At 40.4% G+C, this 144,179-nt stretch overlaps 1 protein-coding gene across 3 annotated transcripts; it reads right to left on the bottom strand.

Moving 5' to 3' along the window:
* Positions 1–38,243: 38,243 nt before the first annotated feature.
* On the bottom strand, positions 38,244–139,455 carry FER1L6 (fer-1 like family member 6). Of its 3 annotated transcripts, XM_081324885.1 has the most exons (42): positions 139,191–139,455; positions 137,076–137,132; positions 127,481–127,563; positions 125,434–125,560; positions 122,025–122,079; positions 121,568–121,699; positions 120,591–120,653; positions 119,032–119,110; positions 116,671–116,827; positions 115,615–115,801; positions 113,595–113,787; positions 110,384–110,730; positions 106,096–106,204; positions 104,411–104,588; positions 101,319–101,439; positions 100,110–100,210; positions 97,684–97,774; positions 94,822–94,941; positions 93,033–93,185; positions 91,698–91,884; positions 89,345–89,469; positions 88,591–88,725; positions 86,978–87,127; positions 86,541–86,651; positions 83,486–83,647; positions 81,850–82,033; positions 78,354–78,568; positions 74,675–74,797; positions 73,738–73,777; positions 68,946–69,064; positions 66,635–66,766; positions 65,358–65,483; positions 64,076–64,203; positions 54,567–54,737; positions 54,186–54,346; positions 53,180–53,325; positions 51,444–51,532; positions 49,424–49,522; positions 47,036–47,277; positions 45,103–45,263; positions 40,350–40,450; positions 38,244–39,094 (listed from the first exon to the last, which is right to left on the bottom strand). In XM_081324885.1, the coding sequence occupies exons 1-42, from the start codon at positions 139,223–139,225 to the stop codon at positions 38,908–38,910; spliced, it is 5,682 nt and encodes a 1,893-aa protein (XP_081181011.1). In that variant the 5' UTR covers positions 139,226–139,455; the 3' UTR covers positions 38,244–38,907. The 3 variants fall into 3 exon arrangements, with proteins under 3 accessions (XP_081181011.1, XP_081181013.1, XP_081181012.1); XM_081324887.1 differs by lacking the exon at positions 86,541–86,651; XM_081324886.1 differs by lacking the exon at positions 137,076–137,132.
* Positions 139,456–144,179: the final 4,724 nt, after the last annotated feature.

Here is a 144,179-nt window from a genome sequence, read left to right as displayed (position 1 = left end):
ATTGTTTTTCACACCTACAACCATTGCAGCATTCCCCATGGTCACGTGATCAAAATCCAGAAGTTGGGCAACTGGTTCATATTTATGACATGTCCTTGGGGGAGAGGGCGCTGTGATCTCCTTTTGCAAAATTGTGACAAGCAACGTCAATAGAGAAGTCAGATTCGCTTAACAACCGTGTTACTAACTTAACAACTGCAGTGATTCACTTAACAAGTGGCAAGAAAGGTCGTAAAATGGGGTAAAATTCACTTAACAAATGTTATGGTCGTAAGCTGAGGACTACCCGTACAGATTCCAACATCTCATAAATAACCGCGACTGTTTAAACAGATCTTAGGGAACAGGAACCAGCTCGTGTAGAACGTATTTTGTAAATACCAATTTATAGGCAGTGTCGAATTGTCCTCCTCCGTATCCAAAAGAGCAGACTCTTGTTGTTAGTAATTGAGCAAAGAGGCCGAATGAGTCTGGAAAATCTGGTATTCTTTCTGCATCATTACAGCCCATAGCTTTGTAGTTCGGCTTCATTACCCCTCTCCAATTTAACTTATCTCAGCAAATGTTGCAGACCCATTTGAATGATTTTGATTCTGTTTGTTCCTGGGATCAGTTCTGTCCTTCCCTTTCTGTCTGTTCTATTTTTAACACGAGCCAAATCCCATCTATTTGTAGCAGCCTGGTTGGAATTTATTATCACATTCTATATATAAACTACAGAAGTCTTACTCTGAACCTCCATTATACAATGCTATAGCAGGTAATGTTGACAGGGTTTTAATGTTTTTATCAAGCTGCAGCCATAATTGGAAGAGCCAATGAGAATGGGAGAAAAAAAAATTAACACTAAATTCTTAAGCATTAATTCTAATGGATGCTGATTGCCAACTTTTGACTGTTGCATTCTTAAAATTAGTTCATTCTTAAAACTATTTCTCTACTAAATGCTACATGTGTTTGTTTGTTTGCTTGCTTGCTTAATTCCCTGCATTGTACTCCTCCTCGTATTTTTCTCTATACAACAACAACCCTGTGAGGTAGATTGGGCCGAATCAAAATCATCCTGTGAGCTTCTATGATTAAGTATGAATCAGAATCTGGATTTCTCTACTCCAAATTCAAAGCTTTAACCACTGTATTGTACTGGCTTTCTAATTAGTAACTAATTGATAGGAATAATTAATTAATCAACAAAAATTAATGCATTAATTAATTAATTTGATGTGAATAATTAGTATCTAATTAGAGATAATTTTCTTCTTCTCCTTCTCCTCCTCCTCCTCCTCCTCCCCCTCCTCCTCCTCCTCCTCCTTCTCCTTCTCCTTCTTCTTTTCTCCAGCTCTCAGAAGGTGCCTGAACAAGTCCCTGCAGTTTTCTTGGCAAGTTTTTTTTCAGAAGTGATTTGCCATTGCCGTCTTCCTGGGGCTGAGAGAAAGCGACTGGTCCAAGATCACTAGCTAGCATAGTGCCTGTAAGAAATCAGTTCCCCCCCCCGAGAATGAAACATTCTGGGGAATATTAAAAAAAAGGCAGGATAGAATTTATGTTCCCCCACGCAAAATCTAAGGATAGGACATGACCTTTAGGACATAATAGGATTAACCCAACACTCTCTTCAGACTAGCAAAAGACACAAAACCCCACTTCATTGGACAGCCCAGAAACATTTCCAGTTCAAAGTCTCAGCCCCTTAAAGATCCATCTACTCACTCAGCCATTCGGTCAGCTGTCCCAGAACTTCATGCGGTTTCCAGTTCTGCTCATCAATAAGCAGGAACCTAAGCAGCCTACATTTTATTTCCAGTGTCTTAGCCTCCATTTTATTTACTCCCAGCTTGGAACTGGACCTGATGATTTTTCTTCTGACATGCCTAAAGCGGGATTCAGGCTTTCACGGTTTCTGCCTGATAACCTCACCACTACATCAAACTGGTCTTCATATTTAAAAATAGGGAACCCCCAAAATAGAGCAGAGGATCTCCCTTTCCATAGTCTACAACCAAATAATATTTTGAGCAAGAGTTGTCCTTTCTGATCTATATTACCTTGATTTCATTCTTGCCCTATTTCCCATTATTACTTTTGGCTAAAGCCTGTATCAATCCATCACTTTGTGTTTGCTAGTAATCTGTCATACTTATATAATTTAGACCATTTTTTGAAGAGTGAGCATCCCATTCCTGAAATCACATTGTGTCAAAATCAATTTTTCAGGAAATTCACTGTGTTATCATTCAACCATAAAACAATTACAAACGTGAAACACCCAAGCATCATGATGGTTGTAGTACAGTAATAAATTGAGTTTTTAATAAAAATGCTACCTCCAATGCACAGAAGTAGAGACGGTATTATATAAAGGGGCAGAATAACTGAAGATTCAGGAATCGTGAATAAACAGAAAAATGCACAGTTTGACCTTTTAAAAATTGATCATCCAAAAGTAATTCAAATATTTATAACGTTTCTATGCCTAGCAAACCTGAACCCTGGAAATTTTCAAAAGGAAACTAGGTTCCTTATACAATATAATAAGTAGTACTTCTCCAGATGAACATGTTGGCTATTTATATTGTGGCTTATGGAGGGAGAACAGGTTTTTTTTAAAGTTGCTTGAGTGAGCTGTCATGAAGGCATATCAGTAAAATTCACACATTATCCTAAGCAAGTCTATTTTTGGTTTAACATGGTGATTATTAAGCAAACTTAAATATTAAAAAACAGCTTAGGTAGTGTGGGAAGTCAGCCCCCCCCCAGAAAGAAATATTTTTGGGAATTAAAAGGAAGAATATTAAATTTCCCCAAAGGATCTTAAAGGCAGACACACATACCCCTCAAATCTCTCTGCCCCAAAGAGAAACCAGGTCTGCAGAAATGCAGATGTGATAACCTTTGTCAGAAAGGAAGTTTGGATTAGAAAGACAAAGATCTGTGTAATCGACAATCCCTCACACCAAAAATCCAACAGTCATCAGCCACACCCCCAGGGAAGCAGGATATGATCTTTTGGACATAATAGGATTAACCCATCACCATCAGAATACCAGAAAGGCATGCTCAGACTCAGGTCAAAGTTCATGCCACAGGAACAACTCCAAACAAAAGCCCAAGAAGGTATAAAACCCCACCACTCCCAACTACATGTGGTCAGCTTTCCCAGAGCCATCTTTCTGTTTGGCTCTCCTCCTCTCCAACCTTCTTTCTAAAGCAGTCTCCATTTTGTTTATTCCCAGCTTGGACTGGACCCTGATGAAGATTTTTCTTTCAACAGTAGTATGGGTAGCCTTTGACGTGGGACCACAACTGAGACCAGAATTTTCATTGCTAAGGAAATTGGTTGTGAAATGAGTTCTGCTCGATTTTACGAGCTTTTAGCCACAGTTATTAAGAGAATTGTTGCAGCTGTTAAGAGAATCACATAATTGTTAAGTGAATTTGGCTTCTCCCATTCACTTTCCTTCTCAGAAACCAGCTGGGAAGGTTGCAAATGGCGACCACATGTCCCCAGGACACTGCAACTATTTTAAATACATGCCAGTTGCCAAGCATCTAAGTTTTGATCACTCAGAAACACATCTTCTGGTGAGAGAGAAGCTCCCTGAGGATGGGCTTCAGCACAAGTCCAAAGCTTGGAAGACTAAACCTCTGGTCCTGGTGACCCACTCAGATTGGATCCTGCCACATTATCCTGGGACCTATTACTTTAAAAAAAATGCATACTTTACATACACATAAACTGGGGTGGGGCTTTAAGTGATTATTGTTAGGAATTCCCTGGACAGATGGTAGATCACTCAAGAGTCTAGAGTAGATCCCAAGATCTTCACCCAGGTCTTAGGCTAGGCTGAATGGAATGTCTTATTAGAGTGCTGGTCATATGTTGCAAATGTTTTGATGTTAGATATCTGGATTTGCCCTTTTGTTTATTTCCTTAATTTATCTTTTTATATAGTGAGCCTCGCAGAGTTGGTCTAGAGTTGGGGGGGCACTGAGACTGAATTATATAATAAATCATAAATAAATAGTGTGTATCTTGGCCAAAGTCCACTGAGCTCCAGGAGCACCACCAGTATTCTGGTTTTTAATGGATTTCTGCGGAAAAAAAGAGCTCCCTAGATTATTATTTTATAGAAAAGCCACAAATGAAATAGTGTGTGTCTGTATTTCAAAAGTTTCTATTGCCGATTTTTGATTTGGTTGCATGAATTTAATGAAGAAAAATAAAAAAGACTATTAAAAATGTGGGAAATAGGTCACAAAATAAATGCAGAAGATGAGAGCTCTCCACAGGGAGCTGCCTAAATGAAGGTTCATGTTAGGAGGGTGTTGATTGCTTATAATTATAATATTTTCCAAAGATCTTTTTATGTAGGAAAATGATGGTATTGCTATTAGCAAAAAAATAAGAAATAAAAAAAATCAGCTTGTTGCTGATTATATGGAAATGAGCATATTTGTCTCCAAGTATAAAGGTTGCAGATATTTTACAGCCTAATTTGATGGAGACAATGGGGGAAATATGCATGCATTTGGGAAGGGGTTGCAGATGAAGGTATCCCCATATAACAAAAAATAGAGGACATAGATAAAATGCCCTCTAGGCCCCACTTCTACATCTTCAATGCTTTCTGTCCCTAAATTGCATTATATTAGCATTTCTTTCTTTTTAGAATAGAATAGAACAGAGCAGAACAGAATAGCTGAAAGGGACCTTGGAGGTCTTCTAGTCCACCCCCGTGCTCAAGCAGCAGAACCTGTCCTATACCATTTCAGCTAAGTGACTGTCTAATCCAGCCATGTCAAACTTGTGACGTCGCGCGACATATCAAAGCTTTTTTTTCCACCCCATTGCCGGCAATGGGGTGGGCGCGGTTTCCTGGTGAGGCGACTGGCTCATGGCCCAGCAGTTTGACACCCCTGGTCTAGCCTCTTCTTAAAAACCAACAGTGATGGAGCACCCAGGATTTCTGGAGGCAAGCTGTTCCACGGGTTAATTGTCCTCACTGTTAGGAATTCCAGGTTGCTTCTCTCTTTGATCAGTTTCCAACCATTGTTTCTTGTCTTGCCCTCTGGTGCTTTGGAGAATAACATGACCCCCTCTGCCTTGTGGCAGCCCCTCAAATTCATTAACAGAGGAATAGAATCAAGATCACGTGAAGTACTAATACCACCTTACAATGCCTTGGTAACGCCACACCTGGAATACTGCATCCAGTTTTGGTCACCACGATGTAAAAAAGATGTTGAGACTCTAGAAAGAGTACAGAGAAGAGCAACAAAGATGATTGGGGGACTGGAGGCTAAAACATATAGGGAACGGTTGCTGGAATTGGGTATGTGTAGTTTAACGAAGAGAAGGGTGAGGGGTGACATGATAGCAGTGTTCCAATATCTCAGGGGCTGCCCCAAAGAAGAGGGAGTCAAGCTATTCTCCAAAGCACCTGAAAGCAGGACAAGAAGCAACGGATGGAAACTACTCAAGGAGAGAAGCAACCTAGAACTAAGGAGAAACTTCCTGACAGTTAGAACAATTAACCAGTGAACAACCTGCCTCCAGAAGTGGTGAATGCTCCAACACTGGAAGTTTTTAAGAAGAGACCGGCCAGCCATTTGTCTGAAATGGTATAGGGTTTCCTGCCTGAGCAGGGGGTTGGACTAGATGACCTCCAAGGTCCCTTCCAGCTTCTTCTTCTTCTTCTTCTTCTTCTTCTTCTTCTTCTTCTTCTTCTTCTTCTTCTTCTTCTTCTTCTTCTTCTTCTTCTTCTTCTTCTTCTTCTTCTTCTTCTTCTTATTATTATTATTATTATTATTATTATTATTATTATTATTATTATTATTATTATTGTAATAATAATAATACTGGAATACTGCTATATCATGCTGCCCCTATTTCTTCTTTTCTTTAGGCTAGCCAAACCCAAGTCCCGCAGCCGTTCTTCGTATGTTTTAATCTCCAGGCCTTTGATCATCTTAGTTGCTCTTATCCAAGGTCTCAACATCATTTCTGTGTAGTATGGTGACCAACATTCCTTCCTTGAATTGGAGCACAAATACAGGAGAGGAATTAAAGAAAATAATTAAATAAAAATTTTAAGAGTTTGAAGAAGTTCAGGGCACTCAGCATCTTCACTTCACCTGAAGACGTGGAGAGAGGGAAGGAGACAGTGTTTTGTTTTGTTTTTAAGAAATGATGAGTTGCACTGAATTAGAACCAGTAGCTTTCTCTTAACACAAGTGCTCTCAAAAATGTTTTTGAAAATGCATTTGAGAGTACTTGTGTTAAGAGAAAGCTAAAGAAAATGATGTGCTAGTTTAAAGAAAACTTTGTGTTCTAAAAACGATGTTTATAAAAGGAAGGGGAAAAAAAGATATTATCCCATAAGGATAGTTTGGAGGGTGGGAGCTAAATTCTGTAGTGAAATTCAAAGCCTGTATGTTAAGAAGCTAAAGAAAAAAAAAGTATTACAAAGTTTTGATTTTTAGAAAAGTACTTAAAGAAAGTTTAGCAATTTTCTTTTTTTTAAAAAGGAGGGGATGGGGAAAAAAAGTACTTTTTCCAGTAAGGTCAAAGAATTTGAGAAAGTATACAGTTAACTTTGTTAATAGAAACGGTAATCGTTTACAAAGATTAGTAGAGGCAAACAGAAACATATACTATTTCCACAGCAAGGTAAAGCAGGAATGGTTAAATTGATCATTCCATTTAAAGAGGAGAATATACTTGAGTATGTTTTTTATTTGGATCCCACTTCTGGATTTTGTGCTTGTGGTAAAAAAAATGTATGTTTGAATTTGGTTTTGTTGATCAGATTTGCTGTTATAGAAATGGCTAGTTATATAATAATGTGTAAAAACAAAACGTTGAGGCTAGAGTGCTTTTACTTTGTACTGTGCTAAAAAGAGTCAGAAGTCAACATCTGAGTGTGAGACCCTGCAAAAAAGACACGATAAAGTCTGATAGTGGGATTATCATGCTACTGAATTTTTCCGCCACTTCAGAAGGGCGTGAAGAACTTCGTCAATAGGAGAACATCCTTAATTTCCCTGTTGGATAGAATTCGCCATGATCTGTAGGACTCATTATTAGTAAAAGATACGATTCATGTTGATGCATTTATCATTTGGGGCTTCTTTTTTTAACATCTCTTTCATCCACAAAGTGAAAAATGAACCATTTCTCTTTTTAATTTTCTCTCTAGGGGCCAGAAAGGAGGCAGGAGCAATTCATCAAGATGAAAGAACAAACAGCATTTTCTTCCCATTTTTTTATGCTCAACATCTTTTTCCGTGATAGATAAATAAAAATGGAGAAGTGAAAGTTATGGCATTAGAAAAGCTGTTTAGAAATCAGCCTTAATAAGAACTAGGGATGGATCGAAATCATCAAATAAATCACCCATATAATTTTACAAGTCATAGAAACATAGTTTGAATGTTATATTTGTATGCAAAGTATTAATAATATGGAACAATAAATAACAGAGATAGAGCCAGGTTAGTTGATTGAAACAGCAATTCATATATCAAACTAAATAAGCTTCACCGCAAATATTTATAATGCAATTATTTTGTGGCTTGCACTGTGAAATGTGATTTTTCATTGTTTACAGTTGCATTAAAGAAACATACTTGTTTTAGAAATAGGAGATTTGCTGGTTATTAGGAGTCGAAAACAACTTGATGGAATGTAAGCAAAGCATCATCAAATATTTATTTTAATATGCCCCGTGTAACCACAGCCTACCTTATTATTTTATTATTGACATTTTTAAAAAGATTCCATCAAATCTGATATTAGCAGTTTTAAAGAGTCACCAGGGTTACAATTCTGTCTAACAAAATTAGCAGAATGAGCATCTGTATGTGGTAACTGAAGATAGATGTTTTATATTTTGATCAAATTAATCCATAAACAAATCTTCAAAATTCAGGCTGATTCAATTGCCGGGAGTTTTTAGCTATATATCTGAGGCAGTGTTTTAGAAGCTTTGGAGGCACTGAAGGAAAATTTTACGTCAACAAAAGTAGGGCTTGTGAGTTAAGTTGATTGACACCACCAGTCCAAATTTCTTGACTTTTTCTAGGTTTCGGTTTTTGAGATGAAGCGAAAAGGCAGATAAAGTGCTCTGGCAACCAGGATTATGTGACCAAACTATGAGATAATGAATCTGTGAGAAGAAAATAAAATGTCAACCATCCATATATCCACCTGCTTCAGGTGACCTTTGTGAAGCTTGTACGTATGTAGAGAAAACTGTGTTGCAGATATTTGCTGCCTAACATTTTCTTTATGGTTTCAGAACAGAATTAGTTGTGACCTAAAAACAGGAATTCTTTTTAATGTTTATTTCTGAATCGTTCACCTTCTCAATACAAGCTCACATAAATGCATACCCATTTTGTTGTGATGGTCAAAACTAAATTTCTAAATTGGATGGCCTTCATTCGATCATGCCATTTCCCAAAGTTAAATCTCAATTCAGCTAAGCCTTCTGACTGAAAATGAAATGCCAAATAATGTCTATTTTTTGACGACTTCCTCTTAGCCAAACTATATCATTGTGCAAACCATTCTTCCTACTATAAAATTTATATTTTATTTTTGTGAAAATGCACTGACAGACCTTCCCTAAATTTTACAACTGCATAGCAACATACAAAGAAATGTAGATTTAAAATAGTAACTAAATTTCAGTTTATGTATTGCTTTGAAAGTATGTTATTACATACAGTAAATTCACATTCAATGTGAATGAAACAACTTTCTCTAAACTTATTTGGGATTGAGAGGAATATGTTTTTTCCTCTTTAATTTTTTAACATAATTTTTTTTCTCTTTGGTAAGAAGAGAATATAATAATTCATCTAAACAAATAAAGAAGTTTAAATAGCAGGATGTTCTAGAAGAAATAACACTGAAGGCATAATAATACACATTTTGCAGATGCTTTTAACTGTAATCATTTTAAATTTTCTTTAAATTGATGCTTCCTTTATATTTCCATGCTAATGGTTTTGTCTCTTTAGCTGTTTAAAATATTATTTCCACATGTATAATTTTAAATAACACTTCTTTTTTAAGAAGAGCTTGGACAACCATTTGTCTGAAATGGTACAGGGTTTCCTGCCTAAGCAGGGAGTTGGACTAGATGACCTCCAAGGTCCCTTCCAATTCTATTCTATTCTATTCTATTCTATTCTATTCTATTCTATTCTATTCTATTCTATTCTATTCTATTCTATTCTATTCTATTCTTCCACATGGTTGTTGCTGATAGCCACTATTCAATAATGCAATTCAATAATTCAGTAAGGGATTATTGCTAATTCTGCCTGTTCTTGTTGTTATTGAAGGTCTTTTAAAATTATTTTTTTAATTATTTAAAATGATTTTTCCTGATTATTCTTACTATGGGAACAAAACAATTAAAATGTAAGATATTTTCACAATGCTCATATATATATTGCCTTTCTAACATCTTGAGGGGAGGAGACAAAAATCACTTACATCATGAATTTGTAGTATTTTTGCTTTTCTTGTTACAGAATCAAGGCAACAGAACAAGATGTAAATTTCCTCACTTTAAACCCAGCTCTACCCTGGTAAGTGAGATAAGAGCCATGGGAATGCAAAAGATCTAAAGTTAATTAGTGACATGTATATTACTGAGGTATTAAATTTGATACTCTCTTCTCAAAATCAATACTGCAGATACAGTATATAATGTTGGACTGTAGACAATGGTCTTCTTCATGAGCATATGCATATATTTAATATTTAATATACTTAATAAAATGAACACTTCTAATTGTATTTTTTAAAAAATAATGAAGATGCTGGGGCTAGCATCAGATATAGCTTCAGATATACTGTGTCCTGGGATGGAGGCTTTAGATTAGCCATGCTGGCTGGGGAATTCTGGGAGTTTTGAAGTCCACACATCTTAAAGTTGCCAAGGTTGGGAAACTCTGCTTTGAATTGACACTCAACGTTTGTTGCTGTCTCCCTGAGTGATGGTCTGGGATAGTGCAGAGCTACAAAGCTCTGAAGCATAGGCCAAAACCCAAAACACTACTAATTACAGCTGGCTTTCTGTCAGTTCATGTTGAACTTCATCAATCTTCTTATCATCACAATTGTCTCAAATGACCAGACCATATGCAAACATTCAGGCCTATAATTCATTCTTAGTTCAGGAGTTTATTTTTCTTCTGAGCATCAGGTTACACTGGGCTGGAAGTCAGATTCTATCCATATACTCGCCAACTCTCAATTCACCCTTTCCTGGTTAAGTGATCAATATATAAATCATTTTAAATGAAATTGGGAACGGAAGCAATTGCTTCTTGTAGTGTATGCTCACAAAAGCATACACGGAAGTGTCAGCTCAGCAGGGGGCTGGACAGCTCCAGGCTATAACCGCTTTTGGCGGGAAAGCCTGAATAGAGCAAGTCGTTGACAGCCCCAGGGCATGGTCAGCTCTGGCAGGAAGCCAGGGTTTAAATCCATTGGCCACCTGCACTGGCGGGAAGCCCAGGTTTGAATCTATTGGTCGCGATTCACCTGGGCAGGTATAAAGAGACGCCAGGTAACCCCTTTGCTCCAGCTTCATTCCTGACTCAATAAAGAAATACTACCCAGCTCAAGTGTCCGTCTCTCCGTTCAACCACGCGACATTGCACTTCTGCTCTTCAGTTGACAGCTGAACTGTTGATTAGAGGTGAATTGAACACAAAAAGCCCAAAATAAATTAAAAAAATACTCAGAGATTTACACGCTACATGATTACAACCCTACAAGAAGAAATTTGAGCTAATAGTTCTCGGTCATTATTACAACTCTGTTCTTCGTCCATATTTATTATACTGTAACATACATTTATGAAAATATGGATTCCTGCAGTGTCTTCTTAGTAACAAAATACAGTATTGTTCAGCCAGCCTTTTAAAGTAATTCTGCAGATTCAAAGGAATTAATGGCTTCTATTTTCATGCTGGTTGTAAAACAAGGCCACAGAGGTTTTTCACTGGTAGACTGATGAAGAAAATGAAAGCCTTGTACTAAATAATCTGGAGAAACCAATATAAATTAGACTAATAAAGAAAATAAAAGTCTTCTACTAAATAATATGGAGAAACCAATATATTTTTTTCTTCCTTAGTACCAGCATAGAGGTCAGTCAGAATGATAAACAAAGGATATCCCTTATGGCAATCAAATCAGTTTTTAAACTGCAAGATTTTACACTTTATTTACGTTTCATAATTTACATTTTAAAATTTAACCAGTTGATGGACTGATGGATTGCCTAGTTTGTTGAACTGGAAAATAGTTCTGAAAAATTTGAAAACTTTCAGGTCTCTTTCACAGGCTGCTGGGAGCCACTAAACTAAAAGTAGTATAGCAACTTCTGCCAACCTAGCAGTTCGAAAGCACATAAAAAATGCAAGTAGAAAAATAGGGACCACTACGGTGGGAAGGTAACAGCGTTCCGTGCGCCTTTGGCGTCTAGTCATGCCGGCCACATAACCACGGAGACGTCCTCGGACAATCGCTGGCTCTTCGGCTTTGAAACGGAGATGAGCACCGGCCCCTAGAGTCGGAAACGACTAGCACGCATGTGCGGGGGAACCTTTACCTTTACTTTACTAGCAACTCTCAGTGAGATCGGAATGTACTCTTATCCAACAATTTTGGCTAAATTTCATCCTTCAGCAAATCGAAACTAATTTATATGAAAACGCAGTATGGCATTAATGTATCTATTGGATTAGTGGGTTATGGATATCTTGGGAAAGGACATTTGAATGGAGATAATGTTAAAACCTTTTAGAATGAATAATTCACTGGAAGCACGAATGGAAAACTATTTCTAGTTTAAAAAGCTGCCTTCCCTTATGGTCCCCATGCTTTGGGTAAACAAGGCCAATCTCTTTCTCTTTCTCTCTCTCTCATACACAGAGAAACACATACATCCACTGACCTATTGTCCATCATCCAACAAAATTAAAAAATAAAATAAGAATGAATAAAATATATTTTTAAAAAACCTAAAAGAAATAATAAACAAACTAATAAATAAAACAGAAAATAATAATAAAAAAGCATAGATTCCAGGGACTGCTAGGACTTTTTCTGTTCTCGGTTTTCTATGTTTGTATGTTTCCAGAAGACAATTACAATCCACTTCTGTCTTATGCCATGAGCCTTTTTGTCTTTCTCCTTGGAGGCTTCCAAATTTCTGATAATGATCTGACAACTCTGCAAATCCTCTATTGATCTGCTTGGGCTTTTGTGCAGCTTCTGTACGTTGCACTTTATACAGAGCAGAGCTGACTGTGCCCTAAATTGTCAGCTACTAATGTACATTAATCTGAGTGACTTCAATTCTTTCTCTCTTCCCCACCCCTTTTCTCTGTTCTGTAGCGATGATTCATAGAGAGATAAATAGGACAGCACTGTTCTGGCCAGGGACAATTTCCATAAAGATTTTTCCCTTTCCTCCTATTCATAAATGTCACTTCCTAGAAATGCACAACTTATCTAGTTTAATGAAAAGAAGGACTAGGGGTGACATGATAGCAGTCTTCCAATATCTAAGGGGCTGCCGTAAAGAAGAAGTGGTCAATCAATTCTCCAAAGCACCTGAGGGCAGGACCAGAAGCAATGGATGGAAACTAATCAAGGAGAGAAGCAACCTAGAAGTAAAAAGAAATTTCCTGACAATGAGAACAATTAACCAGTGGAACAACCTGCCTCCAGAAGCAGTGAATGCTCCAACACTGGAAGTTTATTGGACAACCATTTGTCTGAAATAGTATGGGGTTTCCTGCCTGAGCAGGGGGTTGGACTAGAAGACCTCCAAGGTCCCTTCCAAGACTGCTATTCTGTTATCTCAAGGAATACAAGTAAGCTTGGTGGTTTCCAAAATGGTTTCCAAAATATTCTTTTGTTCTTTCAAGCCAGTCTTCCAGTTTTCTTTCCAATTTCAACTGAAGCGAGTGAAAGAGAAGAGAAAAGCCAAGTCTTTTGTGTGTTAAAATGCCAGGGAGCTGTGTCAGTGCCAATTACTATACTCATGTTTTGGCCTCTGGAAAGCATGTGCCAGAAAGATTTACATGGTGTGTTGCTGGCACGCTTAGTAGACAAATGGATTGTGGTGTGCTTGATACTGCATTTTAAGAGAAGCTCTCTGTAAACAGGTCCTCTGCTGTGAATCCTACTGTGTGATTAGAGCTAAGTGCAATCTGATTGCTCGGAGTTGCACATAATTTATGGCTCCTTGCACAGAAAACATTTTCCATCTCTGCTATATTAGATGTTGGTAGCCCTTGATTTAAAACAGTTCATGTAGTGACCATTCAAAGTTACCAAAAACCTGACTTAGGACCATTTTTTCACACTTACGACCCTTGCAGCACCCCCATAGTCATGTGATCAAAATTTGGACACTTGGCAACTGATTCATATTTAAGATGGTTGCGGTGTCCCGGGGCTCCTGTGATCCCCTTTTGTGACCTTCTGACAAGCAAAGTCAATGGGGAGGCCAGATTCACTTAACAACCATGTTATTAACAATTGCAGTGATAAACTTCACATATGTGGCGAGGAAGGTTGCAAAATGGGGGAAAACTCACTTAACAAATGGTTCACTTAGCAACAGAAATGTTGGGCTCAATTGTCATAAGTCGAGGACCACCTGTAATCTCGTCCTACATAGAAGCAGTAGAATTAAATGGAAATATTTGCTAATATTTCCACTCAACAATGCTCATTTAGCTAGAACTAGAGAGCTGCAGAAATATATAACCACCCACACAGAGCTGAACAGAGAAATCATCTATTTTAATATAAATACATTGTACAGGTAGTCCTCAACTTACAATCAGTTGCTTAGCAACTGTTCATACGTTTGAATGGTCAGTAAGCAACTGATTGTAAGTTGAGGACTACCTGTACAATGTATTTATATTAAAATAGATGATTTCTCTGTTCAGATCCATGTGGATTCCCACCCCTCAAAGCTACTTACAACCTGGTTCTGAAGTTCTGATATGCCGTTCCTCTCTACCTGCAGTCATATGACAACCGGCAGGCACTTATAGCTGTTTGTAGCATCTCACGGTCAAATGACCATGTTTTATGACTTTTTCATCAACAACCTGGCATTTACTTCCATTTTTTGGCAAAAATGCCCCATCGTGAACAAAGGGCTTGCTTTACAACCACAGCACTCACTTAATGACTGCAGCAAAAAAAGGTTGAAAAATTGGGTCAATTACATGGGTGACTCGCTTTATGACTGTCAAGACTTACGGCCGTAATGGGCAGGCTGCATTACAGCCGTAAGTCAAGGACTACCTGTAAATTACCATACAAGTCCAAGCAATTCAATATCAACTCTCTGTCCATTCCAGCAATCATTTTTTATTCATGTGATGCTGGGACGATGTTTGGGAAATGAGCTGTTTCATTTCTGGTGTGCCTAAAATTACAGGACACACCATTTTTCCATTGTCAGTGCTGAAACTCCTACATTAAAAAAATATTGGTCATTCCAGATACCAACCCTTGGGCTGTATAGGTGTACAACACCCATTGGGTGTTCAGATACAAAAATAATTAGGGATTCTCTCGGAAAAGAGCAGCAATAATACAGCTAGTAAGTAGGATAATGAAAGCAGCCACTATTGGCCAAATGCAATTCAAATTACAGTTAATCCTCAACTTACAACCAATCATTGAGTTAGAACAGCACTGAAAAGAGTGATTTATGGCCATTTTTCAGACTGACAACTGTTGTAGCATCCCCATGGTCATGTTATCAAAATTTGGATGCTTGGCAACTGGCATGTACTTATGACAGTTGCAGCGTCCCAAGGTCATATGATCAGCTTTTGGACCATCTGACATGCAATGACAGTGAGGAAGCCAGATTCACTTAACAACTGTGTGATTCACTTAAGAACAGTGGCAAGAAAGGTCATAAACTGGGGCAGAGGTCACTTAACAGCTGTCTCGCTTAGCAACAGAAATTTTGGGCTCAGTGTGGTTGTATGTTGAGGGCTACCTGTACTTTTCAAATATCATGTTGCCTGACCTGTAACTGTGTTTTTACATGTGCCAATTGTGTCCCATGAACTCTTGCTACTTCATACATGACTAGTGAATTCTGAACTTTGATAAACGTTGCTAAAATCCTCACATGATTTGATGTTCAGTTATTTTCTAAGGCGCTTCAGAAAAGTTTCGTGTTGTTTGTTACCCAAAGGTTAAATTGAATTTCCCATCGCAGAGCTTAGGGTTCAGCAGAGGTTACTGTGTAAAGAGTTTACCAGTAGAGTTATTAAAACTTTGAAATGTCACCATCACTCAAAGGAAAGTTGCACAGAATTAACTGTACTTTTGGTGGACACTCTGATGTCTACTTATACAGAGGATTTTAATAGCCTCTGCCCAATTCTGGAGATAAAAGAGACTCAGTTCCACATGATGATAGCACCTGGCTTTATGTTCATTAGTACTTCACGTAGTATGTTCCTTAGTTCTTATGTTCAGGCTCTAGGGCAGGGGTCCCCAACCCATGGGCTGTGGCCCACTATTGGGCTGTGCGCAATTGGCCACCAGGCCACGTGAGTGGCTGGCAGGTGCACATGTGTGCATGCATGCACAGGCCCACTTGTGTGAGCATCGCCACAAGCTTCACGGGTGCTTGCAGCCCCACTTGCACAAGCGTCACCGCTAGCGTCGCAGGTATTCACAGCCCCACTTGTATGAGTATCGTCATAGGCGTTTATGGCCCCACTTGTGTGAGCATCACCGTGAGCGTTGCGGGCACTCACAGCCCACATGCGCAAGTGCTCACGGCCTTACTTGTGTAAGCAATGGGTGTTTGTGTGCCTAGGTACACCTCACATTAAATGGGAGATTAATAAAAGGTTCTTTATTTCCCAAAACCTCTGGCGTGTATTTTACAAGATGGAAACCTTTTCATCTAGCTAGCCTCTTTCCATGTTGTTGTATGTACACACACACACACACACACACACACAAAGCCACTGTCTTGGATGAAACCTAGAGCATCCAGGTGTACATTGATAAGATGTCACCCAAAGATGAGCTGCTGAGAGAATGCCTCAGACAGCACCAGACATGGGAGGAAGATCACACAGAAGAAGTGTCGTGGCGACACCAGACCTCTGCATCAACAGATAACTGAGGTGGCAGACATTGGGAAATCCTACCACAGGCTGGACTAAATGACAGCACTGATCATAGCAGCACAAGACCAGTCTACCACATTAGACAGGATCCGAGGTGCGGACTATGCTGAGAGGCCTTGGAGACAGTCTGAACACATAGTGGCAGGGTGTAAAATGCAGGCAGGAAGAGCATACACTGAATCACTAAACAGCTAGCATTGTGCTAGCCAAGACAGGGCTAGGCTGCATTAATAGAGGGATAGAACCAAGATCACATGAAGTGTTAATACCACTTTACAATGCTTTGGTTGGTAAGGCCACACTTACCAGATTTGGCCATCACGATATAAAAAAGATGTTGAGACTCTAGAAAGAGTACAAAGATGATCAGGGGACTGGAGGCTAAAACATATAAGGAACGGTTGCTGGAATTGGGTATTGTCTAGTTCAGGGGTCAGCAACCTGAAACAGTGAAAGAGCCACTCGGAACCGGTTCCCTCACAAAAGGAAAAACTGGGAGCTGCAAAAAATGTGTGCACATGTGCGTACATGCGCGCATGCGCAGAACAGGGTATGACTGAAGAGTGGAGCCAAGGCGAGATATGCACCTACCCTGCATATTTGAATTGATTGGTTGAACTTTTTTAGTCCCACTTTTTTTTCCGACTGCACATGGCAGAGGACTGGGAGCCGCAGGAGATGGGTGAAAGAGCCGCATGCGGCTCCGGAGCCGCGGGTTGCAGACCTGTGGTCTAGTTTAACGAAGAGAAGGACGAGGGCTGACAGGATAGCAGTGTTCCAGTATCTCAGGGGCTGCCACAAAGAAGAGGGAGTCAAGCTATTCTCCAAAGTGCCTGAAGGCAGGACAAGAAGCAACGGACAGAAACTAACCAAAGACAGAAGCAACCTAGAACTAAAGAGAAATTTTCTGACAGTTAGAACAATGAACCAGTGGAACAACCTGCCTCCAGAAGCTGTGAAAGCTGTGAATGCTGTATGCAGAAACATTTGTCTAGACCACGGGTCGGCAACCCGCGGCTCCGGAGCCGCATGCGGCTCTTTGAGCCGTCTTCTGCGGCTCCCAGCCGCCCGGTGCGCGCGCACCTCTCCAAATGGAGAGTGGCACCGCCCGTTTGGAGAGGTACGCGCGCACCTCCCCGAATGGGCGGAGGTGCGCGCGCACCTCCCCAAACCTTTGGAGAGGTGCGCGCGTACCTCCGCGTGAACGGGCCGCGGCGTCGTTCTTTGAGGAAGCTGCCGCAGCCTGTCTGCAAAGCTGCCGAAAGCGGCAGCTTTGCAGATGGGCCACGGCAGCTTCCTCAAAGAGCGACGCCGTGGCCCGTTCCGAGAGGTGCGCGCGCACCTCCCCGAAAGGGCGGAGCTGCGCGCGCACCTCCCCAAACCTTTGGAGAGGTGCGCGCGTACCTCCGCGCGAACGGGCCGTGGCGTCGCTCTTTGAGGAAGCTGCCGCGGCCCGTCTGCAAAGCTGCCGAAAGCGGCAGCTTTGCAGATGGACCACGGCAGCTTCCTCAAAGAGCGACGCCGCGGCCCGTTCCGAGAGGTGCGCGCGCACCTCCCCGAATGGGCGGAGCTGTGCGCGCACCTCCCCAAACCTTTGGAGAGGTGCGCGCGTACCTCCACGCGAACGGGCCGCGGCGTCATTCTTTGAGGAAGCTGCCGCGGCCCGTCTGCAAAGCTGCCGAAAGCGGCAGCTTTGCAGATGGGCCACGGCAGCTTCCTCAAAGAGCGATGCCGCGGCCCGTTCCGAGAGGTGCGCGCGCACCTCTCCGAACGACCGGAGGTGCGCGCGCACCTCCCCAAACCTTTGGAGAGGTGCGCGCGTACCTCCGGGCGAACGGGCAGCGGTGCCGCTCTTTGACGAAGCTGCCGCGGCCCGTCTGCAAAGCTGCCGAAAGCGGCAGCTTTGCAGACGGGCCGTCGCCGTCGGGCAACCGGGAACCGTTCCATCTCACTTTTTAAAAAAATGGCAACTGCGTGCGTCCGCGCATGCGCAAAACGTTTTTTGCGCATGCGCGTGCATGGACACACGCACGCGGCTCCCAGTTTTTTTAATTTGTGATGGAACCGGTTCCCGGTGGCTCTTTTCCTTTTTTAGGTTGCCGACCCCTGGTCTAGACCCTCTCAAGTTCAGATGAGAGATTAGGAAGGTTGTGGAGATTAAGAGGGCTAAGATTTTGTGAGTCTTCCAATGCACTGTACAAACAGCTGCTGGCCAATCAACCAGACATTGTGGTAGTAGACAAGGACCAGAGGATAGCAGTGGTGATAGGTACAATTGATTAACACAATTGATTTAGCTGTGGTTGAAAAGAAGGAAGTGTGGAAAACAGATATGGCAATACATATTAAAACAGATGACAAAGAATTGCAGAAGACAAGAGCATCAAGACCTGAAAAATCAAAATTGAAAGATGATCACATAAACCGCCCATGGTGGTCCCAGGGGTTATTGGCAACTGGATATTTATTTATTTATTTAATTGGATTTGTATACCGCCCTTTCCCGAAGGACTCAGGGCAGTTAACAGGGTAATTAAAACAAGAAATACAAAAATTAAAAACAATTAAAAAGATTATAACAGTCCCTGAAAAAGTAAAAAACCCCAATTAAAATTAGAATTAAAATTCTCAGCCTGGGCCAGAGAGCTCAAAGAGCCAGGTCTTCAGGTCCCGGCGGAATGAACGGAGATCAGAGACCATGCCCAAAAATCTTGGACAGCACTTAGAAAGTCTGTGCATTGACAAAATTGCCATCTGTCAGGTACAAAAGGCCACTTTTCTTAGATCTGTACATATATTACTCCGATACATAATAACCATAATAGTAAAGTTGGAGGGGACCTTGGAGGTCATCTAGTCCAACCCCCTGCTCAGGCAGGAAACCCTATACCATTTCAGACAAATGGCTGTCCAGTCTCTTCTTAAAAACTTCCAGTGTTGGAGCATTCACAGCTTTTGGAGGCAGGTTGTTCCACTGGTTAATTCTAACTGTCAGGAACTTTCTCCTTAGTTCTAGGTTGCTTCTCTCTTTGATTAGTTTCCATCCGTTGCTTCTTGTCCTGCCTTCAGGCGCTTTGGAGAATAGCTTGCCTCCCTCTTCCTAGGTTCTTGGGAAGAACCCAAAGCATTTGAAGACCAAAACCAACTAAATAACTGGCAGCTGTTTTTCCACATTTTTATATCATCATAATAATAAAGGGACGCGGTGGCTCAGTGGGTTAGGACGCTGAGCTTGTCGATCAGATGGTCGGCAGTTTGGCGGGTCGAATCCTAAGTGCTGTGTAGCAGAGTGAGCGCCTGTTACTCATCCCAGCTTCTGCCAACCTAGCAGTTCGAAAGCACATAAAAATGCAAGTAGAAAAATAGGGACCACTACGTTGGGAAGGTAACAGCGTTCTGTGCACCTTTGGCGTCTAGTCATGCCAGCCAAAGCTCTTCGGCTTTGAAACTGAGATGAGCACCGGCCCCTAGAGTTGGAAACAACTAGCACGCATGTGCGGGGGAACCTTTACCTTTACCTAATAAAGAAATAGAGGTATCAAAGATGAGGTCTTCCTCTGAATGTCAGGATTTTCTCTCTGGGGAAAAATGATATATTTTTCCTCTGAGATAAGAATTTTACAGCCTCTCCCACATCCTACTAGAATGCAGTTATTATTACCTGGTTCTTCAGGATTTGTGAGCTAAAAATAAACTCTCCTTCTTTAGAACTGATATTGTCAGTGGTAGTTTAGAGGTGTGGAATTCACATATAATTTTGCAAAGCTTAAAGAAAGCAGAGATCGCTACATCTATTTTTAGCAAAGCATTTCATTAAATTTCCAGCAATCAGTAAAGGATTTTTAAAGGGTATAGATGAATATACATACATTTTATTTCTATATGTTCCATTCATTTGCTCTTCAGTGGAGCCAACCCTTCTCTATTTAAACATGGCAATAATGTAATAGGATTTGCATATCTTGAATTTTATGCTTTCAGACTGATTATCAAGGGATGCCATCTTCCCATATATCTCTTATTTCCTCAATTCAGTCACAAAGGTTCTGTCTTAAAGTCTCTTAATCCACTTGAAAGTAATGGGGCAATTTCCTACAGAAACACTTTACTTCATAACAAAATGAAACCATCTTTTATACTGGAAGATCAGAGACCATTTCAGTTTCTTCCAGAATGAACTTCCAGCAGATTTTAAGTCAAGGAAAGTGCAATTCGTTTTGTTGCTTATGGGCTCCAGCAAAACTAATGTAATCTCCAACCACTTGGCTAGTCATCTTGAGAAAAAAAAAAAAGAAAAACACAAAACCACAGCATTGAAAAGCAGTGGCAAATTTCTCTCTATTTCTGTGAAATAGCTGCTTGCAGAAAGACATTGTTTCCAATTTCTGAAATAGTATTTCATTTTCTACCCTAGTATAACAAATGGAGCTGCTCTTTCAATGCTCTCTGGCTTTTGCAAACTGTTCTTTTTCATTTAAAAGTTTCCCTGTAAACATTTTAAAGTGTTCTTGGAATTAACAAGAGGGAAAAATTCTGTCACAGTTCAGGTATTTATTACTTGCACACAATAAAGAATAGAATAACAGAATAACAGAGTTGGAAGGGACCTTGGAGGTCTTCTAGTCCAACCCGCAGTTCCAACAGGAGACCTTATACCATTTGAGACAAACGGCTGCCCAGTCTCTTTCTCAAAAAACTCCAGTGATGGATAGAGCATCCACAACTTCTAGAGGCAGGTTGTTCCATTGGTTAGTTGTTCTCACTGGCAGGAAATTTCTCCTTAGTTCTAGGTTGCTTCTCTCCTTGGTTAGTTTCCATCCATTGTTTCTTGTCCTACCTCCAGGTGGTGCAGAGAATAGATTGACACCCTCCTCTTCTTTGTGGCAGTCCCTTAGATATTGGAACACTGCTATCGTGTCACCCCTAGTCCCCCCCCCTCACCTTTTCTGGAATGTTCTCCCTCCTTCACGTGAAACAGTGGCTTCAATGTTGTCCCTCACATCCGCTCCCCATGCGTGGGCACCATCTCACATTAACTGAAGATTCTGGTTCTGTAAGATGAATGGTGAACGGTGGTCCTGGCCTTGGTGGAGCAGTGGGCTAATGCCTCCTTAAGTAACACCAGCTGCCTGCAATTAGTGCAGGTTCGAGTCCCACCAGGCTCAAGGTTGACTCAGCCTTCCATCCTTCCGAGGTAGGTAAAATGAGGACCCAGATTGTTGGGGGCAATAAGCTGACTTTGTAATAATGCCGCTTGGGGTGTGTGTGAAAGCCCTAATAAGCAGGCATATACATAGAATGAAGGCTACTGCTAAGCTTGTAAGCCGCCCTGAGTCTTCGGAGAAGGGCGGGATATAAATGGAATTTAAAAAAAAAAATCCGGTTCAAGTTGATTAATTGCATTCAATAAGCTTCCCTCTCCACTTTATATTGCTAAGAAGCCAAGAATGTTGTAGAATTTGCTCTTACCGCCAAGATCTGGCTTGGAATTGGTTTCAAAGAAGAACATTCGGATGGAATTGGTTCTCAGTCATTTGGTCTACTAATAACTTGCCAAGAAAAGAGAGAAAAATTAGCCTTTTTTCCTGACATTCTAAGATGAAGGTGAAAACATTGGAAAGCAGTTGAGCAGGACTGTAACTTAATGGCACAATATGTATTTTCTCATGCCAAAAATCTAAATTACAACTTATGCATATGCACATTTTAAATTATTTGTAGGACTGACAATACAGTCGTATCAATTACATTCAGGAAGGCCCTGAATGTAACAGAACAAGGAAAAGAGTTGGTAGGAAGCAGTTCACAATTCACGGTGCTATATTTTATATAACACTGCGCTCGTGACCTCTCTCTTAGACTACTGCAATGCTCTGTACATGGGGCTGCCCTTGAGGACCACTCGGAGGCTTCAACTGGTGCAGAATGCGGCCGCGCGAGTCGTGATGGGGGTCTCCCGATACTCCCATGTAACACCTCTACTCCGCGAGCTGCATTGGCTTCCAGTTGCCCTCCGGGTGAGATTCAAGGTGCTGGTGATGACCTATAAAGCCCTAAATGGCATGGGTCCGGATTACTTACAGGAGCATCTGCTGCCGGCGTCAACTTCCCTTCGTCCAGTGCGCTCCCACAGAGAGGGCCTCCTCAGGGTGCCGTCGGTCAGAGAGTGTCGGCTTGCGGCCCCCAGGGGGAGGGCATTCTCTGTGGGCGCGCCAGACCTTTGGAATCATTTACCAGTTGAGCTCCGGATGGCTCCTGACCTTCGCTCCTTCCGCCGTGACCTGAAAACTCACCTATTTGAACAAGCCGGCCTGGTCTGATGGGTTTGGGGTATTTTAATTGTAATTTTTAATTAACTTTTATTGCAATTGGGCTGTTTTATTTAATTCTTATCTTAACTTTTGTATATTGTATTTTTATTGCATTTTATTGCTCTGTACACCGCCCTGAGTCCTTCGGGAGAAGGGCGGTATAGAAATTAAATAAATAAATAAATAAATAAATAAATAAATAAATAAATAAATAAATAAATAAATAAATAAATAAATAAATATTATAATTGACACATCAGAGAACTGGAATTTACCTTGAGAAAACCAAATTCCAAGAATATCTTATAGCTTCAGATGCAAATTTCTTTGGAAGCAAGCATTTGACCCACTTTCCCTGCCTTCCAGATTTCTTGGGTCACAATTCTCAACACAGCAGCCTGCCTGCTTATCTCTAGGGGAAGTATGTGTTAACTACAAGCATGGCTCAGAAAACTGCCCTTGCATTTATTAAAATTGTCAGAAATATACAACGAGCCCACGGTGGGCCTGTGTTTATGAGCCCTCCTACTTCTCAGAAGGTCTTATTGTAAGAAGACAAAGCAAAACAAAAGCCTGCAAAGGGCCCCCAATCACCTTTGCAGCTGCACTGAATGTATAATCGTACCCTTTGTTCTTTAAATGCTAAGCTTTACAAATCATTAATGTTAATTATATTGTTTCAAAACAAGGTGACAGATTTCCCCATCTCTTGTATAACGAACAAAACTAGGCACGTTGTGAATATTTTGAGCTATCCTATTTACTTGTTTATTATATTTTGTTTTTCAGAAGGGAAATGTAGAAAGCTCATGTTTTCCATCCATGGTTTAATTGACAATGGTGGTTTCAGTATTATTTTCTGTAGATTTTGAAGAAGAGACAGGACAGTCACTTATCTGAGATGGTATAGGTTCACCTGCTTGAGCAGGGGGCTGGACTAGAAGACCTCCAAGGTCCCTTCCAGCTCTATTCTATTCTATTCTATTCTATTCTATTCTATTCTATTCTATTCTATTCTATTCTATTCTATTCTATTCTATTCTATTCTATTCTATTCTATTCTATTCTATTCTATTCCATTCCATTCCATTCCATTCCATTCCATTCCATTCCATTCCATTCCATTCTATTCTATTCTATTCTATTCTATTCTATTCTATTCTATTCTATTCTATTCTATTCTATTCTATTCTATTCTATTCTGTGGGAAGTCAGTCCCCCAGAGAAGAAAATATTAAAAGGGCAGAAAAATATATTTCCCCAAAGGATCTTAAAGAGGCAGAAAAGCATGCCCAGTTTTAAAATAACCCCAAGTCTCCCTCCTCCAAGCAGAAACCAGCTCTGTAGAAATGCAGATGTAAATAATCCAGGAAGGTTGGAGGCCCCCCAGCTAGAAGCTTAGGAAGACAAAGACACCTAAAATCTACATACCCCACCCAAACTCTGAGACAGGACATAATAGGATTAACCCACAGATGCCAAAGGTCAGAATACATGACACAGGAAATGCAAAGCCTCAAACAGAAACAGGAAACAACTCCAAACAAAAGCCCCAGAGGGTATAAAAACTCACTCCCTACAGGTCTCTCTCTCTCTTTTCTTCCAGAGCCATCTTCCTGTCTGGCTCTCCTCTTCAATAAACTGCAACCTTCTTTCTAAAGCAGTCACCATCTTGTTTATTCCCGGCTTGGACTGAACCCTGATGAAGACTTTTCCCTCTACAATTCTATTCTAATAAATACATTTGAGATATGTTTCGGCTAGAAAAGATATTATAAATTGATGAAAGCACGTAAAAATGCAAGTAGAAAAATAGCGACCACTACGGTGGGAAGGTAACAGCGTTCCGTGCGCCTTTGGCGTCTAGTCATGCTGGCCACATGACCACGGAGACGTCCTCGGACAAGCGCTGGCTCTTCGGCTTTGAAACGGAGATGAGCACCGGCCCCTAGAGTCGGAAACGACTGGCACGCATGTGCGGGGGGAACCTTTACCTTTTACCTTTATAACATTAGAAACTTGTGATGAAGATGTTTATATTTAATTGTATAGGCATTAATAGCAGTAAGATTTATATTTGTATAGTGTGGAAAAATGGTCATTATTTTGAAGAAGAGAATACCATGGAAATACTGGATGGTGTAATATTGGATATTTTGAGTGAAACTTAATATGTACCACTGAATGACAAAGGAACCCAGACACCGAGTTGATTATTAAGTACTTATCATTGTAAAAAATTGAAATTAATGAGACATTTATAAAAAAAATAAATAAAGATTTATCCTAAATTCACTTTCTAACTTCAAGGAAGAGTAATGCAGAAAGTTTACAGAGCTGTCATCGGGATAAAGAGCCTTGGTGGAGCAGTGGGCTAATGCCTCCTTAAGTAACACTAGCTGCCTGCAATTAGTGCAGGTTCGCATCCCACCAGGCTCAAGGTTGACTCAGCCTTCCATCCTTCCGAGGTAGGTAAAATGAGGACCCAGATTGTTGGGGGCAATTAAGCTGACTTTGTAATAATGCCGCTTGGGGTGTGTGTGTGAAAGCCCTAATAAGCAGGCATATACATAGAATGAAGGCTACTGCTAAGCTTGTAAGCCGCCCTGAGTCTTCGGAGAAGGGCGGGATATAAATGGAATTAAAATAAAATAAATAAAAAATAAAGAGCCCTCCTTTCAGAAAACTCTAGAAAATACAGTGTAATTATAACTGTAGGACTCACTTAGTGACTCCCTTGTTAAGCAACCATTCACAGTTACAGTGGTGATGAAGATCTAATTTACAAGCAGTCCTTGCATTTACAGCCTTGGCAGGGTTTTAAAGCAAAAGAAAGCCGAAGTAAGATCGTAAGCACAGTTGCAGTTTCACTTAGCGATCATTTCATTTAATGGCTGAGTTGCTGGTCCCAACTGTGGTTGCTAAACAAGGATTACCTATATTAGGAGAGATGAAATAAAAAGTGAAAGAAAAGAAGGACAGATTTTGATTCATGGCACAAATCTGTGACAGCTGTACCTTTGTTGTCTAAAGTATCTGCGTGGAGAGATGAACTTATAAACTTTAAATGGTCTATATAAAACTAATGAACTATCTAATTAATTCATTGGGTTACACGGGAGATGAGAATGAAATTGAGGAAGTAGTGCACTCCTGAAGCCCAGGGAAATGTAGCTAATTCAGAAATACAATATTGTTATTTTCCTAAAAAAATAAACCAACCCACAAAACAAAACAGTGCCACGTTTTTGAACCAGCAACCTTCTACTTACTAACAAAGTATGTTAAATATTGTTCTGTACCAGCCTACTACTGGCCCTGCAGAAAAGGCAGGGACAACCCCTTTACAAAACGGCAAGAGGCTGGAACTAAGCCTGCCAAATTTATTAACATAAAACAGAGCAAACAGAGCAGACAGAAACACGAACCATGAAACAGGAGCTATTCAAACGGTTGCCTTCAGCAAACCAGCCCTCCCACGCATTCCCCTTTTAAACAGTTCAGGGTGTGGCTTCTCTCTGCCTCCTTCCGAGGTGCCCCATTGCCTTCCTCTGTTTACTCCTGATTGACTGCCTCCTGCATCGGGCGTCCTTGAACAGGGCCAGCTGTGGGTCATCTTCATCCACGCTGTCAGGCTCACACAGCTGGGTCTGCGTCGTGACCAGATGGGAGGGGCCTGGCTCAGGGCTCTGCGGAGCCTCAAGGCTATCCTCAGCAAGCTATCCAACACCCCCCTCCTCCTCCTCTGAATCGTCTGACCCAACTGCCGAACCCACAGGCTGACCCTGAATCACAACAAATATGGAAGAAACTATGGTAATTATCAATAGGGGATGTTCTGCCTCTGCAAAGCAACTAATGAGTTGTTGGAGTTGACCTGTAATAAAGGAAAACACACCAATCCAAACAGACAAGAATGCTCAAGGCAAGATAAGGGAGCAAGAGTACTTTAAAACTTTAGCAAAGAACATAGCCGGAAATTGCAGTTGTGACGAAAACAGGGCAAATATAGAATCAAACAGTGGTGGGATTCAGCCGGTTCATACCAGTTTGGCAGAACCGGTAGCTAACTTTTTGTTGTCCAGGCCCAGAATGGACTTCCAGAAGTGGCAGCCAAACAGAGAACCGGTTGTTCACATATTTGAATCCCACCACTGGAGCCACATCAATTATTCTTGCCTTCCCAAAATGGCCACGGGCCTATTTTAGGGAGGACGCAACCAGGCAGTACTGATAAGTCCCAGGTGATTGATTTAAAAAATGCTTGCATACACACATCTCCATTGCTGGATCAAAACCAACATTTCTTGAAGGCTTTCATCCCTTAAGTTATATTAGGTATATAAACCATTTTAATTATTTTTTTTTAAAAAATGCCGTTTTTATCGACAGATGATTTCATTTTAATTGACAGTTTTCGAGGTATGGAAAACAGTGACAGTTTGCTGCCAGCAGTTTTCCCTTTGAAGATAATGGGCATTAGAAAATGTTACTTTCAAAACTGCAAATGAAAATGCCACACACAACATTCCAGACCCTGGAATGATTGCTGCAGGTTTATTCGTTATGGATGGCTGCTTCCAGCAAGAGCTGACCTACAGAAGAGAGTAAATTAAATTGTCCAAACTGTTGGTTTTTCTCATTTTAAAACACTTTTAACTCTTTCATATAAGTCATGCACAATTCCCTGATTTGGAAAAATTTTAAATATACCTACATCGGGCAAAATGATTTTTATTCAGTAGTGATGGATCCATTGATTGATTAAAAGATAGGTTGATAGGGTTGATGATGATGGTAGAGATGGTAGAGAGATGATAAATAGATATAACTATTGCCTTGAAATGCAAATGTAACTTTAAATTTTTCCCCAGATGTTAGTACTCTTGTATTTTACCAGCTGACATCCCAGCACAAGATCTCACAACATCCATGAAGCTTTCTCTATTTCTAATTTATATTTAGATAGCTTTTTCCGGTATATCTAACCTCAATGAAAACATATCTTTTTTCTGCTGTGTGTCCCCAATATTGCCTTCATCTGATTCCTACCAGCCCATGAGTGTGAATTGTCAATATCATTGTCGTAACCAGCATCAACCCTTTCTCTACCTGATTTTAGAGATGTTTAGGCTAAGGAGTTTTACTCATTTTGTGGAAGCAAATTCTATATATAGTAATAGCACTTAGAATCAGGTAGAGAAAGGGTTGATGCTGGTTACGACAATGATATTTTAATGGACCTGATATGCTCAGACTTATCTGACCATATCAAACCGATTAAAAATATCATGATCAGTATTATATTTCTGAAAGATGGCATAGGCTGCAGTGATGGCAAACCTTTTACAGACCGAGTGCCCAAACTGCAGCCCAAAACCCACTTATGTATCGTTGGGCACCGGGGGCGTGGCCCATTGGGTGGGTGTAGCTGCGGTGGTAAAAGCAGACTGGATGGGACTAAAAAGTTCAAACAATCAATTCCAAATTTGCGAGATCTTTTTTTCCCCCTCAAGAAGTTGAAATTGATTGATTGATTGAACCTTTTTCCCCCCACATGGCGGTGGAGGCCTAAAGTGAAAAAGTTTTTTAAAACCCAGCTGAAGGCCTAGGACTGGGGCATGTGGGGCATGTGGCCATAGAGAGGGCTCTGTGTGCCACCTGTGCATAGGGAGTTATAGTCAAGTTATGTCCAATGGCAAGGATGCCCTGTGACATTCCCAGCAAAGTCAGGGTAGTTGCTACTAGAAATAGAAACCAATAACATTGATTTCTACTTGTTATGGATTTACATAACAGATAAAAGCAGTATGATATATCTTATGCTAATGCAGAAGCAAAAGAAAGACAGCAGATGGGGTAGAGGAAACAGATGTAAGATGCTTTCTTCTTGGATTTAAATCATGTTTTGCTAACAGCTATTGTATCACATAATTTTTCTGTTTTTCTTTACAATAGGACTGAGATAAAATGAGTGGGTCAAAATAAGCTTCCAAAATCAATGATGAACCTGAACCAGGACCTCCCCATTTCTAGTCCATTACTTAACCCAGGGGTAGGCAACCTTGGCTCTTTTATGATTCATGGACTTCAACTCCCAGAATTCCTGAGCCAGCCATGAGTTGGAGTCCATGAGTCATAAAAGAGCCAAGGTTGCCTACCCCTGACTTAACCCAATGTTTCTCAACTTTGACAACTTGAAGACATGCGAACTTCAATTTGAGTTGAAGTCCACATGTCTTTAAATTGCCAAGGTTGAGAAACATTGTCTTCACTGTTACATGACATGAAGTCTCCTATGGCAGGGGTCCCCAACCCCCAGGTACCGGGCTGTGGCATGCCAGCAACCAGGCCGCACAAATAAGGAAAGCCTCATCTGCGGGATGCAGGCAGCACACAAAACCACACCCCTTCCAGTCCATGGAAAAACCTCTCTCCACATAACCGATCCCTGGTGCCCAAAGCGTTGGGGACCTCTGTCCTATGGTAAGGCTGCTTTCAAGTGCTCAGTGTCGCAATGGTAGGGTAAGAGACCAGAGAGAGACAGGGAAAAAATGCTTTTGTTGTTTTATAGTGTGTTTTTCATTATATTTTATAGTGTGTTTTAATTATGATTTTCTGTGTGCTCACTGGTTAGTAGCCTCAGTAGCCATCGATGAGCAGGAAAATAGGAGAAAATGAGGAGGAAATTCTGGTGATAAGTCAGAAAGTAATCAATGAGTGAAAGAAGGAAGATCTGCTCTTGAAATGCCTGTCTCATTGCCTCCTTTTTTAGACAAATGTGATGGTCGTCCCTTTACTGAGCCATCAACCTTTTGCCTTGTAGGCTAAATCATAAAACTTTAGGATGACTGTCACTATTAACCCAAAGGAAAGCAGACCCCAAATTTCCAATAACTCTCTCTTGCAAAAGATTAGAAACAATTTCATCTGCCTCCTTTATTGTACTATCACTAAATCTTAGAAGATATTTTCCTTTTAATGTAAGTTATTTGGGGGAATGAGGAATATTTATTACTTCCAGGTATATGTTGTGTTGAAAGAAAAATCTTCATCGGGGTCCAGTCCAAGCTGGGAATAAACAAAATGGAGACTGCTTTAGAAAGAAGGTTGCAGTTTATTGAAGAGCAAAGCCAGACAGAAGCATGGCTCTGGGAAAGCTGACCACATGTAGTTGAGAGTGGTGGGTTTTTATACCTCCTTGAGCTTTTGTTTGGAGTTCTTCCTGTTTGAGGCTTTGTATTTCCTGTGTCATGTACTTTGACTTGAGTCTGAGTGTGCCCTTTTGGTGTTGGTGGGTTAATCCTATTATGTTTCCTGTCCTTAGAATTTGGGTGGGGGTATATAGATTTTAGAGGGACGCGGTGGCTCAGTGGGTTAGGACGCTGAGCTAAGAAATTTGAGCTAATAGTTCTCGGTCATTATTACAACTCTGTTCTTCATATTTATTATACTGTAACATACATTTATGAAAATATGGATTCCTGCAGTGTCTTCTTAGTAACAAAATACAGTATTGTTCAGTCAGCCTTTTAAAGCAATTCTGCAGATTCTAAGGAATTAATGGCTTCTATTTTCATGTTAGGGACGCGGTGTGGCTAAGTGGGTTAGGATGCTGAGCTTGTCGATCAGAAGGTCGGCAGTTTGGCGGGTCGAATCCCGAGTGCCGCGTAACAGAGTGAGCGCCTGTTACTTGTCCCAGCTTCTGCCAACCTAGCAGTTCGAAAGCACGTAAAAAATGCAAGTAGAAAAATAGGGACCACTACAGTGGGAAGGTAACAGTGTTCCGTGCGCCTTTGGCGTCTAGTCATGCCGGCCACATGACCATGGAGACGTCCTTGGACAAGCGCTGGCTCTTCGGCTTTGAAACGGAGATGAGCACCGGCCCCTAGAGTCGGAAACGACTAGCACTCGTGTGCGGGGGAACCTTTACCCTTTACCTTTTATATAGATTTTAGGGGTCTTTGTCTTCCTAAATTCTTCAGTTTCTAGCTGGAAGGCTCAAACCTTTCTGAAAGGAATATGGAATTTGCATTTCTAAAAGCTGGCCTCTGCTGAATTTTCTGCTTGGGGGAGAGGGGCTGGGGCTGGTTTTTGTCTTTTTTTTTTTTTAGATCTTCTCCATTATTCCTTTGGTGAAATATATTCTGCCCTTTTAATACTCCCTTTCTCTGGATTCTTCCCACAGTTGAATTTTGTTATCTTATTCTGTTTATCTCCATAGCAGCTGAACTTTTAATGTAGTTGTAAACGTAATGATATTTTAGCCCTCGACTTGCTTTCCACCATTAGAGCTTGGCTGAATGCCTCAGACAGAAACAATAACGAGTATACTGTATTCTTGCACCAATAGAAGGAAATATATATTTTATGCTAATGGAGCGCACAGAAGCAATGCCACAAGGTATAAGTAAATTCTTAAGACTGACTTTTTTGGAATGTGGAAAATGAATCTATTTGTAAACCAGGACATATAATAATATTAGCGGTCTTATTCTGCATTTGCCTTGGCTGCTCTTAACTTAGAAAAAATTAAGATGATTCAAGAGGTGCTTTTCCCATTTAAAATACTTGTAAACCTTTAAAACTCAGCAGGTACTGTAACATTTTGAAGTTGACAGATCAAGTGCTTCAGTTAGTACCGCATTTTGATAAACAGCATTTTGTCCAAAGTTTCAGGCTGATGCAACATTTTTTTGAATCTCTGCTGACTTGGCTTTGAAATGAATGGAATATTACTTTTTTCCAGCACTGCTGATATTTCTTTTCCCAGTTGCAGATGAATGGTCTGCTGGCTGGGTGTCCCAGGGTTGTCCAGTCTGATTTTTGAAGTGATTCACTGTTGAAGAGATCAAGGGATTGAGCGGTCACTGGTGGAGAAACAACAGGCTTCAAGTATGCCTGCACTGCTCCAATTGGATTTCCAGGGAACAAATCACAGATAGTTTTGGTTTGATAGGCTCTTAAACCTTCCCATTCCTCTGCTAGATCCCTAGAGCAGAAAAGAAAAGGGTGTATCCGTGGAAATGATGCAGGCAGGCAGGCAGGAAGCAATATTTACAAACCCAAAACTCTGTCTCATATTACTAAAAGCATTGATTGATTGATTGATTGATTGATTGATTGATTGATTTACAATACCTATAAAATGATTGAAGAATAAAAACAGGATTTTTTTTAAAAAAGAGTAAGAAAGTAAAGCATGGTAAAAAATAATATATGTAAATGAACCTATTGACAGAGTTAATAAGTAGGAGACACAAATCTTTTAAAATGTCATAACAGTATTTAATAGCAGCGGGCTCGAAGGCACGAAAGAAATATATTTTTTGCCCATTGAAGTGGAGCTTTGGGGAGAATCTGCTTATAATCCCTCATTTCAATGAGGTAAGGCATAGGCTGGCACCAGTGCTGTGAAATCTTCATCCCCTGAAATTTGAGATGATTCTACTTCATCAGGCTTCAGGAAATTACTAAAGCCAGAACTGTTGAGGAGGAATTTAAATGTAAAATGATACCATCTAGTTTATTCTATTGGATTTGTTTCTATGATTTTCTTTTGCCATGATTTGGAGATGTGAGGTTTTTGTTTTCTTGAGTCAGTCTGGATTCTTGACAGTTTTCCTGACCATCATTTGTGTTTTAGAAGTGGTTTGCCATCGCCTTCTTCCTAGGAGTGAGAGAAACTGACTGGCCCACAGTCATCCAGTTGGTTTCATGTTAAGGCTGGACTAGAACTCATTGTCTCTTGATTTCTAGCCTAGAGCCTTTAACCACTACACCAAACTAGCTCTTTTTAGCTTTTAACAACCATTTATTTAATATGTATTTGGGCATTTTATTAGCATTAACCTCCCAAGAGTTTCCCTTGTTTTGCAATTTACAAGTGAAAAATTGTATAAATCAATCAGGGAATGATAGCCAAATACAACTTTGGGGATAATATTTCCCATTTCTAGAAACAATTTAGAAAAAAAGCTCTCCTCAAGCTTATAACTATTTGTAGACCCGTTATATAAGGGAGGGAGAACTTATCAGGGTTTTTTTAAAAAAAGTTTTTAGTTTTCAGCATCCAGCCGGGGTGGATTCTTTATGTTTAATGTTAGATCAATTTGATATTTGGAGTTTTTTCCTTTTCCCTTTTTTTGTACGCCATTTTTCCCCTAGTTGTTAGTGTTGGGTATTCATTTTTCTGTTTTGTATTTTATTCTTGTTGATGAAAAATAGCTTTTAAAAAAGAAAAAAGCTCTCCTCAAATATTTGTGTCATTGACTGCAAACAAGATGGTAGTTTGAATTACTCGCCTGGGATGAAACTTGAACAAAGGCCTATGTGCAAGAATAGCTCATGATAGACAATGTACAGGTAGTCCTCGACTTACAACCTTTCATTGAATGATTCAGAGTTATGACAATGTTGAAATAAGTGACATGTCCACCCCTTGCACTTATAACCATTCTAGCATCACTATAGTCCACCAATCAAAAGAATGGAATAGAATAGAATAGAATAGAATAGAATAGAATAGAATAGAATAGAGTAGAGTAGAGTAGAGTAGAGTAGAGTAGAGTAGAGTAGAGTAGAGTAGAGTAGAGTAGAGTAGAGTAGAGTAGAGTAGAGTAGAAATTAGAACAGAGAATGGAATGGAATGGAGTGGAGTGGAGTAGAGTAGAGTAGAGTAGAGTAGAGTAGAGTAGAGTAGAGTAGAGTAGAGTAGAAATTAGAACAGAAAATGGAAAGGAATGGAATAGAATTAGAATAGAATAGAATAGAATAGAATAGAATAGAATAGAATAGAATAGAATAGAATAGAATAGAAGAGTAGAGTAGAGTAGAAAATAAAAGAATAGAATAGAATAGTAGAGTAGAGTAGAGTAGAAAAGAAAAGAATAGAATAGAATATTGCCATGTTGAATGTACACTAATCAGCATACATTAAAATGAAATTTCATTTCATTCGGCTCTCAAAGGGTAACCACCTCCAATATATATAAACATGACAAAAATTAGGCATATGCCCACATATACGACACAGAGAAACAACACAGTCTAATTCGGATGTATACGTATAAATGGGGAAATTCAGGCACTTGGCAACTGACATGTATTTACAAACGTTGCAGTATCCCAGGGTCACATGGTCACCATTCCTGACCTTCCTAGATGCCTTCCAACAAGCGAAGCCAAAGGGGGAAGCCAGATTTGCTTAATGAGAGAAGCAACCTGGACTTAAGGAGAAACTTCCTGACAGTGAGGACAATTAACCAGCGCAACTGCTTGCCTTCAGAAGTTGTGGGAGCTCCATCACCGGAGGTTTTTAAGAAGAGACTGGACATCCACCTGTCTGAAAGGGTACAGGTTTTCCTGCTTGAGCAGGGGGCTGGACTAGAAGACCTCCAAGGTCCCTTCCAGCTCTATTCTGATTGATTAATTCACTTAACCACAGTGATTCGCTTAACAATTACAGCAAAAAATGCTGTAAAATCAGACATGGCTCACTTAATAATACCCCCACACACACACTTAGCGATAGAAGTCCCAGTTGCAATTGTGGTTGTAACTTGAGGACTACCTGTAGTCAGTGGGTGGGATTCAACCGGTTCACACCAGTTCGGCAGAACCGGTAGCTAATTTTTTGTTGCCCAGGCCTAGAACGGACTTCCGGAAGTGGCATCCACGCAGAGAACCTGTTCTTCACATATTTGAATCCCACCCCTGCCTGTAGTCCCACACACCTAGAGGTCACAAGGTTGGGAAGACTGGATGTCCTTGCGAGCCAGTCTAAGCTAAAGAGACAGCACCACCTACTGGCCACGGTTCTTCACCCCAAAAAGTCTGGCCCCAGTACAGTGTCTCATCCTGATTCAAGACAGCGAGTTATCTCTCGCCCCTCACCTCTCCGCACTGTCTCCTATGCCCATTTTGCTTCTTATCTGATACGCACAACCCATATTTTGTGTTAATAGCATGGTGAGAGAGATGGTGACTAAAGCAATAGGAAGGAGAAGATGTAGAAAGTTCAAGGAAAAAATAAATGTGTATCTGCTCAGATTGTCCATACTGGAATGGATGCATCTAGGAGCTAGCTTGGCACAACACAAAGTAGCTAAGCATGTTGTGTAAAGCAGAGGTCCCCATCCTTTTGGGCACCAGGGAGCAGTTATGTGGAGAGAGATTTTTCCACGGACTGGAAGGGGCGTGGTTTTGTGTGCTGCTTGCATCCTGCGGATGGGGTTTTGCTTGTTTGTGCAGTCTGGTTGCTGGCACGGCATGGCCCAGTACCGATCCATGGACCGGGGGTTGGGGTCCCCTGGTGTAATGCCCACCCTTGTAGTCTGTTCATGATTCAGTGTTATCCAAACTTGATTTCAGAAACTATGGTTAGGTTCCCTATGCATTTAAGCATGGCGGGCAAACATGGACAGTATGGCTGATAGCCATGTCTATAGGTAAGTGTTGAATTTTAGAATCACAGAATTATAGACTCATATGAATTAGATAGAAATAGAATTAAATTTAAATTCCTCCCTCCCCCCTCCTCCCCCTCCCCCTTCCTCCTCCTCCTTCCCCAGTATTAAACCTCTATTACTGAGCACCAGCTTATTTTAACACTCCATCAGGTAATAGTAACCAGATTTCACTGAATGATTAAAATAGATAAAGACAAATTGCTACAAAGTTGCCACAATCAGGAGAATCGAAAGTAGAAAGTAAAATAAAAACAATAAACTGCAAGCTCTCCAAGGTCACATCTACCATCTGTTCACTTTATTCCCAGACATAAAGAGCCAAGGTGAAGACAATCTCCTTGGGAGATTGTTCAGAGAAGAATTAAGAACTGCGATTCATGTTCCTGATATTAAATGGTAATAGTAGTAGACTATCTTATTCATACTTTACATCTTTTGTGCTTCGGCCCCAAGGTTTAATTTCTTAAATTGGCAAACTTTCACACAAAGCTTTGACCCAGATGCTGCGTTAGGGCTGCGATCAAATGCTGTTATTTGCTGCAAAGCAGCTGGTGCAATTTGCTTTTGGCTCAGTTGCAATTTAAGGGAAATCATTTTCTCATTCTGCAACACTGGAGGTCCTCAGAATCTGGGGCTTGTAATGTATTGGGGTTTTTGCTTGTGCAGATTTATGTGTCTGTTCAATTGCTGCATTAACGATTGCTCAATGGTGTGTGTTGTGTGTGTGTGTAAAACGGTTACTGCCTAGGCCAGACTTGCTGTCTCCAGGGCTATCATTGGTAGATTTGGGGCGGGAATGGGTTCTTTCAAATCTATTGGTTGCCACCTAGTGGCCAACCGTATAAATAGCTACTGTTTTGCTTCTGTTCCTGTTTTACTGTTTTACTTCAATAAACCTTGTTCTTGTTTGAATGCCTGCGTCTTGTTCACTGCGACCAAACCGAATATATAACAGGGCTGTTCCCAAATTCTGTTGTTCCCGGGGGGAAGATAATTTCCCCTGTGCTCCAACCATTCCTTGGTTCCTCTTTTTCCGTGCCCTAAGTCAGACCAACAACCCTGTATCTTTGCACAAGCTGGTTTTCAAGCATGACTTCAAGATGCCTGCTTGTTTTCTTCATTGCGTAAGCAATTATCAGCCAAAGACAAGAGATGGGTGGAACAGCTGGCATTCCAGTTTTGGCACTCTCCCAGTGTTAAGCAGGAGAGAGAGAGAGAGAGAGAGAGCACTGATTAGCTCACGAGCTCTTGCAGATGTCATGAGGACAAGTGTGGGCTGTTGTAAAAAATAGCTGAGAGATACTGGGGAGCATTTAGAACACAGAATACAGCATAATAGAAGTTGGAAGGGACCTTGGAGGTCTTCTAGTCCAACCCCCTGCTCAAGCAAGAGACCCTATACCATTTCAGACAAGTGGCCATCCAATCTCTTCTTGAAAGCTTCCAGTGATGAAGCACCCACAGCTTCCAAAGGCAAGCCCTTCCACTGATTTATTGTTCTCACTGTTAGGAAGTTTCTCCTTAGTTCTAGGCTGCTTCTCTCCATGATCACTTTCCATCCATTGTTCCTTGTCTTGCCTTCTGGCACCTTGGAAAATAGGTTGACCCCCCCCTCTTCTTTGTGGCAGCCCCTCAAATATTGGCACAATGTTATCATGTCACGCCTGCTCCTTCTTTTCTCTAGACTAGCTTGCCCTAGGCTGGTGTTCACACTTACGACTATTGCGGCATCCCCGTGGTTATGTGCTCAAAATTCAAATGCTTGGCAACTGGCATGTATTGCTGAGTGTTGCACTGTCCCGGGGTCATGTGATCTCCTTTGGTGACCTTCTGACAAACAAAGTCAATGGGGAAGCCAGATTTACTTAACAACCGGGTTACTAATTTAACAACTGCAGTGATTTACTAAACAACTGTGGCAAAGAAGCTTGTAAAATGGGACAAGACTGACTTAACTGTCTCTCACTTAGCATTGTACAAGGGAAAGGTGGCCTAGAGAGATAGGCCTCTGGCTTATTTCCTTGTCCTTTGCATTATTGATACAAAGATTATTGGGGGAACTGGAGCTAAAACATATGAAGAATGGTTGCAGGAACTGGGTATATCTAGTGAAAAGAAGGACTAGGGGTGACATGATAGCACTGTTTCAATATCTCAGGGGCTGCCACAAAGAAGAGGGAGTCAAGCTATTCTCCAGAGCACCTGAAGGCAGGGCAAGAAGCAACGGATGGAAACTAACCAAGGAAAAAAGCAACCTAGAACTGAGGAGAAATTTCTTATCAGTGAGAACAATCAACCAGTGGAAGAGTTTACCTTCAGAAGTTGTGGGGGCTTCATCACTGCAGGTTTTAAAGAAGAGATTGGACAGCTATTTATCCAGATTGGTACAGGGTCTCCAGTGGTGGGATTCAGCCAGTTCGCACCAGTTCGGCAAAACTGGTAGCTAATTCTTTGTTGCCCAGGCCCAGAATGGACTTCTGAAAGCAGCATCCACACAGAGAACTGGTTGTTCGCATATTTGAATCCCACCACTGAGGGTCTCCCAAAAGTGCTTTTTCAGGACACTCCACACACATTTGCACTACTCAGGCGACCCCGAGGACACAAGTAAACCTCCAAAGTGCCTCAGCTAGTCTCTAAAACAGACATGTCAAACTCACAACGTCACATGACGTCGCGAGACGTATCGAGACTGTTTTGCCATTGCCGGCAATGGGCTGGGTGTGGCTTCGGGATGATGCATCTGGCCTGTGGGCCAGCAGTTTGACACCCCTGCTCTAAAAGAATGCAAATAACTATCTCTCGGCAAGAAATATAAATCCTTCCATTTCCCACCATCCAGTCATAGCTGAAGAAGCTTCTTGGATGAGAAGCGAAACGTCTTCAAAGAAAAACAAGAAAGTCCAGTTGCCTCCTGAAAAAGCACCTTTGGGACAATCATGACCTGGATGTCTGAGAATCTCCATAGACATTCAGGTATAGAGTCTCCTGCTTGAGCAGGGGGTTGGACTAGAAGACCTCTAAGGTCCCTTCCAACTCTGTTATTCTGTATTTTATTCTGAATGGCGACTGTTACCAACTGTCTTTCCAGGGGCATCAGCAGGTTGGGTCAAAGTCAAGATGGCAGATGCAGCTGAGCAATCGAACCCACGCCTCTTTTCATGAGCCTCCATTTTGATTTTTTTGAACCTCTTTGTGGACATCGTTCTATCTTCTCCGCACACAAAACCCACATATATTTATATTCATATAAAGCTGTATTAATTTTACATCAGAGACATTCACATTTTAAAAAATCCATACATAACACAAATAACATGAGGGAAATTTACATTAAAATTTGCATTAAAAACAATTTATGTTAACAACTGCTTGTGACAGAGTCTTTGTATATAAAAGCTTTATAAGTTAGGGAAATTTGTGAAGAAAAACAATTGCACAATTTGAATAGATTATTTTTTAAAGATAAAAAGCCACCTATCCCAATGAATGATAATATCTAACATTATGATCTTTATAAATCTAGTCTGTTTGTTAATCTGAGACAGAAATGTTTAGTATTCAAAGCCGACATGCTCCTTTAGCTGTTGATAATTTTTTTCTACACAGCTGGAATGTACTTCAATACAATTCTATTCTTTGTTTACTTTGACACTAACATTTTACTTCTTGAGATATGTATCAGAAATATCTTGAAATAAAAAATTAGAGCACGGGTGTCCAACCTTGGCAACTTTAAGGCTTGTAGACTTCAAGCACGGCTGGGGGATTCTGGGAGTTGAAGTCCACAAATCTTAAAGTTGTCCTGGTTGGACACCCCTGAGTCAGAGGATGTTTTGAGCATGAATAAAAGCCAGCTTTTTATTTACTTTGATTTTAATAAATTGCATGGCTGAGGGATTCTAAACTCTTCCTATAACAATCCTACGACTGATGGCTCCAGGCAGTGTATAGAAGAAGAGTACTAAGAAGATAGCTAAAATAATTAGGATTAGCCCAATAATGATGTATTTCTTATAATTTCTCCAGATGAGATAATACAAACACTTGAACGGATTCACAAACCAGGAGAAGGATGTGTCAGGCCGGCTAGAAAGGGAAAGAAATGAAAAAAAAAACCTTAGTAAATATGTATAAAGTGAGTATATTATCATCTCCCTCTTCAGCTGAAAATTGTGTGTGTGTGTGTGTGTGTACTAAACACACATACAAACAAAGTACACCAAAAGCCAAGCCTCATAAACAATTTATTATATAAATCATATTAAATGCTCAAATTGGTTGACAGTTTCTTCTAAACACTACCTTGCTTGTTTGATGCATCCCTTCTACTAAGTACGCTCTATTTTCTCCAAAATATTAATTAATAACATATATTGTGATTGGTATAGGGGCCTGAGTATATATCTCTTTCACACAATATTATACTGCAATGTTGCATGCACTAAATTTTGTTGCATGTACAAAATTATACCTAGAGGCTAGTTGATGGAGAGAAGAATTACACAATGAAATAATTATTCTGAACAGTGAGGAATGGAAGCTACTAGTTCAAACTTAGTTACCAACTCACTGATGATTTTTATGGTGGTAAAGCTCTTAGAATAGCCATTTCTCACATTGCACCACGATAAGGGAGGCACAGATGATGGTTTTTGATGCCCGAGTGGATTACGGTACTGATTACAGTACCAAAACTGTAAAAGCACTTCCTGTATTAGTAATACTTAACTCTTAAGCCCTATAGGTCCTCTTCTGCATGTGATTCACGAGTGGATAAATTCCATTTGAGAATATAGATTCTATCTAGGCAAACACGTTGTCAAGCACACCTCAAACATCTCTCCTGCTTTAGCTTATTTTTGGAACCCTGCAGCCAGGCTGGGAAGAAAGAGTTTCAGAATATCCGAGCAGGTGTATTTATATGGGAAATTAATAATTGTGAGTAATCATTCTTTCTCTTGCTTGCCCACCTGTTCCTACAACTCTGCTCACTTCCTAGGGTCTTTCCAAGGAATAGCTGCACAACTGAATCTATATGTAAGGCAGATGGTCAGCATTCTTGGAAAACAGCCATCTTTCTAATGTCCCGATGAGGAGATTAAATATTTATATATTATATTTATATTTATTAAACCTATATACCATAATAAATCATGGTAATGGCTTTGTTTCTCATTTATCCTGATTTAGCATTCTGTGTCCGATAAACATATTATAAAAGGTGGCACTTGGTCAAGGACAAACCTGAAGGATGGGAGGCTTCAGAATGGACATAAAGTTAGAAGTTCATTTCATCACCTATTCCAGGTATGATAAACCTGGGATAACTTGTGCCACTTACTTGGGTTTTTCCAAAGGTTCTGGTTCCTTCCGAGCTTTGCCGACTGGATTTTTTTCAGCCTCTTCGGCTGTCACTAAATGAAATTCAGCTTCCACTTTGCCCTGGATTGAAAAGGAGATGAACTTTTGGTCCAAAATATTTAAAGATCTCCTAATGAATGCTTTGATCATTAAAGAATTTTCACTGCAGCATCCCTATGATCACATGATCAAAATTTGGACACTTGGCAACTGCAAATGTCCCAGGGTCATGTGATCACCTTTTGTGACTTACGACTGCAATCGAGCCCAACATTTCTGTTGCTAAGTGAGACATTTGTTAAGTGAGTTTTGCCCCATTTTAAGACCTCCCTTGCCACAGTTGTTCAGTGAATCGCTGCAGTTATTAAGTGAGTAACACGGCTGTTAAGTGAATCTGGCTTCCCCATTGACTTTGCTTGGCAGGAGGTCACAAAAGGAGATCACATGACCTTGGGACACCGCAACCGTGATAAAATACATGCCAGTTGCCAAACATCCAAATTTTGATCTCCTGACCATGGGGATGCTGCAATAGTTGTGTGAAAAGAAGGTTGTAAGTCCCTTTTTCAGTACTGTTGTTAACTTTGAAGCATTGCTAAACAAATGGTTTTAAGTCAAGGACTGCCTGTCCTAACTTCCTCTGCCCAGCCTCGATGTGTTGCCAGCAGGTCTGGAAAAAAGCCATACTGGTGTTCTGGTGAATATTAGGAATTTTTTCTTTATTAGGCTCCCACAGAAGGATTCTGCCTCAAATCTGCCAGCAACGCTCTGAGGCCAAGAAGGAAGAAATGTATTTTGAGCCCTCTTCCCTATCCAGTTTCAGCCCTCCATAAATGATATGGGGTCTTCTGCTTCAACAGCGGGTTGGATAGAACAGGGGTCCCCAACCCACAGTCTGTGGACCGGTACTGGGCCGCAACATGCCAGCAACCGGTCCACACAAACAAGCAAAGCCACCTCTGTAGGATGCACACAAAACCACGTCCCTCCCCCGGTCTGCGGAAAAACCTCTCTCCATTGGTCCCTGGTGCCCAGAAGGTTGGGGGCGTCTGGGATAGAAGACCCCCAAGGTCCCTTCCAACTCTGTTGTTCTGTTCGGTTCTGTTTCAGTACGTGCCTGAAGATAGCTTCGAACTTTGGCAGTTCTTATACAGGTAGTCCTCAAGTTATGGCCACAACTGAGCCAACATTTCTGTTGCTAAGTGAGACTCAGTTAAGTGAGTTTTGCCCCATTGTACGACCTTTCTTGCCAGAGTTATTAAGGGAATCACTGCAGTTGTTAAGCTAGTAACACGGTTGTTAAGTGAATCTGGCTTCCCCATTGACTTTGCTGATTAGAAGGTCGCAAAAGGGGATCACCTGACCCCAGGACACTGCAACTGCCATAAATACAAGCCAGTTGCCAAGCGTCCAAATTTTGATCACATGACCACTGAGATGTTTCAATGGTCGTAAGTGTGAAAAACGATCATGTCACTTTTTCCAGTGCCATTGTAACTTCAAACGGTCACTAAATGAGCTGTTATAAGCGGAGGACGACCTGTATTTGTTGCACCATCCATGCAGATTTCAATTTTATGTTCTCTGCAGTGCATTGAGCACTCAAAACTCCTCAAAATACATTATCTGCTTACTGTGGTATTAAAAGGATGTGGTTAATAGTTTATCCGGTTATAGTGGCATTAAAAGGATGTGGTTGTGGCTTTGGGTTTATGTCTCAATGATGAGATTTCAGAAGCTAAAACAGAAAATAAATAGGACTATCAATTCTTGGAAAACGGTGCTGATCCACTATCTGCAATTTTATCTCTTTTAGGCAAAATGCTGGAATTCCCACATTCTAGCAACCTGAGGATTTGTCACCTGGCTATTGTAGTTCCTGACTTCTGATATTTCACCAGCCCAACTTAGCAACTTTAAGAGCTGTGGACTTCAACTCCCAGAATTCCCCAGCCAGTTAAAGTTGTCAAGGTTGAAAAACATTGACGTAAAGGGATAATGTTCTGTTTTTAATATCCGGCAGTTCAAACTCTTCCAATCTCTTGGAAGTCTGGCGATCCACAGAACTACACATTCCTGACCATAACATCCTATTATATCTGAATCTATGGAGATTCATTCCATACGTTGCAGGAATGTCTGCAAAAGCTCGGGACCAACCGACACAATATACATACACACTTTAAACCCCAAAATACACTAAGGCAGAAGCTTGTCCACCCCAAGGATACAACACCCAGACAGAATAAAACTGAATAATGTGATATATGCAGTACAATGCAGTGAGACATATACAGATCTGTACATTTGAGAAACAAAACAACCACTTCACAAACGCATGGCACAACATAAGAGAACGAATCCATCAGGACAAAATTCAGTAGTCCATCTGCCTTTGAAGACAGCAAAGTTCACACTTCTGGACAGAGAGGACCAATGGTTTGAAAGAGGGCTCAAAGAGGACAACTACATTAAGACTGAACAGCCCTCTCTCAACAGAGGGGGAGGGATACGACACCAACTATCTCCTGTTTAAAACACAACCCTTTCAACAATTCCAAGGAGGTTCCACACCCATTTGCACTATTCAGGTGACCCTGAGGGTACAGATAAACTTCCAAGTGGCCTCAGTGACTCTCAGAAAGAGGGCTAATGACCAGATGACTGGGAGGAATATAAATTCTTCCATTCTCCCCCATTCAGTCAGAACTGAAGAAGCGTCTTGGGTGAGAAGCGAAACGTCTTCAAGGAAAAATGAAGTCCAGTCGCCTTTTGAAAAAGCATCTACGGGACCTATTGTATCTGTTTGCAGTGAATCTGGTGGAAAATTACAGTATACTTACACAGGAAAGATGTCTTAGAAAATGACATTTTCTTTCAGGCTCTCACCGTGCCTCAGGGGCACAATGTGTCTGGATTAATTATGGCTGTGTCATCTGCTATAAATCTTTTCTTCTAATTGAAATTTAGTCAGTGCTGAGTAGAGGAGGAACAATCTCAATCAAAACACTGAAGCCAGCAGTTGCATAAAATGTCAGTGGCTGAATTAATGTAGGTTAACCCCTTAACCTCTTTTCTGAATTAAGTCTTTTTTTCCCCCCCTCAAAGTTTGCACAAGACAGTGAATTGTTACCCAATAAGCTGGCTTCAGCCACAAAGTAACTCAAAACAGTGCCAATTTAGAATATTTATGAGAATACAGTTAGTGAGATTTTAAAACAGAATGAATTGTAATCTAAATCCATCCCTCGGGATTTATCCCTGCTTTATGATAAGATTGGGCTTTCAGTTAAGACTGTCTTTTATTATTTTATCTTATCTCGTTTTATTATTTCATTTCATTATTTTATTTTATTTTATTATTTTGTCAAAACCAGTGCAATTGTATTTTTTTAAAGTTTAGAAAACATCCAAGTTGTGAAAGTCAGGTTCTCTTTTTTTTCCTAGCCTGGCTCAGAACTCAGTCACTATGTACCTGTAAAGAAATTTTTATTTATTTTTATTTATTTTTATTTATTTATTTGAATTCCATTTATATCCCGCCCTTCTCCGAAGACTCAGGGCAGCTTACAATTTAAAGCACAAATCAATGATAAGGATAAGGATGGTATAAATGAAAATTACATCGAGAACTTGCAAAAAAAAAAAGTAGTCCCGTGAAAGAGGACAATGTGATCAAGAAAATCAAAATAATCCCGTCGTGATTTTGCTTGGTACAAGTTGAGACAGGGGAAAAAGTTTGGACAGGCTTTCAAGATTTGGATATTCTAACTCAAAACAGCCCACCTGTCCTGTCTGTTTTTTTGACTGTGGCTTTTCTTGAAGGTCTGACAGCCCTCTGGCATGTTAGCACTGGCCTCTAGAATAAGTTTTGGGAAATGTTTGTTAGTCCTGGGAAGCCTTTACCTCTAGCTACCATACCAAGAGGTAGTTAGAAATCCTTGGTGCTCTTTGTATGTATGTATGTATGTATGTATGTATGTATGTATCTATCTATCTATCTATCTATCTATCTATCTATCTATCTATCTATCTATCTATCTATCTATCTATCTATCATGTGTATATGTATGGTATGTATGTTTATGGGTAGATATATACTTTCTTTTGACAGCACATGTGGGCCACTATGTTCATAGTAAAAAATAAAGGTTATCTTATCTCTTAATATGTGATGTGGAATAGGTGAGGGATGGTGGTGAGACTGGTTGGAGAAACTGCTGTAGCTACCAGTGCACCTGTAGTGTTCCAGACAAGGTGGCCCTATATCTCTACCGTACAGTATTTTATTTGTGTCTTTTAATATTTGTATACTTTTTATCTTTTTAAGATTGTAAGCCACCCAGAGTTGCCCTGTGGAAAGCTGGGCAGCCAATAAATTTTACAAACACACACACACACACACACACACAGAGAGAGAGAGAGAGAGAGAGAGAGAGACAGAGAGAGAGAGAGAGAGAGAGAGAGAGAGAGAGAGAGAGAGAGAGAGAGAGAGAGAGAGAGAATCACTATAACCAGTCTGTGGAACTAAATCCACAGCAAATGAGTGGATTGCAATCTTTGTAACACCTGGGATGATGCAGGAAGAAAGAAATTAAGGGGGGTGGGGGAGACTGAAGCCTGAAAACAGTCCAAGACCACTTGGATTCATCATGCATGAAATGCTTTCCACCCTTAAGACATTTGAACCTTAATGGGTTATTTTTGTTGTTGGTGGTGGTTTGTTTACCTACCGTGAGTTGTCCAGCTTTGCTGAAAGGCCACCAACCTCTGACCCGCTTCTGCTGAAATATGGAAATTTTGTTCTTCTCCGTTTCTGTTATCATACTTATGTCACAATGCTTGGCAGATTTGGCTGCTTGAGGAAAGCCGTTCAAGTTCATTTCAAGAGAGCCTGTGAACCACAGAATAAAATTCTACATTAATCAAACACTTAATGGGCCGCATAACTTTCCGAGATCAACTCTCTGCTCTTGGCTAAGCTCCAAGTACTTCAGAAGAGTAAAACCTATTCAACATTTCTATCGTTGTTACCAGTGTTTTTTTTTTGTAAAAGAAAAAGGTGCCGGAACTCACACATGTTATACAACCTGCCTTGCCTACCCTATAAGGTTCCATCCAAAAAAGGTGCCGGAACTCCGTTCTGAGCGTTCAATGAGAAAAAAAGCCCTGGTTGTTACAGTGATTAGAGAAGGAAAAGCTTGGATGTGTGTTTACAGAAGTCGTCTGCAAAATAAGTTAGTGTGACCTTCTCCATTCTTCATCCATTGAGAAGTTCCCAAGTTGAAATGAGATTCAGATTTCCTTCAGAAACGTGGGAAAGCAACTACCACCTGATATGAACACAACAAGGATGGATAAGCATTCCGCCCCAATATAAGGCAGCAACCTATTTTGCATCACAGTTCAGTCAAGTTGCGTCTTTAGAGCAATCCATCCATAGTGTAGCAATCTGGATTCTATGCATTAAAGAACTTTTCTAGACGGTTTTCTTTTTTTAAAAAAAAAAACCTGAACTTCTTGACTATTTACATGAATTAATCTTCACTCAGGAATAAAGTAACAATTAAAAATTAAAAGGAAAAGAAAAAGGACATTCTTTCAAGCACAATAAGGCTCACGTTTTGGAGAGGGGAGATAGATGGGTTGAAAGAGAAGTGAAGGAATCCATTTATGCCAAAGTGGAAAAATCCATTCCTCAATAAAAGTGGAGGTCTCAGACACAATCTGCCCCCCCCCTTTTTATGCTGCTCTTGCATCAGTCCCCAGGAAGATCATGACCGCTTCACACATTCATCAGGGAGATCACATTTAATGACCTGCCTAAGAGAGGAATTTAGGAGCAAAAACACTTAACGACTCTCTGCCTACTCACCTATTCAGATTAGGTGAGAAATGAAACCGCCCTGGAACCACCCTGAGAATGTCCAGACTAGAGGACATATATGGGATCCCCCTAATCAACTTGCTCAAATTGAAGAAACTACTTGGGGGCAAAGCAGCAAAACATTTCAAACCAAAAGGAAATTGTGGATGTTCCAACGCTGGAAGTTTTTAAGAAGAGATTGGACAACCGCTTGTCTGAAATGGTATAGACCGGGTTTCCTGCCTGAGCAGCGGGTTGGACTAGAAGACCTCCAAGGTCCCTTCCAACTCTTTTATTCTGTTATTCTAGAAAGAAGTCCGGTTGCCATGAGTGGCGGCGCAGTGGTTAGAATGCAGTATTGTGGGCTGACTCTGCCCACTGCCAGGAGTTCGATCTTTCCGGCTCAAGGTTGACTCAGCCTTCCATCCTTCCAAGGCTGGTGAAATGAGGACCCCAGATTGTTGGAGACCATGTGCTGACTCTGTAAAGTGCTTAGAGAGGGCTACACAGCACTGTGAAGCAGTATATAAGTCTAAGTGCTGTTGCTATTGATAAGTCTGAGTGCTTGTTGCTATTGCTCAGAGACAGGAATGTTTCCTTCAACTCAGAAAGGAAGGGAGAGCAATGGTTCCTTCCCATTACTGACAAAGGAAAAAAGGCTGGCAGGTGGAAGTGGTGGGGCTTTGAAGAGTGTACGGGGTTTCCTGAGAAAATTCCACTTCTGGAATATCACCCAGGTCCTGTTGGAGAGGAGGAGATGTGTAATTGTGGTGCCCATTCAGTGCCCCAGCCCTTCTTACCCAGAAAGTCATCAGAAGACAGTCGTTCAAAGTCCCACACTTGGAGGAGCAGTACTGGAGGCATTTTGCGTTCTGTCTTTTCCAAGGAAAATATGCTCTCCCTCTTGCAGACAACCATTTGTTTTTCAGGTGGGAGATAGCGGAATGGAAACACAAAGCGCCAGTTGAAATTCCCTTCTCCCGTCAAGGAGTTGTAATGGACATCTGTCTCCTGTCCATCCTCTTCGAGGCCTTTCAACCATCTGTGATGAGTGTGGGGAGAATGACAAAGTGAAATGGGAATTTGCGATCCACAAAGTAGTCAGATCATTGGCATCAAAACCAAGTGTCTTAGGACGCTTTGATGGGGTAAAAGCTGACACGAACGCAGGACTTTTGTTCTTCAAGCTCTCTGCTGGCTTCCTGTCAGCTTCCAAGTACAATTCAAAATGCTGTTTTTGATCTTGGAAATCCTACTTGACTCGGCATCTTCAACAGATTCTGATCAAGTTAAGACTCCTCTGAACACACAAATTTCCACTTTGGGGATGTTCCTAGGAATCAGTTGATGACTTCTATCTTGTATTTGGCTTGTGCATCAATAGATTCTTTCCTGAACTGAAATAGCCTAGAGCATGGGTAGGCAACCTCGGCTCTTTTATGACTCATGGGCTGGCTCAGGAATTCTGGGAGTTGAAGTCCATGAGTCATAAAAGAGCCGAGGTTGCCTACCCCTGGCCTAGAGCTTCCCAACCTTGACAACTTTAAGATATGTGAACTTCAACTTCCAGAGTTCTCTTCTGGTCTAGCCATAGAGGTTCCTAATAGTATTGCACAGTAGCCAGAGTTTTGATCTTGACCTAAGAAAGGACCGAGGGATATCTGCAAGGGCAGGGGAGCTAGAGAGTACATGCCAAGAAAGTCAAGATGGCAGCCATAACTATTCAATCAAACCCTGACCTTTTTTTACACACCTTGATACTCCGTGGATGTTCCCCAAAGGACCTAACTTTGCTCCCAAAATCTATACAGTAGGCATACCAGGGAGACTGTTTGCAAGAGTTTGTTGGAATTGAGCAAATAATAACTTCCAATAAATAAACAAACAGCCAAATACGTTACTAACATTTTGTGCCCAATACACAGAAGAGATCTTACAAATGCCAGATTCAGTGACACCTTCAGCTTTTCTGGAAGGAAAATTGTCTATACCCATGGCCATATTATAGGGATGCGGTGGCTCAGTGGGTTAGGACACTGAGTTTGTCGATCAGAAGGTCGGCAGTTTGGCGGGTCGAATCCCGAGTGCCACGTAACAGAGTGAGCGCCTGTTACTCGTCCCAGCTTCTGCCAACCTAGCAGTTTGAAAGCATGTAAAAATGCAAGGAGAAAAATAGGGACCACTACGGTGGGAAGGTAACAGCGTTCCGTGCGCCTTTGGCGTCTAGTCATGCTGGCCACATGACCACGGAGACGTCCTCAGACAAGCGCTGGCTCTTCGGCTTTGAAACGGAGATGAGCACCGGCCCCCTAGAGTTGGAAACAACTAGCACGCATGTGCGGGGGAACCTTTACCTTTTACTTTATGGCTATATTACTTAACATTGTCTGTGCCCCTGTTACTTACCATTTTAAAAACATAAATCAATGATAAACTAGAATTGAGAGAGCCAAGAGAAAGAGAAACAGTTACTCAGCCCTGGGACAGTAGGAAATGTGAGGAAGAGACTCAGAACAGTTCCTTTTTTGACAGTGTTGTCTTTACAAAGGGGCAGTGAAGATTTTGCATAGATTTTCAAAGGTTTGCTCCTATGTGCTTCAACAATAAAGCAGTATTTCTGGAATCCTCAAAGGGCTACCAGATTTCATAATCATTTAAAGTGACTTTTAATTGTGCTTTTTAATGGGTTAGGGTTCACTCGGTTGACTTTGAAACTTCAGGCGCAGACATTTTTAAAAATCCAGAAAGAAAGCAATGGAAAAACCACTTCCATAGATTTGCAAAAGAAAACAAACAGTATCTGCATAGAGGTAAGCAAAATTCAAAGGAAGCTACCTTTTAACTTGTTTATAAATGTTGGGTGATAGAATTATACAAAAGTGCAAACTGATTAAATTATCTGCAACTGCAACTACATTCTGAGTCTACATATGAATTCTCAATTACTTTTGAATTTTAGTCCTAACCCTTATCAGTTCTATGCCTTTTGAATTCTAAGTGGAAGCTGAATTTCCAGAGTTATTGCTGTAAAACATCTCATTGCCATGCTATAAAATGCCATGTTCCCAGCAAACTTGGCAGGGACTCCAGACTGATGAATGGCTTTGATCAAAAATTAATTTCCCCCATGCTAAATAATTGATGTGATCTGCAAGCCACATACCCCAAAAGGGTATAAGCAGACATACCCTTTTACATAGATGTCGCTTGATTTTTGTCCTGTGAAGATATTTTCATCCTCCAGAATGACATCTTCAGTATTCCAGATTATTACTCTTAGTTCGTAACTGAGGAGGAGGGAGAGAAAATAAATTGGGAAAAGTCACAAGTTAATGGAATATAAAGTCACTCAGGAAGAATGGTAATTTACAATCCCTCACTCTGGTCATATTGTTGATCAGGATTCTGATAATTCTGATGATTGGTTAAAAGATTCTTACATTGAAATGAGAGAGATAACATTCAAGTCTTCACAGGCCTTTGGGGTTGGGGAAAGTTGTGGCCATCTGGCTTTCATGGCCAAGGCCGGACTAGAGGTCACAGTCTCCCAATTTCTAGCCTGGTGCCTTAAGGCTTAAACCACTAGTGTCTAGACCAGGGGTGTCAAACTCAATTTCATTGAGGGCCACATCAGCATTGCAGTTGCCCTCAAGGGGCCAGGTGGGTATGGCCAGGGTGGGCGTGGCCTACTGGGTGGGCGTGGCTAGAGTGCGTATGTCCTACTGGGTGGGCATAGCCAGCTCTATATTGTTCGCATCAAGGGTGCCTATGGGGGCCTGGGCAGGAGTGGGACAGATCTGAGGGTCTCTGGCAGAAGGAGGGTCTCTGGGCTAGGGCCAAGGCAGTGGGGGCCGTTCCCTCACTGTTTCCAGGATGGCTTCGCGGGCCGCATGAAACCACTTCACGGGCCGGATCTGGCCCCCGGGCCTTGTGTTTGACATGTCTGGTCTAGACCAAACTGGCTCTCTATTTATTGAACACGCTATATCCCGTGCTTAAATTCACTACAACATAGCTTCTATGAACTAAAGGCTAGACCGAAGTATACAATAATTTTGCATTATTAAATACTGTATAGATCCTGCTTCTTAAAAAGACCAAATTTAAATGAAAACCTTTGGTGCAAATTACATGCTATGAAGATTTTTTTAAAAAAAATATGACTTAATTAACTTCATTCATAGAGAGCTGTGTATGTTTTTAAAAACCAAATCAATGTTAAAACTAAGCAAAGTTGATATATATTTTTATAAAATTATCTCACTCCCTAATTAATCATTTTCCCAAGCTCCTCTCAAAACTTTTTAAATGAGGTCTGAATTTTCTTTGGATGTTATGTCTGGTTGCTATTCATCACATGCTCCTTCTGAACAGTCAATTTGATAATGGCACTTGTTATCTGAAATTATATTAAATAAGCATTGCCAAATTTCTTCAGGTTGCAACACCTAAGCTGATACGTTTGCATATTTATAATAGTAAAAAAGGGCCAATAAACAAATAAGCAAAGTTCTTTTCAGAAAGCCTTAACTCTAACTTAGATAGCAGCAAATTGGTTTTAATAATTCTGGCGACAACACAATAGAAAATAATATAGCTAAAAACAGATGATAGTTTGCTACTAGTGTAAAAACAAACTTGAAATAGGGATCAATGCTCATGATGCAGAAAAATATTTGTTGATCTGGGAAGCATTTCTGCCAAGCTAAAAACCTGCAATGGTTATTTTACTAGAAAGAGCAGGAACTCCTCTTAACAATACAGGAGTTCTTCAAGGAATTCTGCTAGACGAAACAATGTCAGTTAAGGACAGCAAGCGCAAATGAGGGTTAGAAAATGGCGGACACTTTTAAAGTGAAAAGGACATTCAGATCCCTGTCAAAAAAAACCTGGAATTTCTTGCTGGCTAAGGAGCTATTTAACTAACCTTGTCTGCTCTTTAAAATTACAAAGGTTGATTTGTACTTGAACAGGAAAGCAAATTTCAGGGTTTGGAAGCAAAAAGGAAAATCCTCTAAAGTAGTCGTGGCAAACTCTCTTCATTTTGTGTCACAAAAAATAGATGGATATGCTACTATAATAGCAAGGGGACCAGCTCAGCTTGAGGGATTTTTTCCCCCCAACAGGAATTGCTGCCTTATGAAAGATGCAGGACATTAGCAAATGTCTACTTGAAGCTGAAGAAGAAATGCATGTATCATAAATTACCCTTTGGGTTTTCTAGGTGAAATATCAACAGGAGGGCCGGGAAGAGGCATATCTTTAGGAAATATATCCACCCACATCTGCACACGGCCCTTTAGAAGAGAAAACACAACACAGGAAATAAGATTCTAAACTAGCCAAGAAATAATATCATTCCATTCAACTTGTCTCCCCTTCGCACAAGACCTGGGAAGAATTGCCTTGTATATCCTCTCTGCAGTCTCAAAGCTGATTGCCCTGAATCTATGGCACTTCCCTTATTTTATGAGTCTCTTGATCTAATTTCAAAAGCAGCCTTGCAAGTGACTGAGAAGAGGGATCCAGAAAGAGAATAGAAGAAGGAAAAGGGGATTTGACAGAGGAAAGGAAAAAAAAGATGCCAGAAAGAGGACGCATGGTCTTCACTCTGGCCCTGTCTCTTTCTGCTTCAATCATTAACCATCATTAACACACGATTCTGACAGCTATCTCTGAAGGAATGCAGCTGTTGATTGAGAAAGGTTTGCTCAGACTTCCTCTACTGAATCATATTCTCTTCAAATCATGGAAGTACACTTCAAATTCCAACTCCATTACACTTTTAACTAACAACATTAAGATGTTGGATTCTTGTGTTTTCTGAACTCGAAATGACTTTCCTGCAGATGTTTCATTACCAAGCTAGGTAACATCATCAGTGCATAGGAGAGTGAAGTAATATACAGTATATATATACTAGCTAGTAAATAATAATAATAATAATAATAATAATAATAATAATAATAATAATAATAATAATAATAATAATAATAATAATAATAATAATAATAATAATAATAATAATAATAATAATAATAAAGTTGGGAGGGACCTTGGAGGTCATCTAGTCTAACCCCCTGCTCAGGCAGGAAACCCCGATACCATTTCAGGCAAATGGCTGTCCAGTCTCTTCTTAAAGACTTCCAGTGTTGGAGCATTCACTGCTTCTGGAGGCAGGATGTTCCACTGGTTAATTGTTCTAACAGTCAGGAAGTTTCTCCTTAGTTCTAGGTTGCTTCTCTCCTTGACTAGTTTCCATCCGTTGCTTCTTGCCCTGCCTTCAGATGCTTTGGAGAATAGCTTGACTCCCTCTTCTTTCTGGCAACCCCTGAGATATTGGAACACGGCTATCATGTCCCCCCTTGTCCTTCTCTTCATTTTATATATAAAATGTATGCTAGCTTGCCTTGCAGGTCTTAGTATATAATTTTCACATTGTTGGATTTTTGCTTCTATTGCTTCTTTCCTGGTGCAGTTTCCTGCTTATCTGGATGTTTGCTATGAAGAAGAATATGCTCCAAACTGCTTTTTTCCCCCTTGATTTGGGGTTGTATCTTAGAAATGATATGTAGATGGGGTTTATCTCTGTGTATCTGTTGATGGCTGATTTGTCAGAATTCCAAATTCCTAAGAATACCCTACCATTTTTGGATTTGGCTTGACCTTAAATGTTAACCCTTTTCCTAGTTGTAGTTGTGATTTAATTTATCTAGGTGTTGAGAGATTAAGGATTTTTCATTATTTTTTCTGACTACCGGGTGACATTCATGGATGCATTCTGCAAATCTTCTATTTACCTAATAACAAAACATCAGCAGGAAAATAACCAAACTCAGAAACCAACAGTTCAATCCTGAGTTACATATATTGTCTACTATCGAAAGTAATATAATAAGCAAAGCTTACTTTTTGCCATCTATCAAAGATGTAGCAACATTTACCTGTTCCATGCCAGGCTTATCTTTGTGATAAAGAGGTCTTGTCTCAATATGGTCAGGCACCAACTTACATCCAACCTCTGGAATTTCATTCCAGGAACGCAAAACTTTCAAAGCAAGGTGTTCATATGATTCCACTGATTCCCCCTCTGAACAAGGAAGAATAGTATAAAAATGAACAGACAGGCCTGAGTTAGAAGGTTAATGTACTGATTAATATCATTGCATCAATTAACACAGTGAGTAATTACAATCTCTTACAATGAAGGAGGTCTCAACTGGTGGAAGCTTGGAATCTAAGCAGAGTTTGGCCTTCTGAAGATGCTATATTAATGCGGTATATAAAAAAAGCAATGTTCCTATTTGAGTTAAATTGAAGATATTGCCTACAAGGAACTTTACCAAATATTAAGTAAAAGAACAAAAAACTGGGATACCAGCATGAGTGAGCAGCTTGGTCCTTACCTTTAAAACAATCAGATAAGTCAGATTTAATTTGACCCACATTAAATTCCACCTTTACTCTGGAAAGTATCTCTAAGTTTATTCCATCCCTTACTCTGGAAAGTAATATCTTTCCAGTAAGACTGGAAAATGCATGATTTTCCTTATGAAAAAAATGGTGCATATGCCTGCATGCATTTTTAGTTTAACACGACTCCTGGTTTCTTCACTGCAATGTCCATATGGCTTTTCAGATCTGCAGGATGATGCTAATTTACCACAGGCTCCCACAGGTTTTCAATTTCTCATTCACAATCCTGGGATTGCTGAAGGTCCTTGACAAAAGTTCCAGCCCAGTCTGACTCTGCCTAGCCTTTTAAATCAACCACCATTGCTTAGATCTGCAAGCTAATTGGCAATAAGTTATTATTAATAAACGGTACTAATGAAAATAATAATGCACCACCCAATATTTTTAGATAGTGGCAAAAACACTGTTCCACTTGGGATATACTCTGAGTATTGTTGATGTGGGTAATAATTACGACTGTGCCAACGTAGTTACCATTTTCATCTCCTTGAAAGACAGTCTGTCCGGTAAAGATCTTGTTCCCTATTTGTATCTTTCCAGGTTGCATGATTGGCCCATTCAGTTTGTTATCTTTGCATAACCTGCTCAAGATTTCAGTTGGTTTGAGTGCGTCTCTCCAAGCATTGTATCCTTCACTAAAATTTCAAGGAGAGGAGAGGATTATAGAGAGAGAAGAAGCTGAGAAAGAAGCTCATTTCAAAGCGTGTGTCAAAATTAGCTCTGCCACACTGTACAAAACTTACACAAACATTTACACCCTCAGCAACCTCTAGTTTCCTCTAGAAGTTTTTGAACCTGCATAATTTCCATATCCATCAGTTACTTCCTAGACTGAATGATCTAGAGGGACCTTACATTTCATATTGGCTTTGTAATCCACAAGTAGCTCTGTGCCTGCTGTAGAAGCGGTTTTCTAGGTCAATTTTAGTTTCTCCAATGAGGTCATCTGAACCAATCAAATCATGGTCATAGATCAGGACCGAAAGTAAGGATTCTTTAGGGAAAGTTGCCTGAATTTCAAATGACCTAATGCAAAAAGATTTTAAAAAATAATGTCAGATTCAATAACCATTGGACTGCAATCCTGAGCATACTTAAGAACAAGACTCACTAAAATCAAGACAGGTCGTTAGTGATGTAGAGTGGAGATGACGTTACCATATTAGCTAACAGTGTACGTCCATGTGAAGAATTATATTAGATGTGGTTTTCCCAAGTTATCCTACAGAGAGGGAAAAAAAGTTTGTTTTAATGGAGGCTGATGGACATTCAGATGGGAAGAATGCACTGGAAAGCAGCCTCTAGAAAAGATGGAGGAAAAAAATAATTGCATTCAAAGTTTCCATTTATGATGGGCTTCATTTACGTTACAGTTACAGTTACAGTTACAGGGACGCGGTGGCTCAGTGGGTTAGGATGCTGAGCTTGTCGATCAGAAGGTCTGCAGTTTGGCGGGTCGAATCCTGAGTGCCGCGTAACAGAGTGAGCGCCTGTTACTCATCCCAGCTTCTGCCAACCTAGCAGTTCGAAAGCACGTAAAAATGCAAGTAGAAAAATAGGGACCACTACGGTGGGAAGGTAACAGCATTCCATGAGCCTTTGGCATCTAGTCATGCCGGCCACATGACCACGGAGACGTCCTCAGACAAGCGCTGGCTCTTCGGCTTTGAAACGGAGATGAGCACCGGCCCCTAGAGTCGGAAACGACTACCGCGCATGTGCGGGGGAACCTTTACCTTTTACCTTTTCATTTACGTTAGTTCAATTTTTCTTGGAAAAGCCTAGCTGGTATCGCCACAAAGGGATAACTAATCAACAACACAAAAGAACCGGATAGTATCATTCAAGGAAAATATAAGAAAGAAGAAGCAACAAATTAAGCAAGGTAACCAGATGAAAATTAACAGGTGGAACTCTTGAAGCTTAGTCACACCGGTTGGCAAAGTAATTATAGACATCTCTATTTTTAGCACAGACAGCAATAAAATCTCTGAGTTTTCTTTATGGACACATTCAGGGCTTTTTTTTCTCATAGAATGCTCAGAACGGAGTTCCGGCACCTTTTTTGGATGGAACCTTGTAGGGTAGGCAAGGCAGGTTGTATGACACGTGTGAGTTCCGGCACCTTTTTCTTTTACAAAAAAAGCACTGGACACATTCATGTAGTTTTCTTGATGATAGTTATCTTCCTCTGGGATTTATTTATTTTTTTACTTCCCAGTCTAGGCTACAGTTTTGGGATCCCCCAGCAGTCTTCCATTCAAAGATCTGGCCTGATTCCTGTACCAAATCTAGACCACCTTAGTCAGGTGCTTTTACCTGCTGAGGTTGACTATACATGGCTTAATACTCTGCAGAAGTCTACACTTTAAATAAAGGGAATCCGTATGTTTGTGGAAATGCCCATGTCCTGCGCCCAGAACTGAACCCCCAGAAAACTAGGGAATTCAAGGGAATACAATCCCACTCACTATGATGGCTACCAGGTTGGCAAAGACTACAAAGACCAAAGAACATTGTTTGGAAGCTTAGTGACAATATTTACAATGCTGGCTTTAAATATGGTCTCATAACATCCATTTTCCTTCTTTGGGCTCTCTTTTCCAAAGTGTTTGTTCACCTAAACCGGACATGTCAAACACAAGGCCCGGGGACCGGATCCGGCCCGCGAAGTGGTTTCATGTGGCCTGCGAAGCCATCCTGGAAACAGTGAGGAAATGGCTCCCACTGCCTTGGCCCTGGCCCAGAGACCCTCCTTCTGCCAGAGACCCTCAGATCTGTCCCACTCCTGCCCAGGCCCCCATAGGCACCCTTGATGCGAACGATGTAGAGCTGGCCATGCCCACCCAGTAGGCCACACGCACTCCAGCCACGCCCACCCAGTAGGCCACGCCCACCCTGGCCATACCCACCCGGCCCCCTGAGGGCAACCGCAATACTGATGTGGCCCTCAATGAAATTGAGTTTGACACCCCTGACCTAAACATTTCTTGTGAGGACTGACTCTTATTAAACAAAGTTGTTTGGAATTTATTCAAGGTGGGGTCAAGTTCTTCCTGGACAATTATTACCTTTCAGCCTCTAAATTAAACTTTACAAATTTGAAAAAGATTATGAAGTGTGGCAGGCATTCAACTTTTTAAAAAAATATATTTCATTGTTTTTTTTCAATAACAATCTTTAGTGCTTAGTAAACAGTGTGTTGTCTGGGTTCGTATATTTGAAAAAACAATCAATAATAACTAATTTCTATAATTCCATGATCAATATATTAATTAATAGTATGTTTCCTTGATCTTCCCTTCTTCCAATGGTATTCTCCTTTGTCAACATTAGATAAATATAATATTTTCAATACATACAAAGTTGGATATAAACATTTTTTGTGTTTGTACAGATAACAATGACATCCACATATAACATCTTTTCTAGTTAATTTATGTTCAATTGTATTTGTAAAAGTCATCTTGTTAAGTCACTACGTGTCCTGTTTTCAAAATTCTTATTTAAACTTGATTTCCCCTCAGTATTCAAACCGTTCTTATCAGTCATAGTTTTCTCAAAATTAATTACCTAAGTATCCAAACTTTTCATTTACATGCCCCTTCCCAATATTTTCATATTTCATATATTATAAAGATACCATACTACTTATATGTCTTATACCTATAACATCCACATATAACATCTTTTCTAAGCGGCTTATATTTCAACTATAATTGTAAAAGTCATCTTGTTGAGTCACTATATGTCCTGTTTTTAAAAATCTTATTTAAGCTTACTTTCCCCTCGGTATTCAAATCCTTCTTCTCAGTCATAATTCTCTTAAATTTAATTACCTTTAAATGTCTAAACTTTCCATTCACATACCTCACCCCAGTATTTTAACATTTTATATATTATAAAAAATACTATACTACTTATATATCTTATCCCTCTTACTATAGGGCCCCTTTATATCCAAAATTATCTCTTCTTTTAACCATATTCAAACAAATGTTTCATCATGTAGTACTCCATCTGGTAAGTCAAATCAGATCTCTTAAGTCTAACTCTAGCCTTCTTCTTTTGCCAAATAGCTTTCCAAGTTAATATATTCCACTCGCCAGGAAGTTCCTGTATTTTTGTAGGTGTTCCTGGGAGTGTAAAGGATAGGTTGAGTAGGATGTACGCTTTTTGTCTCCCAGACTCTGATGATTTTCCTGGCAGCTCTATAATCCATTTTGTTAAATCTTCTTTCTTATCGAATTTGTTTTGAAGTCTTGTTGGATAAAATATTTTTTCCATTTTCATTGTTGTAGTAAAATCTTGTAGATTTTTTTCTGTTTGTGTTAAGTTATAGTTCTCTTCATTTGTAGCTTCCCTATTTAAGTCACTTTTTTCTAGTTTGTGTTCTGTTATCTGATTTGTTTGTTCATTCTTTATCGTCATTTTCTGAGAGTTTTTTAATTCTAAGTTTAGGTTGAAGATGTGCTCATTTATGCCATCAAAGTTGTTTTTGATCTCATTGTGGTTCGAAACTATTGTCATTTGAATCTGTTGTAGCATTGCGTACATTTCTTCCTGAAAAGTACTTGTCTCATCTTGGAGTATTATTCCTGCAGATCTCTGATGTTCCAGGCTAAATCTTTCAGAAGGGAATATTTGGTGTGGTTTCCTGTCTCTTTTAGATAAATATGCAATTTCCATTTCGTCTCCCCCCTCCAAATAATCTTTCACCAATTTCATAGTCTCTGTAGTTAGCCTTATCGAGCCAGCCAATCTCAAAATCCAACCACCAAATCTTATATAGTTTTTATCTTTATATATAGTTTTTTAATCCAATGAGTTTCCAGTTGTCAAGGTATCAGTGAAAGCAGTATTTTATAACAATTCTTCTATTCAGGGGTCAGTTATCAACCAGTCAGAACTGTAATCCAGAGTGTTTAGCCACCTTGAAGCCTTCTAGTAAGTTGCCCCCCTGGAAGATTAGCCAGAAGTCAATTTTTTTCTTTTTCTGCAAACAATTCTTGAGCTTAGACAACAGTTAAAGCTTTCTTTTTCTGCATACATTTTTTAAGCTTATAAATTGCCCAGTATATTTTCTTTCTTTGTTCTCAGCTGTTTTCTATTTGGCTGAAGATTATTAAAGTTCAAGGGACCAGGTTATTCTTTATTTCTGGGCGTTTTGCCAGTTTCTGAGTCAGTTACTGTTACTCTGAGTTACTCTGATTCTCCACTAGATGTCAGTAGTTATTTATTTTCCAACTTTTAAAAAAATGTTTTATTTTTTTATAAATTCATTAACACTCTTTAGGGTGTAAAGTCTTAACGGTTTTCTTAATTTTCAGATTTATCCAGACTATAATGTTATTCCCCTTCATGGATTACTGCCTTGTCGTGGCGAAGGGGCTTGCGTAATTCAATGAAGCTATGAGCTATGCCGTGCAGGGCCACCCAAGACGGACAGGTCATAGCAGAGAGTTCTGACAAAACGTGATCCACTGGAGAAGGAAATGGCAAACCACTCCAGTATCTTTGCCATGAAAACCCTATGGACAGTACCAAAAGGCAAAACGATATGACGCTGGAAGATGAGCCCCTCAGGTCGGAAGGTGTCCAATATGCTACTGGGGAAGAGCAGAGGGCTAGTACTAGTAGCGCCAGAAAGAATGAAGCGACTGGGCCAAAGCCGAAAGGACGCTCAGCTGTGGATATGTCTGGTGGTGAAAGGAAAGTCCGATGCTGTAAAGATTTTTTCTCCATAGGAACCTGGAATGTAAGATCCATGAATCAAGGAAAACTGGACGTGGTCAAACAAGAGATGACAAGACTGAACATCGACATCTTAGGTATCAGCGAACTAAAATGGACAGGAATGGGTGAATTTAATTCAGATGACCATCAGGTATACTACTGTGGGCAAGAATCCTTCAGAAGAAATGGAGTAGCCTTCATAGTCAATAAAAGAGTAGGAAAAGCAATACTGGGATACAATCCTCAAAATGACAGAATGATCTCAGTTCGAATCCAAGGCAAACCATTCAATATCACAGTAGTCCAGGTCTATGCCCCAACCACCAGTGCTGAAGAGGATGAAATTGACCAGTTCTATGAAGCACTACAGCACCTTATAGAACTAACACCAAAAAATGATGTTCTTATCATCATGGGGGATTGGAATGCTAAAGTAGGAAGCCAAAAGATAACTGGAATAACAGGCAAGTTTGGCCTTGGAGTGCAAAATGAAGCAGGGCACAGGCTGATAGAATTCTGTCAAGAGAATACGATGGTCATAGCAAACACTCTTTTCCAACAACCCAAGAGACGGCTCTACACATGGACATCACCAGATGGTCAACACAGAAATCAGATTGACTATATGCTCTGCAGCCAAAGATGGAGAAGCTCTATACAGTCAGTAAAAACAAGACCAGGAGCTGACTGTGGCTCAGACCATGAGCTTCTCCTTGCAAAGTTTAGGCTTAAACTGAAGAAAGTAGGGAAAAGCACTAGGCCGCTCAGGTATGAATTAAATCATATCCCTGTTGAATATACAGTAGAGGTGACAAATAGATTTAAGGAATTAGATCTGATAGACAGAGTGACTGAAGAACTATGGACAGAGATTCGCGACATTGTACAACAGGTAGCAACCAAAACCATCCCAAAGAAAAAGAAATGCAAGAAAGCAAAATGGCTGTCTGAGGAAGCTTTGCAAATAGCTGAGGAAAGGAGGGAAGCGAAAGGCAAGGGAGAAAAAGAAAGATACACCCAATTGAATGCAGAATTCCAGAGAATAGCTAGAAGAGATAAGAATGCCTTCTTAAATGAACAGTGCAAAGAAATAGAAGAAAATAATAGAATAGGGAGGACCAGAGATCTTTTCAAGAAAATTGGAGAAATGAAGGGAATGTTTAATGCAAAAATGGGCATGATAAAGGACCAAAATGGCAGGGACCTAACAGAGGCAGAAGAGATTAAGAAGAGGTGGCAAAATTACACAGAAGAACTATACAAGAATGAGCTTAACGTCCCTGATAATCACAATGAAGTGGTCACTGACCTCGAGCCAGACATCCTAGAATGTGAAGTGAAGTGGGCCTTAGAAAAGCTGAGCAACAACAAAGCTAGTGGAAGTGACAGTATTCCAGCTGAGCTATTCAAAATCTTAAAAGACAATGCAGTAAAAGTGCTACACTCAATTTGCCAGCAAATTTGGAAAACTCAACAATGGCCACAGGATTGGAAAAGATCAGTTTACATTCCAATTCCAAAGAAAGGCAGTGCCAAAGAATGTTCAAACTATCGCACCATTGCACTCATTTCTCATGCTAGTAAAGTCATGCTTAAAATCCTACAAGCTAGACTTCAGCAGTATGTGGATCGAGAACTACCAGAAGTGCAGGCAGGATTTCGAATAGGCAGAGGAACTAGAGATCAAATTGCCAACATACGCTGGATCATGGAGAAAGCTAGGGAGTTCCAGAAAAACATCTACTTCTGCTTCATTGACTATGCTAAAGCCTTTGATTGTGTGGATCATAACAAACTGTGGCAAGTTCTTAAAGAGATGGGAGTACCAGACCATCTTATTTGTCTCTTGAGAAACCTATATGCGGGTCAAGAAGCAACAGTGAGAACTGGACACGGAACCACTGATTGGTTCAAAATTGGGAAAGGAGTCCGGCAAGGCTGTATACTGTCGCCCTGCCTATTTAACTTATATGCAGAGCACATCATGAGAAAGGCAGGGCTAGATGAATCAAAAGTTGGAATTAAGATTGCCGGAAGAAATATCAACAACCTAAGATACGCAGATGATACCACTCTAATGGCAGAAAGTGAAGAAGAACTAAAGAGCCTCTTGTTGCAGGTGAAGAAGGAGAGTGCAAAACTTGGGTTGAAACTTAACATTAAGAAAACCAAGATCATGGCATCTGGCCCTCTCAATTCCTGGCAAATAGATGGGGAAGAAATGGAGGTAGTGACAGATTTTATTTTCCTGGGCTCCAAGATCACTGCAGATGGGGACTGTAGCCAAGAAATTAAAAGACGCTTGCTCCTGGGGAGGAAAGCCATGGCAAATCTAGACAGCACACTAAAAAGCAGAGACATCACCCTGTCAACAAAAGTGCGTATAGTCAAGGCTATGGTCTTCCCAGTTGCAACGTATGGCAGTGAAAGTTGGACCATAAGAAAGGCTGAGCGCCAAAGAATTGAGGCCTTTGAACTGTGGTGCTGGAGAAGACTCCTGCGAGTCCCTTGGACCGCAAGACGATCAAACCGGTCAGTCCTAGAGGAGATCAATCCTGACTGCTCTTTAGAAGGCCAGATCCTGAAGCTAAAACTCAAGTACTTTGGCCACCTAATGAGAAGGAAGGACTCACTGGAGAAGAGCCTAATGCTGGGAAAGATCGAGGGCAATAGAAGAAGGGGACGACAGAGAATGAGGTGGCTGGATGGAGTCACTGAAGCAGTAGGCGTGAGCTTAAATGGACTCCAGAAGATGGTAGAGGACAGGAAGGCCTGGAGGAATGTTGTCCATAGGGTCGCGATGGGTCGGACACGACTTCGCAGCTAACAACAACAACAACAACATAATGTTATTAATTTCATTTCAGTATATTTCTTTCCCCCTTAGAAGGTAATTCACCATTCCATCTATGGAGGGTCGGGATTTAGTCCCCTCCCTCACTTTTGGAGGATTTCTTGCTTTGGGGATTTTTTCCAGGGAATCAGATACAAAATAGAAAAGAGAAAATTGATATTCTCACCCAGTTTCAAGCACACTGTTCACCTTTGTTCTGGTTTGTGCTTTTGTACTTCGGCTGCTTGTAGCTTGGGCTAGACACCGATGTGCAGCTAGCCTTTCTCCTGTCAGGTTGGAGGGCTTCCCCCAGATCAAGCAGATTGAGCGCCATCATTCTGCAATCATCAGGGCACCCCTCCTTCTTTGTCATCTTTCCTGGGTGACTTTTGACCCTTTTAGGGTCCCCTGGCAGGGCGAAATCAGCCGTGGGGTGTGGAGCCTCACGATCCATCAGCTGGATCACTACAGGGTGGAACTGGAAGTCCTCTGGCATTTTTATTCTGGGTGATTTAACATGGAAACACTCTTGTTTTCTTACCAAAAATTACTGAAAATATGATTGAATCATGTAAGCCATCTCTCTGAATTCCTGATCTCATGCCTCTTAACAGCATTTCTGTGCATGGAAAATTGTTTGTTTTATGTATCAATAAAGCCATGTAACTATTATTAATGGAGCATATTAAAATCACATAAGAGATGGACAAATCTCTTGTATCAGAATGCACTGATTCAAATGCAACCACGGGTCCTGCTGTTGTTATTGTACAAGCATTTACTCTTCCTCCAATCCAGGGGTCCCCAACCCCCGGGTCGTGGACCAACACTGGTCTGTCACCTGCCAGGAACAGGCTGCGTAAGCAAGTGAAGCAGTGAGCAAATCCATGCTCCCCCGTTCCATGGAAAAACCACCTTCCACAGAATGGTCCCCTGTGCCCAAAAGGTTGGGCGTTGCCACTCTAACCTACTAGAGGAGTGAAGTAATCTCTAGACCAAACTAATAATTCTGCAATGTGTTGCAAGCATAAAAGGTAAAGGTTCCCCCGCACATGCGTGCTAGTCGTTTCCAACTCTAGGGGCCGGTGCTCATCTCCGTTTCAAAGCCAAAGAGCCAGCACTTGTCCGAGGACGTCTCCATGGTCATGTGGCCGGCATGACTAGACACCAAAGGTGCACGGAACGCTGTTACCTTCCCACTGTAGTGGTCCCTATTTTTCTACTTGCATTTTTATGTGCTTTTGAACTGTTAAGTTGGCAGAAGCTGGGACAAGTAACAGGCGCTCACTCTGTTACGCGGCACTTGGGATTCGACCCGCCAAACTGCCGACCTTCTGATCGACAAGCTCAGCGTCCTAACCCACTGAGCCACCGCATCCCTGTTGCAAGCATAGGTTATATCTAATGCAGAAAGTTGCATAGGAAAAACAAATATTTTAATTACAGAAGAGTGACTTTAAACTTAAGAGATATTCTTAAGAAAATATCACTTTAGACTTAACAGATATTCAAATGATTTGTCATTATGCCATTGTGTCAAAATAATCACAAAGGTAGACAGCTATTAAGATGTACACACAAAAGGGTGAGACTTGTATCATAACACATCCAACATCTTGCCAATTATACCTCTCTCTGCATAGATAGCTATGGATTAGATAGTACACATAGTTTTTGAGAACCAAGATTTACAAACTGTGACATTTCAATATTTAATAAATACAACGGAAGGGAAGAAAAATATCAAAAGTAAACTCATTGATCGTGAAACACTATGCACATTTAATGAACTCACCGCCCAAAAATAGGATTTAGTTGCTTTGGAATATATTTGTCTCGGTCCTTAATTTCTGTTTTCCCCAATTTCAGCACAATATAAGGATCAGATTTACCATCAGGATCAGCAGGACTAAGATTAAACGCCTGCAAAAAATTGGAAAAATATTATTTAATAAATGCTCTTCTGTAGATTAAAGATGGTTTTCAAAGAAAAGCCTTGGGCAACGGTTGGACCTGAAGACCTCCAAGGTCCCTTCCAGCCCTAGGATTCTATGATTCTGTGAACCAAGGTGGGCTCTGAGGGCACCAATCATACAAGGGCAACAAAAGAGGCACACTGCGGCCTGCCCTTCCTTTTACTCTTCCTCACCCTGAAACAACGTCTCTATTGATTTGGCAGCACACAAGTAGAATACATAAACAAGATAAACCACATTTTTTTCTTTTTTCAGGGTCATGCTGCCTCTATGAAGGGCAGATGTGCAAACTCAGAAAAAGTTGTGCAGTTTAAGGAGTGACTGACTGGTCCTTTTCCGTTCTTCTCCTTCAGATCTGAACTCCTCCCAATTCTACCATTTATACAAGATTTCCAGTGTTTCCCCATTGAGTAAGAGGAAAATGTTCTAATTTAAAATAAAAAAGGAGACTAAATCTGACTTTCCCAAATATATTCCCATTATAAGAGAAGCTTCTGTTTTCCTACTGGTTTTCTAGAGGCTGAGGATTATTTTCAATTTGCTCTTGCTTCTGTTTTGAGCAATCTGTTCTGAGCAAGAGCTGGCAGAAGAGATGTGTGTTTGTTTGTGTGTGTGTGTGTGTGTGTGTGCACACGCGCGCGTGGTATTCTTGCGCAATGTCTCCATCACTCTAAAATAGTATTTCACAACCTTGATAACTTTAAGATGGGTGAACTTTAACTCCCAGAATTCCTCAGCCAGCACATGTCAGGTGCAGAAAATCAGATCCACACATGAAGGTCCAATTAAACTGATTTATTGCTAATCATGCCTAGGCACAGAAATCTACTCAACTGACAGCAGTGGCGTTAGATGAAGATCAACGGAATTCAAAGGAAGTTGAATTTAGTTCGGTTGTGACAACATAGGGATTCTAGATTGATCCCTCTTTTAACTCCACCCCCAAGGTCTGCCACTCCTCCTACAAGTAGATGTGCAACTTATTTGCTCTTTATATGTCTTTACATCTTCGTAATTTTGGAATTCTTTCTTGCACTGGAACCATGGAATCTTTTTTTAACTTAAAAGAAGAATTTGACAGGAGTTTAAAGGGATACTTACCGCCACAATGTATACTCTGATTAGAACATTCACTGACTGATTTGGGGGTAGGCCTTGCAGAATTCTGGGGGAACCTCCGTCGCCTGAGGAACAGTCTTCAGGAGTTTTGTATATGCAGAAGCAGCCCTTTGGTAAATATATGTAACATGGCTAAATTACTCATGTCAAGTAACCTCAGGAAATGCAGACAAAACCCCCCCAATCATTTTTGAAATTATTCCCCCTTAATGTTGTGTTGGTGCTCTTCTTTCATTTCTTGTAAAGGACGATCTTATTTAATATTTTAGTCACTTCTGGCGATATCTCGGCATTGTTATTTTAAGTCTAGTATTAAAAGGAATGAAACAGATGTGGAAGCAACTCTGCAATCAACGTTCAGATTTTCAGATTTGTTTATCTGCTGTTAGGTTGCTTACCTTAGTCTGGCAATTATAAGATTAACAATCTTAGAACAACAGGCCAGTGCTGTGTTTTTGTTGACTTGCCAAAGTAAAAAAATTAAGCAAATTTAAGATGTGTGGACTTTGGATGGTTTGTCATTCATGCTGGCTGGGGAATTCTGGGAATTGAAATCTACACATCTTAAAGTTGCTATGGTTGAGAACAATGGTGTATTTCGTAAAATAGTATGGCTTAAACTTAATGTACTGTAAGCTTAAGATGACTTAGAGTCCAAATAGGAAAAGGGAGGGAGGGAGGGAGGGAGGGAAGGAAGGAAGGAAGGAAGGAAGGAAGGAAAATCAAGGCCACTCTAAAAACCCAAAACTTGGAAAATTTTCAACATATTTTATTTAATCTTATCTACTTTGTAAGCAATCTATGGCAGCCTTAACACTCCCCAAATTGTTCAATCACTTATATAGGTTACCCACTTTTGTTCTGAGAATTATCTTTATTTGTCAATCAGTGAAGAGCTACAAAATATTTGATCTTGTTTTGCTGCAGCATTGTGAGGAGTTTGGCTTATTTATCAATATACCCCTCTGTCCACTTCTCAATATTTACATATACAGTAAGTCACTGTTCCTCAGCCTCAGCAACTCAGCAAGATGTGTGGACTTCAACTCCCAGAATTCCTCAGCCAGCAAAGATCATTGAGGAACAGAGCCGACTTGATTTTGGGGGAAAGCAGGACTGTCAATCTATGTAGATAAGGCCATCTATGTTTGCACACTGGGAAGATTGAAGCAGTACACAGCCTAATGAGTGACATGAACATTTGTAAAACACTGATCCTTGACATATCACACATATATTTCGTCCGTCTTTAACCATACCTTAAATTTCCCGACAATCCTGTCTTCAAAATCAGTATGATCTTCCTCAGTAATTTTGCCTCGAAAGAGTTCAAATGTTTTTACCCAGTCTTCAAAATTGTCGAACTCACTCTCCAAATCACCCTCGTAGACCTTGGGGGGAAGGGGTGGGAAATGGACCAAAATTCATTACTAAGGAAAAAAAGGACAGTTTTCCCCCTTTTCTCTATTAATGTATTTAATTTGCATGTATTCTGTTTTTTCCCATTTGTTTTTTTTGCTATTTTTTTACTATATTTTAGGGATACGTGCCTTTTATTACTCTTTTTCTTTTATATTTCTTTTATATTTCTTATATAAAATGGGATGGGGAGAAACAGGCTTCGTCTCAATTCCGCCAAGACTGAGTGGCTGTGCATATCGGCATCTCGGGTTAACCAAGTTATTCCATCCTTAATGATGGGGGGTGAGGTGTTACCCCCCGTTGATAGGGCTCGCAACCTGGGCGTCCTCCTGGATTCACGGCTCAATTTTGAAGACCATATAGGAGCCGTGGCCAGGGGGGCTTTTGCACAGGTTCGCCTGGTGCGCCAGTTGCGACCCTATCTGGACCGAGACGCCCTACGCACAGTTACTCATGCGCTTGTGACCTCCCGTTTGGACTACTGTAACGCTCTCTACATGGGGCTGCCCTTGAAGACCACACGGAGGCTTCAACTGGTGCAGAATGCGGCCGCGCGAGTTGTAATGGGGGTCTCCCGATACTCCCATGTAACACCTCTACTCCGCGAGCTGCATTGGCTTCCGGTTGCCCTCCGGGTGAAATTCAAGGTGCTGGTTATTACCTATAAAGCCCTACATGGCCTGGGTCCGGGTTATTTGAGGGAACACCTGCTGCCGGCATCAAACGCCCTTCGCCCAGTGCGCTCCCACAGGGAGGGTCTGCTCAGGGTTCCGCCGGTGAGAGATTGCCGGCGGGTGACACCCAGGGATAGGGCCTTCTCAGCCTACCCTCTGGAACCAGCTGCCGGTGGAGCTGAGAACTGCCCCCGACCTCCGATCATTCCGCCGGGGCCTGAAGACCTGGCTCTTTGAGCTCTCGGGCCCAGGCTGAGGAGAAATTTTTAATTGGGGTTTTAATGTGTACAGGGTCAATTTAATATTTTTTAATTTGGTTTTAACTTTTGTATGTTGGATTTTTTAATTCCCTGTAAACCACCCTGAGTCCTCAGGGAAAGGGCGGTATATAAATGTAACTAAATAAATAAATATTCTTATATGCCCTGAGAATCTGAATTACGCTATACCGGTAGTCCTTGACGTATGACCACAATTGAGCCCAAAATTTATGTTGCTAAGTGAGACATTTGTTAAATGAGTTTTGCCCCATTTTACAACCTTTCTTGCCACAGTTGTTAAGTGAATCACTGCAATTGTTAAGTCAGTAATACAGTTGTTACAGTAAGTGAATCTTGCTTCCCCATTGACTTTGCTAGTCAATAGGTCACAAAAGGTGATCACATGACCTTGGGACACTGCAGCTGTCATAAATGCGAGTCAGTTGCCAAGAGTTTGAATTTTTTTCACATGACAATGGGGATGCTGCAATGGTCATAAGTGTGAAAAATGGTCATACATCACTTTCTTCAGTACTGTTGTAACTTAGAATGGTCACTAAATGAACAGTTGTAACTCAAAGGCTACCTGTAGTTCATAAATTTATCAAATAAACAGACCAACACCTTTCAGTGTAGCAGCGCACTGTATAAAGCATATTTAATGATGTTTCCTGTCGGTTTTGTTAAACAAGCTTCCATATTCAGAAATTTGAAACAATCATTGACACAAAATAGGATGTACATTCTTGCTTTCATAATATAAATCTTTTTTTGATCCAGATGATCTCTTTTTATGTGCCCCATTTTATTCAGAAGGGTTATCAGGCATGGAAGATCAGATCCATACATGAAGGTCCAATTAAATTGATTTATTGCTAAAACATCTATCCACGGGAATCTTCTCAAATAACAGTTAGCACTTGTTTGGAGTTAGATAAGGGTGAAAGAAATTCAAGGGAGATTGTACTTAGTCTGCTTGTGACTACATAGTGATCCTAGGCAGATTCCTCTTTTAACGCCTCCCCTGGGTTCTGCTAGGCCTTCTCCTATAGGAGTGCAGAATTAGAGCTGGTTTCATTTCACACTGAATACCATCTGTCCCGCATTCCACAAACAGTTGTGCTAGAATTCCAAACTGCGATTTCAGTTTTCCAAATGAAAGCAGTATGAATATGAAATATTCTCAGACCTGAATGTATCATAATTAACTTTACCTCCATGGTGGCTAGCCTGGGAGACACCTCTTTCACTTGGGCTTTCAGCAGTTTCTCCTTCTTCTTTTTATCTGGCTCATCTTCAGTGCTAAAGCTTACAGAGTTTGTCATGTCCTTTGCTATATAAATGCAAGTACAGTTATTGTGGTTGGAATGGCTCTGTCAAAAATAGAACTGCTAGGTATGGACTGTACAAATCCAGACAAAATTCCGGTTAGACGGGCAACTCAAAGTTTCTGTTTGCTCCCATTATATTTCTGCACCCAGGATGAAACTCAAGGCTACTATCACTGAAAGTGCAACTGACGCTGGCAACCTCACCACATAAATGACTGTAAACATCGTCCTGAAAACATGGCATTCTCTAATATCCCATCTTGGGAGTGGGGCGCGCACTACAGAATCATCATTAAAGCCGTCATTAAGTTTAACCTTGGGCATTCTAAGGGGTAAGATTGTCAGCTGCCCCCCCACCCCCCATTAGACCATTATCAAAGAAGGACTCTTGGACCCATGGGCATAGAAAATATACTTTACTAGAGCCAATTGGCTACAATGTAGCCAGGGCTTTTTTTGTCATAGAACGCTCAGAACGGAGTTCCGGCACCTTTTTTGGATGGAACCTTATAGGGTAGGCAAGGCGGGTTGTATGACATGTGTGAGTTCCGGCACCTTTTTCTTTTACAAAAAAAGCACTGAAGGTAGCAAAGCCAAATCTGGTGTTTCGAGCCCAAAGCATATAGTTAACATTCCCCTTTAGGTCCCAGCCCTGCCCTGGTTATTGGTGAGTGTCTAATAGTATTTAAAGTAATTATTTTGGTAACAGTCCCCAGCTGCGTGGGCCAGCAGGTGTTGCATTCCATTCGGTAACCTTGGAGCAGCCTGCATGAAGACTTTCACTTTCCTCTATCCTTCCCCCTTTTATCCCACCCCTCAGCTCCCTCCCCTCCACCCATTTTTTATGGCAGTCTGGCATCTGGTTAAGCAGGACTGGTGCAGCAGGATGGCAGGTCTGACGGGCAGGTCTGAAAACAAGGTGATCACCACGGCTAGCTGGAGAGGATTCGATTGCACCACAAATGCCTGGATTTTGATATTTTTTTTTAGCCCACCCTTAACGCCCCTGAGTTTCAATATAATTGATTTGGTTTCAGGGCTATCTTTAAACAGCAGGGTCCTTGGGACTCTCCAAAGCTCGGTTCTACAGTCATACAAGTAAGCTCAGAGAGCACCAAGGGCCCGACTGTTCAACCCTGAGCTTCAAATATTCTCTCCTATCGACATTTTTAAACATCTGACCTACTTGGAAAGACTCATTGCGGGACTAAGTAAAATGCTGGTCCCCAGAATCTTCTTCTGAGACCTATACAGGCTCACTATCCCATCCTATTTACTTTGTAGATTTAAAAAATATAGACGGCCACAAGCCGCTCAGCAAAAGTCAAGTGTCAGAATCCATTTATATCATATTCATAAATGTATGTTTAAAACGTTGTTCCTGGATTCTGCCATCTTCCGAGGAGGAGGGAACGAATGTGTATTGAGCCTGTATTAGGCATTTCAAAGGAAAAGAGAAGCCTTTTGAACTGGGGGAACAAAAGGGAGGTTTAGGGCAGGTAGCATCTGGCTTGTGTCTAGGAAGAGAGCAATAAACATAAAAGGTCCTAAGTTCCTTTTTCCCACGAGAGGGATGATACGAGGTAAATGAAGGGGGACTGACCAAATGGGGTTAAGGGGGGGGGGGTTGAACCGGGAACTCTTTATAAGGTTTTAGTTTGTAGAACAATATTAAGTCCTGTCTTGTATTCCTACAACCAAGCATGTCATAGTAAAGATTCCTTTTGGACTAGATTTGGCTCCAAGAGTTTTGTCTTCCTAAGACGTGGTTTGGGGTGGGTCCTGACATCAAGTTTCCTGCACCATAACACTCCAAGGTCCCAGCTAAGTAAATTTCAAAAATAAAAATTGGGCTTTCTGAGTCACACCCTCAGAAAAAAAGATAATAAGTACACTGGAATGGTTGGAAGCAAGCTTGGGCCTTAGAGGAAAGAGCTGGGAACACCAACACTAGTATTCTTTCCAAAATGTGGACTTCTTTTGATTGGCCACAAGATCCATCATGGCCACTCTTGTGCCACGGTGCCCCTCCCATGCAATATCCATGATATGAGGGCTCCCCATTTTGAGTAGGTCAGAATGCCAGCACAAAGGTTCCAATAAAGGAGAATATTTGTAGCTCAGGGTTGAAATGAGGGGCCCTTGGTGCTTTCTGAGCTTGGTTGTTTTCTTGCAGACATTTCATTACCCAAACTAGGATTGGGATTGTTGTCCCATTGCTTTCCTTCTTCCTTCTGTCTCTTGGCTCCTAAATAAGCCAGCTTTTTGAGGTATGCCTGAAGTACTGGAGATTTTTTTTTTTTGGCCACAGGACTGGCTGTCCACAATATAGTGACACAAGCTGGAACTGCTTTATATATGGCTTTTGTCAAGTACAGTGGAAGCCAACGTGGACCATCACTGTGCTCCAGTTTCGTCACTGTAAGCTAGAAGACTTCGAACCTGGCAACTTCAAGACTTGTGGACTTCAACTTGTGGAAGTCCACCCGTCTTAAAGTTTCCAGGTTAGGAGATCCCTGCTGTAAGCTCAGCTAACTAATGCCAAAAAAAACACACCGGCTCCAGTTTTGCTTATGTTCAGGCCCACCTGTGCTGTACATTTCCATATTTTCACCGGCATAGCATTCACACTCTTCACACCATACTCCTTTGTTTTTCACACTCCTTTTTGATTGAAATAGCTCTTCATAAATAACCCCGCTATTTAAACAGCCTTTGATTTTACGTCTGGCAAAATATTTCAGATTCCTTCATACCAGCATTCAGATATTCCAAGCCAACATCTGATGCCTAGGGCCATAATTTCTATGAAGGGCTGTTCTGTCTTTACCAAGACAACAGGAGGAACAATGGCACATGGTGTCAGTGTTTCCAGGTAGACAAACAGGAAATGTGACAAGATGACCTAATTCTACTTTATTGTAAAGCTATCAATCTTAACAGAATCTTGCAGGTCTGAAGGTACAAATCTCCAGCTGTTTCCTTTACAGCCTGAGAAGGGTCCCTTCTGAATCTCTTTCTCCATCTATTATACAGCTGTGGGCTATGCCCTCTCTTATCTGACCATTCCCTAGGCCAGGGGTAGGCAACCTCGGCTCTTTTATGACTCATGGACTTCAACTCCCAGAATTCCTGAGCCAGCATGGCTGGCTCAGGAATTCTGGGAGTTGAAGTCCATGAGTCATAATAGAGCCGAGGTTGCCTACCCATGCCCTAGGCATTATCTCTTTGCCCGCTCTCCAAGATCTTTCCCACATACCATAACATATAGGCTGCTAAACAGCACAACTCCATTCAAAATGAAGGCAAAATTATACTGAACATGAATATAGAATTAGAAAGAACAACTCTGTATAATTTGGCTGATTAAAAGACTTCACTTGGGGGCAAATGCAAATAACCTGCATAATTAAATCTCCCAGAGGCTCTGCTGTGTCAGTGATGTAATGATTATCATTCCACTCACCTTCACCAGCTTCCCAGCTAATAACAAAAATACAAAAAATAAGATTATGTGCCAAGGCACCATCTTCTTAATAAAACTTCTCCAAGATGCTATACTGTGTATAGCTTGATTTAACCCACTCCTTTCCTGCAATCCCTCTCTCTGCTCATTTATGCTAGAACTTTAGATTAAATTTTCAGATTTAGGGCCAAAGTAGATAATGAATACCCAGTATTTCTCCATTTTTCTTCGCCAGTAGTAACTACAGAGGTGTACATCTAAGCACAATCAGAGGGAGGGAAAAACAAACATTACCCTTCCTAAGTTAGAAAGCTCTATGAGAGGGATGGCCAAATAGCCCCACATACCATGTGAATGCAAAAAGAGGGTCTATAACCCCCAGCCTGTTTTCTGTAGCCATGAATTCCATCTATGAAATTGTAGTACGTAAGAATGAATACATAGGTGGCAACTTCTCCAGGAAGAAGGATCTTGAAAAAAAACATTTCCTTTGTCACTCAGAATCTCCTTCTATGTGGAGATGCCTTAAGTATGCCTTTTGATATCTACATAGAGACTTTTCTGAAATGTGCTAAACTTCTGAATCTTGTTAGCATGATGGCTGGGGAATTCTGGGTGTTGAAGTCCACTGGGTCTTCAGTTTGCCAAGGTTGGACACCGCTGCTGTAGACCATCCACATTTGCTTCCAACATACTTAAGGTAAAATTCTTTTGCATTCCAGTAGTCCTGTGTTCTCTATCTATCTGTTTCAGCGGATCTAAGGAACTCTGAATGCCCCATGGGACTCCCAAAACTGCTTCTTCAAAGGGCAACTGGACTTTGTTTTTCCTTGAAGACATTTTGCTTCTCATCCAAGAAGCTTCTTCAGTTCTGACAAACCAAGTCCAGTTGCCTTTTGAAAAAGCACCTTTGGGACAACCATGACCAGGATGTTTGAGAATCTCCACTGATACCCTATGGGACAGTATACAGCAGGTGACAGGAATAAAGAAGAACTGCCATGATAATGGACTTTTCTTTCTCCTTCTACAAGTAAGATTTTCAGTGGGATCAAAAGTTCCTTTTCTAGGGAAAGAGATATTCTGTAGGCAAACAGATATACTTAGAATATATTACAATATTGACTGAGTATGAGTATTTTTGAGAGAATGGACTGTTACCGTTTACTATGAAAAACATTATTAATAAAAACATAAATATTTACTTACATGTTCCTGGTTTTCCATCATTGAAATCTAAGACTTTTGCCTTTTGAAATAAATTGAAAAGTTTAGATAACTATGAAAATACAGAACACGTTACTTAACTGCAATCCAGCTTTAATATATTTACTTTCTCTTATTTAATTATTTAATTAGGAATGAAGGCAAATATACATGTCGCAGGATAATGTCGCAGGATCCAATCTGGTTCGGTCACCAGAACCAGAGATTTTGTTTTCTGAGCTTTCAGATTCATGCTGGAGTCAATCTTCAGGGAACCTTTCTCTAGCAGAGTGTGTGTGGGTTCTGTGTGCCTGTTGTATGTGGCTTTTTAGATGTTGATTGGGGTGTTGATGGCTGGCTATTAAGTCATTGGCTGTCCTTGGCTTCTGCTGATTAGCCCTAGTCTTCTAGGTACTTGATAAACTGGTGGTAAATCAGGACTCCTGTTGACTGACAAGGGACCCATTTCCCAGATTTCAATCACTTCCCTGGCTGTTTTTGTGCCTGCTCGTCCAACCATCTTAGTAGCTGCAAAATTGAATGTATCTCCTTGTTTACTGCAATGTGAAGCTACCAATGAGTTCAGGATTTAATTAGGAATACTTTTCTTTGCTGCAAACTCCTGGAAAGGAGCTATTCTTTAACTTTAACCCTAAAAAAAGTATATCACATAGAGACATAGATTGGCCTGGTCTGATGGCCTGGTCTGATGGGTTTGGGGTTGGATTTAAACAAGTTTTAACACATTTTTAGTATTGTATTCTTGGGCATAATTATTTAATTCTTTTTAATCTCTTTTTTAACTTTTGTATTTACATTTTTGATATTTATTGCCCTGTACACCGCCCTGAGTCCTTCGGGAGAAGGGCGGTATAAAAATTTAATAAATAAATAATAAATAAAAAATAATAAATAAAATGTGCATTATGAATTTGCCTACCTTTTGTGCTTTTTCTACCGAAGCATAATACTTTGACCACCAATCAATGACATTTTCAGCAGATTCATCAGCAAGAGTTCTTTTTTTCCTCTTGGTAGAGCGGTAAATTGATTTTGTGCGGTCCTTAAAAAAAAAGTTACAGGGAAGAATGACTTTTGCTGGGATTAATTGTTTTTACAAAAATGTAGTTTTGCATCTATTTTTAATTATAGCAAGACAGCAATTCCTAACAAACGTTTCCAATTTACACGAATGTCTGTGACCAAGAAATACAAAATACGGATGTTTTAAAACTGGATCTCTTCTAGAATGACGAATCATAGGCCAATATGATCTAGTCTAATGGTTCTCTACATGGGGCTTCCCTTGAGGACCACCCGGAGGCTCCAACTGGTACAGAATGCAGCCGCGAGAGTTGTGTTGGGAGTCTCCCGATACTCCCACGTTACACCTCTGCTCCGTGAGCTGCATTGGTTGCCAGTTGTCTTCCGGGTGAGATTCAAGGTACTAGTAATGGTGTTTAAAGCCCTACATGGCATGGGTCCGGAGTACCTTAGGGAACACCTGCTGCCGGCATCAACTTCCCTCCGCCCTGTGCGCTCCCACAGAGAGGGCCTCCTCAGGGTGCCACCGGTCAGAGAATGTCGATTGGTGGCCCCCAGGGGGAGGTCCTTCTCTGTGGGCGCCCCGGAACTATGGAACCGGTTACCAGTTGAGCTCTGGACGGCGCCCGATCTTCGCTCCTTTCGCCGCGATCTAAAAACATACTTGTTCGAACAAGCTGGCCTGGCCTTAGGGGGGATTGGTGGGGTTTTTACTGTCATTTTATTGGGGTTTTTATTATGTATTAATTGTTTTTAATGGGTATGTATTTAATTACTTTTTAACTTTTGTAATTCTGTGTTTTTTATTCTTGTCCTGTACACCGCCCTGAGTCCTTCGGGAGAAGGGCGGTATAGAAATATTAATAAATTAAATTAAATTAAATTAAATTAAATTAAATTAAAGCACCAGTCTAGAAACCAGGAGACTGTTAGTTCTAGTCCTCTTTTAGGTATGAAAGGCACTGGATGACTTTGATCCAGTCACTCTCTCTCAGCCTAACCTACCTTGTAGGGCTGTTTTAGTGGAAGAAATAGGAGGACAAAAAATATAGGTAGTCTTCAAGTTACCGCAGTTCATTTAGTGACCATTCAAAGTTACAACGGCAATGAAAAAGTGACTTATGACCATTTTTCACACAAGCGTTGCAAGCATCCCCATGGTCACATGATCAAAATTCAGATGCTTGGCAGCTGACTCATATTTATGACCGTTGCAGTGTCCTGGGGTCAGGTGATCCCCCTTTGCGACCTTCTGACAAGCAAAGTCAATGGGGAAGCCAGATTCACTTAACAACCAGGTTACTAACTTAACAACTGCTATGATTCACCTAACAACAGTGGCAAGAAAAGTATGGGGCAAAACTTACTTATATTTCACTTAGTAACATAAATGTTGGACTCAATTGTGGCCATAAGTTGAAGACTACCTGTATTAGCCGATGTTCAACATCTTGAGTTATATATAAAAATAGTAAAGATGAGATTATTATTTTTTAAAGAAATATGTACATTTTACTTTCGTGGTCTTTCTGGGGTTTCCCCCCCCCCCTTTTTTTCAAATCAGGCCTATCTGAGCGATAGCATTAAACTGTATAACAATTTTCAGCATGGATACTCCTCCTAGCTTATGCTCCCCCAAACAACTATACAAAACAGCTTCCTTATCCATAGCCTTTAGGGTATAATAATGTGACATTATAGTGCCACAGTCATATAGATACAGTCTATTTGAGTTTATGCATTTCTGTGTGTCATGGTGATGAGGCCCAAAAGGGCAGTACGGCTGCATCTGATCGTTGTCACTCATTTAGCATTGTCCAGGGTAGTTCAAGAAAAGCTACGGACGTAATACGGTGTGATGCTGGAAGATGTGCCTCTGCACTGTATCAGTGGGGATTGAAAGATTCCCCTTGTTGTGATTGCGGTACTGATATACAAACTATTGAGCACATTGTGCAAGATTGTTCACAACATGCATTCTCTGGTCCCGCAGAAGATCTGCCTGAAGCAATGCCAGAGGTGATTGTCTGGATAGCTGAATTGGACATCCAGTTATGAAGCCACCGCCATACCCCCGTAGAACTTTTGCATATATAGGCAGTCCTCAACTTACAAAAGTTCATATAACAACAAAAACAAAAACAAAAACAATAATAATAATAATGAAAAGTTGGAAGGGACCTTGGAGGTCATCTAGTCCAACCCCCTGCTCAGGCATGAAACCCTATACCATTTCAGACAAATGGCTGTCCGGTCTCTTCTTAAAAAACTTCCAGTGTTGGAGCATTCACTGCTTCTGGAGGCAGGTTGTTCCACTGGTTAATTGTTCTAAATGTCAGGAAGTTTCTCCTTAGTTCTAGGTTGCTTTTCTCCTTGGTTAGTTTCCATTTGTTGCTTCTTGTCCTGCCTTCGGGCACTTTGGAGAATAGCTTGACTCCCTCTTCTTTGTGGAGCCCCTGAGATATTGGAACACTGCTATCATGTCACCCCTCACCCTTCTCTTCATTAAACTACACATACCCAATTCCAGCAACTGTTCCCTATATGTTTTAGCCTCCAGTCCCCTAATCATCTTTGTTGCTCTTCTCTGTACTCTTTCTAGGGTCTAGAGTGACCATTCAATGTTACAGCATCACTTATGACTGTTTTTCACAGTTATGACTTTGGCAGCATTCCCCATCATCACATGATCAAAATTCAGATGCTTGCCAACTGGTTCACATTTATGACCGCTGCTGTGTCCCAAGGTCGTGTGGTCCCCTTTTGTGACCTTCTGATAAGCAAAGTCAATGGGGAAGCCAGCTTCACCAACTAATCAACCTCAGTGGTTCACTTAACAACTGAGGCAAGAGAGGTCATAAAATGGGGAAAAACTGATTTAACAAATGTCTCACTCAGCAACAAAAAAATTTGGGCTCAATTGTGGTAAGTCGAGGGCTATCTGTAATTAGGTGGATTGTCTGTATATGTTTACTTCCCTTCTGTCATGTTCTCTGCAAACGATAAATAATAACAGAACAATTTGTGCGAGATGGGCAGCCATATAAATGTGATGAATAAATAAATAGAACATAAGGATCTGTCTCGCATACAAATATGTTTTATGAGCTCAGAAGAAAACATCCCTACTTGAAATACAGGTAGTCCTCAACTTACGCTAGTTCGTTTAGTGACCATTCAAAGTTACAAAGTTAAAATTGTTGCAGTATTCCTATGGTCACGTGATCAAAATTCGGAGGCTTGGCAACTGGGTCATATTTATGACGGTTGCAGTGTCCCGGGAACATGTGATCACCTTTTGAGACCTTTCGACAAGCAAAGTCAATGGGGAAACAGATTCACTTAACAACCGTGTTATTAATTTAACAGAAAGGTCATCCAACGGGGCAAAATTCACTTCGCAACTGTTTCACTTGGCAACATAAATTTTGGGCTCAGTTGCAGTCATAAGTCGAGGACTATCTGTATGTGTCTTTCAGCCTGGTATATTTTTTTTGCACCTTGTTTAATAATATAGAAGAGAATGCACTGTCTAGTGGGAAATGCAACAAGCTCCAAAATTGAATGTTACCTACTTTTAGTCTCTCATCTTTTGAAGGTCTAGAGGAAGAGGCCAATGAAGATTTCCGTGAAGGAGCCGGTGGTAAAAGAGGAGCTGGTAGGGGAATAGTAACTGCTGCCGTCTCTGTTTTTGGGATGGCTAAATGAGGCTCACCATGTTCAACATCAACATAAATGTGATCATCACTTGTCTGAGGTTGTGATGGAACATCTGCTACGGCAGGTGAAGCTGGAAAGACGTTAATATATAAAAGTGAACAAGAAAGACCACCTGTTCAATGTTCTAAATATGAAAGTCTTATCAGCTGTACAGAATAACAGAGTTGGAAGGGACCTTGGAGGTCTTCTAGTCCAACCCCCTACTCAGGCAGGAAAACTTACACTATTTTAGACAAATAGTTGTCCCATATCTTCTTAAAAACTTCCAGAGTTGGAGCATTCACTGCTTCTGGAGGCAGATTTGTTCCACCGATTAATTGTTCTAAGTATCAGGAAATTTCTCCTTAGTTCTAGGTTGCTTCTTTCCTTGATTAGTTTCCATCCGTTGCTTCTTGTCCTGCCTCCAACCTATCCTTTGGAGGATAGGTTGAACTCCTGTTCTTTGTGGCAAACCCTTAGATATTGGAACACAGCTAAAATGTCACCCCTCGCTCTTCTCTTCATTAAACTAGACGTACCCAATTCCAGCAACTGTTCTTTATACGTTTTAGCCTCCGGTCCCCTAATAATTTGTTGCTCTTCACTGCACTCTTTCTAGAATCTCAACATCTTTTTTACATCGTGGTGACCAAAACTGGATGCAGTATTCCAAGTGTGGTCTTACCAAGGCATTGTAAAGTGGTATTAGTACTTCACGCGATCTTGATTCTATCCCTCTGTTAATGCAGCCTAGCACTGTGTTGGCTTTTTTGGCAGCCGCAGCACACTGCTGGCTCATATCTTGGTGGAGCAGTGGGCTAATGCCTCCTTAAGTAACACCAGCTGCCTGCAATTAGTACAGGTTCGAGTCCCACCAGGCTCAAGGTTGACTCAGCCTTCCGTCCTTCCGAGGTAGGTAAAATGAGGACCCAGATTGTTGGGGGGCAATTAAGCTGACTTTGTAATAATGCCGCTTGGGGGGGGGCGAAAGCCCTAATAAGCAGGCATATACATAGAATGAAGGCTACTGCTAAGCTTGTAAGCCGCCCTGAGTCTTCGGAGAAGGGCGGGATATAAATGGAATTAAAATAAAAAAATAAAAATAATAAATATCTAAGTGATTGTCCACTAGGACTCGGAGATCCTTCTCACAGTTACTACTATTGAGCCAGGTACCAAAACTGTATGGGACTAAACTGGTTCAACTTCCTCTCTAAACTCAATAATTCCTGTCTTAAATACAAATACTATAGTTCATAAATTAATAAAAGTATATTATGCAAATCAGCCTAAAGTAGATATGATTCTAAATGCCCATTTTGGCTGGTATTGAAAAAAAATGGGGGTGGGGGTGGGGTGGAGACCCAGGGCATCTATCAGATGCTTGCTTCCTGTTCCAACATTTCTCAGCCTAATCTGAAATTAATACTCCTTGGAACGCAAACTGCCTCTCTGATCTTGAGCAGTGATTTCCCCCCCCCCAAACCTAACTCCAAATAGAGAACCTGAGACTCAGGATATTGTGGCTGCTTCTCCCATATAAGTGGCTGTACGACAGTACATCTCTTAGATCAGAGGTAGACAGACCTTTAAGCTTTCTGACTAGTCTTTCATGCAGGTAGGTTAATCAGTGAGGTACAGCCTGGGAACCAGAGGCCTTATTTCACACTGTGAAATTATGGGATAAAGCTTAAATGCAAAGAAAAACAAATTAATGACACAGGAGCCAGTTTAGGTAATGGTTAAGGCATTGGGCTAGGAACTGGGAGACTGTGAGTTCTAGTCCTGCTTCAGGCAAGAAGCCAGCTGGGTGACCATGGGCCGGTCACACTAGGAAGCAGTCAATGGCCAGCCACTTCTGCAATTGTAATGGAAGATGTGGATGAGGTAAAGGAAAAACACCGGCCTTCTTGTGAGTAAGCCAGAGCAGCAGGCTTACTCACAAGACTGCAAGCTCAATGCCTGTTGAGCATAAGGTTGCTCTGAAGAAATGGGTGAGTGAGGGGTAGGCAGTTGTAGAAGAAGGCTGAGGGAGATGGCAGATGCCAGAGGATGACAAAGAGAAGCCTACAGAGAAAGGACCTATAGGATTACCCTTATCAGACCCATATACCACCACCACCACCACCACTACCCTTCCATGCTGCTCAGCTCAACAATATAAATCAAACATTAAAATTTAACAATGAAATATTAATCAACAAATCCTGCTAAAATAGATGTCACAAAAACAACCATTAATAACAGGAGCAGCTTGGTCTCCAAGGCCTGGCATCTTCACGGCTCTATGAAAAGAAAAGAGGGTGGTGTGGTAAGAACGCACACACACCCCAATCCTTTTTACTATGTCCCCCCCCCCCAAATCACAAGAATAAAACTCAGGAAAAGAAACGCAGAAACAACGTTTCACTCATGAAATCCCTGGCTATAGCGAAAAGCAGAAACATTGAATCAAGCCTATTGATTCACAAAGAGAGCTCAATGGAGGTAATAGACAAACTAAAGATAAGGGGGTGTGGGAAGTCAGCCCCCCCCCAGAGAAGGAAATATTAAAAGGGCAGAAAAATATATTTCCTCAAAGGATCTTGAAGAGGCAGAAAAGCATGCCCAGTTTTTCTTAATAGCCCCAGGTCTCCCTCCCCCAAGCAGAAACCAGCTCTATAGAAATGCAGATGTAAATAATCCAGGAAGGCGGGAAGCTCCCAGCTAGAAGATTAAGAAGACAAAGACACCTAAAATCTACATACTCCACCCAAACTCTAAGACAGGACATAATAGGATTAACTCACAGATGCCAAAGGGACATAGGTCAAAATACATGACACAGGAAATACAAAGCCTCAAAACAGGAACAGGAAACAACTCCAAACAAAAGGCTCCAGAGCGTATAAAAACCCACTCCCTACATGTGCTCACTCTCTTTTTCTGCCACAGCCATCTTCCTGTCTAGCTCTCCTCTTCCAATAAACTGCAACCTTCTTCCTAAAGCAGTCGCCATGTTTATTCCCAGCTTGGACTGAACCATGATGAAGACTTTTTCCCCCCAACAGGGGTAAAATTAATCACATTTGTTTGACAAGGAAGTAACTATTTTGCTAACCTTTGTGAAACAAGTTAAACAAATCTAATAACAAAAGTACACAAAGCAAGCCTCCAATTTACGAAATGCTGTCAAATTGTATAAAAATCCTTGTACTCATCAAATCAGTTGGTCAGTTGCCCCAGAACCATATGCTGTTGTGGGTTCTGCAACTCAATAAACTGGACCTTCTTTCCTAAAGCAGTCTCAGTTTTCTTATTCCTGGCTTGGACTATACCTGAAGATTTTTCTTTCCAACAGTGGATTCTGACTGGACTTTTGGCATGACTTACCTTTGTCCACTTCTATGATGTCAGCTTCTTTGGCTAAGGAAACAAGAGGTTCCTTGGGCTTATACAGAAACTGCTTAAGGCAGTTAACAGTGTGGGTCCCAACTAGAGTACTACGGCCAAAGGCTCTCCAGTCAACCACACAGATGGTTAGTGGAGGATGCAGAAGTTCATTTTCGGGCAATTCCTAACAATGGAAAAACACAAGAGAACCAGTTAGATCTTTTCTTATCTTCTCAAATGGCATTTTTCATCATTTGCTTTTTGCACATTTAGTTCTAACTGGAAATGAGTTTTCTATCAAATCCTACAAGAAAATCCTCTGGTGATTGGATTTCTGTAATTTACTTGAGATGATTTGCAGTTTGTCTTCCAATTTTTTTTTACAAAGGCTGGATTTCTTTAAATTTCATGTCTTATACTCAGTAGAAAGGCCACTGATGTTTTACAGCCTTTCACCATCTATTTCCAACATGTCATTGGTCCTTTGAAGAATCCCATTAAATGTCACAAAGATTAAAATCTACTGGGTTTAAGATAACTGCAGATGTTTCTCTTAAAAAAAATAACCTAACCTAAACTCCTCAGTAAAATCCCATTTAATTTCAGACATTTTGTGATTTAAAAACAACAAGCCTCAGATCTTGCACCTAATAAATTCCAGTTATTAGATTCACCTTTATTTCCATTTTAATTAAAGTCACGTTTGAAGTCTAAATCCATTTATTGATTCACAAGAACCTTGGAACAAGAGACTTGTCATAATTTGTTCCTTCCAAACTTGGATAACGTGCTACGGTGGATAGACTTTTATATTAAACACAATTTATTTGATAAGTCTGTCTGATTAATTTCTCATAAAACATAAATTCTTTGATTATCGTTACAATGTGAGCGTGTTGAGCTGACACTTCTGAAACTGCCCACAAATTAAGATAATTAAAACTTCAAAATCATACTTGTCTAAATGTTATAATGAACTTCACAGCTCATAAAGTGCACAGCATAATTTCCCCTCTCCTGTGCAGCCAGCATTAGAGTATGAATAGTATTGTACTTCTAAATGCTGGTTATCAGCTGTCCCACAAGAATGGTAGCTGATCTGCTTAACGCCATTTTAAAAATGAAATGAAACTCACAATCTGATTGTATTCTCTGATTTCAACCACATTGTAAGTGCCAGGCCCCAAGAGCCAAGATAAACATGTGGAATTATTTCTGAGCCATTTCCCTTAATGTTCCTCACCTTTAGACAGAAATCTTGCTACACTAAAGCAACTATTTGCCTCACCAAAAATATACTCTAAGAATTGCCAGGGAGGGGCCATTTTAACTCTCTTCTGACAAAACTATCTAAGCTTCCCAGCCACTTTGTCCTCTGGAATGCAGCTCCTCCCACCTGGGAATCCAGTCTACATTCCACTACAATAAGGCAGCTATAAGCTAAATGATTTGTTCAAAGTCACCCACTGCCCTTCAGAACTAAATCAAACCTGAAGCTCACATCTCTTATGGGTTGCATTATGCTAGATAAATGAATTATTCTTGTGAAATTCTGTCTAACTCTAATGCATTATTTTAAGCAAAGGACAAAAAGTGCAAAGATGAATATATTTAGCAGAGATTTGTATGCACGTACCACTTCAAACCAGTCTGTCAGGGTATTAAAATTGGGATTTCTTTTGTAGCTCTGGATCACACAGGATTTCACTCCTTTACTGGCACATTCAATGTACACTTGGGGACGATCAACAGAGAGAAACTGCACTTTCTTCAATTCCCGAAGACCCCAGAATAGAACCTGCGGCAGGAAAAGGAATAATATGTGACTTCTACCGAACTCACTTCAGGGATGAATGTATTAAACACAACAACCCTTTAGAGCAGGGCTTTTCAACCAGTGGTATGGGTATCACCTGTGGTACATTGGCACCTGGCAGGTGGTCCACGACCATCCTAGAAAAGTGGTAGCGGGGGAGGGGAATGAGCTGAACCGGTGGCAGAACTGCACAAGCCTAAGTGAGAGACACCTAGAGCTGCAGGGCTGTCAGAGCTCAGCGGAAGCACCAGGATCAGTGCTTCGTTGGGGCTGTCAGGGCTCATTGAAAGTGCCAGGATCAGCGCCAGGCTCCAGCTGGAGCTCAGCGTTGATCCCGGCGTGTCTGCTGAGCCCAGAAGAAGCGCCGATCAGCTGGAATGTTGCAGCATCTCCAGGGTCTTGTGATTTACATTCAGATGCTTGGCAACTGATTCATATTTATGATGGTCACAGTGTCCCAGGGTCATGTGAAGTGACCAAAATCTGCTGCAACCACCCAGCAGAGGGGGAAAAATAAAAATCAACCCCCCCACCCCACCTCTGCTGCCAATCCTCAACAGAAATGCTCACAACAATGAAAACCTCGGACAGGAGGAAGAGCGCTTCTGGACGGGCAGGCAGGTGTCTTGCTCGGCTGTGGCTTGGGGGGGCCTTGTTTCAGTGCCATTGTAACTTTGAACAGTCACTAAGCGAACTGTTGTAAGTCAAGGACTACCTATACTTCATCACTTTTTTCCTTTTTTTTTTGGTCATCAAGTTTTTCACACCTTGCTAGGCGACTGGTGGTACTCGGATGTTGCCATATCCTAAAAGTGGTACAATGGGTGAAAAGGTTGAAAAGCCCTGATTTAGAGGAGGCAGGTGAAGAGGGAAGGATTTGTTAACTTGTGTTTCTATTCTGTTTTTTATGGCACTATTTTTGATAGCTTGGTCTGTTTTTTCCCTTTGTGTAAAGGCAGATGCAAAAAACAAGTTAAATAGTTCTGCTCTCTCCCTGTTGCTTGTCACCTTCTTGCCACTTTCACCCACTAATGGACCAATCATTTCCTTCACATTTTTTCTTGTTTTTTACATGTTGAAAGAAGCTTTTTTTATTGTTGACTTTGGTCGCAAGCCTTAGTTCATTTTGAGCCTTAGCTTTCCTCACTTCATCTTTGCAGGCTTGGGCTATTTGCTGATATTCTGACTTAGTTATGTGCCCCTCTTTCCACTTTCTATACTTATCCTTTTTCTCTTTCTATTTGTCAGAGAGTTCTTTATGCAACCATGCTGGTTTCTTTTGAGAGCTGTTATTTTTCCTCTTCATTGGTATTGTACTAGACTGGGCTTTTATTATCTCACTTTTCAAAATTTCCCAAGTTTCTGGAGTTGTTTTCCCCTTGAGGATTCTCATCCATGGAATCCTTCCCAAGCCCTCTCTAAGTTTATTGAAATTAGCTCTCTTAAAGTCCAAGACTCTAGTTTGACTGTGTTCTATTCCTTGTGCTTCCATAATGTTGAATTCCAATATTGCATGATCACTTCCTCCCAAGGTTCCTGTGGCTTCAACACCTTCTATCATTTCATCTCTGTTAGTGAGAATTAGATCCAAATTGGCTAATCCCCTAGTTCCCTTCTCTACTTTTTGGGAGACAAAGTTGTCTGCTAGGTTTGTCAGGAATCTGTTTGATCTTCCACTTGGTGCAGAGTTTGTCTCCCAGTTGTTGTCAGGGTAGTTAAAGTCCCCCATTACTATTGTGATGTGCTTCTTACATACCTTAGTTAGCTGACTAGCAAAAAGTTCATCTATTTCCTCTGTTTGGTTGGGTGGCCTATAGTATACACCTATGGCAATGTCATTTCTTCCCCCCCCTTTTATATTGACCCAAATGCATTCAAGTTTACAGTTTTCGTTATTGTTGTGCTCTATTTCTGTAGAGATGTAGTTATTCCTTATATAGGGGGCAACTCCACCTCCTCTTTTATTTGGTCTGTTTCTTTTAAATAATTCAAATCCCTCTAGCTGTGTGTTCCATTTGTGGGTTTCGTCCCACCATGTTTCCGTAATGGCAACAATATCATATCTGCCCTCATTAACCTGAATTTCTAGTTCTGTTTTGCTTTGGAGCAGCTTATAAAGCATAAAGCAACTGGCCCTGGATTGTGTTAATTAATTCATTAGTTAACAAGAAAGGGACCTTCCAAGATGCTTAGAGAAGGAGAAGAAGGAGAAGGAGAAGGAGAAGGAAGGAAGGAAGGAAGGAAATGCCCATAAAAACAATGTGAAAATTATTATTATTATTATTATTATTATTATTATTATTATTATTATTATTATTATTATTATTATTATTATTTTATTTATATACCGCCCTTCTCCCAAAGGACTCAGGGCGGTGAACAGGGCAGATATATAAAAAATACAAAAATACAAAAGTTAAAAGAAAATTAAACATATGCCCAACTAAAAACAGTAAATACATATATTAAAAATGACAATAAAAACCCAACCCATCCCCCATCAGGCCAGGCCGGCTTGTTCAAATAAGAGTGTCTTCAGATCGCGACAGAAGGAGCGAAGGTCGGGCGCCATCCGGAGCTCAACCGGCAACCGATTCCATAGCTCCGGGGCGCCCACAGAGAAGGACCTCCCCCTGGGGGCCACCAATCGACATTCTCTGATCGGTGGCACCCTGAGGAGGCCCTCTCTGTGGGAGCGCACAGGGCGGAGGGAAGTTGATGTCGGCAGCAGGTGCTCCCTAAGGTACTCCGGACCCATGCCATGCACTTGAGGGACCTGCACTTGAGGGAAAATATCCAGACATAACATCAGCACATTTACATGAAGTAGACAAGGGCTCAGAGGATCATTAGGCAGTTGTTTATCTTAACTTACTTCTACTCTATATTTACTTAATATAGGTCGTATATTGGTTGGGACTGGATAGATTAGGCTGGCATCTGGAGGATCAAGAGCTGGAAGGTTTTCTGGGCCAGAATCAGGGACCTATAGAACAAAAACATATGTTACTGTTCAGCTGTGATGCTGTTAAAAGCACTCTGGAAAAAATATCCTGAAATTCTCCTTGGAACTAACAGTCCTTCCCCCCCAACTTTAATTCAAATAAAATCTTCCTCTAAAGTATTTCTACATGAAGAGCATTCTTACTGGAAACTATATAGATCTATCTATGTGGTCACTAGGAGTCACTGGCAGTGCATATTAATGAGACAGAGTAAAGCTGAACCCATCTTTAATTGAACTGGATTCAACTTTGAATGGAATTGAATCCCATTTTAATTCCTTTAAAAATGAAATTATTCAAAACTCACCTGAAGTAGCTCAAATGCAGCAAGCAGATCCCCTCCTGAAAGACTGCCACAGTACAGAGGGTGGTAACTAAGTTTTGGAGGCTCATATTTGTCCTCCACCAGCCTAGTTATTGGAGCGGCCACAGTTGCACCAATATATTCTGATTTTCCCTATATGTTTAAAAAGAAAAAAAATACAAAATGCCATTTATGTTCACGTTCTGCTGATCCTCCAAATTCATGTTTGCAATCATTGGAATAAGCAAAGGAGTTACTAGCAGTGCAGCAATATTAACTATCCAGATTCAGTAGAAACAAAGGATCCTACACTTTCATTTATCCGTTTGTGTTTGTCTAGTGTTAGTACTTCTATGTGGCTTCAATCAATCAGTGATAAGTGGCTTAGAAATGCACTGATGGATGTACAAAAGGACAGTTCCAGCAGTGTTAGAAGATCTGAAGGTCCAAGCTGGGGAAAGATCATCCATATCCATATGGCTGCTAAGAGTCAACACTGATTTAACGGCACAGAGATTAAATGACAAGTGAGCCGTCATTTAATGAAATAAATTAAGCCCTTGATGATATTTCAGAAGCAAGAATGGGCATCATGTCAATATTCCCTTAGTCAAGATAAAGTATGTAATTAGTCCACCAGAGGCCATTAAATTCTGATATCCTATGCATTGCCCATTTGGCAAGATAAGCATCCATTTTCTGCAAAGTAACACCTGGAACCCACCACCCAAATTAAAATATTTGTCTATGATGCTTAACATTCATAAGACGCCTGGTACCTTCAGGTGCCAACAATTTATTAATATCTCAGATAAGAATCCAGGAATCATGCAGAAATTCCAGTGAGACTTCAGGATGAAGGCAGTGGTAGGATTTAGCCGGTTTCAACCACTTTGGCAGAACCGGTAGCTAATTTTTGTTGCCCAGGCCCAGAATGGACTTCCAGAAGCTGCATCCACACAGAGAACCAGTTGTTCACATATATGAATCCCACCACTGGATGAAGGGTTCTTGATGCTCAGATGTGTTATTACCCAAACTAGGTAACACCACCACTGCACTGATGATGTTGCCTAGTTTGGGTAATGAAATGTCTGCAAGAAAACAATGAAGCTCAGACAGCACAAATAACCACTCATTTCATTCTTGAGCTACAAATATTCTCCTTTATTGAGACTTCAGGATCTCTTTATGAGATCCCAATGAGAGTTGGTTGAAATCATATTCCATATAGCCCTTTCATAAGATTTGGAAGGATTTGAATGGGGACACCAAGGTCATGTAAAACTGGGGCCTGGGGATCTAAAAATATGTTTCTTCCTTGTCCTTCTAGATATTTTTTTTAAAAAAACTAGCATACAGTATATTACATCCAACATTGTTGATTCCTAAGGGAAAGATAACAAATCAGTGTTTTACTTAGTTCTTTCACCATATTGATAGAAGTAGAATATTTTTTTTCCAGAACAACCTCACCTTCTATATATCACTTGCACCTTGTTCATAACATTGGGATGGTTTCAAAAATATTTTTTTAAAAAGCCTCTGCAACTCATTATATTGACCAACAGATCTTTTTTTAAAAAATGTATATAAGTATGGGGAATTATCTTTACCACAGCATCATCATCATAGAGTTCCACAATGATTACAGGAGGGAATTCAACAATTTCCTTGGCATCGCCATGAAGCTGAATATTATTAAAAAGCAACATCTGATTCCAAGTAGGAGACAAAGTTTGTTGAATGATCTAAGGGAGAAGGGAAAACTAGTATATTAATAATAGTAGTGCTTGCAAGAAGATATTACAGTTTATTCTGGTAATAACCTGATATCGTCCAAACAAATTTGGCAATAGTTGTCAACATAATATGTTCAAATGACCATGGTTAAAGCAGGTTAAAAAGGTTAAAACAGGTACCAGGTCCTTTGATTCTCTTTAAAGAGTTTGTTTTCTTCCAATGTTTGGGTTTTTAAAAATTATATTATATGTCTATCTTTATTGCCTGCCACCCAGGATCACTATAGAATTGGTTGGCCTTGCACATTTCTAAAATATATAGTTTTTTAAATTAAGCTCTTGGCACTTTTGATCATTCAGCCAACAATTTACAGAACGGTTTTTCCTACACCTGATCACACCTGCAAAAGGATTTCTTCTGGGTTGCGTTGTCTAATGACATCAACGTGACCTTGTTCCACTATGACAGTGTTTCCCAACCTCTGGAATTTTAAGATATGTGGACTTCAACTCCCAGAATTCCCCAGCCAGCAAGCCTCAGTTCTGGGAGTTGAAGGCCACATATTGTAAAATGCTAAAAGTTGGACACCCTTCTCTAAGTACATTAATCATTCTCATTTTCCCTTACCTTTGTGGTCTGGCAGTGGGAAACAAAAGTCACTTTAGCAAAAGGATCGGATAGGCCGCTGCTGTCAGCTGCAATTAGTCCTCTCGCTTGATACATGTGAGCTCTCAACTGAAAAGTATTCTTGGCTGCAAGCAGATAATGGAGAAAGTTATGAATATTACTTGGGGAAGGCCAGGAGTGGGATAGAAACATGGTAGGAAAAAGGGGATATAAAAGAACATGGAACAGGTTGCATCATTTTTCTTCTAACTGATTCATTGTGGGATCAACATTAGCTGGAAAATACCCTGGTTCTTTGTTTTTCCCAGAAAAAAAATCCAGCTCAGGTTTGAGATTGTATAGGTAAAGGTAAAGGTTCCCCCGCACATGCGTGCTAGTCGTTTCCAAATCTAGGGGCCGGTGCTCATCTCCGTTTCAAAGCCAAAGAGCCAGCGCTTGTCCGAGGACGTCTCCGTGGTCATGTGGCTGGCATGACTAGACGCCAAAGGCGCACGGAACACTGTTACCTTCCCACCGGAGTGGTCCCTGTTTTTCTGCTTGCATTTTTACGTGCTTTCGAGCTGCTAGGTTGGCAGAAGCTGGGACGAGTAACAGGCGCTCACTCTGTTACGCGGCACTCGGGATTCGACCCGCCAAACTGCCGACCTTCTGATCGACAAGCTCGGCGTCCTAACCCACCGAGCCACCCACTGAGATTGTATACGTTTGGCTTTTTCTTTCACTCCTTCCCCAACAACGCATCAGTAGTATGGGATTCTCTGCATCTTCTTTTTCAGCACTTCTTGGGCTGACCATGAGAACATTCACAGTTTGAAGATGTGTTTCAAAATGCCCTGTTTTAAGCAGGGCAGGTATAATTTATTTAAGAAAATGTTTATGCTCGCACAGCATAACTCTCAGGATATTTTTGCTCTGAGAATAAAAAGTCCAAAGCCCCAATCGCTCGTACATGCTTGAAAATTATGTTGAATCCTGATTTGTCCCGGATTAGATGGGTAAATTCGTGTCAGATACTTTATAAACAAAATGGATGGGGCAATTGGTCAGGATTATACTAATCCTCACTTTCTAATAGAAGGGGTTTATATAGTCCTAGAATCCAATGTATGGCTTCTGTTTAATTTTCTCTATCAAAAATGACTGCCTCAAAGATAGTATGTTCTTGTTGAACAGCACAAATAATCAGGAAAATTCCATCAATTTTCTTTGAAACCAACTCCAGGTTTTATCTTCTGCAAAAGAAAAAATATAGAGCCTTGGTGGAGCAGTGGGCTAATGCCTCCTTAAGTAACACCAGCTGCTTGCAATTAGTGCAGGTTCGAGTCCCACCAGGCTCAAGGTTGACTCAGCCTTCCATCCTTCCGAGGTAGGTAAAATAAGGACCCAGATTGTTGGGGGCAATAAGATGACTTTGTAATAATGCCGCTTGGGGGGGGGGGCGAAAGCCCTAATAAGCAGGCATATACATAGAATGAAGGCTATTGCTAAGCACATTGGTTTGTGCTTAAATTGTAAGCCGCCCTGAGTCTTTGGAGAAGGGCGGGATATAAATGGGATTAAAATAAAAAAAATAAATAAAAAAACAGAGGATAAGTTTTAAATTTTAATTATATTGGTTTTTTTAAAGATTCGAAGAAGCACATAAATCTGTAAGCAGCAACTGCACAATATACATTAGATACTAATAAAGGATAAGATTTGTAGCTCAGGATTGATATGAGGGGGGCCCTTGGTGCTCTCTGAGCCTGCTTGTTTTCTTGCAGACATTTCATCACCCATCATCGGTGCTAGTAAGGAGTGCCGTTTGCTGTCAGTGTGACAGGCAAGCCACTAGAACAGACATGTCAAACACAAGGCCCGGGGGCCGGATCCGGCCCGCGAAGTGGTTTCATGCGGCCTGTGAAGCCATCCTGGAAACAGTGAGGGAACGGCCCCCACTGCCTTGGCCCTGGCCCAGAGACCCTCCTTCTGCCAGAGACTCTCAGATCTGTCCCACTCCTGCCCAGGCCCCCATAGGCACTCTTGATGCGAATCATGTAGAGCTGGCCACGCCCACCCAGTAGGCCATACACACTCTAGCCACACCCATCCAGTAGGCCACGCCCACCCAGGCCATACCCACCCGGCCCCTTGAGGGCAACCGCAATGCTGATGCGGCCCTCAATGGAATTGAGTTTGACACCCCTGCACTAGAATATAAACTGGCAGCAAACAGCACTCCTTATTAGCACTGATGATGTTACCTCATTTGGGTAGTGAAATTTCTGCAAGAAAACAAGCAAGCTCTGAGAGCACCAAGGAGCCTTCATACATTAGATAATTTGCTGGTACCCAAATAAAAACTGCGTCTCACTTTTGTAGATCAGACTGACAGGGTAGGGAGTAGGATGGGATCCTGTACTTTCTGCCAAAGGTGCTTCTGTTTCATATCCAGCAGGTAAGTTTTCCATCATAGCATGAGCATAGTGAGCAGAACTAAGCCAGAGATAAGTGTCAACTTTTCCATGGACGTTCCAACCTGGGGGTCTTTTTCCTGGCAACTAAAGAAAAAAATTAAAATATCAAATCACCAATGATATTTCTAACCGTATTTTTTCGTAATACCCCACTGGTAGCACCATCTAAATGATGTCTGTTGATCATGAGAAGCTAAGCAGGATCCAGCTGGGACAGTACTTGGAAGGTGTCTATCAAGACATCCTAGGGCTGCAGCCAGACCAGAAGTTGAAAAAGTAGTATAGAAGAAAACAATGGCAAAATACATCTGTACTGTAGAACGATGGATCAATAGATCAATCTAGAAATAGTGTCAGCCCCGAGAATATCAATCTCAGTGATAGGGGAGATGTTTAGATAGAGAGGAGAGGAGAGAGAATTCCACTCTGCAGAAAAAAAGGAAAAATACAAAAGCTGTCACTAAAATACTATAGTGTACGATGCCTATAATAGGTTTATAAAGTTACCTTTTGAAAAAGTATCATTGGGACAACTGTGACCCGAATGATTGAGAATCTCCATAAACACTACGTTTACGTTTACGTTTTATTTAATTTGTATACCGCCCTTCTCCCTAGGGACTCAGGGCGGTTCACAGGGCATATATAAATAACAATACAATACAATACAAAAGTTAAAAAAAGATTAAATCAGTGCCCAGTTAAAAACAATAATACTATTCTAAAACAACAATTTAAAACCCAAATCCCCCATCAGGCCAGACCAGCTAATTCAAATAAATGGGTCTTCAGGCCACGACGGAAAGTTCGGAGGTCTGATGCCATCCGGAGCTCCACCGGCAGTTGGTTCCACAAAGCCGGGGCACCCACAGAGAAGGCTCTCCCGCTGGGGGCCGCCAGTCGGCATTCCCTGACCGGAGGCACCCTGAGGAGGCCCTCTCTGTGGGAACGCACAGGGCGGAGGGGAAGAGAATATTTGCAACTAGAAGAGAATATTTGCAACTCAGGGTTGAACTGTGGGGCCCTTGGTTGTTTTCTTGCAGACATTTCATTACCCAACTAGGTAACCTTATCAGTGCTGCAAGAAAACAACCAAGCTCGGAGAACACCAAGGACCCTGCAATAATGACCTGGCATACCCCTCAGGGTTGACAATACTTTTTCTCTCTGGGAAACTGGTCTGAGTAAGACTTAGGCAGCATCAACATTATTTTACTTCTTTTCAGCCTTACTTTCAAAAAGTGGGTTTTAATCTTCCCGCAATGTTTGCCCCGCTGCTCCTTCATAGGGGAATACAGCACGTCTTTGGCTGGGATTCTTGTATAGGCGATTCTTTTGTTGTTGCTAAGCATCCAGATGAAGATATCGGGCACTGTATGTTGAGGCTTAAAAAGAAGAACATTTACAGCTTTAACTTAAGTCAGGGATACAGCTTGCAGAATCTTTTTTTGAACCAGCAGCAGCTTAAATAAAATACAAATTGATGATCAAAGGCCCTGTTAAACACACCAAGCTCTTATTTCAAAATGAAAATGCAGGCATAGCATGTAATCACAAAACATATTTTCAGCCTCTCTTTAGGCAACAATATTATACCTTCTTTATGGAACTCAGAGTTCAGATTTGAGGGTTTATTTATTACATATTTTGATAATGTGGGAAGAATCCAGAGAAAGAAATATTTAGGGGAATATTAAAAAGGCAGAATATATTTCTCCAAAGGAATAATGGAGAAGATCTTAAAAAGGCAGAAACTTCTCCCTCCCTCCAGCCAAAAAACTCAGCAGAAACCAGCTTTTAGAAATGCAGATGTAATAATCCATTCAGGAAGGTTGGAGCCAGGAAGCTGATGAGATTAGGAAGACAAAGACCCCTAAAATCTACATACCCCACCCAAACTCTAAAGATATAATAGGATTAACCCACCAATACCAAAAGGGCACAGGTCAAAATACATGACACAGGAAATACAAAGCCTCAAACAGGAACAGGTAACAACCTCAAGAGCCCCAGAAGGTATAAAAACCCATAACTCCCAGCTAATTGTGGTCAGCTTTACCAGAGCCATGCTTGTGTCTGGCTCTGCTCTTCAATAAACTACATCTTTCTTTCTAAAGCAGTCTCCATTTTGTTTATTCCCAGCTTGGACTGGACCCTGATGAAGACTTTTTTTTCAACACTAACCTTCAGCTTTTATTTTTTGCAGCATAAGTACATGCTGATCCTACCCAGTTTGAGATCATTAAATAGATTGGACTGAAGAAAATGAATCCTTCATTCCAGTCCTGTGCTTCTTCTTTGAAACTGTCAATTCCATACAGGGGAGAGTGTGATTTCTTTGGGTGTGTTTGTGTTTAAATCTATGGTGATAATAGAGGGTTTTAAGACCCTATGCCCATGTAAAAAATTTTTAAAAAAAGGGGGGGGAGGGTTGTAGAAAACAAACAAACAAATAAGGCTACTTTTCACAATTCATGTTTATACATCAGAATTGGGCAACCATGAAAAAAAAATAACCCCAATACTTACAGGCTATCTTGCTAAAGACTCACAAGCATTCAGTATAGCATAGAGAAAATTACATTCAGATATCAGCTGACTAATTTGGGTAGAGAGTGAGATTGAATGTCCTCAGTCCAAATGTATACATCACAACAAGTATACAAGTTTTTGTAGACAACACACACACACGCACGCACGCACACAGACAGAAGAGTTCTTTCAAAAATACAAATATTAGGATATAGGCTAGGAAGATATTATATTTCCTCTTATAAAGTGAATCTTGACCATAGCTTCCAATCCCAATGGAGAGGTCAAGAAGCATATTTATTGGTGCTGCTTCTTAGTATTGTCTAATTAGTTATGCGTTTATTCTTTACACTGGAGAAGGCCATAGCAATTTCCAAGGAAAATCCCGGTCTCAGAAAATATTAGCTATCATAAATCATTTCTAAGGCATAAAGTAGGGTGTTGCTTTTGAATGTCAAGTGGGTCAAGAAAGGAAACTTGAGCAGTTACCTCGTCGACTAAGAACCGAATCCTCTCTATAAAGTTTTGTGTTTCACGCATCATTTCATCTAGTGAAATCTTCTTTTTTTGCTGCTGGAGAATCCCTTTAGCATCCTTCGACATGGCTTCCTGTAAAAACACAGAGAAACAACTGGTTTGCAGTAGTGGCAAATATCTATAGCTCGGGTAGAAGTTCGTTCTCCGAGTTTGTGGGTTGGTTTCCGAAGGTTTCATCAGCAGGCTAGGTAACATCTTCAGCAGAATTTAGGGAAATCTTTTGAACCTCCATCCTCAAACAACTGATTAGTTCAAGGATCCACTCAATTCCAGGGGATGCAAATGCTCTAATTCAGAGGTCTCCAACCTTTCCGGGCTTGCGGACCGGAGGGAAAGAAAGCAGCTTCAAAATTGGTGTGTGTGTACACGCGTGCACGCATGGGGTCATGCACCCTGGTGTTGCACTAGCAGCCCCATTCACACATGCGGTATGCGCTGGTTCTGTGTGCATGGATGAATAGCCGTGCACTCCTCGCGGAGGCTAGCGGCCCCTTTGTGCATGCACAAACGGGCCATGCAACCCATCCTGGGCTAGCAGCCCCCTTCACACATGTGCAAATGGGCCGCAGACACTAGCGTGAGTGGGGGGGGGGAAATGCGCGCCCATGCGTGCATGCACCGTCCAGCCACTTCCGCAGCCTGCTGGCCAAGACCCCACAGCCCAGTCCCGGGCCGCAGCCCATAGTTTGGGGAGCCCTGCTCTAATTTGCAGTGTCAAAGTAACCTAGAATTCTAAGACCTTTGTGGGGAACTGCAAAATTCATAGATTTGTTTTCCAGTTCCAATCCCTGGAAGTTAAACTAATTTTTCCAATTGCAGAGGTTCAGAGGACAAAGGGGACAAGTCGTTAAGTGGGCATTTTCTTAACACTTCCTCCTAAATTCTCCCCAATGGAAAGAATTGGCCTGTGATGGTGCCAGTGACAACATGAGATCTTTGTTGCCATGATTGTTAAGTGAATTATGTGGTCATTAAGAGAATTTGGCTTCCTCGATTGACTTTGCTTGTCAGAAGCCATCTTGGAAGGTCTGAAATGGCGATCACATGATCCTCAGATCCTACAACTGTTGTAAATACATGCCAGTTGTCATGTGCCCAGTTTTGATCATGTGACCATGAGGATGGTTATAAGTCACTTCAAATGGTTACTACTTGAATGGTTGTAAGTCAAGGACTGCATGTAACTAAAATCTCCCCCTACCCAAGTTTCAAGCCATCTGTGGTTTTAGTTTTAAATGACAGTGCGTCACTAGTGGTGAATGAATTATTTACAACAAAAATACCTGCAATGATCTTTCCATTTGTCATTTTCTTTTAGCATAATCCCACATTTCTCCTTCAGATCTGGCTCAAGTGAGCAGAATTGGACCAATGCTGTACATCAGGCTGGATGATGGCCACACTTAGCATTTCACGGGTGATTGAATTCCATGGGAGTTAGAGATCGTACAAGCCATCGTAATGTCTTTGCCATTATGTTTTGTGGAAACCCAGCCATTCTGGTCATGGCTTGCCCTATTCCCAGCCTGCCGTGTGATGGAGCAGTTAATTCACGAATGAGGACAAATATATATGTTCCAGGATACAAGATCCAATCTGGGTCAGTGGCTGGGGCCAGACATTTATACTTGTGAACTTTCAGACTTGTGCTGGAGCCCATCTTCAAGGAACTTCTCTCTAGCAGAATGTGTGCTTGGAGCTATTCTATGTGTCATATTTATGCGGTGCCTTATGCGGTGACTTATGTGGTGGTTGAGCAAGGTCCATAAGATTATGTGGGACACTACATATCCTCTTCACGACCTGTTTTCCTTGTTACCTTCTGGGAGGAGGCTTCATGGTATCCGTAGCAGAACATCCAGATTCAGCCTCAGCTTTGTTCCATATAGTATGAACCTTGTGAACTCTAAAGCTTCCTCCTTCTGTTATATATTCAAGATGGACAGTATTTAATATTTATTTGTTAGGTAGGGGTGTGGATCTATACATATGTTGTATATAGTATGTTTAGGTGTGTGTCATGTATGTGTTCCACTTTGAGAAAGGGCAACTTCCCTCCATCCAGTGCGCTCCCACAGAGAGGGCTTCCTCAGGGTGCCTCCAATCAAAGAATGCCGATTGGTGGCCCCCAGGGGGAGGGCGTTCTCTGTGGGCGCGCCAGACCTGTGGAACCGCTTGCCGGTTGAGCTCCGGATGGCCCCCGACCTCCGCTCCTTCCGGCGCGATCTAAAAACTTATCTATTCGAGCAATCTGACCTGGTTTGATGGGTTAGGGTTGGGGTTTTAATATGTCTTTTAATTACTGTTTTAAATCTGGGCATAATATTTAATTGTTTTTTAACTTTTGTATTTCGTTTTTATATTTATTGCCCTGTACACTGCCCTGAGTCCTTTGGGAGAAGGGCGGTATAAAAATATAATTTAAAAAAAAAACTAAATTTCATTATTGATGTGTGCCGTTGTGCCCACAGTAAAAAAAATGACAATAAAGGTTATCTTATCTTATCTTATCTTATCTTATCTTATCTTATCTTATCTTATCTTCTTATCTTATCATCTTATCTTATCTTATCTTATTGGTTGATTGGTGTGTTGATGGCCAGCGATTGATGGCCAGCACAAGTCTGAAAGCTCAGAAAAGTAAACCTTTGGTCCCGTTGAGCAACTCAGATTGGATCTTGCAACTGTTTATTCAGTTTATTCATTAAATTATAGTTAAACCAAGCAGCGCTTAGCACAAACGTAATGCCAGTCAATTGGTGCAGTAGATTTCTAATTCATTCCCACAACAACACAATCAAATAATTCACCTACCAGTTCTTGCTGGCACAGTTTCAATCTCTTTTTATCCAAAGCTGTACGATTCATCAGTTTGGGCTTTTTTTCAGCATTTGTCATAAAGGCCCTAAGGATGCACAAAAGAAGCTTTAGAGGCAATAAAAGAACATTTCTAAAACAAACAAACAAAAACAAAAATAGCGCTTCTACTGGGATGTATGTTAATCTGACAAACCAGGAGAGGCAGGATACACTAAGAATGTTAATTTAGAGCACAGTATTAAAACAGAGTTATCATTTGTATTTATAAAAAACATGAAGATTCAGAAACACAATTTCCGTGTTAATATTCCAAAGGACAGACATGTCAAACACAAGGCCCGGGGGCCAGATCAGGCCCGCGAAGTGGTTTCATGTGGCCCGCGAAGCCATCCTGGAAACAGTGAGGGAACGGCCCCCACTACCTTGGCCCTGGCCCAGAGACCCTCCTTCTGCCAGAGACCCTCAGATCTGTCCCACTCCTGCCCAGGCCCCCATAGGCACCCTTGATGTGAATGATGTAGAGCTGGCCACACCCACCCAGTAGGCCATACGCACTCTAGCCACGCCCACCCAGTAGGCCACGCCCACCCTGGCCATACCCACCCGGCCCCCTGAGGGCAACTGCAATGCTGATGCGGCCCTCAATGAAATTGAGTTTGACACCCCTGCCAAAGGAGATTAATTTGTTGGGTGAACAGGTTGTTATTTTGCACCTCCATTACTGCATCCAACGGAAGTTTAAACAAACATGTATAACTATGTTAATCTTGCATTCAGTACTGATTTACAAGGATTGTTAGTGAATACTTCCCATCAGTGATACGTCCTTCTGGCAGATTCAAAAGCTTGCTAGATTACAGGTAGTCCTCGATTTACAACAATTCATTTAGTGACTGTTCAAAGTTACAACAGCACTCCAAAAAAGTGACATGACCGTTTTTCCCACTGACGACCGTTGCAGCATCCCCATGATCATGTGATCAAACTTCAGATGTTTGGCGACTGGTTCATACTTATGATATTGCTGTGTCCCAAGATCAGGTGTTCACCTTTTGCAACCTTCTGACAAGCAATGTCAATGGGGAAACCTGTTTCACTTAACAACCGGGTTACTAACTTATGAACTGCAGTGATTCACTTAACAATTATGGCAAGAAAATTTGTAAAATGGAGCAAAATTCACTTAACAAATGACTCACTTAACAACAAAAATGTTGGGCTTAATTGTGGTCATAAGTCAAGGATTACCTGTATCTAGTAATGAACTGCAGGTAATTTTACAAAGGAAAAAAAACCAATTGGCATAAAGTTGGAATCAAAGCCAGTAATAACCAACCTAGCAGTTCGAAAGCACGTAAAAATGCAAGTAGAAAAATAGGGACCACGACGGTGGGAAGGTAACAGCGTTCCGTGCGCCTTTGGCGTCTAGTCATGCCAGCCACATGACCACGGAGACGTCCTCGGACAAGCGCTGGCTCTTCGGCTTTGAAACGGAGATGAGCACCGGCCCCTAGAGTCGGAAACGACTAGCACGCATCTGCGGGGGAACCTTTACCTTTACCTAATAACTTTTACACTTACCGAATATGATAAAAGCAAGCAATTCTGATTTAGCTGTTGTGCTCAAAGATTTTGATCAGTTTTCGTTTTCAAGCTGGGTCACATTTCCCTCACTGATATGCAAAATAAAACCTGCTTATGATTCAACCTTTTTACAAAAGAGCTCTTAGTAGAATATATAAATATTGATCAAAAGACCCCTGTTTTAAGATCAGGTGAACACAAAGTGTAAAACCAGGTAGGTACAGAAGATTATTCTGTGCAAAATTAATCAGAAGGAAAAATTATTTTTGTATATGTTTTGTTTAAAAATAAGTCACAAACTGATGTGGGGCAGAGTCAAAATAAGTGTAGACATACAGTATGTTAGAAATCAACTCTTCATGATTTGTTTGTGTGTCGGTGTGTGTCGGTGTTGACTCCTGACAACTGCCTGGAGAAAAAACCAGCAGAGTTTCAAAAGTAGTTTTGCCCTTGCCTTCTTCATAGGGTTGAGAGAAGTAACTGGCCCAAGGTCACCCAGCTGGCTTCATGCTTCAGGCAGAACTAGAACTCACTGTCTCCCAGTTTTAGCCTGGTGCTTTTAACCACTACTGTATACCAAACTGGCCAGTGGTGGGATTCAAATATGTGAACAACCGGTTCTCTGTGTGGATGCCACTTCCGGAAGTCCATTCTGGGCATGGGCAACAAAAAACTAGTTACCGGTTCTGCCAAACTGCTGCGAACTGGCTGAATCCCACCACTGAAACTGGCTCTTCTCTGCATGGTTAAGAAAGTGTAAGTTTTTTCCAAATATCACCAGTTCCTATCAACCACCCGTGACTATTGTGACAGGTTTATTCCCTGAGTATTCTTACCTACTTTGCTTGACAAAATCAACCAGAGTCGACTTTATTTTCTCTTCTGATGCAATCTCAGAAACTTTAATTAGATCTTTCACTTGCTCTAAACCTTCTTCCTGAAAGATAAAGGAAAGAGCAATATCATGAAGGGCATTAAAATCATTCCAGATAGCAATCGATGCTTTAGATACGTATTGTTGTCAGAATATTTTTATACGTTTATAATAAGGAAAGACAGTAGTAACTGGTTTCTGTCAGGATACATAAGTGACTCTTTCATGTAACAAAGGAAAATGTACGTGTAGGAAAGCACATGTATAGGGAAGAAAAAAATGCCCATTGTTTAGCTGCAGATAAAGAAACATCTGCTAAACCCTAAATAATGCAGTTTGCTGTAAGTTTAAGAAAGGAAACACGTATTTGACAGAATGTAAAAGGAAAATATTCACAAATGAAGGTGAATATGTGTGTCCCAGGATAATATTGCAAAATCCAATCTGGGTCGGTCACCAGGACCACAGATTTAGTCTTCTGAGCTTTTGGACTCATACTGGGGCCCATCCTCTACTGCAGGGGTGTCAAACTCAATTTCATTGAGGGCCGCATCAGCATTGCAGTTGCCCTCAAGGGGCCAGGTGGGTGTGGCCTGGGTGGGCGTGGCCTACTGGGTGGGTGTGGCTAGAGTGCGTATGGCCTACTGGGTGGGCGTGGCCAGCTCTACATCGTTCGCATCAAAGGTGCCTATGGGGGCCTGGGCAGAAGTGGGACAGATCTGAGGGTCTTTGGCAGAAGGAGGGTCTCTAGGCCAGGGCCAAGGCAGTGGGGGCCGTTCCCTCACTGTTTCCAGGATGGCTTCACGGGCCGCATGAAACCACTTTGCGGGCCGGATCCGGCCCCCGGGCCTTGTGTTTGACATGTCTGCTCTACTGGAATGTGTGCTTTGGGCTATTCTATGCATAGTATTTATGTGGTGCTTGGTTGTGTGTGGCTTTTGAGTTGTTGATTGGGGTGTTGATGCCCCAGATGTTCATGCTGATAGGGCAGAAACTCTTGTTTCTCTTCTTTATTTATTTATTTAGAAAATATATATTGCCACCTACTGACATATGGCGACTCAAGGTGGCTTACAGGACATAAAATTGAGTTGATCGATCGATTGTAAACAGTTTCACAAAGACACATTTTCTGCATGCAGCTCAATCATCAGCCTTATTCCAAACTTACCAAGAGATCTCCCATTTTTTCCAGGGTATTTGATAAATACAACCTAAAGGTTTGATTCCCCCAAAAGCTCTTGATGTAGACACAAGGCTTTTTCTCACCATAAGGCAAGTATAGGTAGTTTCTGTTGAAAGAGAAGAATGCTCATTGGTATATTCAGATCCCCTTTCCAAGGGACATCACATAGAACAAGGGGGGGGTCAAACTGCCGGCCCGCGGGCCGAATGCATCATGCAGAAGCCGCACCCATCCCATTGCCGACCATGGCAAAACCATCCCGATACGTTGCGCAACGTCACATGACATTGCGAGTTTAACATGTCTGACATAGAAGGCCAGGTAGGTCTAGCATCTGTTAGTAGTCATTAAAAATTACCTGTTTTTAAAAAGATATCTGTTTTTAAAAATGACATCTAATTCAATTATGAATTGATTAATGAATTATTTGAATCATTGGTGCTGCTAAGTCCTGGTCGAACTGCTCTTTGGGATTCCCAGATATCCAATCTCTCTCTCTCTCTCTCTCTCTCTCTCTCTCTCTCTCTCTCTCTCTCTCTCTCTCTCCATCCATCCATCCATCCATACCAGGCAGTAACATGGGAAAGTTTTCATCTTTTGACTTATGAAACAGTTTGAGGGTCCTACAGAAGACCCAAACAGGAAAATACATAGCCAGTTGCTTTCCCTGCATTGAAAAGTACATGTTCTCTTTTGATCTGAGCTTAACTCTTGATGACTTCATGGAAACAGCTATGTTAGTTTCCTTGTCAATAATATGCAATGGCTTGGTTTTTATTTCCTGGTCTAGCCTATATCTGGGGGGCGGGGGGGGGGAATATCACATCCAACCTTTAGACCAGGGTCTTCAAATTTGGCCCTTTTATGACTTGTGGACTTCAACTCCTTAGAGAGGCGTGAGTTCATTCCAAAACTGGTGTTTTCAGTTTGTTCTCTGGGGACAAAATTTTCAAGGCAGCCCTTTTTTCAGCTGCAACATTTCCCACCTGTTCAACAGCTTCTCTTTCAGATGCTTCCCTTTCAAATACCTGAGTGTTTCTAGACTGCTAATCCTTAGCCTTCCTTGACTAATTAAAATGCACCAGGTGCATCACAGTGCACAGAGATAAATCCCCAAATTTCCAGAAAGAGCTGTTACATAATAAGTAGTTGAGATGAGAGCATTTGTTAGACGAATCCTGCATTTAGTTTTTATTTTTTTAAGTGGAAGGAAGCTGAATTGGATTGACAAAGATGCCTTTAGGAGATGATTTTGGTAGGGTCAACTAGACAACTAGAACACTTTGCATGCTGAGACACACAACCCCCCCCAAAAAAATATGGCAAGCCATGGCAAATCTAGACAGCACACTAAAAAGCAGAGACATCACCCTGTCAACAAAAGTGCGTATAGTCAAGGCTATGGTCTTCCCAGTTGCAATGTATGGCAGTGAAAGTTGGACCATAAGAAAGGCTGAGCGCCAAAGAATTGAGGCCTTTGAACTATGGTGCTGGAGAAGACTCCTGCGAGTCCCTTGGACCGCAAGGCGATCAAACTGGTCAGTCCTAGAGGAGATCAATCCTGACTGCTCTTTAGAAGGCCAGATCCTGAAGCTAAAACTCAAATACTTTGGCCACCTAATGAGAAGGAAGGACTCACTGGAGAAGAGCCTAATGCTGGGAAAGATCGAGGGCAATAGAAGAAGGGGACGACAGAGAATGAGGTGGCTGGATGGAGTCACTGAAGCAGTAGGCGTGAGCTTAAATGGACTCCAGAAGATGGTAGAAGACAGGAAGGCCTGGAGGAATGTTGTCCATAGGGTCGCGATGGGTCGGACACGACTTCGCAGCTAACAACAACAACAACATTGCACACAACAATGTGAAATCACAGCTGCCAGTTCTTTAGTCAATGTCAGCTTCATTCACATTGAATTCTTTTCAAGACCCTAGGACAGGGGTGTCAAACTGCCGGCCCGCAGGCCAGAGCGTCACGGAGAAACCGCGCCCATCCCATTTTCGGCAATGGGAAAAAGTTCCAATATGTTGCGCGATGTCACGTGACGTCGCGAGTTTGACATGCCTGCCCTAGGATGTTGCAATGTATCAGCATAGCATATGTGCAGATCCAAGCAGTGTGGCATTTGTTATTGACAGATGGAAATTTTATCAATGTGCAGGTTTTCTATCCAAGGCCTTTTGGTATGGCACCTAGTGTACCGATAACCACAGGGATCACCAGGGCTGGTTTATGTTGAAACCTTCCAACTTAGATTTTCAGATCTTGCTACTTTGTGATCTTGTCCAATTCTTTGTCTTTTATTCTATTGTTTCCTGGTATCACCACATCAATTATCCACACTTTCTTCTTTTCAGTCTGGCATGTTAGGAGTCAAAGCTTTTATCAGCCCATATTCGGAAATCCTATAATATTTTAACCTGCTAATTTTCTCTGCTTTTTCAACTCTGTGTTCCCACCACATTTTCATTTTCATGATAATTTTTACAGATGTTCCAGTAAATTATTTTGGCAATACGTTATATTCACAGCTCAAAAAAGTTAAGAGGATGGCCAGGACCAGCCAATAGAAGACTTATCCATTTTTTACATGTACCACATTTAAAGAAGGGGAGAGTTGTGGATTCCAGGTTGACTTTTTGGACTTTTATTCTTGATTTTTCCTCTTGACAGAGTCACTTCACTAGCCTCTAATCCCATCACAGTTTAGAACAGGGGTCTTCAAACTTGGCCCTTTTATGAGTTGTGGACTTCAACTCCCAGAGTTCCTCAGCCAGCACGCCTGGCTGAGGAATTCTGGGAGTTGGTCCACAAGTCATAAAAGGGCCAGGTTTGAAGACCCCTGGTTTAGAACATCCCAAAAAGTTGTTGACATCTCCCTTAAGTAATTTGGGTAGTTATGGGGAGTCAAATTTTGATGTTTGTGCAACCCATGTCATTGGAGTTAGTAGTATATGCAAACCTTATTAGCAGTGGTTTAGTCAACAATCCATGCTTGAGCCTGGCTCAATGATACAGTATGTCAACCCATTGGTTATTTGAAGAGTCCGAGTTAAATGGAGCAAGAGAAGGAATCTACCTGTTTCCTTCCGTAATTAATGGCTTTTCAGGAGACGTGGTAGATATCAGAGGCATTGCAATGCCAAGTGATTCTTCTTCTTGCAACAAAGGGGCGCCTTCTTCCTCTTCTCCTTCATGGGTCTTCTTTTTTCCCCTGGCCCCAGATGACACCCCATCAATCACATTTCCAAAGTTCCCTACAGGGACAAAAAAAACCACTACTTGTCGGGATGGCAAAATGAGAAAGATAAAAATTAGACTAGGACCTAAAATTAAAAGCCAGAAATTCATTTACAATAGCAGACATCTGGTGCTAATGAGCAGGTATCATAAAAGATGTCAAATTCTTAAAATTCTGCAGGATTTCACAGAACATCTCCCTCCAACAGCACTAATTTTGTAGCTCCTCAGGTAACCAAAGGCTTAAGAAAAACATAACAAAGTTGTTGTTGTTGTTGTTGTTTAAAGTGATCTTATTGTGTTTTCATGTCTATGTTTTCAACGGGATATTCCGGAGTCTTTCTATAGCAGCTAGAGTGGCAATCAAACCAGCATCTATTGAATTTGATGATAAATGAAGATAGTTCCTTGGAACATGAGAACTTTGGAGCAGGTCCAACAAATCTTCATTCACATAACTTTCGAGAGATCTCTTATAGTCCAGGCTTCAGACAGGGATCCTATATGGGATCCCTATAGCAAATCACGTGTGTGATTCTACTATATCCCCAGTCTTTGGAAAATCCCTGTCTACAACCTTCCCCTTGGTATCCTGATGGTTTGGACTATAGTCCTACCAACTCTTTGATCCCATGGAATAATATCCAGTTGAGAAATATAGTGCGGTAGTCCTCGACTTACAAAAGTTCATTTAGTGACCATTCAAAGTTACGACGGCACTGAAAAAAGTGACAGCCCTGTTTTTCACAGTTACAACCTTTGTAGCATCCCCATGATCATGTGATCAAAATTCAGATGCTTGGCAACCGGTTCACACTTATGACCGTTGCTGTGCCCCAAGGTCGTGAGGCCATCTTTTGTGACCTTCTGATAAGCAAAGTCAATGGAGAAGCCAGATTCTCTTAACAACCGTGTTACTAACTTAACTGCAGCGATTCAGTCTTAACAAATGTAGCAAAAATGTCGTAAAATGGGGCAAAACTCACTTAGCAAATTTTGTCACTTAGCAATATAAATTCTAGGCTCAGTTGTGGTCATAAGTCGAGGACTATCTGTACTTGTCAACATGAGTAATGGAAAAGTCTGTCCCTTAATCTTTCTTAAGAGGGTGGAGAAACAGGATAAGAGCTTGCTCTTAACTACAGTACACAAATACACTGACGAGGTTCTGACATATTCAGCCTCTCCCAGGCCTCATGTTTCAGTCAATATTAGACTTAGACTTATTCACCTAAAAGGACTTCTTCTCTACACCCAAGCTGATAATATAGGCTTATTATCTTGAGATAACAACTGATGTAATTTGAAGGAAGGAAGATTTTTCTTGCAATTAAAAGACATGTTGGATTTTTCCTGAAGTTTGATACTGGCCCTGAATCGAGCAACCTGATGTGGTCTTTTCATGACGTTAGTACACACTTTCCATACTAGGTAAAGTTATTTCAAAGAACAGCCAAATCAAATGGTCAACAGCAACATCAGCCTGCAGAATTTCTATGCGGACTAGAATTTTATACACATTACCAACAGATACTTCGAAGCTTATGGGTTTATCTCCAATCTTCCTATCAATCATTGTTGCTTCAAAAAATGCCCCAAAGAGAAGGAATTCCTCAAGTTGTTCTTCATGAATCTAATAAAACATAACAAAGGAAATCTACTTTAAAATAACTGAATTTTAAATGACTATATTTTTAACAATGCCTCTGGTTACCGCTAACCCTTAGAAGCCTCCTTAGAAATTAAAATAGTTGGTGGCCACAGCCATGTGGAAATTCAGATATTTTGGTACTTGCCAAATCCACTACGAAAGTACTTATAACATGTTTTCAAATTTTCCAATGAGTTGAAAAGCTTGCTATATTGGATTGATCAGGGGACTGGAGGCTAAAACATATAAGGAACGGTTGCTGGAATTAGGTATGTCTAGTTTAAGAGAAGAGAAGGACAAGGGCTGACATGATAGCAGTGTTCCAATATCTCAGGGGCTACCACAAAGAAGGAGTCAAGCTATTCTCCAAAGCACCCAAAGGCAGGACAAGAAGCAACGGATGGAAACTAATCAAGGAGAGAAGCAACCTAGAACTAAGGAGAAATTTCCTGACAGTTAGAACAATTAATCATTGGAACAAACTGCCTCCAGAAGTTGTGAATGCTCCAACTCTGGAAGTTTTTAAGAAGAGACTGGACAGCCATTTGTCTGAAATGTTATAGGGTTTCCTGCCTGAGCAGGGCGTTGGACTAGAAGACATCCAAGATCCCTTCCAATTCTGTTATTTTAAGGATCAATTGATCAAATCTTTTATACAATCAGTGACCAGATGTCTACTGGATGGTCTAAAGATTTAATAGATCATATTGTACAATATTACATATCATTATTTAAACATTATCTCCATGGAATTCATAGAATTGAATTATCTAAGAATTGAGGTAATTGAGACATTACCTCCATGGAGGTAATGTCTCAATTACCTCATTTCTTAGATAATTTGGTTCTAATCTAACCTTACAAAAGAACAGAAATCTAAATTTTTAAGTAATTGTCATGATTCAGGCAGAATTTAGATATCAATTTCATTTGAATATGGCCAGTGGCATCAGATGGTAGAACTACTTAACAGTTGGTTAAATAGTCTTCTAGTCCAGGGGTGTCAAACCCACGGGCTGGATGCATCACGCTAAAACCATGTCCACCCAATTGCCGGCAATAGGGAAAAAGTCACGATACGTTACGACACGTCACGTGACATTGCGAGTTTGACACCCGTGCTGAGGCAAGAAGCCCTATACCATTTCAGACAAATGGTATATTATTTTATAGTAAAACAAATATTCAGTAAATACCAATCTTTGCCCTGATGATTATGCATTCAACATTTTTTTTCTTATAGGCAATTCCATAAGATACAAGACAGCTGTATGGGAGGTATATAAAAATGCTGCTAAAAGACTGACCACCAAATACCTAAGCACATATGGGATGAAATCAATGTTAAATAATGTGTGTGTTTGTGATAACCCTGTTTAATTATACTTTTCAGCTCTAAACAGTAAACTATGCAGGGCTCAGAGTTTAGAAGACCTTGGATAATTACTTCCATCAGTTGAACTGGGAGAAGCAATTTTCTCTGACCTTGCAGCCCTTCTGCCTTCTCATGTTCAAAACCTTCTCTAAAAAGCAGAGGATTCTTAAGAACAAGCTTGCAAGCCCCACCTCAGTCATGTGGATGAAATATCTTGCCACACAGTGCTACCAACCACAGAGGTTCCACATACTGCTAAGCTTGTAAGCCGCCCTGAGTCTTCGGAGAAGGGCGGGATATAAATGGAATTAAAATAAAATAAAAAATAAAAAAAATTCTTTTCATCAGTGCTACTTTACCCATTCACACGTCATTTGCCTTGAGTCTCAGTCATAAAACTGTTGATTTTTTTCCCCTTAAAATGTCTCCGCTTTAATATGCAGAAAGACCAGATATAAATATAAGAGCACCAAGGAGATAACAGGCTCCTGACACTTCCTACCGTCCCAAGGTTGACACTGCATGTAAGAAAAGAATTAGGGGAGACATGATTGAAGTGTTCTAGTATCTGAGGGGCTGCCACAAGGCAGAAGAGGTCAGGTTATTCACCAAAGCACCAGAGGGCAGGACAAGAAACAATGGTTGGAAACTGATCAAAGAGAGAAACAACCTGGAATTGAGGAGAAACTTCCTGACAGTGAGGACAATCAACCAGTGGAACAGCTTGCCTCCAGAAATCGTGGGCGCTCCATCACTGGAGATTTTTAAGAGGAGACTGGACATTCACCTGTCTGAGATGGTATAGGTTATCCTGCTTGAGCAGGGGCTGGACTAGAAGACCTCAAAGGTCCCTTCCAGCTCTATTCTATTCTATTCTATTCTATTCTATTCTATTCTATTCTATTCTATTCTATTCTATTCTATTCTATTCTATTCTATTCTATTCTATAAAGAGATCTATTCTATTCTATTCTATTCTATTATTCTATTCTGTTCTGTTCTATTCTATTCTATTCTATTCTATTCTATTCTATTCTATTCTATTCTATTCTATTCTATTCTATTCTATTCTATTCTATTCTATTCTATATAAGAGATCTATTCTATTCTATTCTATTCTAGAGTTGGAAGGGACCTTGGAGGTCTTCTAGTCCAATCCCCTGCTCAAGCAGGAGACTATATTATTACAGCTGTCCCGTCTCTTCTTGAAAACCTGGAATGATGGAACACCCACAACTTCTGGAGGTAAGCCATACCACTTGTTAATTGTTCTTACTGTCAGGAAATTTATCCTTAATTCTAAGTTGGATCTCTCTTTATTGATCTTCCACCCGTTACTTCTTGTTCTGCCCTTTGGAGAAGCAAACAGAAGACCAACTCCATTGGTCTCTGTCTTTAGAGAAATTTGTATGTGGATACAGACCCAGAACAAACTTAAAGAGAGTTAAGAATGTATGACTTCTACATGAACCTTCTGCAGTGCTGGGGGCTCCATCAGAGGAAGAATTGCATACCTCTTTCTTGGTATTCTCATGTAATAGTTGAATATGTAGTGCACAATTAAGCAAACATTAATTTCACTGGGTTATACTTTATTTTGCCTACTCCTTTGTTCTGTTTTGTAGAGCAGGATGATCTTTCTCATCTTCAGTCCAAATAACCTCGAGAAACAGATTAACTTTCATATGGTGTCATCACCACCTGATATAAATAAAGATTCCTCACATTTAACGAGCTCATTCCTGACAGGAAGGCAACATATTCCAAGACAAATACCCAGGGCTTTTTTTGTCATAGAATGCCCAGAACGGAGTTTCGGCACCTTTTTTGGATGGAACCTTGTAGGGTAGGCAAGGCTGGTTGTATGACATATGTGAGTTCCGGCACCTTTTTCTTTTACAAAAAAAGCACTGCAAATACCTATCCTCTTGTCACTGGTAAAATCCAGTGAAAAGACACCAGTGAGAAGCAAATGTGCTTAATTATGCTTCAGGGCCTATGCTCCACGTTTGCTAGCTTTGAAGTAACCTCATCTCTTTGGGGGTTCCCTGCCAGAAGAGTCATAAGCTCTTTCTTTGTCTTATTATATTCTGTACTATTACTGAATAGCTTTGACTACTGATTTGGGTTATATGATTGTATTATCTTCTTATCCTGCCTTGGAATAAAGCCTTCAGAGGTCATACTGTGGGCGCGCCGGATTTATGGAACCATCTTTCGGTTGAGCTCCGGATGGCGCCTGACCTTCGCTCCTTCCGGCACGACCTAAAGACCTACCTGTTCGAACAAGCCGGCCTGGCCTGATGGGTGATGGGTTTGGGTTTTATTGCTTTTTATGTATTTTAACTTATTGTTATAGTTCTTGGGCATCTTGTTTAATCTCTTTTAATTTTTGTATTCTTGTCTTTTAACATGTATTGCCCTGTTCACCGCCCTGAGTCCTTCGGGAGAAGGGCGGTATACAAATAAAATTATTATTATTATTATTATTATTATTATTATTATTATTATTATTATTATTATTATTATTATTATTATTATTATTATTATTATTATTATTATTATTATTATTATTATTATTACTATACTGTGTTATCATTGTTTCTGAATGCAAAAGTACCTCTAACCCAAACCTGCTGAAACTGTAGTGTGTTGAGGAAACGGAAAATTCTGGAAAAAATGTCCAAGAGAACTACCTTTCAGTAGGAGCTGGGTCATCCAAAATAAGGCCCGCCCTACATCTTGGGATTCATCTAGTAAAGCAGATCCAGATTTTAGTTATTTACCTCAGGGGGCACATCAAAAGCTTCCACTTCCGCATCTGTTGAATTTGTTTTATCTGAAGAGGAAGATGACTTGCCATCTTCTGCCCCTTTGTCTTTTCCGGTTCCTTTTGAACTTTTAGAATCTTTGTCCTTAGATGGCTGTTTCACATCCTTGATGAGCTTTGAGAACTTTGATTCCTGGGCCGCACCAGAGAGGATTTCCACTACAAGCTCAATTCGGAGACGTCCCCTAAAAGAGACACCTTCCCCATAGCCTTCGTTGAGCTCCTGGTAGTCATCCATCAAGCTGTGGTTTCTGGGTGAACCATAAAGATTGATCCAAGCAGGTCCAAAAGTAGGCAGGAAACCTGAAAAAGGAGACACGTCCCACAAAGAGAAGCCTAATGAAGCATGAGAAAAACAAATATGACTAACACAAGCAGGCATGTTTAGATGCATACCAAATACACTTTTGAGCCGGCACAGTGGTTTGCTGCCTGTCTTACAGATTGATGTACTTATTTGCTAGTAAATCTACACAAGTAAATTAAAGCCTTGCCTAGAAGTTATAGGTGACTTATACAATTGTAAATGAATGGTGTGTGTGTGTGGTTTATTTGTGCCTTATCCAAACCCAGTTTAGGAAAGCAAGAGAGTTTGATTTCCATGAAAAGAAGTTCCAGTAAAAGGAGTCTGCCTGAAAACTAAGTTCTTGGATAGCTTTTTTTTTTACAATTTTAGATATGTGTAATGTAGTGAACTAAAATAACAGGTAAGGCACTATGCATATATTTGGGTACCATCTTTTTTCCTTTGGGGGGAAAAGTGTAGGTATGACTGTGTTGGGCAATTCAATCTATCTTGTAAGAAGAAATAATATATTCTTTAACTACTATGCATGCCACATGTCAAGAAAAGAATTGCTTCCTACAACAGGGCTTTTCAACCAGTGGTACGGGTATCACCTGTGGTACATTGGCACCTGGCAGGTGGTACGCGACCATCCTAGACAAGTGGTAGTGGGGGAGAGGAATGAGCTGAACCGGTGGCAGCACTGCACAAGCCTAAGCGAGAGATGACTGGAGCTGCAGGGCTGTCAGGGCTCAGCAGAAGCACCAGGATCAGCGCCAGGCTCCAGCTGCAGCTTGGCGCTGATCCTGATGCTTCTGCTGAGCCCAGAAGAAGTGCCAATCAGCTGGAATGTTGCAGCATCTCCAGGGTCTTGTGATTTACATTCAGATGCTTGGCACGGTCACAGTATCCCAGGGTCATGGGAAGTGACCAAAACCTGCTACAACCACTCAACAGACGGGGGGACGGGGGGATAATAATAACAACAACAACAACACACCCCCACCCCACCCCTGCTGCCAATCCTCAACAGAAATGCTCACAACAATGAAAACCTCGGACAGGAGGAAGAGCGCTGCCGGGAGGGCAGGCAGGTGTCTTGCTCGGCTGTGGCTTGGGGACACTTTTTTCATTGCCATTGTAACTTCGAACAGTCACTAAGCAAACTGTTGTAAGTCAAGGACTACCTGTACTTCATCACTTTTTTCCTTTTTTTTTGGTCATAAAGTTTTTGACACCTTGCTAGGCGACTGGTGGTACTCGGATGTTGCCATATGCTAATAGTGGTACAGTGGGTGAAAAGGTTGAAAAGCCCTGTCCTAAAACAATGTAAGACATCAAAGGAATGTTGTAGATGGCATTTCTTCTAGAACCTCAATCTCTTGAAATCTCTTGCTCCACTGGGAAAGTACAATATATAGCTTTCTTCCCAACTCTCTCCTTTTTCTGATGGACTCTCCCTCACCCTTCCACTTTCTTAGATTAAAAATGCAAATAAAAGAGGTACAGATTCTGAAATTCCCAGGTAATCACATCTGACTATGCCTAGGTCAGGGGTAGGCAACCTCGGCTCTTTTATGACTCATGGACTTCAACTCCCAGAATTCCTGAGCAAGCCATGCTGAGGGGAAAGGGAGAGGTTTCCAAGCTGAGCCATGCTGGCTCAGGAATTCTGGGAGTTGAAGTCCATAAAAGAGCCGAGGTTGCCTACCTCTGGCCGCGGTATATCACCGTATATCCAGATGAAGTTGATGACAAAAATCAAGATGCTATAAGTATGGGCTCTGGATAGATAGATGACAGTTCCTTCTCTGTGTTGGGTTTATATCCTAATAGGAGGAAATAAACCAATTTCTTCAAACCTTCATCAATTCTGGAGGATGAAGGGAGAGATGTAAGCCACTGTATGGTTGATGACATGCCCTTCCTGTCATGGTATGTGGGAAAGATCTTGAAAGAATGGGACAAGAAACACTGCCTAAGGAATGATCAGATAAGAGATAGCATAGCCCGGATAGTAGGCATGGCAAGATGTTTGGAAGAGACCCTCCTTAGTTTCTCAGGCTGTAAAAGAGATGTGTGTATGTGGTGGGGGGAGAGAAATGTACATTGCAAGATGCTGTCAATGTAGCATTATAATAAAATAGAAGTGGCTAAAAAAAAAGGATAAATGTCAGCCTTATTAGATAAACCAGACAGGAACAGCATTCTAACTACTGCGCCACCATGGCTCAGGAAACACAAAAGGTGTGCTAATTCTGCTTTATTGTGAGGCTCTATTATTGAGATCTTGGAAATCTGAATGTACAAACTTCCTGCTGTCACTTTTAACGACCATAAGAAAGGCTGAGCACCAAAGAATTGAAGCCTTTGAACTATGGTGCTGGAGAAGACTCCTGCGAGTCCCTTGGACTGCAAGGCGATCAAACCGGTCAGTCCTAGAGGAGATCAACCCTGACTGCTCTTGAGAAGGCCAGATCCTGAAGTTGAAACCTAATGAGAAGGAAGGACTCACTGGAGAAGAGCCTAATGCTGGGAAAGATTGAGGGCAAGAGAAGAAGGGGATGACAGAGAATGAGGTGGCTGGATGGAGTCACTGAAGCAGTAGGCCTGAGCCTAAATGGACTCCAGAAGATGGTAGAGGACAGGAAGGCCTGGAGGAACATTGTCCATAGGGTCGCGATGGGTCGGACAAGACTTCACAACTAACAACAACAACCCTAAGTTTCTTTCTCTAACCATTAAACCATTCGGGGCTCCTGCTTCTCTTCTCTGATGGTTTCCTAGACAGCATCTCTTCCCCTCATTCCCCAAGATCATCCACAATTTCCACCAGCCTGAGTTTGTTTGTTTTTAACCAGAGAAGTATTTGTCTCTTTACCTTTATCACCATCCTGCTCATTTGAGATCTTCTTCATGTCTATGAAATGAGTTGCCAAAGCCACATCATTCATGCTGCCTTCATCCCATACTTGGATTTTGACTCTCCGACACAATGGGGGAAACATTTCTTTAAAGATAATCTGTTCATGCCACACAGGATCAGCGCAGGTTTTTTGCACTGTGGTTCGCCCCTAAAACAAAAGAGGTTGGTTGAAGGAGGTCACCACCAAATGCCCTTTCTACTCTAGCTGGGAACAACATCCTCTAATGCAGTGGTCCTCAACTTTGTGGCTTGGTGGCCCGACTGGGGGGGGAGGGGAACTGGGCTGCGCAAGCAGCGGGCTGGTACACACACACACGTGCAGCTTGACTGGTGTGAGTGGCAGGCCAGAGGGCACGCGCATAGGTACCCAGCTCAAATAGCGCAAGTTGGCCTGTGCGTGCACGTGCACTGTACCGTCGCTCACGCACGTCGAGCTGTGTACACATGTGTGCATGCCGGTCTTCCACTCATGGAGCCCAGTTCCGAATAGGCCACAGTCCAGTAGTGGGCCATAGCCCGGGGGTTGGAGACCCCAACTCTAACATATAACTTCCTTCTGGATTCTGATATTCATGAGAAATAGCAGAAACCCCCAGTGCTATTCTACCCAAAGGGAGAAATCTACATGGGATCCTACTGGGAGTGATGAAGAAGGAAATCTACTGTAAGTCCCAAAAAGTCTTTTGTACAAATGGGACAGGCATTTTGGTAGAACCCTCCATTCACTCCATAGCAATTTTCTTCCTCCTTCTACAGAACTGAATTCTGAAAAAATGTATAAGCAAACCTCTTAGTTTTCTATGAAGTTCACAGGAGTTACCTGCTAAACTTTCATTAAGCAAAGTGAAAAAGAAACAGGGGGAGGCAGTCAGGAGGATGCCTTCATCACCACATGCTTGAACTACTGCAATGTGTCCTTGATGCAGCAGCCCTTGAAGACAAGTCAAAGCTGGAGCTGGAACAGGATACAGTAGATGACATCCATTCTGAGACTGCTGAAGTGGTGTCCAAGAGGCTTCCAGGCCCAATTCAAAATGCTGATTATTACAAATAAAGCCCTATATACAGTATGGCACCAGGATGTATCAGGAGTCACATGGATTCTATCTGTCCTGTCTGAATATTTAGGGTGGATTGAGGGTCCCACCGCCACTATTGAGGTACACTTGACCCCAAACCTTCTGTAATTCCAGAAATTCTGGAGATCAGATGAAATGTTATAATCATAATAGTAAAGTTGGAAGGGACCTTGGAGGTCATCCAGTCCAACCCCCTGCTCAGGCAGGAAACCCTATACCATTTCAGAGAAATGGCTGGCCAGTCTCTTCTTAAAAACTTCCAGTGTTGGAGCATTCACAGCTTCTGGAGGCAGGTTGTTCCACTGGTTAATTGTTCTAACTGTCAGAAAATTTCTCCTTAGTTCTAGGTTGCTTCTCTCCTTGATTAGTTTCCATCCGTTGCTTCTTGTCCTGCCTTTGGGCGCTTTGGAGAGTAGCTTGGCTCCCTCTTCTTTGTGGCAGCCCCTGAGATATTGGAACACTGCTATCATGTCACCCCTAATCCTTCTCTTCATTAAACTAGACATACCCAGTTGGCTCTGACCTAGTAGTACATTTCTGACAGATGATCATTCAGCCTCTTTTGAATGGACACCTAGCCTATAGTATGATTGGTTATTATGCTAATTAATATTGATATTAATTCAAATTTGAAAAGTGCGGGGGAAAACTGACCATGTTGTGGTTTTCCCTTTATTATGCACCACCCAATGTCTTGTGATAGTAGCAGTATACAAACACTGAACAACAAAGGCATAAATTGCTGAGATTGCTAACATAACTCTGCTCACTCAAAATTCCTGACAGCTAAGTTAAAATGTTATGCATTTTTAGCTGTTAGGAGACAACAGGAAAAACAAAAGGTTGTAGCAGACCAACTGACCACAGGCAATGCAACCCCTGCAGTGGCTACTTACCCTTTGACCTGCAAACATGACAACCACAAATGGATCCACCAGGTCCTTACTATCGCCTATGAATGCTTTTGTGACATTGGCCATGATGCTAGAGTTCATTTTCGGAAGCTCCTCAGCTTTGTAGATTCTCACGTAAAATCGAGCCCAAGGTCTTTCTGATGGAAATCCCTTTGGAATCAAAAGGTTTCTGAAAAGGGATGGGGAGGGGGGGGAATGGAAGGAAAAAAAGGAACAGATGAGCTAACCTCTGAAGAAAACTCAACGAAGAAATTCCACAGAAATGGTTGCATGCATCAAAGCAACTCAATGCTTAACAAACCCTTGGCTGCAGCCCAAAGCTGTACAAATTTGCCACCCAAATTTCTCAATTTTGAACAGTTTCCCACCTCTGCAAATAAAGATGCTCACGTATGTATCATGCATTTCATTTTCAGTCCCGTTCTGAGATATTATTGATTATTCCTGGCTAGATTGGAGGCATTGAGACTGGCATTTTAAATTTAAATTTAAACAGCAAGCATGAGAGCCAGGATGGATCTGCACTGGAAGGAATTTAAACTCTTTCAAGTTATGGTCATAATTTGAACGGAGGGCCCTGGTTTGCCTTTTGATTTCATTAATGCCTCGCCACCATTACTTGTGTAAATGGTGTCTTTAGCACGGTGTTTCTCAACCATGGCAACTTTTAAGATGTGTGGACTGCACAGTGCTGACTGGGGGACTCTGGAGGTAGGAAGAAATTTATTAACTAGGCAAAGAACGATCCAGTGACTTTAATTCAGTAGCTTAATGGAATCTTCACTGCATTTACTACATTTCAAACCTAAAGTAAATCAAAAAGCTTCTCTCCATAAAATCCCTAGAAATTCTGCAGCAGTTAAGAGTGCTGTTTCCCAAGGTGCTCTTTAATCAAAAGCAAACCGACAAAGCTGTGAGAGAGACTTTGTCAAGCATCACTAAGACCCCTGTTATTCCTGCAGGATTATTTTGCACGGCTGCTGCTTCTTTATATTGACCCCAAGGGCCAGCCAGAGAAGAAGGAAAGTGACATTATACTTCTCTATCTGCTCTTCGGCATCACTTCCTTTCTGAGTTGGTTGGATCGTGTCTCCTTTCCCTGCCACACTGATATCACATTTCAGGTATCCCTTGACTCCTGTTCTAATGTCAGCTGGATTTGTGAGAACGGCCCATTTGTCACAGAATTGATGTCCTGGAAAAACATACAAAGAGAACAGTGCCCAGTAGAGGTTTTGAGACCCCTGCTAATAGCAATACAGCAACCCTCAACTTACGACCACTATTGAGGCCCAAAGTTCTATTGCTAAGGGAGACAGTTAATAAGTGTCTTTCGCCCCATTTTGCGACCTTTCTTGCCACAGTTACTAAGTGAATCACTGCGGCTGTGAAGTTAGTAACACAGTTGTTAAGTGAATCTGGTTTCTCCATTGACTTTGCTTGTCAGAAGGTCGCAAAAGGTGTTCACAAGCGTCTGGGACACTGCAACTGTCATAAATATGAGTCAGTTGCCAAGTGTCTGAATTTTGATCATGTGACCCCGGGGGATGCTGCCATGGTTGCAAGTGTGAAAAACGGTCACAAGTCATTTTTTTTCCTCTGCACTTGTAACTTTGAACGATCGCTAAATGAACTGTTGTAAATTGAGGACTACTTGTACAGGTCTCGACTTAACAATCGTTTGTTTAGTGACCATTACAAAGGCATTGAAAAAAGTGATGACCATTTTGATCACGTGATGAAAATTCAGACACTTGGCTACTGGTAGGTATTTATGACGGTTGCAATGTCCGGGCATCATGTGACAAGCAAAGTCCACTTTCAGTACTTTTTCTGGCTTTTTCGATAAAATTTGTTCCACATCAAGTTCCACTTTCAGTACTTTCTCTGTCTTGTCATTCCTTAACTAACATCTTTTAGACATAGTCTATCCATCTCCAGACATCGTTACTGACAAGTGTTGGTACTGTAGTCACTAACTCCATTGTTCAATGATCTCTTTTAACATTTCTGAAGTTGAAACATTTTGGGTCATTGTGTAAGTCCCCAGCATCAACAACAGGCTTGCGATTTTTGCTCTAGCTTAGAATTGTTAGTCCCATTTAGTATCTACTTTCTAAAAAAATCATAAAATAATTAATCTAACACAGCCAAAAGACGTCTGTTTCCCATCAGAAGCTATTTATTTTTAAATATAAAATCATCAGTAAAGTCAATGTTCCAAATTTATCTGGATTTTTAACCCATTTATAACTTTCTTGCATCAAAATTTTGTTTAGACTTTAGCTGTTTATTTCAAATTTGGTAAGTACTTAAGCTTATAATTAATCTATTATTCAGATTTGAAGATAAATACTAATAGCTTTAACATAGTTATTAAGCAATTCCTACAAGCAATTAGAAAGCGTGACTTGAGAATTTTGTGTTTTTAAAAGGCTCTGCCACGTTGCAAGAGGCACTCAATTCCATGGAAAATCACTGTCCTGTGGCTTTCTCTCCAAGAGAAGTCATCCGGACCACATGTGGGCGATCTCCTGTTTTACCATTATCCGGGAGAGATTTGAAGCAGTGTACAGTATTCACCGGTTTCTTGATCTTTACTGCAGTCATTGCCTCCACTTTCATGGAGACATCTTCAATTCACATATCACCCCCAGAAGTCAAGAAATAATATTAAATCTTGTTTATGAACTCCAGCTCGATGAAAGCAATCTTTGTAATTCTATTTCTGAAGGATTATGATCACCTTTAGGTTAATGGCAATGTATTCAAATATTCTGCCTCTGGATCTTGTCCTTTCTTACATCAGGTTGGTGCCAATTTTCAAACTTCTAACACAGCAGAAGTTGTGATCCAAATTTGTCCACTCTCAGGGGTAACCTTAATATAGATGATTCAATATGGGCAGTAAATATGCAATGCCTTAATGCCTCATTAAGTAACACCAGCTGCCTGCAATTAGTGCAGGTTCGCATCCCACCAGGCTCAAGGTTGACTCAGCCTTCCATCCTTCCGAGGTAGGTAAAATGAGGACCCAGATTGTTGGGGGCAATTAAGCTGACTTTGTAATAATGCCGCTTGGGGTGTGTGAAAGCCCTAATAAGCAGGCATATACATAGAATGAAGGCTACTGCTAAGTTTGTAAAGCCGCCCAGAGTCTTCGGAGAAGGGCGGGATATAAATGGAATTAAAATAAATAAATAAATAAATAAATAAATAAATAAATAAATAAATAAATAAATAAATAAATAAATAAATATCTACACAATCCAGAAGTGGATTGGTCTGCTTGCTTTTTGTTTTAATTGCAAGTTAAGTGAATTAGCCTCAAGGTCCAACAAGTTAAGGAGAAAAAAACTGTTTAACAAAAAGAGAAATTGCTGAAAGTAGCTTGCTTACCTGGTTCGTTGTAAACGGTTCCCAAATCTACTTTGAAGGAGCCAATCAATACACTTCTTATAAGTTTGTTATGCATAACCTGCCAAGGAAGACATGTAAAATGTTTGTATCCTCTCTCTCTCTCTCTCTCTCTCTCTCTCTTATTATTATTATTATTATTATTATTATTATTATTATTATTATTATTATTATTATTATTATTATTATTATCTAATATGCTACCTTAATCACTAAAGCAACTTTACCCACAGAAGTTACATTTCTGGAGTATAAACATTTTTATTATATGAAAGTTTATACTCCAGAAATGTTCCTTCTCTGACATTTAAACTTTCCAAAGGCAGAAGAACCAGAGCAGTTATTTACCTTTGGAATAAATATTCTTGGGCCTGTCTGTTAATCATTCTATAGTATAGGGATGACAGAAAATAAACTGAATTTGAATTTAACTAATTTCATATTTTCCAGGCAATTGTAGAAACAAAACAATTGAATTTTTTTTTTAAAAAAAATCTCAATGCCATTCAATTAGGGTCAATTAGTAATTAGGAAAAAGTCTGTCCAAATATCCAAATATCCATAAAATTAATGTATAAATTGCACTCTATTTTGGAAAAAAATGACTGTAAAAACCTCATATAAAATATCTCCAAATAAAAAGGTGCTTGGGGAAATATCTATCCAAATGGATATATCTTTAAATACAAACATTTTTTAAAATAGCAAATTTGGTGCAACATATTCCACAGATATGAAGAAATAACAAGATACTGGGAGACTTGGAAATTTTGTTCATAATTAATATAATTCAACTCTTCTTTTATTTTGGCGGGAGCTTTTAATCCTGCATATCCCTCTGCATTTTACCCTTTCTTGTCATTTTAATCCATTGCCGTAATTCATTCTGTGCAGAAGTGTCTGCAGGATAGAACATGGTCAAAAAAGTCACAATGATATCTGTGTTGGTGCAATCAAAGTGCCATCCATTTGTTACATCAACAATAGGCAGAGCTTTGATCTCATCATTGTGGCTTTTTGACTGCACCCTGCAGACACTCCTGATTCTATGACACAAGGACCACTAAAAGGAATCGGATTGTTCATATTTTCTATCAGTGCAGTAGAATCAATCAATCAATCAATCAATCAATCAGTTAACAGCTCCAGTCCCTTTGATTGTGCAAACAAATTAGTTACAACAGTGTCCATGTCAGGAAGAGACATAAATTTTGGATGTTGGTTGTGAAGTTGTCTTATTTCGTATAAAGTGGGTCTGACCTTGACAGCCCAAATTTAAATGCTGATTTAAATGCATAATATAAAATACAGGAACCCAACAGAAAATAAATCTGAGAAGAAAATAGATTGTTCCAATTAGAAATAAAGTTAAAGAGGCAGTGTTCAAAAATGCATGAGCCACTTATTAACATAAAGTCATCCAGTCAGTTTTTAATTTTTACAAGTACAAGCCATCTCTCTCCTACACAACCAAATTTGTTCCTTAGATTTTCAAACAACAAATTACAGTAATTGTCTGCCCAAGATGTATATATACTTACAGAGATGTTGATAATTTTGTCAAACAGATGAACCTGAGGCCCAATGAAATCAAAGAGAAAATACTGAGAAGGAAAAAAAACCCCAAACAATAAGTATAACAGAATTTAGAAGAGTATCTTTAGAGCTCATATCTTTAAATTTTCCAGCAAAGGGTAACATGAAAGAATAACATAAAAGGAAAAATAATAATTTCAACTTCTTCATCACTGTGTTTCTCATCCATTTGAGAGGCAATTTTTATTGTTATCAGCTTTGAATCATAATAATTGCAGAATTGATTTCTGATTCCTGATATATATTTTTTCACTTGAACCCTAAATTAAATTATAAGTCCTTCTCCTAAAGGAAAAAAATCTGGGAAGTAAAGTTTAGTGAAACTACTAGGCAACTCCAACAAACATTCATAGCATGCTTAAGCTACATGTTCATTTGGAAGATATCTTAGAATGTGCAGGTAGTCCTCAACTTATAACCGTCTGCTTAGTGTCGTTCAAAATTACAGTGTACCTTCCCAGAGCTTTGTACGATCCAGATTTAAAGTTTGGAGTGCTACTCCCCATCCCCATGGTCACATATGACTTTTTTTTGCTGGAAACTGGTCTTTAATTCTAATTTCTGCCAAAAAATGCCTATTGTAGATAATAGATTCACTTAATGACTGCAGTCTTTGCTTAATGACCAAGGTGTTTGCTTAACAACCATTGTAAAAAAATTCATAAAATCAAGTATGGTCACATGGTGACCTGCTTAATGACTGACATGACTTACAACCATAATTCCAGACTCACTTACAGATGTATTCTTCCCCATATCACTCTAATGTAGGTACGTATACCCCCAAATGGGGAAAAACCCTCCAACGGGTGACACAGCTGGCCTTTTAACCATCTTATTCATTTTACTAAAAAAAAAAACAGCAAAAAGCAAACCAGCTGGGACATCTGTGTTTTCTAACCACTCAGCTCAGTTTACATACTTCATTATAAAATGGTGTATTAGTTCCTTCTTTGACAGTAGTCTGCTTCTTTTCATCCCCAATTTCTATAATCACCACCGGATCTATATTCTCTCCAACGAGCTGCCGTGCTTCGATGATGGTTATGGCAATCTGCAAGAATGCAATGCAAATTTGACTCAGAATCTGTCAGGCAGGAAAGACCAGGTGCACATGCGAAGGTTCAATTGGGCTGCTTTATTGCTGAAAGCCTATGCGCAGGAATCTTCTCAACTAACACTCAGTATCTGGTCAGAGTTAGATAAAGGTCAACAGCACTCAAGGGGTTTAGGCTTAGTTTCTTTGTAGCTACGTAGGGATTCTAGGCCAATCCCTCTTTTTCACTCCCCCCCCAGGTTCTGCCATTCCTTCTCCTACAAAATCGAAAAGGATGTTCAGGTCCTTGACCAAAGACACTGGGCATCAGTTTGTACTTTACCTGATAATTTTGCGTTTTCATTTCCGATTCATGGATCTTCAACTGCAGCTTGGCTCTGTTTCCATTTCAGAAGATAATGACAGGAGTCAGTCTTCAGAAGCTACACTTTACATAGTTAACAAGTCTAATATGATTTAAGTTGTCCATTTCCATATTTAGACAGAGGGCTTACTTAAAATTGCAAGTTATTCAGAGAACTACTGTATTAGAACATAGGCAATGATCCAAGTTTCAGAATTAAAGCACTTATGGCCCTGATTCACATATATTCTTCTAAGAAAGGTTGTTAGGAGAACCAAATTTGGCTTGGTTCGTGTATAGCAAAAAGTGTAATGTTCAGTTCACTCAAAATGCCAAGCCAAAGCCAAAACTATGTTTTCAAGTTCATTCCCTAAAGAGTTAGGAACAACCTCTTTCTGAACCCTTGGGAGCCTGATGTACAGGGCATTAAATAATACCAGCAATTATGAGGTTTGATGGCTGCATATGTTATACAACATTGGAGAGAAACCATCATTTCATAATAATGTCAGGTTTCAGCATCCAAAAAGTCCTATGTTCAGTCAGTTGGAGAATTTTAATCAGCTTTGGAGAAAATGGCAATCAATCACTACTACACATGGTGCATCTAGATGACCTTCTGTATTAAAGGCACCATCATCCTCAACATGATTTACTATGGAAGACAAACAATAGAGTGCTCTGTTAGTCTTTTTCTAGTAGCATCCATTCTAGCAGCCAAATGCTAGAAGGATTTCTGTTTTTAAAACCAGGCAGCCCAAACATTTCACTGTCTTAGAATGAGTGTTTAGTATATTTTCATATGTGAAATCTGCAGTGACTGAGTTTGCATAACATACTATTCTAGGCTAAAATGTTTTATAAATCAGACCTTCATGGAAAACTAGAAAAATGTCCTTCCTTCCTTCCTTCCTTCCTTCCTTCCTTCCTTCCTTCCTTCCTTCCTTCCTTCCTTCCTTCCTTCCTTCCTTCCTTCCTTCCTTCCCTCCCTACCTCCCTCCCATATCAACTGAGAACACAGAAAGGTTTAATTATGGATGGAAAAGCTAAAATGCATGTTGAAAAATTATAAATTGGTGTCATCTATGCCATTGTGGGTATATATGAAAGTAGGAATTAGTAGGTTAGTGATACTTGCATTCAGCACAGTACTGAATGGGATAATGGAAAAGAGATGATTTTTTGAAAATATCATGGACATTCTGAACGTACGTCATCCAAGTAAAAATTCCCATAGAAGTGAATATATATATGTAGCTCAGGGTTGCAGCCTTGGTACTCTCTGAACTTGGTTGTTTGCATGCAGGTAATTCATTACCCAATTAACTAACATCAGAGTGGAATTTGCAGCCTGTTTAAATAGAGCACTTTGTTGTTGGGAATGTGTTTTTTTTCCTTGGTAATTCCTTGATTAGGGCATTGTTTACTGCTTGATTGATTGCTGGGTATTAATCCCTGCTTATCTGGGTGTTGGCTGCTAGAGATAATGTGCTCTGGTCTTTTTGTTTCCTTATTCGCTTTTTATTGTCTCTTTGGAGTGTGCAAATATGGTTTGTTTTTATGCATTTATTGATGGCTGATTTTGGTGAATGCCAAGTTTCTGGAACTCCTTAAGTAGTTTTGGATTTAGCCTGATCTAGGACGGTCACAATTTCACAGTTGAAGACAGTTGAGTCTGTCCATGTGTGATGAGATTTAGGAGCTTGCATGGTGTTTTCTGACTACTAGTTGGTGTTCATGGATGTGCTCTGATAGTCTTCTGCCTGACTGTCCTACAGAGTAGCTGTTATCGTCCTTACATAGTATGTTGTAGATGTCTTTGTTTTTTTCTTCTTGGTCTACTGGGCCTTTTGGCTTACCTAAGAGGTTTTGGAGGCTTTAGTTGGCTGGTGTGCCACACAGTAATGCCATGTGGCTGTAATAGACTGTGGGTTGGTTCTGAAGTGTAACTCACTTAACAACAGTCTTGCTTAGCAACGGAAATTTTGGGCCCCATTGTGATCATAAGTCAAGGACTATCTGCAACGTTGATTCGCCTGAAATGGAAGAGTGTGTTGGGAATATATGCATTTACCTGTGCTTCTGGTGAATAGACTAAACAATAGTAGCAACTGGTACACTGTTGGAGACCTTGAAGGACTATGTTGAGGACAAATTATCCTGGACAAGATTTATCTTCGTAGTTGCTAAAAAATTGACACCAATTGGACAGCACATGATCAATGTAGATTTCCTTTCTTTAGTATCCTGAGATGTGCCTTGGATACCCAGATGAATGAATGAATAAACTATCTGCCTTACTCAGAAGCTTTGAGTAATGTTCATCCCTGTCTGCTCAGTTACTATTAAGAGAATACTTTGCTGACAAGGGAATACTTTCCATTCTTCCCCATTCATTGGCCATAACAATGGTGATGGGTCTTCCCAATATTTTGCTAGGATAGCAGCCCCCAACCTTTCCAGTAACTGTTTCTGTGGAGGGTGTTTTTTCCATGCACCAGGGCTATGTGGTTTCACATGCTGCCTGGATCCTGCACATGCACAGATGGGGCTTCGCTCCCTTGCGCGGCCCAGTTCCTGGCAGGCCATAGGCTGCTGCTGGGGTTTGGGGATCCCTGTGCTAGGACATCTGTAGAACTGGACAATAGTTTGGAAATACGTTGGAAGTATGTGGGAATCTGGGAATACAAGCATAGCCTCTGTAACTCCTTAAAGCAGCTGCATCTTTTCCAGGAAAGCAGGCAGGTGCTGCGTTCATGCCCATATGTGCTGAAAAACACCTTTTTGGAACTCAATTTGTACCAATCACACAGCCATAGTCACTTATTCAAAATTTGCTTTATGTTTAAATATTAACCACAAAGACACTGTTATCAGCCCAAAGAGCAGGATATAACACTGGGAATGTTGAGGTCGCCTGCTTGCCAAACTGACAAGAGTTCTTACATGATATCAAATATAACTATCAGTCTCACATATATGAAAAATGCTGCTGTTCGTGTACTTTGTAGCTTCAACTGTCACATGGACCTAGAAGGTGGATTCAATTTTTGACCGAAGTCAGCAACTTGCTTTCTATAGACAAGATTAAAAGTTAAATCACGATTGTTGAACTATTCCTTCCCACTTTTTCATCTGATGCAAGTTTGCCTTCAGATGGCAACATTTTGTTGACATAGATTCTGCCTCCTCCTCCATGTCATTATCCGCAAACAGCTTCCACAAGCATATTGGTTTTACACTTAAGCACTCCAACTCTCAACCTGCTAAGGGTTAATGCCAGATGATGGAGAAAAGTGACAAATTCCATGGTTTCCAGTCTTTGGCTAGATCAACAAGAGACAGGAGTATTTAGCAAGGGAAAAGATTTTTTTTTTGACCTATATACCTTTTACTCCAAGACGCTGAAACTCCAGAGTTACAGATGGAGTCAGATTCATCATTCAGCATATCTTCTAGTTCACCATCTTGACCACTCACAACTTCATGCTGTAAATGTTCAGATATCTGCTCCTCTGTGGAAGAAAGATATATATATCTTATATATATTAGCAATGGAAATTTTGGGCTCAGTTGTGATCAGAAGTCGAGGACTACCTTATACGTATATGGACTATCTTGTTGTTGTTGTTGTTAGTTGCGAAGTCGTGTCCGACCCATCGCGACCCTATGGACAACGTTCCTCCAGGCTTTCCTGTCCTCTACCATCTTCTGGAGTCCATTTAAGCTCACGCCTACTGCTTCAGTAACTCCATCCAGCCACCTCATTCTCTGTCGTCCCCTTCTTCTATTGCCCTCAATCTTTCCCAGCATTAGGCTCTTCTCCAGTGATCCTGAAGTTGAAATGGACTATCTTACTGGAACTCTAATCCAATACATGTTGCTTTGATAATATGAATTCTACTTCATTACTTTGTTTGAAATGCCTGCCTAACAAGGTTAATAATGAAGTGCTGTGTGACGTTTTGCTTATTTATCTGCTCATAATTAAAAGGGAAATTTGAAATAGTGGACAAGTTAATCAGGCCTCTTGATGGCTAGCTTTGGTTTAGATTTATAACTGTACATTAGTTCTCTCCTTCCTCTCCCTAAAATACCAATCCCCAAAGGGAAAAAAACAGGTAGATAAATGTAGGGAGGACCTTTGAGATTTAAAGCAATAATCCATTATAACTTATGTGGCCGAGAAAGTTGATTTGTTTCAAATTATGAGAATCTTCTCTGATCAAAGCTGCTAAAAGTTAAAAATTTCCTGCCATTTTGGGTAAGCAATGCTCAATAGTGTAGTAGGCCCTAAAATAGGTTTAATATTCTAAGCAAAAAGCCAAACCCTTTTGTTCTTTCTCTTCCCTTTAAAGGTCTAAAGATTTCTGGATTTTGCATCCATATCTTGACCATTGTGGTTTCTGGACATCCAAAAATGTTAATTAAAGTCTCAAGCCATCACATATTTATCCACCTCTGATCTAAAATTCTGCTAATCCACTAGAGTAGGGGGTTAGGAAACTATGCCCCTTTTATGACTTGTGGACTTCAACTCCCAGAATTCCTGAGCCAACCATGTGACTCAGGAATTCTGGGAGTTGAAGTCCACAAGTCATAAAGAGCCCATAGTTCCCTACCTCTTCACTAGAGAAATGCTCTAGAACAGAGGTCCCCAACCTTTTGGACACCAGGGACCGGTTCCATGGAGAAAGGTTTTTCCACAGACCAGAGAATGTGTGGTTTTGTGTGCTGCCTGCATCTCAGCAATGGGGCTTTCCTTGTTTGTGTGGATTGGTTGCTGGCATGCCAACGCCCACTACTGCTCCACGGACCGGGGGTTGGTGACCCCTGCTCTAGAAATTTCTCTGCATTGGAGAAATGCTCTAAGCAAATCTTCTCAATGGGTGAGAAGAGTCTCAACTGAGAACCAATTTGGTCTAGTGGTTGAGGCACCAGGCTAGAAGGCAGAACCCTGTGAGTTCTAATCCTGCCTTAATCATGAAAGCCGGCTGGGTGACTTGAAGCCAGTCACTCTCTGTCAGCTCAACCCACCTCACAGGGTTGTCGTAGTGGGGAATATAGCTGGAGGAAAGAGTACAGTATATGTTTGCCACCTTGAATTATTGATAAAAATAATAAAAGGAAATAAATAAATAATAAATGAAGGCTCTGAGTTTTCAAATCTCCTGCTCTAGAGAATAGTGAATCAGCATGGAAAATGGCACCAATCTTGTTAACTCACAAACAAAAAATAATAATCTATTGACCTTGTGCTATTAATGCTTGAAAAATCTTCCCTTTAAAAGAGACCGAGGTTCAGAGTTCAGGTTTTCCTGGACAAAGGTAACATGTTATCATTATTATGCACAGAAAACCCGATGTCTCAAGGAAGCAATTGCCCTGCAATATTTGGATATTAGATGACATCATCTCAAACTAGATAGGCTTACCTGTTGCTCCCTTGTTTGCAATGACTAATCCCTTGTCTGCTTTTCTCTTCATCTTCATCTTTATTCCAGCGAACAATCCTTTTCTGCAAATAATAGTGAGGAGGAGGAAGAGGAGGAGGAGGAGGAGGAGGAGGAGGAGATAAGCATCAAAACAAAACTTTTAATTCTTTCAACAGTATTCCAGGCTGCCTCGTTCAAGATGCTATTCTATTCTACTTCCATGCTTTATCTTCGATTTTTCCCTGGCATTCTTCGATTTTTACTCAGTGTTCCATTCTTCTTAAGGAAAGTCAGTCTTTGCTACGCTATTTCTGACCCTTCCACACCCTAGAATTCTTTTTCTTTAATGTTTCTTTTGTTTTATTATCTGCTAAACGTGTGGTTCTCCCAAAGCTCCTGGTGGCACCACCACCACCACTACCAGGTGTTGTGATTCAGGGTCAGCCTGTGGGTTCGGCATTTGGGTCGGACGACTCAGAGGAGGAGGAGGAGGGTGTTGGAGAGGTTGCTGAGGCGGTTGGAGAGCTTGCTGATGAGAGCCCTCAGCCAGGCCCCTCCCACCTGGTCATGACGCAGACCCAGCTGTGTGAGCCTGACAGCGTGGATGAAGATGACCCACAGCTGGCCCTGTTCAAGGACGTCCGACGCAGGAGGCAGTCAATCAGGAGTAAACAGAGGAAGGCAATGGGGCACCTTGGAAGGAGGCAGAGAGAAGCCACGCCCTGAACTGTATAAAAGGGGAATGCGTGGGAGGGCTGGTTTGCTGAAGGCAACCGCTTGAATAGTTCCTGTTTCATGGTTCGTGTTTGCTCTCTTTGCTCTCTTTGCTCTGTTTATGTTTTTATGTTAATAAATTTGGCAGGCTTAGTTCCAGCCTCTTGCCTTCTTGTAAAAGGGGTTGTCCCTGCCTTATCTGCAGGGCCGGTAGCAGGCTGGTACAGAACACCAGGGAATGGGACAACTTGCCACAACCAATTTGTTACAGCCAACTCGCCATGGCCAACTCACCACAGCCAACTTGCCATGGGACAACTCACTGCGAAACAATGTAACAATTCTATTTAATTATTTAAAATAAATTTTAAAAATATTTTGATTTTTGTCAATTACATTTCATTCTGTCCCTCCTTTTGCATCCTTTCTTTAATGATTCTACTCCGCCATTTCTTTGTTATTAGTGTAACTTTTGTCCAGCAACGAGTTTTCCTGTGGCGAGTTGGCCACAGCGAATTCTCATAGACCCCGACTACCATTCCTTCGGAGTGAGGATGGTATTCTTCTGACTATATTAGAATCCACACCCAGAAAACAAACAAACATTGCACAGGTGGCATGCTTTACATTTGTTTAAAGGTACTGCAGTTAGGCAAGAAAGTATGTGCACAAAAAAATAATTCCATAGAGTTTTGAAGAAGAAAACTTAGCTACCAATGGGCACAGATCCCATCCTTAATTCGTGTCCTGATATAACTAGGATCATCCCCTGTGATAGTTATTGACTGTAACATGGCAGACACAGCTGGGTGATCAACATGTCTCTCTTTTTTAAGTGACATTGCACATATGTAAAATGGAGATAGATTTGATCACTTGGTCACACCCACCAGTGATTATCACCATACACATACCAATGCCACTATAAAATAATAGGGTCAGATAATAAACCATTTCAAATCTGGCTAATTTGGCTAATCCAAAGTGTTGGTTGTGGATTAGTGCCATGCTTCTCAACCTGGGCAATTTCCAGACAGGTGGACTTCAATTCCCAGAACTCACACCTGGAAGAATTTGAGAAAAGATACTTTAGTGTGATATATGAACCCAACAGCAGTTTTTTTTTGCACTACCACCTTGTTCTATTTATTTGATCACAACAGTGTTTCTTGCCCCGAAGGTAACTGGACTTTCTTGTTTTACTTTGAAGACATTTCGCTTCTCATCCAAGAAGCTTCTTCAGCTTTGACAGGATGGTAGGGAATGGAAGGATTTATAGATAGATACAAAATCATCTACTGTATCTGCAGTCTTTTTAAAGTCTCAACGTCTTTTTTTGTATCATGGCGACCAAAACAGAATGCAATATTCCAAGTATGGCCTTAACAAGGCATTATAAACTGGTACAATCTTGATTCTACCCTCTGTTAATGCAGCCAAGAGTGTTGGCTTTTTTTTTGGCAGCTGCAGCACACTGCTGGCTCATATTTAAATGATTGTCCACTAGGACTCCAAGAACCCTCTCATTCAGCCAGGTACCACTTGTTCAATACCTGTGCATTTATCTGGTGTAGTTTAATCTTGACCTCTTTTGAATCAGGAACTGGCAAGCAAGTTTTAGTTACATTCACTCTTCCTGTGGGCTCACAGCATGAGTTTAAGGAATGTTTTCCAGTTAATCCTTATGCATTTTTTTAAAAAAAAATCATAGAACCCCCTCAATGGTATGACAGAATCCATGTGGAGTTGCCCTCCATGATGTATCATGAACATGTCAGCGAAAACCGCAGGGGACGAAACCAGCATCTTGCTGATAGAAAGTTCTGATTCCCAAATATATTGAGAGCTACCCAGCTGAGCATTTTGCTTCCGAGGCCACTGAAAGCACATCTGCAGAACAAATGGCACATCTGTGCAAAACAGTTAGAACCAGGGCTTTTTTTGTCATAGAACGCTCAGAACGGAGTTCCGGCACCTTTTTTGGATGGAACCTTGTAGGGTAGGCAAGGCGGGTTAGAACACACGCATCCATCCAAACATCTCAGTTCCCAAGCACTAGAACAGCCGGTGGCTGAGCAGTTGTTCCTAATGTTGTAAAAATATGAAGAGCATTTCCCGATGATTAAAAATAGAGAAGCTGAAACAGAAGCAGCACAGAAGCAGGAATCGCTCTCTCCGCTTCTATTTATTTATTTACTTTAATTTATATAATTTAGGCACCATCCCACTTGGCAACTTAGCCTTTAAAAAGGAGGAAATAATAGAATAGAAGAACAGGTCGTGTACATACAGAAGGAGAAAAAAAGGATAAACCTTAAGCATACACAGGTGCCCACAACACCCTACTCCAAGGCTTGGGAGAACGAGTTTGAAACACTTTCCCACACCTCTCTTAATTTTCCTGAGGAAAACGCTCAAATACCTCAAACCCAGTTTTTTGTTCAATATCTTGCTCAATTTAATCAAAAGTCAAGCAAAGAGTAATGGATTAATATTGCGGGGATATCTGCAAAAGCTTACTGTAAAGAGAACGAGTTTGAAACACTTTCCCACACCTATCTTAATTTTCCTGAGGAAAACGCTCAAATACCTCAAACCCAGTTTTTGTTCAATATCTTGCTCAATTTAATCAAAAGTCAAGCAAAGAGTAATGGATTAATATTGCTGGGATATCTGCAAAATCTTACTGTAAAGAGAATTTGCAATCTCTAGGTATTTTTTAAGCTGCTTTTAATGACTATATTCAGATCGGAATCGTTTTCATTATTCTGGCTGTATCTTGCATTATTGCTTCCAACTGTGTACTGGAAGCAAGGTTTAATATGAATAAAACTTCTTCCAAATGCTTCGTTATGTTACAAAGAGAAATCTGACTCTCTCCAACTGGAAAAAAACAGCCGATTGTGGATTTCTAGCAGTAGTCCCAAACAATGCATGTGCCTTTTAGATAAATTCTCTATTCTGGTGTTTTTTTTTAATCTCAGTGAGAGCTGGGGAACTGTGGAATTGAAGTCCATACATCTTAAAGTTGCTGTGACTGAAAAATATTGCATCCATTCCATCACCTATATACTTCAGGATTACCGTATGGTTTTGCTGACTATAAAAAGAAAAATAAATCAAGCAGAAAAATATATAGCTATGTCTTGGAAAGTGTGTTTCTTTAATTTTAGTAATGTTAAATACTGCTTTTAGAAAACGGCAGCATTTATTTTTAAAAGTTCCTAGAGCTCATAAATTCAAAGTATGTAGAAAATACTTAGCCTAGTGAATTTATTACAGGTAGTCCTCAACTTATGACCACAATTAAGCCCGAAATTTCCGTTGCTAAGCAAGACAGTTGTTAAGTGAGTTTTGCCCCATTTTATGACCTTTCCTCCCCCTTTGTTAAGTGAATCACTGCAATTGTTAAATTAGTGACATGGTTGTTAAATGAATTATACTTCCTCCCTGACTTTGCTAGTCAGAATGATGCAGAAGGTTATCGCATGACCCCAGGACACTTCAACCGCCATAAATACATGCTATTTGCTAAGCGTCCCAATTTGGACCATGTGACTGTGGGGAATGCTGCATCAGTCGTAAGTGTGAAAAAATGGTCATGTCACTTTTTTCAGTGCTGTTGTAACTTTGAACGGTCACTACATTAAAGGTTGTAAGTTGAGGACTATCTGTGGTCACTTGGGGATTAAGGATGTTTCAAAAGGAAGCAAAATGGTAGTCCAAGAATGAACTGTTGAATGCAAAAGCATGTCATTATGCAATTGTTAAATTAGTGACATGGTTGTTAAATAAATTATACTTCCTCCCTATATAGAGCCTTGGTGGAGCAGTGGGCTAATGCCTCCTTAAGTAACACCAGCTGCCTGCAATTAGTGCAGGTTCGCATCCCACCAGGCTCAAGGTTGACTCAGCCTTCCATCCTTCCGAGGTAGGTAAAATGAGGACCCAGATTGTTGGGGGCAATTAAGCTGACTTTGTAATAATGCCGCTTGCCCCCCCCCCCCCGAAAGCCCTAATAAGCAGGCATATACATAGAATGAAGGCTACTGCTAAGCTTGTAAGCCGCCCTGAGTCTTCAGAGAAGGGCGGGATATAAAATGGAATTAAAATAAAATAAAATAAAAATAAAAGACTTTGCTAGTCAGAATGATGCAGAAGGTTTTCTCAGTGCTGTTGTAACTTTGAACGGTCACTAAATTAAAAGTTGTAAGTTGAGGACTATCTGTGGTCATTTGGGGATTAAGGATGTTTCCAAAAGGAAGCAAAATGGTAGTCCAAGAATTAACTGTTGAATGCAACAGCATGTCATTATGCGGAAAATTAGTTACATTAGAACAAAGCTTATTGGTGAACAAACTAGATGTTTTTCTCACTGTCCTCCTTCATCTAAAAAAACATTCTACAGATCAAAATCCTGAAACCTGCATTGAGTAAACAGCCCTATTTAATTCGTATTTCCACCAATTATTCCAGGAAGTTGAAGTTTGAATACAGTAAAAGTCACAATTTCTTAAATAATCACTTGACAAGAAAAAGATTCCTTATGACCAAGAGCATGTATATTCATATTTAGATAGCTAATTTACATGTTTAAAATCAACATCATTTAAGAAAAAAAAATACATTCTGAAGATTTAGTAAATGTTAGCAAGATGTAGAGATTGTTTTTCAAGTAACTCAGTCAGGTAAATTGAAAAGTTCAGATATTTACTAATTCAGAATATATTCCTGCATATACTGTATATATAAAAATAAGTCCAACCCCTATATAAGATTAAATCAACCCAGTCTTATTGGGCAGCTCAAAAATTAAGCACATAACTGGAATGAGTTATTTGAGAAAATAAATCCATAAAGTAGTAAGACTGTATTCACATGTTAACTATTATTTTTTAAAACCATGGTTTATTAAGTAAATTTCAATTACTGGTTCACCAAAATGCTAGTGATAAATCATAATTTAAAAGACACAATAGGAGTTCACCCCGGGTGCCATGGCGACATGGATGAAAGAAATCGGAGCTCCGGTTTCCTAGTCTGATTTCGCTTCGTCTGGAGACCCAGAGAGGTTGGAAAGTTGCCCTGCAGAGGCAATGAGGAAGAACGGAAACCTTGGGATTTTGAAGCCAATGGCGGTGGGCCCAAACGGACTGAGGAAACTCTTTAAACAGGTGGGAGAAAGGCTGCCAGCAAATACACAGACAGTCCAAGCCATAGACAGCCAGGGAAGAAATGAAGAGCTGCGGCAGCACCGCCGAACAGCTGATTGTCAGCAACATGTTTGATCTGGGTAAGATTGTTCTTTATTTCTCTTCCCTTTGGACTTTTAAAATATAAATCCCTGAATTAGATAATTTTTAACAGTGAAAACCCCAGGAAGACTTGGGAAGAAGAGAGTTAAAAGCGGTGAGAAATATGAAACGGGGGAACAAAATTAAGGAATATTAAAAAACATGCAGAAAAGATTTGGCTCTTGCAGGTCGGAGCCCCGCCCAGCCGCCCTCGAGAGGGACCCGGAAGCATCCCGCATGCGCGCGACTCTTCTTGGAAAGTCTACGCCGCTGCGGGGCGCGTCTTTTCGGCGGTGCCGTGACGTCACCGGGTTAGGGGGCGCAAATTGCCCCGGGTGCTGACAACCCACGCTACGCCACTGTTATAGCCTAAAGCAATTGGCTTGTTTCTTTTTTTTTCCTTTTTTTCTCTTCTCTCTGTGGATTTACAAAATTTGCCTGATTGAACAATGAATGCACCAAACCTCACTAAAATTACCAAAAAAAAACCCTGCTTCTGTACCCTCTTCTGGAACATCTAGTCCAGCAAATCAGGGATCTATTGAAGCAATGTTACAACGAGAGAAGGCAAACAATCTCCAAAAAGAGATGCACATGACTTTACAACTAATGCAAGAAATGATGCAGAAGAATCATCAAGAAACAAAAACCAATTTTGATAAACTAAACGAACAAAGGCTTGACATAAAGACACAATGTGAGGTTCATCAATAAATGATTCTTAAAAATGAACAAAGAATTCAGAAGGTGGAAGATCAATCAGAAGATGCTGGGGGGGGGAATTGAAGCACTAATGACAGAGAATGAAAGATTAGAACAAGCAAATCAAAACTTAGAAGAAGAGGTTGCTGCTTTGGAAATGGAGAAAGCTGTACACTATTTGAGACTGCAGAACATACCAGAAGATAAAGAGGAAGATATAGCGGAAGTGATTATCAATCTATTAGCACAGGCCCCAAAAATTGAAAGATTGGAGATTCAGCAAGAAGTGGATGAAATATTTAAAATGAATTCAAGTTACGCATGGAAACACAAATTCCCCAGAGAAGTCCATGTAAGATTTATGAAGAAAACAACAAGAGATGAGATATTAAGAAGAGTTAGAGATAATCCATTACAACATAAAGATAAAGAAATAGTAGTGCTGAAACAGATTCCCAGGGATACTGGAAGACAATATCATTTCTTGACTACAAAGTTTCTTGCAAAAGGAGTAAATTTTAGACGGCTGATGCCAGAAGGGATTTTAATCAATTGAAATAATACAAGATATCGACTGGATTCAGTGTGGAAGGCAGAGGATTTTGATGAAAGATATACAGTAGAGCATTTCTGGGAGAAAGAATACAATATCAACAAGAGGATGGAAAAAGCCAGAAACAGACAGAACAAACAATAGAGGAAGCAATTACACAAGTGGAAGAAGAAAAAGAAAAGATGAATCAAGAAGATGAGGGAACAGTAAGAGAGCAGAGGATTACGAGATCAACAAGACCTAAATATAAGTAAATCAAAATTGAGAAGGAAAACAGATTTTTTTCAGTGAATATTAATGGATTGAATTCCCCATCAAAAAGAAAAAAGAATTTTCAAACAACTACAGAAATGAAACATTGATATAATTTGTTTGCAAGAGGCACACATAAAAAAAATCATAAATTTTTGGAAAATCCAAAACTTGGAAAACTTTATTACACATCAGCTCAACAAAAAAAAGTACAGTAGTAGTTATATATGTTAAAGAGGCAAAATATTCCAAAATGATTTATGCAGATGAAGAAGGAAGAATACTAATGGTAGACATATTTTTAAATCAAAAACAGATACTTTTGGTAGCAGTATAAATGTAATAATAAATAAAATAAATATATGCACCAAATAACAAACAAGAATTTTATCAAAACCTTCACAGAAAATTAGTAGAAATGGAATATCAAAATATATGCTTAATTGGGGATTTCAATGCAATAGTAGATGGGACATTAGATTATAAAAGCAGTAAATCAGGGAAACAAGGAAGAAAAAGATTACCTAAGATTTTTTTTTAATATGATCGGAGGAAATTGATGTACAAGATATTTGGAGAGAAATGAAGCCAGGAAAATCACAACATACATTTTATTTTAATAGTCATAAATCTTGGTCCAGAACTGATATGATTTGGATGGTGCCTGAATTAAGGGTTAATATGCAGGAAATTGAAATAGAATTAGGTACTTTAATCCTTTAAAAATGGTGAGGAAAGGAATGCAGAAAATATTAAGATGCACTTTGAATCAATCTATATTAAAAGAGGAAGAATTTATAGACTTAGCAACAAAAGAAATGGAATGTTTCTTCCAAGAAAATAAAAAAAGAAGATACAACATTACAAAATGTATGGGATACAGCCAAAGCATATTTTCTAAGCATAGCAATAACATACAGGGTGAAAAAAATAAAGAAAAGAAACAACAGTGTCAGTTGTTAAGAGAAGAATTTAAAAAATTAGAACTTGAACTACAAATAAACCCACAAAAGAAAATATTGAAAAGACAAATGGAAATAATAAAACATAAATTAAATTTAATAGAATCAGACAAATTGGCAAAGCAAAACGTTTTTGAAAATGCAAACAAACCAGGAAAATGGTTAGCTTATAAACTTAAAAAACAGAAGGAGAAAAAAATTGATAAACAATTTAGTAGATGAAAAAGGCTGTTTACAATTTAAAAATGAACCAATAAAAAAGATAATTAAAGAATACTATGAGAAACTATATGTTAAGGAAGAAACTCCATGGGAGAAAATCTCAATATATGGAAGAAAATAATTTACCAAAAATTCCAGAAAACTTCAAGACTATGTTAAATGAAAAAAATAACAATGATGAACTGACAGAGGCAATAAAAAGACCAAAAAAATGAAAACACACCTGGACCAGATGGACTCCCGGCAGAGTTTTATAAATGTTTGCAAGATACATTAAGTTTACCATTGAAAAATATACGTAACGAACTTTTATTGGAGGCAAAACTCCCAAATACATGGACAGAAGCAAATGTTACTTTGATACCAAAAGAGGACTCAGATTTGATCTAGATAAAAACTATAGACCGATATCACTACTGAATGTGGACTACAAAATCTTCACTTCAATAATAGCTGAGAGACTGAAAAGATTTTTGACTGAATTTATACACCCAGATCAAAACGGATTTTTGCCAAAGAGACAAATAAAAAATAATTTGAGGGTAATACTAGATATATTGGAATATTATGAACTCCATCCAGGGAAACAACTGGCCTTAGGATTTTTAGATGCCCAAAAGGCATTTGATAATGTTTCTTGGCAATTTATGATTCAACAACTAAAAACAATGGACTCTGGTCAAAACTTTATAAATATGATTCAGACAATATATCAGAAACAAACAGCAAAAGTGATTATAAATGGGGATTACACAGAGAATTTTGATATATGAAAAGGCACAAGACAAGGATGTCCATTATCCCCACTGCTATTTATCTTAACTTTGGAAGTTTTAAATAGAAACATTAGGCAAGATCCAGAAATTAAACATTTGAAAATAAAAGGTGAAACTTACAAAGTTGTAGATGATTTGGTATTCATTCTAGAGGAACCTTTAGAGATGATTCCTAGACTGTTGGAATTTGGAGAGATAGCAGGATTAAAGATAAATAGAGAAAAAACTAAAATGATAGTTAAAAATCTTACAGATAAACAAAAAAAGCAATTATTAGAAAAAATAGAATTTCAAATAGTCAAAAATGTCAAATACTTGGGAATATATTTGACAGCAAGATGTTCAACAATAAAAGAAGATAACTACATTAAATTGTTAAATCAAATAAAGCTTGATTTGGAAAAATGGAAGAATCTGCAACTGTCGATGTTAGGAAGAATTGCTATGGTGAAAATGAATATATTACCAAAAATACTATTTTTGTTTCAAATGATACCTATAAAACTGGAGGAAAAAATTCTTTGAAGATAACAACAACAACAACAACAACAAAGTTGGAAGGGACCTTGGAGGTCATCTAGTCCAACCCCCTGCTCAGGCAGGAAACCCTATACCATTTCAGACAAATGGCTGTCCAGTCTCTTCTTTAAAACTTCCAGTGTTGGAGCATTCACCGCTTCTGGAAGCAAGTTGTTCCACTGGTTAATTGTTCTAACTGTCAGGAAGTTTCTCCTTAGTTGCTTCTCTCCTTGACTAGTTTCCATCCGTTGCTTCTTGTCCTGCCTTCAGGTGCTTTGGAGAATAGCTTGACTCCCTCTTCTTTGTGGAGCCCCTGAGATATTGGAACACTGCTATCATGTCACCCCTCACCCTTCTCTTAGACATACCCAGTTCCAGCAACCGTTCCTTATATGTTTTAGCCTCCAGTCCCCTAATCATCTTTGTTGCTCTTCTCTGTACTCTTTCTTGAGTCTCAACATCTTTTTTACATCGTGGTGACCAAAACTGGATGCAGTATTCCACATATGGCCTTACCAAGGCATGGTAAAGAGATTTAAACTCTCTAGTTCAAAAAATTATCTGACAAGGAAAGAAAGCTAGAATTAAATTGAAAATGTTACAAGAAGCCAAGGGAAACGGAGGTTTTGGCTTGCCAGATTGGGTTTTATATTATCAAGCATCAATTTTAACATGGATAAAAGAATGGATAACTCTTAGAAATAAAAGATTGGTATTCTTGGAGGGACATGACCTGCAACTTTGTTAGCATCCTTTTTTATGGTATGGAAAAAATAAAATACATAAATACTTCCAAAACCACTACATTAGAAATGCACCATTATTAAAAATATGTCAGAGAAATGTTGGAAATGTAAACACAAACCAGGTAGTTATTATCATATGTGGTGGACATGTGTTAAAGCAAGGAGATATTAGACAACAATCCATACTTGGTTAAAAAAAATGTTAGAGAAACAAATGTTAGAGAATTTTTTTTAACTAGGTATAATGCCAGAAAAACTTGATAAGCAAAGTGATAACAGTGGCAAGAATTATATTTGCACAATACTGGATACCACCAAAAGAAGAAGTAATAATAATAATAAATACTACACTGTGCGGAAATGGACAGACTTACTTTAAGGTTGAAAGAAAAAGAAGAAACAGAATATTTTCAAAGTTGGGACCTATTTTATCAATGGTTAGAGAAAAGATTTAGGGATTAGGAATTTAATGTATATTAGTGAATAAGATACTCAGACAACATGTTTTTGTTGAATGATTACTATTGAATTCTGATGATAATAATAATAATAATAATAATAATAATAATAATAATAATAATAATAATAATAATAACAACAACAACAACAGCAACAACAACAACAACAACAATACCTGACTAATACCTAGGATGCTGGCAGCAGCCCGTGTCAACCATTAGTGCCAGTCAATTTGAGTGTTCAGTTGACTGAGTTTCATGTTTTATGAATAAAAGTTTTATAATAATAAAAGACACAACAGTTGAATTCCCACATCCCAAAACAAATCAAGCACATTATTTGGTTAAAAGACCTCCAGATTCATCACCTGCTTACTTGAAAGCAAGTTTATCTCTATTTGATGAAGCTTAGTCCTAAATAATTACCCAGTGGGCTGTAATTATCATTAGTTGCACACAGCTATGAAGAAGTTAGAATAACTAAGGAATCACTGAATAATTCTCAAATTTACCTGTGGGGTTGGGGGCTGTTTCCTGATGACTCCATCTTCCTTGTGAATGGTTGTCTTTCTGGCCTTGTCGTTTACATCTGTTCTCTCCTTAATATATATCTGCATTTGAGACAGCTCTGCTTCATAGTGAAGGGTTAGCCAGATCCAAGAACACCTCACTACAAGTTTAACCTGCTTCTTGTGCAAACAGCAGGCTTCCTCAGGTTGGTTCAGCTGGAAGCTTCCCTTCTTCAAACATTAAAAATATAATAAGGGAAGACTTGGATAGCAAAGGTGACTAACAAGCATAACACCAGATATGTCACTGGAAGGCCAAATCACAGAACTGCATCTCACTTACTTTGGCCATGTCATGCGGGGGAATTCAATGGAGAAAGCAATTATTAGAGTTAGCAATAAAAGAAAACCAGGCTGCAAAAGAATATGGTGGCTGGACACCATCAAAGCTGACACCAGCCAGAGCACGGAACAAGTCAAAGAACTAGATCGGAAGATATGGAGAGACCTGGCCTACAGAATTGCCGAAAGTCAGACGTGACTAAATGAATGAATAACATCATCATCATGAAAAGACTGGCTCCAAAAATGCTTCTGATTATGCACTGCTCCAAACTATGTTTTATTTTAACCGTGGTTAGTGGAACTGATCACAAGGACTGGATTCACACATCTAACTAAGCTGAAGCCTGAGCAAATTAGACGTGGTTTACTGGTTTTTACTTTTCTGAACTGATTTGGAAGGAGCAATAGAATGATATTCCCACAGAGCATAAATAAATACTATTTATTTAGCAAAACCTTTTTCATCGTAGCTAGAATCCTTCTCCAATAATCAAATGATTTTTATTTATTTCTATTTCTGCTTTTCTAATCGGAGCATGTTACAACCTACCAGCCTGTAATATGTTTATAAAAACTGTAAAAAACAAACAAACAGACATTAGATAAAAGCCTCCTTCTTTCCTTTAGCTTCTACTCCAAGAAATTTTAAGCATCAGGTCTGGCTCCCCAAAGCTACCCAGCTCCCAAAACAAAATAAAGGGGCAGTATTTTAATGTCTAATGTGTCACCAATATTGTTACTGACACTGGTGTTTAGTATCAAAGAGCCACTTTGATGAACTGGTTAAGTCAGAGGTCCTCCAAACTTGGCAACTTGAAGACGTATGGATGTCAGCTCCCAGAATTCCCCAGCCAGCTGAGGAATTGTGGGAGTTGAAGTCCACAAGTCTTCAACTTGCCAAGTTTGGAGAGCCCTGAGTTAAGGTATCAGGCTAGAAATCAGGAAACTGAATTCTAGTCCCATCTGAAGCACGAGGCCAACAAGATCACCTTGGATCAGTCACTATCTCTCAGTCTTAGCAAGGAGGCAAGGACAAACCACTTTTGCATTATGCCAAGAAAATTACCTAAAAAGGTAAAGGTAAAGGTTCCCCCACACATGTGTACTAGTTGTTTCTGACTCTAGGGGCCGGTGCTCATCTCCGTTTCAAAGCCGAAGAGCCAGCGCTTGTCCGAGGACGTCTCCGTGGTCATGTGGCCGGCATGACTAGATGCCAAAGGTGCACGGAACGCTGTTACCTTCCCACCGGAGTGGTCCCTATTTTTCTACTTGCATTTTTACGTGCTTTCGAACTGCTAGGTTGGCAGAAGCTGGGACGAGTAACAGGCGCTCACTCTGCTACGCGGCACTCTGGATTCGACCCGCCAAACTGCCGACCTTCTGATCGACAAGCTCAGCGTCCTAACCCACTGAGCCACCGCATCCCTTTATACAAAATACAGCTGGTTAAAAAAAGAATGATCGTTATTTAAGTGCATTACAAATACATATATATGTGCCTGAATAATATTCATATGTATTTTTGGCGTAATAACTATTTAATGCTTTGTTCTTTTTATTTTTATATTATTTTAAAAGCAATGCAAACAAATACTTTAAAAAAAGAAAAAGTTTGAATACTCTTATTCTCAGAGTTGTCACATTTCCCAGTTCTGATTCTTTATTGCTATATCTTCTCTCTCTTTGCATACCGGAATAAATACCATGTCTGGCTCTAATAACTTAGCAGATCCTATCGCCTTTCTTTCTTTCATCTAATATACTGTTAGATTAAGCATTCAGGCTTTATACTGAAGCATCAACATAGAATTTCTTAATCAATAACATGTACTTTAATAAAGATAGACACCATTTTCCAGAAGGTAAAAGATGTTGCACAACTATGATGTAATGCAATCTAGAGTCCCTCGGACATTAGTAATTTGAGATTCGTCTTTCGGTTTTGGTGGGAGCGCCCTGTCGTGTGAAATCTTTTCAATTTCACAGCCTATGATAAATATCTTATGACTTCTGGCTAGGTGGAGCCCCCACTTAAATTTATCATAGCGCCTAATGGAACACCTCTTTTGTAAACAAAGACATTTTTGTTTAACTTTTGTACTCACCTCTCTCAGTGTGCAAAAACAGAGAGGAAAAATATAAAAGAATAGGATGGGATTCACCTGCATTTATGGCGATGAATGGCAGGCATTAATTCATCATTGTACAATTAACTGATTTTTAATCTGCTTAATAGGAGGAATGTTTTTTTGGGGGGGAAGATCAGAGAGAATTGCAATGTTACCGTGACATCTCATTCCGTTCTTTCAAAAGCTCCATTAACAGATGGAATCACACAGCTGTTAAAAAAAATAAAATCCTAAAACATCAGAGATGTAGACCGCTATCTAATAAAGAGGAACCCCATGCTTTTTCTGGATAAAAAGCCTCATTTTGTTAGGAAATTACTGGTTTTTCCCCTAGCCTTCAGATTCCCTCTGCACTTTAAATCCATTATTCTGGGTTTCCCACTGTGGAATGACAATGAACAGATCCGAATTCATGCCAAAGGCTATCTTTTCTAAAAGACAACGAACAAGGCAAAAATAGTCTAGACACTAACATCCCTTTTTAAAATTTTGAGTCAGCTTTTGACTCCTGATGATTGCCTGGATTAATCCCCGCATTTTTTTAAGCAAGATTTCTTAGAAGTGGTTTCTCCTTACCTCCTCCTTAGAGCTGAGAGAGAGTGACTGGCCCAGGGTCATCTAGCTGGGTTGTGCCCAAGGTGGGACAAGAAGTCACAATCTCCTGGTTTGTAGTCTGGTGCCTTACTGACCACACCAAACTGGTTCTCTTTTAATAATACGTCTCCCTCGAGTTTCTGGTGATTATAAGGGAAGTAGGTAATTTTCAGGGACGCGGTGGCTCAGTGGGTTAGGACACTGAGCTTGTCGATCAGAAGGTCGGCAGTTTGGCGTGTCGAATCCCGAGTGCTGCGTAGCAGAGTGAGTACCTGTTACTTGTCCCAGCTTCTGCCAACCTAGCAGTTCAAAAGCACGTAAAAATGCAAGTAGAAAAATAGGGACCACTACAGTGGGAAGGTAATATATCTCTATCTCTATCTCTACATCTCTCTATCTCTCTCTCTCTCTATCTATATCTATATCTATATCTATATCTATATCTACTGTATATCTATATCTACTGTATATCTATATCTATATCTATGCATGTTCTAAACATGAAATATATAGATTGTTGTGGCATCCCTAAGGTCACGTGATCAAAATTCGGTTGCTTGGCAATTGGCATGGATTTATAACAATTGCACTCTCCTGGGATCATGTGATCAGCCTTTGCAAACTTCCCAGCAGGCTTCCGGCAAGCAAAGTCAATGGGGGAAACCAGATTCGCTTAACGACCATATGATTCACTTAACAACTGCAGTGATCCACTTAACAACTGTGGCAAAAAAGGTTGTAAAACGTGGCACAACTCATTTAACCCCTGCCCTGCTTAGCAATGGAAAAGCTGGGCTCAATTGTGGTCATAAGTCGAGGACTACCTGTATATCATCCCTTCCTTCTTTTTGAATTGCATTTTTGATAGAATGGACCATATCCTCCACAGTGTTGGAGGACGAAGAACCGCTGTTACCAGCATCTGTCAGCCCTTCAAGGTAGACTAGACTAGGAAACCAGAGTCATACATGCTAGTGCTTCTCTAAGATTCTGTTACTATAACCTTATAGGTCTGAACGTAGCCCACAGGTGCTTTTTCAAGAGACAACTGGACTATCTTTGTTTTTTTTTGAAGACCTTTCACTTCCCATCCAAGAAGAACTGAAGAAGCTTTTTGACGAGAAGCAAAAGGTCTTCAAAGAAAAACAAAGAAAGGCCAGCTGCCTCTTGAAAAAGCACCTGTGGGACAACCATGACCTGGATGACTGAGAATCTCCATAGACATTAAGTCTGAATGTGCTTCCACCATCTCTCCTTGAGGGAACCAAGGAATATATTGTCTGGGACACTTACTAGGGTTACTGTTCTAGCCCAGACTCAGACTTCTTTTATGTGACTATTGTTGTTCAAGGTTTTTCCTATTACACTATGGTTTCTGCTAAGTATTTGGGGATCACTTTATTCCCCTCATGCAAACAATGAGATGTTGGTGAAATGTCTTTCCATCCACATAAGCTAACCATGAGTTAAGGTGTCCATTTTGGAAGATGCATAGAATTCATTCATGTAAAGATAAAATGCTCTTTGGTTTACGATGGATTTTCGTGTGAAATTGCTGGGGATGTCAATGGTTCTCCAACTTACTCTAGGATAGGAGATTGCCCCGGCAGGATCTGTGGAAACATTCACATAGTCTAGTATTCTCCAATTATGGACACTTCATGTATGAATACTTCATCTCCTAAAATTCTCCAGTCTGCAGGGAAATCTATGGTCTATTCCCCTGGGTAAAATTTATGGGAAAACCACAGCAGAATATCAACTTATCAATCAATAAATTTGCGTTGAAGTTCTGCTTCCGCACTCGTGAGAAACAGAGGTGAAATTGAAGACTACTATTATCTTTCCTTCTTTGTGCATGTCATATATATACCATGTGACACACACAAGATGTTTAAGGTTAAGGTTGTAGATTAAATTATTA

The sequence above is a fragment of the Vipera berus genome, assembly GCF_964194415.1.
Source record: "Vipera berus genome assembly, chromosome: 3".
Classification (NCBI taxonomy): Eukaryota; Metazoa; Chordata; class Lepidosauria; order Squamata; family Viperidae; genus Vipera; species Vipera berus.
The sequence above is the reverse complement of the archived record's forward strand: the minus strand, read 5'-3'. Positions and strand labels throughout refer to the sequence as shown.

What these genes read in the sequence shown, in the direction of transcription:
- FER1L6 (XM_081324885.1), bottom strand. Translation starts at nt 139,225, where the DNA reads ATGGAGTCATCAGGAAACAGCCCCCAACCCCACAG. An exon ending in TCAGCGTCTTGGAGTAAAAG is followed by an intron (nt 122,080 to 125,433) that starts GTATATAGGTCA and finishes AAATGGAAACAG; the next exon opens with AGCCAAGCTGCAGTTGAAGA. An exon ending in CCCACTGCCAGACCACAAAG is followed by an intron (nt 88,726 to 89,344) that starts GTAAGGGAAAAT and finishes CTTCTCCCTTAG; the next exon opens with ATCATTCAACAAACTTTGTC.